General features: G+C 43.5%; 1 protein-coding gene across 2 annotated transcripts; it reads left to right on the top strand.

Annotated features, from left to right (window-relative positions):
- The first annotated feature begins 24172 nt into the window (after positions 1-24172).
- On the top strand, positions 24173-113028 carry LOC147443533 (uncharacterized). 2 transcript variants are annotated; one of them, XM_086526334.1, is made up of 7 exons: positions 24173-24582; positions 24743-24885; positions 87136-87407; positions 109933-110105; positions 111311-111564; positions 111663-111725; positions 111936-113028. In XM_086526334.1, exons 1-7 carry the CDS (start codon positions 24294-24296, stop codon positions 112179-112181), a joined length of 1440 nt encoding a protein of 479 aa, XP_086382460.1. In that variant the 5' UTR covers positions 24173-24293; the 3' UTR covers positions 112182-113028. The 2 variants fall into 2 exon arrangements, with proteins under 2 accessions (XP_086382460.1, XP_086382461.1); XM_086526335.1 differs by having other exon boundaries at positions 24176-24582; positions 109933-110087.
- Positions 113029-144179: the final 31151 nt, after the last annotated feature.

The following is a 144179-nucleotide window of genomic DNA, read 5'->3' as shown; positions in this document are numbered from 1 at the left end:
AAAAGGAGTGTCCTAAGTTGAAGGCCAAAGAGGCTAAGAAGAAAGAGGGTGGTTCCACTGCAAATGTTGATTCCACTACAAATGCAGCCATTGTTGAGTCTTCTGTAAAAGGAGACTGTGATGTTGATGTTGATGCAGAATGGGCTTTTAGTGTAGAGTGCACTTACAATCTTGTTGTCCATGATGCATGCTTGTCAGTTGCTGTAGATTCACATGTGTGGTATTTCAACAGCGGTGCTATAAAGCACATTACCTCACATCATGAACTGTTCACCTCTCTTGAGCCTGTCACTCATGGAAATTCAGTCATTTGTGCCAACAATGCCTCTTATCCGATTCAGGGGGTTGGAAAGATTGTGCTTACTGCTGCAAATGGCAGTTCTTTCACACTTGTTGATGCACTATATGTACCTGGGATCAAGAAGAATCTTTTGTCTTTATCCGCACTTGCTAGACTTGGACTTGTAGTGAAATTTGTGGATGACAGATGTACAATTCATGATCTCAATTTTGGTGATGAAATTGTTGCATCTGGCCTTTTGTGTCGTGGGCTGTATAAGCTCACTTTGTATGACAAGTGTGGGCAAAATTTTGCAAATGCAGCAGATTCAAGGGCTATTTCAAATGCAAAACTTTGGCATGCACGTTTTGGGCATCTGAATTTTGCCAATTTGCTGCGTTTGCAGAAATCTGATATGGTTGCTTCTTTGCTGCCTCTTAAAGCACCTATCAAACATGTTTGTGAGGGTTGTATTTTGGGTAAAATGCAGCGTTCTAAGCTTCCAAAGGATGGTTCAGTTAGGACCACATGCAGGCTACATCTTGTGCATAGTGATGTTTGTGGCCCATGCAAACTCCATCCTTGGGTAATTACAGGAGAGAGGTGATCCTTTGCAATGAGCATCCTCTTTTGGAGCTTTGGTGGTGGAAGCTCTAGAAGTCTCATTGCCTTGGGGCAAGAATGATAACCATGTCCTTGCTCCCCACACTTAAGACATTTGTGGTCCTTGCAAAAAGCTTCAAGCTCTTCAAGAGAGAGTTTATTTTTACCTTTGTAAACTCCCTTCTCCTTGGACCAATTGTTGTTGTTGTTGTTATTATTGGTATTTCCTTGGGAAGAATTTTGGGCATTGGTTTTTCCCTTTGCATTACTTTTGTCTTTGCTTTTCATGGGCTTGACATTACTTATAGCCCCTTTTTGGAAATTGATGCGCAAAGCAACCATAGTGTGGTGGATTACTTCGGCGATAGAACCAGGCCATTGGGAGTTGACATACTCGGCCATCTCTTCAGGTAATCCCGCACAAAATTGTTGCTTTTGCTTGGCAAAGTCTATCTTTTGAAAGACAGTAGCCTTGAGACTTAAATCCCAAAACTTGTCCGCATATTTGTGGATAGACTCATGGGAGAGAAACTTCAGACTCTGCCATTCGGTAAGCACTTTGTCCTTTGTATCGCTTGCAAGGAATTGCTTCATGATGGAAACTCGTAGATTTTTCCATGTCTTTGGGGCTTCGCCGTTGCCACAAAGGCTATCCTGCCATTGACGAGCAGATTTTTGGAAGTATATAGCTACATGGTGTAGCTTGGAGGACTCCATGAAGCCCTCGTCTCCAAAGGCCGCATCAAATTGCTGAATGAAGGCCAATACTTTATCGGTAGCACCAAAGGTGCCATCATAGGTGATAAAAGAGATATTCTATCCTCCCTCTTTGAACTTCTTGAACTTTTGGGACCTTTGCCATGCAAGGTAAGATTTGCGATGTCCTCCCCTCTTGTATTCTCTAGGAGAATAGTTATTGCTTTTGTCAGAAGAGGAGGAAGGTGAAGAAGAAGGAGAAGAGGGTGACCTCTTTCTTACCCTTTTCTTCCTTTGTTTCCTCTCTTCCCTTTTGGAGTGACGAGGAGAAGGACTGTGGGTTGATTGTTTCCTCTTAGGAGGAGTTGGCAATCGTCTAGACCACCGTCTTTGTGGAGCCACATTTTCACAGGAACTCAGGGATTCGCTTCTTTCTTGTTCTTTGGATTCCTCCTCTTGTATGGGAGAGAGTCTTGTTTTGGGGGTCTCATCAAGAGGCCTCCTAAGCTCTCTCTCCTCTTGGAGAGGAAGGGAAGTCCCATAAGCACGAAGTTGTTGAGTAACTTTGGCTTGCTACAACCTAGTAACAAGATAATTGACAAACATGGGGGCATCATCATTAGCACCTTCATGTAAAAAATCAAAGTTATGAATGTTCATTCTACTCTTTTGGTTATTGTCAGCCATGCTAATTAGACTTATGTATAGATTACTTTGTGCTTTGGTACCCTCAAAAACCTTAATCGCTACTCTTCTTTACCTTTGAAAATTAGTTCTCAAGCTGAGCTTGCTCATAGCTCAATAATGGTTATGCCAAAGGCAAGCCCCGAGAGGCTCCATTATTAAGACTATAGTTCCCAACGGTGTACCTCGAATTAAGTCCTTCTTAACCAAGATAATAGATCCATGTCTCACTTACCCTATTGCAATGAACAAGCTCAACCTTTCATGGACACTTGAGGACCTCTCTTCTAATCAAGAAAAGAGAAACCAATAGCTTTGATACCAATGTAATGGAAATGGCCTATGAACTTTGAGAATAACGGAATTAGGAGAATTAGAGTGAGCATTTTTGTGAGACTACTTTGTGAACATAGAGGGTGAACTTAATTAGCAGTAGCAACATAAAAATAGTACTTAATTAACTTAGCATGAACAATACTTTTGCAAGAGAGAGAGTTTAGAGAACTTGACAACATTTGAGGACCCAATTTATGTGGAGTCGGTCCCCCCTCAAATACATTTTTGTATTATAGATTCTCCCATCAAGAGAGACTTGGTACAATACAATCTTTGTGTTCCTTGTGACCTAGGTGATGCAATGAAGTTGGAAAGTTTCATGCATCACGAGCATAACATAGACTTGTAAAAAGCATCAACCATCCCCAGCCTCAATCCCAAGGCCTCAAACACCTTCAAAGGTGGAGAGAGCTAGCGGGGAATGAGGATAGGGAAGAGCATTCATAGGAAAAAGAAATAATTCCTCACTTATCATCACTCTTCTTGCTTAGCATACATATAGTTTAGTAATGAAGATGGAGAAGATGGCAAGCTTAAGCTTTGGAGCATGACTCTTGGTTGGATTTGCATTCCATAGCCAAGAGTGTTGGTGTAGGCTCTCAACTTCACTACAAGCTTGGAGAAGGAGATGGATCTCTTGCACTTTGCAACTCATACAATGAGAGTGTGTGTGTGTGTGTGTGTGTGTGTGTGTGTGTGTGTGTGTGTGTGTGTGTGTGTGTGTGGGGTAGAGTATACCCCCCAAGCTAGCCCCCTCCTTGCTTTGGTCGACCCCCTCTTCTAGCAGTAGTAGCTAGCACTTGATTGGACCTTGTCCTTCTGGGCCAATCACATGCTTAGTGCATATCAAGCAACAAGGGTAGCCTTGGGACTTGATAAATGCATAAACAATTAATTAAATAAACTAAATTATCATTGGATCCCTTGGGAGGCCAACCAATAGGCTTTAGGCACACTATGAGGACAACATGAAGAGGAGATTTGACAAGTGTCCTAGTTGCTTTCTTTGTACCAAGCTTGCCTTGTGTGAGGGTGTGTGTGTTCTCTCTCTAGCTCCTACAAAGAGGGCTCGCCCCCTCATGAGTAGGGATGTGCTTTGACTTTTTGAACACCGTAACCCCTCAATCACCTTAGTCATGGAGCACCTTAGCACCTTGTTGTGCGCGTATGTCGCACGTGTCAATGCAAGGAACTTGCCGATACACCGTGTGCGAGCCACAAATGGCTCCAAGCACACAACAAGCCTAAACTAGTAAGCTCAAAGAAGGCGATGGTGTGTCACTCACCGCTCTACGCTTGCTTCGTGGAGGATTCCTCACCGCCGCTACGCCGCGCTCAACCGCTTCACCGCCGTCGTGCCTTCGTAATGCTCGACACACTCCCTCTCTCTCCCTCTCTCACTCTCTCTCTCTCTCACACACACACACACAAAGAGATGAAGAAGAAGAAGAAGGAGATGGAGCAAGAGCACTCTTCAATTGCACAAATGAGAGAATGAGTGAATTTTAGGTTTAGTTGACTTTTATATGAGCTCGCCCCATTCACACTTGGGCGCCCATGCTTAGCCAACTAATCCCTTGAATGTTCCAGTTAGAGTGCGCCTCTCATCGGCGATCACTCTTACCCTTTTCCTATTGGACCGACAAGCCCGATACCTGACTCTACCAAATAAATAATACAATGTCCGCCGTAGGTTACAACGTCCGTCGTAGGTGATAGGGTGTCCGTGAGCCGTGAGGGTTAACACTTATTCATTAAGCACCTTAAGCACCTTAGTCAGCAAGCACGAAAAACACCTCAAGCACCTTGGTCAACAAGCATGACAAGCACCTCAAGCTTGGGCCGGGTTCCCACCTAAAGCACAACCCTAGCTTGCCTAAGGTTACCTAAGGTCAAAGGATTTTTAACACTAACCTTTGGAGGTCTTTAATGAATCTAACCCTAAGGTATTTAAGCTCCATTAGCTAGCCTTTTTCTTTGACAAACCATCTCTCATTTGGATCCCCTTTAACCTTGGCCCCCGTGTTGAGATAGATCCATTAGCACATGTCTATATTCTAAACCTTGTTCCCGTTTATTCTCCCACATTAAATGATCATTGTAATATCAAAAAATCATTTGGGTTGGTTAGATATTAGATTTTATGACATATGGTAATATCCAGATGCCCCATATCAAAGCCAATGCACTGTTCAAGCTAGCCAAACACGTGATGCATCCTAGCAATCGCCTGACTAGACACCATAATTGGCTAGACCAAACACCTGACAACCAACCATACCAAATCTCTAACCAATAGGTTGATCATACTCAGCAGCAGATGGTGTTTACATGTAGAAATAAGGGAAAGATTGCTCAAATAGAGAGTGGTTCAGACACTAACTCCACATTTTCAAATCAATGTCTCAATCTAAACAAAAAGCTAAGAAAAGCAAAACAACTCCAAATTCAGAGGTATCTTGATGATCAAGACACTATTCAGATCTTGAGCGCTTCTAAATGTTGCTCATTGTAGCATATGGAATGGTCACCAAATGGAAAGCTCAGATATATTATGATGGTGCAAAATGTCAACTACCTATTCATCCAAATGTTATTCTTGGAAAGGATTCCAAAATATGTGATTCCACAGGCAGATACCAATGGTAGTCCCATGTTGAGGGAATTGACCACTGTGAATGTCTAGAGTCTAGGAATCCAGTAAGAGATATTTATAGGCAATAAGACCAAATTTAAAGGATGTCAGAACAGAGCTTAAGGTGACCTTGCAAAATATGCACACTGGTTGGAGAATCCTTGATCACAAGGTAGCTGCTATCTTAGAGCATACTGCATCAAGCAGCAAAGGCAAGCCCACAATCCTTGAAGTGCTTATTCCATCTAATTAGGATTTTTTGAAAGATGATGCATGCTGAAACGAAATAGTCATGCATTATATTGAGGTTGGAGAAAATTCATCAGTTCTCATGTATGCTTTGCCCATGAAAAAGATGAGCTATTGAGGTTCTACCCAACTCTGTGTCCAATCTACAATGAACTTGCATATAAAACGACGTACATTTAGATAGTAGATCAGATCAGAGACTGGTATGAGCAAATCAATTCCTTATGGGTTGCATGGAAGTCAGTACTCAAGGACACTGAAAAGAAAGACACGGTCTCAGCTAAAGGATGACCTCATCAATTTTAGAGTAATGACGAACCAATGGAAAGCTTAGGTCAACCAACTGATCAAGCACACAAACAATTTACTTTAGCTATCCGTTGAAGCTCAAAATTTCTTGTGAGGGAATTGGCTAGCAAAGCCAACTTAGCGTTATAGGTTTGAGAGATGTTTGAAGTGTCTTTTGAGGCACATATAAAAGCCAATCAACCAGACCCAGCTAGGTGGATACTAATTGCATCCATCTACCACAAGCTAGTCAGGGCAAGAAGAATATGTATGATCAAGACATGAAGACCTAAGTTGACACCTCATGAAGTGGAGATGCCAATGGAAAGAAGGGAGCAAATGGAGCAAGAGACCATTTACTGGATAATCATGAAGGAAAATGTAGCTTCCAACACTCTATAGGATCAGATGGTGGCCATAGCTACTCAACCTCCAAGCCATGGTGGCAAGACCTACTGGACTACCAGTCCATATGGTTTAGAGGCCTGATGTAGAGAAGCTTCCAGAAAAACGAAGGGCAAGCTCAAAAGATGAAAGTTTGAAATCATTCATATGAAAAAATTCAAGAAAGGGAAGGAGGATGTAGAAGGTGGGAACGAGACCTTAGAGAGATGCCTTGCACAAGATTTTACCTAGAAACTATTCGAGTTGCCTGATGGAGTTACCGTCAGTTATTACGCTATACTATACGACTATGCCAACTAGTTAGAGTCCAATGTGGATAACTATAAATAGGACCCACTAATCCTATTTTGGGACGATGTACTCTACTCATTTGTATCTTGTACTATGAGAACCTAGGATAGCTTAGGAGCACTTAGTGCCATTCGTTGTATCATTTGTACCTTTCAATCGATCATTCTAGAGTTTTTAGTTTGAACCATGGTAATCTGAACCGTATTGTGAATTTGAATACACATTCTTAATTGTCTCATTCCATGTTTTATAATATTAGGTCTTTCATTTCTGGTATGATGTCAAGTCATTTGAAGTTTGAATCTATTATCTGGTCATCTGAAGTCTGCATTTCCCATCTAATCATATAAACTTGGCCAGTTAATATGCGTCTAACTCTAGAATATCTATCAAGCGATCCAGCTCATTCCACTCCATATACTCGACTTGGACCCGTGTGTCGGAATTTAAGTTATTGGTGTTTGAACCTATGAGCCAGAGTTTAAGGCACATGCATCTGGCAAGGAACCAATGTGATGCATACAAAACACTATGGATGCGCACACAATGCATTGTTGTTGGACATGATATGTTCCAAAAGTTGGGAAGTTTGCATGTGATGTGTCCACAATTCACGAGTGGGGATTCTTAGACACAGTGTAGTCTACAATTCAATTTTCTATAAAACAAATGGTGCTCAAAATGGCATTCTATCCAAGGATAGGTTGGTGATCACAAATTTGTAGTAGTCATCTGCTGATGGGTTTTCCATGGTAGCTTCTTCATTGACTTGGTCTTCTTACATATGTCCATTACGAGCTGCGGAGTGTTAAAGTTAAAATATCTCAAAGTGATTAGGTCTCCCCAATCTCGGAGAAATAAAAAACCTTTCAAAAAATCTTCACTGCATAAGTGAAGGGTGAGATTAGGAATTGAAAAAACCCATGAAAGTGGAAAGTCAAAAGACTTTCTCTCTCTCTCTCTCTCTCTCTCTCTCTCTCTCTCTCTCTCTCTCTCTCTCTCTCTCTCTCTCTCTCTCACACACACACTCTCACACACACACACACACACACACACACACACACACACACACACACACACACATTGTTCTACTTTAGTACTCTTTGTTTTTTAGAAAAAAGGGGGGACCTCACTTAAACTTAACCCTTGGATCGGGACTTGTTGGGATTGGTATTTTTTTACACACACACACTGGGCTGCTTTACTGGTTCTTGAAATTTTTTATCTTATGAAAAGAGAGCTTCAAAATATTTTTTACCTCCTCTATAAGAATTTAAAAAAAAAACCCTTTTTTTTTCTTTAAAAGCGTGATAAGGTTGTGGCTAGAAAGGACTACACACTCCACCTCACTTGATGGAGTGCCCGAGCTCACTTACCTCCTAGGTCTTGTTTACCACCTCCTACGGGTAACACTACCGGGCCTAGCCCGTCGCAACGCTTGAGTAGTTTTTTTCATTGGGTGAAACCCCGCCATGAATACTCTGGCTACCTCCTCATGGCACCGCGCAGGCGGCTTCATTTGCTCTGTTGGAGATCCCCCTAAACGCTTGGATATCTGCGCGATTTGGAGTTATGGCAACCTCCCTCCCTGCTCTATTTAAAGGTGAGGGTGCATCTCTACCCCTCACTTAGTTTTGGTTGTGCTCTGCGTGATTGCTTGAAACTTGCTACTGTGTTTTTGTTGCAAAGTATGGAGCTCTCTACTCAAGTTACTCAGGTCGGTCACTGCTATTTGTTGTTGATCTCCTCCTTATTTTTGTAAAAACTAGCATAGGGCTTTTTCAGTGTTGTTTGATTACCAAATATTGCATTGAAATTACTGCTTATGATTTTTCCCCACCCTATGGCTGGTGGTCATTGCATATGGTTGGTTTAAAGATGTCGTTTTTTGCCCTGATAACCAATACAATTTGGGTTATTTCCTTGTCTTGCTTACTAATGTCTGTTGTGCAGGATGGTGGGGTTTGGTGCCCTGATCAACTAACTATTACTCTGTGTCGGGACTGTATTTTTTTTTGGAAATAGAGGGGGTATGTGGTGCTCTACCCTCCACACAACAGCTTACTGCTGGTTCTGCCGAATTGTTTATTGTCACGATGACGGTAACTGGCTTATACTAAATCGCCGTAATGGCGCATTTGAGAAAAAGCATGAGGCTCTTGCTCTAATACTGGGTTATGTTACTCTTTGATGAAAAGCACATATGGTTTATCATGCCATGACATGATGGCTATGGTAAATGTCGCGGGCACTATTACTGTTAAATGTTTTTTAGTTGCTAATACATGAGATTTATGTGGTCCTCTGCTTGAAACAGCTTTACTGTCTACTGATTGCTCTTGAAAACTTTTTGGTTCCCTACCTTATCGATGGCTGCACCGCTTGTTTGGCTAGGGCCTTTTTCTAATAACTGGTACAGACAGGTTGTTTTGGTATACATACTAATCTATTTGCAGGCTGGCCGGCTAACAAGTGTTGCCTTGATTACATGGGCTGTTACTTTTTTTTACTAATTGAATCGTAGTTGGAATAATATGGTAAAAAAAGGGGGTTTGGTATTCTACCCTCTGTACACCAATTGTGTGTTTTGCATTAAGCCAGGCTGTATGATAAGGCTGTTTCTGAGCGAACCTTACTATACGTTACGTTTTAGCCTGCCCACTAGTAGTTGGTGCTTTTTTTGGTATTATGGGTAATTACTGTTGGCATTTTGAGACTGGTTTTTTGAACAAGAAAGGGGATGTACTACTTTGACATCACTTTGGAAAGGAATGCTACCAGAAATGCATTCGGTTATGTCTTTTGTAAAGTTTCCTAAATTTTGGTCGATATCCTATTTTGGTGCTTTAAACATGGTATATCTTTTGTTCATGGTTCGGAGTAAGGCCTGGGTTTTTTAGCAACACTTCTTGTTACTTGGAATGCTTAAGAGAAGTATATGGTAAATGATGTACAAGTTAAAGGATGATTTGAATTCCATTCACTATGATGAGTTTCTAACCTAAAAAAACTAGCTTGATATTTTATACACAGACTATAAATACAACTTCTTTATAAACTACATTTGGTGGAGCTTTCATAAACTGATAAAACTAATGAAAATATATGGATAGGGAGATTCTGCCACTTGGATTAGAAGGAGTGATGGCCTTCTAATCAAAATGATACTCTTTGACTAAAAACTTTGGAATTCTTTTAGGAAATTTAAAAATATATATCTCCTAACTATGGACTTAGCTTATAAAGTTTTAAAAAAGTTTGTAAGATGGACATGGATAACAATTGGTATAGTCCATTGATACCTGTAAAACACATCCAAGGCCAACTGAATTGTAATCTTATTTGGATGGATGCAGGTAAGGACTCTATCTTATCTTGGAAGGTTTTTTTGACTGGCAAGCTGTCCTACACTGGATGGAACACTCACTTATGATTTGGGAAGTTCTTTTACTATCTGCATACTGAAAGAGGATCTCTTTCCTACAAAAATTGTACTTAAATGATTCTAATATTGAATTGTTTTTGTACTTATCTATTCTTTGTTCCATTGCCAGCTGTCTTTTGAATGTAAAAGTTCAATTATATCTTATTATCTAAGATTTAACAGCTATACACACACACACACACACACACACACAAAGTTTTGAGTTCAAGAGTTGTTGAGATCTCTCTCAGTGAATAAGAAGAGGAACCTACAATAACCTTTGAATGTGGTAGATTGGTTATCAGAGTTCCCTCTTATATACCAGGTCTTAATTTCATGACTTCTCAGATAGAGCTTTGATGTCTCTTGATGTGTTCCTATGAAATTAAAACCTCTCTCTCTCTCTCTCTCTCTCTCTCTCTCTCGTATGTGTGTGTGTGTGTGTGTGTGTGTGTGTGTGTGTGTGTGTGTGTGTGTGTGCAAAAACCTTTGAATGTAGACAATTCACCTCTAACACTTCTCATTTGCAAGTTTTCAAAGTTTGTGGTATAGCAAATTGTGTATCGGTCAGTGCTCGTAAAAAACCAAGGTTTAGTGTAATTTCAACTATAATTTTTAAAGTTTACCTTTAACTTCTAAATTTGAAGGCAAAAATTTTTAAAAAGCCAAAATAAATTTGTAAAAATGTTCAAATTACCTCTAAATTTCTCATTGTTTAAGAGCATGGTTAACAATAAAAGTGATTCAGTATACTATATGCATGGTTTCCAAGTTTGCGGTAAATAGTATCGTGTGTCCTTGAAAAAATCCAAGTTTTAACTATAAAATTTAAATATGAAGGCAAGAGAATCTACGAAGCCTACAAAATTTAAAAACCTTCAAATTACCTTTAGAATTTATTATGTCTATGAGCATGGTTAACAAAGAAAGAGATTTAGTGTAATCCCAATTGAATTTTTTTAGGTTTATCTCTTAATTCTAAATTTGAAGGCAAGTAAACTACAAATCCTAGAGAAATTTAGTGTAAAAAACTTCAAGTCACCTTTAAAATTACTCATATGTAGGAACGTGGCTAAGGCAAGAACGTCGTTTATAGTGGAGGCGAACGAATGTGTGCTCACTTTGCAAGGCATATGCATTTGCAAATTGTCATGATGTCCCAATGTGAGTTGTCTTTTGTCGGCTATGGTTGGCCACCACAAACCGTCAGTTGTCTTCGAACACGACCTTCAACCTTTCTATCTAGTGCGTATGGGAGCAAGATCTTGAAGGGAGATTTTTGCTTCCTCCCTCTCTCTCTCTCTCTCTCTCTCTCTCTCTCTCTCTCTCTCTCTCTCTCTCTCAACAATGCTATAAAAAACCTAGGTTTAGTGCAATTCTACCTACAAATTTTGAGATTTACTGCTAAATGTTAAATTTGAAGGTGACAAAAACTACAAAATTTAGTGTAAAAACCATTCAAAAGAGTCAATTTACCTCCAAAAGCTCTTCAGTAGGTTTTTCAAGTAAGTTTTTTCATGCATTGACTCCCAATCGCTCTCTGTGTGTGTGTGTGTGTTTCTCTCTCTCTCTCTCTCTCTTTTATTCACTACTAGAATTCAAATAGATGCGAGAGCAATGTCAATGTGTCACACCCCCCCCTCTCTCTCTCTCTATGCTGATGAACGCTCTTTGTTGGGCAAGCCTTACCTTCTCAACTTGCAAACGTGGAAGTCCCGTGGGAAGCAGTCATTTCTATGCTTTATCTAAGGCCTCACCCACATTAATAGTGCAACTCATCTCACCCTACCACAAAAATGATATGCAACTATAACTCTCTCTCTCTCACACACAAAAGCTAGTAAGTCACACTTATTTTCTATATTATAGAGCAATTGCACCTAGGATGGCCTTGCTCTGGGGCTGTACACCCATGCATGTCTCGGGATTCTGTCAAACTTGATCAACGCCCTCATAATCATGATGTCGCAATTGCTCTACTTGATCCAAGCCCTAGTTTGGGTGTCATCCCTTGAAATTATTGCAAACCCATAAGAGCACAAACATGATAGCAACACCCATAGTACCTCCGACAAAGAGCACGCCGGCCAAGCACAAAAATAGCACAATGCACACGGACACAGGGATGAGGCTAAAGAAATGAAGACGTGTGTGAGAAGCACAAGGGTGATGACAATGCCGGTGACGGTGAGGCCACCAAGGAAGAGAGAAACGCCATTGGTGATGACCATGATTTGGTTGGATGCAGGAGCATGCTTGTGAGCGATCTCAAAGATGCTATTATCTCTCCCCCTCTATCTCTCATGTACACACACAGGTTGTGCGTACATGCAATGGTACGTCTCTCTCTCTCTCTCTCTCTCTCTCTCTCTCTCTCTCACACACACACACACACACACACACACACAACGCGCTTGACCCAGCCCTACAAAAGGAGGCAGGATGACACCACAACGACGAAGGCTCAAAAGTTGGCAGAGGTGTAGTCCGTGCAATGCACAAAAAATTCACCACATGGAGGCTAAGTACTTTCTAAAAAATGTTAAGCTCCATTGTATATAGTATAAGTATAATGGTCGTAGATCATTTAAGACATGGAAGGTCCGTTTAAACCTACAAAGGGAGGTTCACTTGACGGCGACACATGGAGGGAAACTTAGGCAAGCTCTTTATGGCCTTAAAAAATGCAAAGTAAAGGCACCCTTCAGATTGTTTTCAAAAACAAAAGTACTCATTGGTCAGCCTTGAAATTTGAGGGATGCCTTCTCATAGACTAACAAGTGAAAGGGTCACGGTGGCTTTCTAAAACAATAAGAAAATGATAAAATCATTAGGTTGAGTTTAACTAGAATTATATAAGGTAAAGTATTGTTCACGAATATCTCTTTTATTAAGGGACTGAGTTTCCTCCTTGCAAAGAAGCAAACCGGAAATAATAGTCAAATTTTTTAATTTGCAAGATTTTTGAACTAAGTTCTCAGATATTTCACCATTTTTTCTTCCCTTTATCATGGTTTGCTCATTTAGTGTATATATATATGTGTGTGTGTGTGTGTGTGTGTGTCTGTGTGTCTGTGTATATATAGATATATGTGTGTGTATGTGTAAAATAAATAAATATATGTATGTATATGTATAGAATTTACTAGAATTATATAAGGTGAAGCTTCACTTTAGCATTCTAAAAGAATAGAATGCAAGTGAAGTCAAGCCATGTGAAATGAAAGGTGAAATAGAAAGATTCATTTAATATTTTTAAATAGAAATAACATTAAAGGTAAGTCTCGGTCATGGCGCGCTCAAAACACAATGAAAATATGCCTAACCCAACTCAACACTAAGGTTTCTTTTAGAAAGCAAAAAATACTAATTTTTTTACTTTACATTGTCATATTCGAAGGTCTTTTCATTTTCTATCATCTTAGTACTCATCCTTCATTTTTGAATTTTATATTCAATATTTTTTAAGGTTCTCTTTGAAGCGAAGCTGAATGTGACACATAGAGGGTCTCTCCCTCCTTTAAATATTTAAGTTCCATTATATATAGTATAGATATAGATTATTGGTGTTTGAACCTATGAGTCAAAATTTAAGGCACATGCATCTAGCAAGGAACAAATGTGACGCATACAAAACACTATGGATGCGCACACAATGCATTGTTGTTGGACATGATATGTTCCAAAAGTTGGGAATTTTGCATGTAATGTGTTCACAATTCACGAGTGGGGATTCTTAGACATAGTGTAGTCTACAATTCAATTTTTTATAAAAAAACTGGTGCTCAAGATGGCATTCTATCCAAGCTAGAGAGAGAGAGAGAGAGAGAGAGAGAGAGAGAGAGAGAGAGAATTTTCATCTTCATGGAGTGATTATAGGGACTATAGTCCACTTTCCTAGCTTATATGTACACACACACACACACACACACACACACAAAGATAATTGCAACTCTCTATGAGCTTGCATTTTCCCTTAGAGAGAGAGAGAGAGAGAGAGAGTAATCGGGGGGTTGAATGTCAGCATGTGTGTGTGTGTGAGAGAGAGAGAGAGAGAAAGAGAAATGAAATGTTAAATTAACGTCTTCAGAAGGCCAAAATGACCTATGAGACCAAAAAGTTACAAGGCGGTGAATTTGATACAAAGTTTGAGTATCGAAAATAAAAAGAAAAGAAAAGGTACTAAAAAGGAAAGTCTGTATGATGCGAGCAGGGGAGGGGTGGGAGTACTGAATGAGGGCTAATATGACACGATGTGGGTATGTGTGTGGTACAAGATGAGAAGGGTGAACATTCCTCAAAAGAGTTGAATGGCAGGAGATCCATCATTGGTCGTTGGCAGATCTCATCAATCTCCTCCATGGTCAGTAGTCTGACCGAGCGGTGTGCATGTTGGGCCAAAGTGACCCGGAGAGAGAGAGAGAGAGAGAGAGAGAGAGAGAGAGAGAGAATAAAGAATTCCAACATAGTTTAAAGATCCACTTAGCCAACACTTGAAGTTAGAGACACACACACACACAGAGGGGGGGGGGGGGGGGTAATGTCATAGTAACACATCAAGAGACATCAAAGCTCTATCTGAGAAGTCATGAACTTAAGACCTGGTATATAAGAGGGAACTCTGATAACCAATCTACCACACTCAAAGGTTATTGTAGGTTCCTATTCTTGTTCACTGAGAGAGATCTCGAGAACTCTTGAACTCAAAACTGTGTGTGTGTGTGTGTGTGTGTGTGTGTGAGAGAGAGAGAGAGAGAGGGTTAAAAAGAAGAGTTTTTTATTGTGGAAAGAAAAATCCAAATAGATATCAAACATCTATTTAGCAAGTCGTTATCTTAAGATCTGTGTGATAGAGAAAATTTACAGATTCCTAGAGTGATTAAAGAGACTACAGTCCACCCTCCTCACTTGTGCATGCTTGCATGTGCGCGTGTGCACATACACACAAATATGTGTATGTGTGTGACACAATGGCCATGCTTTTCTTGGCCACATCAATGCGCGGGTCACACACTAGTCTCTTTTATACGGACACAAAAAGTCAAAATTTGACTTTCCACTTTCACGGGTTTTTTCATTTCCAAATCTCACCCTTCACTTATGCACCGAAGTTTATTTGAAAGTTTTTTTATTTTTCCGAGATGGGGGAGCTTTGAGGTATTTTAACTTTAACACTCCGCAGCTCATTGTGGACATATGTAAGAAGACCAAGTCAATGAAGAATCTACCATGGACACCCCATCAGCAGATGACTACTGCAAATTTGTGATCCGATCTTGAGATCAAGACTCGTCAATTAGATCTTTGATATGTAATCGGATTGTTCTTATGACAATAAAAATTATTTTTTTCTTCCTCCCTCCTTCCGTCTTTCTTTGTCTTCCCCCCCCCCCCCCCCCCCCCCCCCCCCCCGCGCCTCTTTCTCTCTCTCAATTTCATCAGGTCATTAATTAAGACTAACTCTCTCTCTCTCTCTCTCTCTCTCTCTCTCTCTCTCTCCGTGTGTGTGCGTGCGCGCACGCACGCAAAAACCTTCGAATGTAAGCAATTCACCTCTAACACTTCTCATTTACAACTTTTCAAAGTTTGTGGTATAGAAGATTGTGTATCGATCAGTGCTCGAAAAAAACCGAGGGTTAATGTAATTTCAACTACAATTTTTTAAGTTTACCTTTAAATTCTAAATTTGAAGGCATAATAAACTAAAAAGCCAAAATAAATTTAGTGTAAAAACTTTCTCATATTTAAGTGCATGGTTAACAATAAAAGCGATTTAGTATAACCCTATATGCATGGTTTCCAAGTTTGCGGTAAATATTATTGTGTGTCCTTGAAAAAATCCAAGTTAAGTATAATCCCAAATACAATTTTTTAGGTCTTAACTCTTTTAAATCTGAAGGCAAGAAAATCTACAAAGCCTACAAAATTTAAGATAAAAACCTTCAAATTACCTTTAGAATTTCTTATGTTTATGAGCATGGTTAACAAAGAAAAAGATTTAGTGTAATCCCAACCGAAATTTTTTTAGGTTTATCTCTTAATTCTAAATTTGAAGGCAAGTAAACCAACAAAGCCTAGAGAAATTTAGTGTAAAAAACTTCAAGTCACCTTTAAAATTTCTCATATGTAAGAACGTGGCTAATGCGAGAACGTGGTTTACAATGGAGGCGAACAAATGTGTGCTCACCTAGCAAGGCATATGCATTTGCAAATTGTCATGATGTCCCAATGTGAGTCATCCTTTGTCGGCTATGGTTGGCCACCACAAACTGTCGGTTGTTTTCGAACACGGCCTTGAACCTTTCTATCTATTGCGTATAAGAGCAAGATCTTGACAGGAGACTTTTGCGCTCTCTCTCTCTCTCTCTCTCTCTCTCTCAACAGTGCTATAAAAAACCTAGGTTTAGTGCAATTCTACCTACAAATTTTGAGATTTACTGCTAAATTTTAAATTTGCAACCGTGGAAGTCCCTAGTGAGAAGCAGTCATTTCTATGATTTATCTAAGGCCTCACCCACATTAATAGTGTAACTCATCTCACCCTACCACAAATATGAAATGCAACTATAACTCTCTCTCTCTCTCTCTCTCTCTCTCTCTCTCATAAAAGCTAGTACGTCACACTTATCTTCTAAATTATAGAGCAACGACACTTTGGATGGCCTTGCTCTAGGTTATACACCCATGCATGTTTCGGGATTCTGTCAAACTTGATTAACGCCCTCATAATGATGATTTCTCAATTGCTCTACTCGATCCAAGCCCTGGTTTGGGTGTCATCCCTTGAAATTATTGCAAACAGACATGATAGCAACACCCATAGTACCTTCAACAAAGAGCACGACGGCCACGCACAAAAATAGCACAATACACACGGGCACATGGATGAGGCTAAAGAAATGAAGACGGGTGTGAGGAGCACAAGGGTGATGACAATGCCGGTGAGGGTGAGGGTGAGGCCATCAAGGAAGAGAGAAACGCCACAAATGATTATGATTTGGTTGGATGCAGGAGCATGCTGGTGAGAGATCTCAAAGATGCTAGTATCTTTGTCCCTCTCCCTCTATCTCTCACGTACACATACAGGTTGTGCATACATGCAATCGTACGTCTCTCTCTCTCTCTCTCTCTCTCTCTCTCTCTCACACACACACACACACAAAGGCACAACGCGCTTGACCCAGCCCTACAAAAGGAGGCAGGATGACACCACAATGACAAAGGCTCAAAAGTGGAGTTAAAAAAGGAGACAGGATGACACCACAACGACGAAGGTTCAAAAGTTGGCAGAGGTGCAATCGGTGCAATGCACGAAAAACTCACCACATGGAAGCTTTGTCCTTTCTAAAAAATGTTAACCTCCATTGTATATAGTATAAATATAATGGTCGTAGATCATTTACGACGTGGAAAGTCCGTTCAAACCTACAAAGGGAAGTTCATTTGGTGGCGAGGAAACTTAGGGAAGCTCTTTATGGCCTTAAAAAATGCAAAGTAAAGGCACCCTTCAAATTGTTTTTAAAAACAAAAGTACTCAATGGTCAACCTTGAAATTTGAGGGCGCCAGTGAAACTCCATGGCCTTTCACTCCATGGCCTTCTCACTGACTATAAATACTATGAATAAGAGTACTAAATTTTTGACTTTACATTGTCACGATTCAAAACTCTTTTCATTTTCTATCATTTTAGTACTCATCCTTCATTTTTGCATTTTATATTAAATATTTTTTAAGGTTCTCTTTGAAGTGAAGCAGAATGTGACACATGGAGGGTCTCTCCTTCCTTGAAAATCTCTCTCTCTCTCTCTCTCTCTCTCTCTCTCTCATAAAAGCTAGTACGTCACACTTATCTTCTATATCATAGAGCAACGACACCTGGGATGGCCTTGCTCTGGGGTTGTACACCCATGCATGTTTTGGGATTCTGGTCAAACTTGATCAACGCCCTCATAATCATGATGTCGCAATTGCTCTACTTGATCCGAGCCCTGGTTTGGGTGTCATCCCTTGAAATTATTGCAAACCCATAAGAGCACAGACATGATAGCAACACCCATAGTACCTTCGACAAAGAGCACGCCGGCCGCACACAAAAATAGCACAATACACACGGGCACATGGATGAGGCTAAAGAAATGAAGACCGGTGTGAGGAGCACAAGGGTGATGACAATGCCGGTGACGGTGAGGCCACCGAGGAAGAAAGAAACGCTACTGATGACCATGATTTGGTTGGATGAAGGAGCATGCTTGTGAGCGATCTCAAAGATGCTATTATCTCTCTCCCTCTCCCTCTATCTCTCACGTACACACACAGGTTGTGCGTACATGCAATCGTACGTCTCTCTCTCTCTCTCTCTCTCTCTCTCTCTCTCTCACACACACACACACAAAGGCACAACGCGCCTGACCCAACCCTACAAAAGGAGGTAGGATGACACCACAATGACAAAGGCTCAAAAGTGGAGTTAAAAAAAGGAGACAGGATGACACCACAACGACGAAGGTTCAAAAGTTGGCTGAGGTGCAGTCCATACAATGCACGAAAAACTCACCACGTGGAGGCTTTGTCCTTTCTAAAAAATGTTGAACTCCATTGTATATAGTATAAATATAATGGTCGTAGATCATTTACAACATGGAAAGTCCGTTCAAACCTACAAAGGGAGGTTCATTTGGTGGCGACACATGAAGGGAAACTTAGGGAAGCTCTTTATGGCCTTAAAAAATGCAAAGTAAAGGCACCCTTCAAATTGTTTTTAAAAACAAAAGTACTTAGTGGTTAGCCTTGAAATTTGAGGGTTGGAGTGAAACTCCATGGCCTTCTCACAGACTATAAATACTATAAATAAGAGTACTAAATTTTTGTCTTTACATTGTCAGGATTCAAAAGTCGTTTTATTTTCTATCTTAGTAGTCATGCTTCATTTTTGCATTTTATATTAAATATTTTTAAGGTTCTCTTTGAAGTGAAGCAGAATGTGACACATGGAGGGTCTCTCCTTCCTTGAAAATTTTAAGCTCCATTATATATAGTATAGATATAGATATAGATGGTCGAGTGCACAATGATACATTTATGTTTTTCTTTTTCTTACTTTTTCCTTTAGCATTTTCTTAGTGTCCTTTCACTACATAAGCCCTTTTTAGTGTCCTAGCACTACATAAGTAGTGTTTTTTTTTAAAGCCATTAGGAATATACTAGTGAATAGCCCAATGTGTTCTTAGTTAATTAATTGTTTTAGGTTTTTATTTTACTTATTTGACATGATTTTTGGTAGGGCAATTTGCTGAGGGGGGTACTTAAGGTCCTCAAGCTAATAGATAAGTGGACCTTGAGCCCCTATTGTAACATTCATTAATTCATTGGCCTGTTGGTTGGTTTAACAACACTCTCTCCCTTTCTCTCTCTCTCTCTCTCTCTCTCTCTCTCGCGTGCATTCTCTCTTAGCACTATGCTTGCACATCGTTGACTTTGACACTTTTACGATGGTTGTAAATGGTGTTGAAGAATGCATGCTCAAGTAGTTCATTAAGTCAATGTTTATTGTATTTAAGTGTGTTGATGTCATTGATTGTTTTAAACCTATGAGCTTAACATTTCTTGACATGTTTGAAGGGGATCGGGGAGCACCACAGATGGAGAGTGAGAGAGAGAGAAGGAGACACACACACGATGTGGGTGGGGAGACTATGAAGTGGCAGCTCCCCCTATACAGTATCCTCACTATAAGTATAGGGTAACAGTGGGTGGGCGCCCATGACCTGGGCAACCGATCAAGGCACATAGGCCTTAACCCTAACAACCTCCCACTTAAAGGCCAATGTGCCTTTAAGCAAGATCTACTACTGTACAACCAATAGAAGGTGAGAGATTCTCTCAACCTATGTCCACTAACTCTCGATGAGCTAGTGCATCCGGCTCTACTGATAGACAAACATCCCGCTACGGAAGCCACACAGAGCTAGCTCCAAGCTCTGCAAAGAGTCTACAAGAGCTCATACACTCCTGCAAGTATCGGTCCAATACCTGCAAACCTCCCCTATGCTCTATGTCGAGATCAGTCATCGAACAACTAATCAACCCTGCTGCAAATGCTCCCACTGCAGCTGCTATGTCGGGCCTCGAGATCAGCATCTCGTATATGAGGACACCGAACGTTGATGCAACCCTGGCAACCTCTGCCACCTCCAACTCAGAACTCAACTCATGGCAATCCTTTTCCCTATCATAGAGACCATGGCACTCTGACTCCGAGCTCTGGAGTGACTCCTCGTGCCCACCACATATCACATGTGTACCAAGAGTATCCATCTGTCCTGAATTTGCATCAAACTCTGGCATAAGCATATCAAGAAATGACTCCACAATAGCCGACATCTCAGCATCCATGTGAGTCATCTCTGTCATCACCTCTGATGACTCATCCTGTTGTGACTCACTAGAGCTGTCCCGCTCTACCTGTGCATCCTTAGACGCAACCTGCACAACAAAGTCACTGCTCTGCACTCCATGCAAAGCATCCTGCAACCCATAAGCAAAAGAGAGAGTGCCTGCTCTCTCGCTCTCTACCTGGCTGCGTGATCACAGAGACAACACCGTCTCTCCCGTGATCCACATGCAATGGGTAAACTGTACCACTCCTGGCACCTCTCGCAATCACTAGCGAACCCAAATGCATCACAAAATCTCGCTCTCGTAGCGAAATCTGACATCCACAATCTCTAAGCTGACCAATCGAGATCAAACTCACTGTCAAATCTGGTACATAGCGCACATGTCGTAACAAGTAAGATGCACCACTCGGTAATGACAGTCTCACATCTCCTGCACCTGCTATCACATGCACCGATCCATCGGTCAAACGTACACTGCCAAGCATCCCGCTAGAATAGCTACAAAACCATTCACTATGCGGCGTGACATGAAACATAGCATCTGCGTCTAGCAACCACTGCGAAGGAAGTGCACTATCCACATGTATAGCATCTTGTGCATAGCTCGAGGTAAAAGTGACATCCCTGTCACTAGTATACTCCGACACTACATCTGCCTCAACTGTCAAAGCAACTGAGTCCATGGCATCACTACATACATCTCTGAGACTGCCATGTCTCCTACGATGTTGCATACGACGAAAACAACGCCGTCTAACGTTTCCAAAATGACCACAATACCAACATATCACCTGTCGGCGTACCCGTGAATGTACATGTCTCACACGAGTCCTTGATGACTCAGATCTATCATACATATCATGTAATCTGCGCCAAAGTGCTCTCGAAGTAGTCTCATACATAACAAGAGCATATATAGATCCCGCAAGGTGCAAAGAGAGTGTAGATAGTGCCATCTCCTCTAGCTCCTGCCACTGATTGTCAGACATGTTTGAAGGTCTACCTTCATCACCACTCAATGGTCGATGCAACCCTCGCTGTGTCAATGCATCAAGCATACACTCTCTCCATGCTGCAAAGTCTGACCCATCAAACACGCGCATCTGTGAGAGGTCACAATCTGATCGATCACCTGTCTCTGCCATGAGCACAAGTAGCAAGCTAGATAGCAAAACCACCTCACCAACAACACCTGGAAACTGTCTATAAATATGGCCAGAAACACAATGTAAAACCTGTGAGACACACTCCAAAATAGAGCTCCCGCAATGTCAATACAAGCCTCGCCTGCTCTAGTATCACACTGCAATCTATGAGATAATCACCAAGCCCACATTGTGTGGTATTGATGCATACACACGCACAAATCTCCCACCTGCAGAGAACACCGCACGCAAATGCTGAGTACAACCCGCAATCTCTACCTAGATCGCATAAATGATACGCATAAAACTCATGGGAAAATTTCGCCAGAGTTTCTACGCACAATGGCTATCAACACAAAATAACCATTGTCCTGCAAGCTCAATACAATGAGCAATCAATGCGCATCAAACTACACTCAACATACATGCATAAGCTCTGCAAAACTATGGCAAACAATGCTCGAGATCACAAGACTCTCCCACCTGAGAGCAAACCACTGTCTTAAGCAAAGAAAGATACACAACTCCTCACTCTTGCGAGAGTGGATACAAAAACACAAAACTGTGTCCAAACTGACAAAACCTGTCAAAGTGAAAGTAAACACTCGATCACAAACTATGGCGAGAATCTGGGAAAAATCCGACAGAATTTCCCCTGAAAACTGAGCAAAAAACTCAAGTACAATCTCTACCATAAACCATAACACTACTCAATGCCAATGAGTAGAAATGCCAAAATGGCTCCAGATTTTCACATACAATGGCAATCCGCACTCAACGTACATCAACGGAGTGACTGCGCATAAGCAAGCGCCAAAAGATTTGCAATCCGGAAACTTGATCAATGCGAAAACAATGCTCTCAAGAGAGCTCACCAGCACTTGAAAGTGCTCGCCAAAATGCATGTATAATGGGCATCAACCATGCGCCATAACCATATGCAAACCATCCGCAAAGACCATGAATCCAAGCACAAAATCATTGCCAAAGTATCCTGTGAAAACCAGTGAAAGAAGCTCCACCTGTGTGCTCCAAAAAACTGTGTCTCTCAAGAGACCACTTCGGTGGTGTGTAAACGCCTCCGTACTTCGTTGCCCAAGTCTACCAAAAAACCCTCAAACCACAAGCTTAACACAAGCTACAATTGCATCTTCAGCTCATAATTTATGCACTCAACTTCAAGCATCTCCCGTGCTTCCAAAAGTGCATCAAACTCGTACACAATGCGACAACAGAAAATCTGGAATTTTTGTATATAGTCAGTCTGAGCTGAATATCAACAAAATGGTGAGGAATTTGCAAAAAGTTTCTTCTGTAAAGTTGTAGACCACATCGAAACGGATGGGCTAATGAGACAGAATTCTCAGATCTGCATTCTACAAGGAGAAAAACGAATCTGAAAACAGTGCTGCTGCGCACATAGTTTTAGGACAGCACCTTCACTTACACACAATCTTCCACACTCCTTTCTGAGCTTCCACAAGAGCATACATCACTCTCAACTGAGCTCACAAGCTCCCATTGCATTCTCACAAAGCTTCCAAGCTTTCTTAATCTCTCCACCGTCGAGAGAGAGCGAGCTATCGCCTCGAAGCTCTCAAAGCCGTCGTGCTCTCCGCGGTCACCATAGCTCTGATACCAATTGAAGGGGATTGGGGAGCACCACAGATGGAGAGTGAGAGAGAGGGAAGGAGACACACACACGATGTGGGTGGGGAGACTGTGAAGTGGCAGCTCCCCCTATACAATATACTCACTATAAGTATAGGGTAACAGTGGACGGACGCCCATGACTTGAGCGACCAGTCAAGGCACATAGGCCTTAACCCCAACAATGTTGCATTGAAGTTGTATGATTTTGTTTTTCCCAAAGCGCCACAAAAAGCACGCTTCCAATCATCTAGCCTGTCTTAAGTTCACTTTATAAATATGGCTACCTTATTTGTTTGTGTTTGTCTTTTAAATAGCGTATACAATGCAGTTCTACAAATATTAGGGCAATGTGTGGGAAATTTCAAGACTTATAAGTTCACTTTAATCCAAGCATTGCAATGTCAGACTCCAAATGCACATTGCATATGTAGAAGTCATTAATTATCCATCTGCCACAAAATGAGATCCAAATACCTTATACTTCTTCATAGGCATGTAAGTATTAAATATTGTGATGTGAATTGCACACATAGGTATTTGCATTGTGTCTTTTTTTTCTGCAATATCATATAACTTGCCTCATGATTTTTATCTTTTTTTTCTTAAAGTTCCTTAGTCATACAAGCTATTAGACATCAAACCTTTGATTTTGCATTGTTGTTTCTGATGCAATTCTCTATACTTTCTTTGTGAGGTAGGCCTCCTGACTTCATTACTTGTTGAATTCTTACCATGAGTGTTCGGAAAGGTTTGCCACAACTTAGCTTAGAACCATTTCAAAATCCAGATTAGCCGGTTTGAAACTAGAGAAACAACCGATATAAAATACAAGGAAATAGTCCAAAGGGGTAAGGTGGGGGCTTATCAGCACACCTACTATGGTTCAATCTCCACAAACACGAGGTGTAGGTGAGAGGATGCAATCCCATAAAAGTAACTCGCGCAAGAGAGTTGGACGCGCAAGAGAGTTGGACATTAAAAAAAACCCAAAAAAGTAATTCAGAAATGTGGAAAATTTTATCTAGTGCTTCCGGTTTCAGCTTCAGGGGAAAGGAAACATGGAAAAGACTTTCCCCAAACACTGCACTTAGTACTTACCATCTTGCCCCCCTACGGTGGGAATAGACAGACCATGGAGTTTCGTACGAACTTACGGGGAGAGTTTCGAACTTTTATAGAAGAGCATGCCGTGAGTGAAAGCTTGAGATGCACCAGCGGGGTCAGTCTAAGCAGGAATCTGGGGTGAGTAGCTCACCCAAGCCCCCCATGGCCAAGCCCTCCCTCCTCTCCCGCCATCATCACCTTGCACTCATCGCCTTTCTCTGCCTCTCGCTCGCAGCTCTTTCTGCCTGCATCTCTCGATCCTTCACTCCCTGTGCCTCCCCGCCTCCTCTCCTCACACACTCGCAAGAAGAAGATCATTCGCAACCCAACGGTCTGGAGCTCATACGAGGGAAGACTGTTGTTCTGGTGTCTCATGAGCTGTCCCTGTCAGGTGCCTCCTCTCATTTTCTCTTAGATCTTCGCAGATGCTTCCCTTCACTAATGTGGTTTAAATCGGGTTGATGCATGCACAAATGAGAGACGGTGGAATTCAGTTGCTTACTTGAACCGTGTTGTAGTCTTATTCCCTTAAAGAACTGTATTGTTTGTAGGGGGGCCACTTCTTTTAATGGAGCTTGCAGTGCTTCTAAAGAGAGCTGGAGGAGACGTGAAATGGGTCACAAATCAGAAGGACACAGAAAAACATATGATATCTCAGAACCTTGAGGCTAAACTACTCAAGAATGGTATTCAGGTTTGCCTTTCTCGTGCAATGTTGCAGATGCTGCTGTGTGTGCATTTTAAAAATCTGCATCCAGGGGCTCTTCCCGTAGTCATTCTTTGCATATGTAGACTTTACATCTCACTTGGCAACACTCCTGGATTTTGGAAATACGTCATACTGTATGATACGCTGCTCGATGTGTAGAGCATAGCGTAGGGTGAAGGCAGGTGACGCTTTCTCCTTGTGGTACATATGAGAGGAGTGTGGCCACAGAATTGATCGAAGAGTTCTTGGTTCATCGTCTAGTTTGGGTCATTGGAGTAGGTGTAAGATGAAAATTTATACCTAAGCATCGACACACGCAATGTGAGCTGGAAGGATGTTACGAGACTAGTTTGGTACAATACTTTGTAGTTGTCATACATGTTTTGGTTTTCTATTTACACATTTTCTACTAGAGGTATTGTGGAAAGATTAATTAGGATTGACTTATGACGTGTGAGTGACACAACATCATTGTTGTTAGCCTTGATTGGTTACTACACTTGATTCAAAAGTTGCTTGCGTACGGGATAAACTGCACAAGACCAACTTGTGCTATATTGTACAACCCATAAAAGACTACAAAGTGCCTATTATGTAAAATCTACATTGTCGGGCAATTGTACAATAGGACGATGCAATACTTCTAGTAGTGGAAACGGAGGTCGAAATGAGCTTGAATCAAATTTCTCCGTGCAAACACTCATTTAAAATCACCTTAATTGAAGAGGGTGCTGGTGATGCTCCCCAAGGTGTTGAAGCCCGCTCAGATACCAATTGTTGGAAACACGGTTGCAAGAATGCACGCGAAGATGGAGAAGATGAAGGAGAAGTTGAAGAGCACACAATATAGGAAGTAGTATTATTGAGTATGCTAGTACAAAGATAAGGCTTGCCCTAGAGTGCTGGGCTTATATACAAGCGAGAAAAGAAAACCTCCTAGTGAGAAAAAATGTGCCTCAGTGGTTCTAAGTGTGTGCACACACATCTCTACCACACTATGGTAACACCAAGCCTCTTGGGCACCCCCTTGCCCGGTATCCGGGTGGAGCTACCAACAATGTTAGGTGCAACGGAATCGAAGTGGTGAAGATCTAGGTTTTATACTTCCACAAATCTTTACTTCTTTCCTTGCGTTAATGACTGCAACTTAGCATGTATGATGGTTCCTTTTATTTCCTTGAAGAGAGAGAGAGAGAGAGAGAGAGAGAGAGAGAGAGAGAGAGAGAGAGAGAGAGAGGACCCCCACACTGTTGCCGATGTGGTATTTGCTTTTGATTGCGTAAATGGAATGTCCACACATGCAATACTTCAAGTGCAAACTCTACTGACTTGAATGGGGAATGTCGTTGTGGTAACTCTTCAAGATGAAGCACCTCCGAGGCTAATTTGATGCACCTTTGGATCTGTCTAGATGTGGGACTGTTGATGGCCATCAAGAGGTAGATTTGGGGCTGATTTACACTCCTGATGTGAGAGGAGTGAAGGGTTGAAGGCTGGTTGCAAAAATGCAGATCTCGCACCTAAAAATGCGCAAATTTGTCGTTGGAATCAGGGCTGAAAATGTAGCTGGTGATGGATCAATTGATGGGCAGTGATGTGAGCACTCGATGCAGTGAGGTGTCACGTGCACATGGCTATGTGTGTCACGTGTCCGGTACTTCGGTAGCCCATCGTGCCTCCTCTCAGCCATTCCCTCGCTGGCATCGAGTGCTCCATTGCTGTCCATCATTGGCCTCGTCGAGATCTGCACTTTCAGCCCATCATGCTTCTCACATCGGAAGTGCAAATCAGCCCGTGGTGGTCATCCGCAATTCCTACATCGAGAAGGATTCAAGGTGCATAAAATCAGCCTCGGAGGTGCCTCTTCCTGAGGAGTTACCGCGGTGATTTGTCACTGTCAAATCAGTAGTCTGCATTGAGGTATTGCATTGTGTATACATTCCATTTACGCAATCTAAAGCAAATACCACATCGGTAACGGTGTGGGGGGCCCTTGAGAGGGTTGGTTGGGACCCCATCGGGTGTCGCTCTCTTCTTCTCTCTCTCTCTTCCCCTCTACACATCTCTTTTGCATTCTCTCAAACCCTCTCTTCAGGGGAACATAAAAGGAACATTCATTGAAGCACAAAGTATTCACTAAAGCGAGGAAAGAAGGAAAGGATTTTGTGGAAGTGTAAAACTAGATCTTCACCATTTCAATTCTGCTGCACCTGACATTGCTATCAGAGCTTTGAAGATTTTGCACTAATCCGTTGATCCCCAAAAAGTTTTTTTTTTTTCTCTCTTGTGTTTTTGGTTGTGTTGGCAGCCCTTCCATGTATACTCCTCCCACTCTTGGAACAGCAGGCTTGCCATTGCGCGTAGTGTCGTGCGCCTTGAAAGTTGAGGGTCGGAAAATAGCAACCAATTGTATACCGGGTGTTGCATGCGCGGTGTGCCGACGAGGGGCTAGATAGTCTCCCGAAGATTAGTCTGCGACCTTCCTTGCACCAAGAAGAGAAATCCTTGCATGGTCAAGACTCGCAGCGGTATGGATATCTCCACCAATCAAGAAGGCAAGCAAGGTGGTGATCTCATCACCACCTTGGCGGTGCGACCCGATCCCCCATCTTCGGACCCCGATTATGAAAAGCTTGCCAAGACCATCGCGGAGGCAACCATCGCTACACGGACAACCAATGATCCAATTCCTGAGAAGATCACATTTAGTAAGTATGACGGTAAGATGGATGCTATTGTCATTTACTCGCGGTTGCATGAATTTACATCCTATTTTGCGGTTGTTAGAAAGTTTGACAATAACAAGGTTCTCTTGGCTTCCATGCTTCTCACGGGTGATGCCATCACTTGGAAGGATGAATGGATGGAGAAGCAAGAGATGGCCCATACGGCTGCCCATGCCGAGTCCTACCTTGTTTCCTTCTCGAGCTTAGTTAAGAGGAGTTCGCGGAGGATCTCAAGACTCGCTTCCTCCCTCCATAGTACTTGAAGCGTTTGATAGAGGATTTTCGGGCTTTGTCTCAACAAGGTAAACCGATGATGTCGTATGCTAACCGTGTCACACAGCTAGGTGGGCAATTGCGGAAACCGGAGGAGCTTCTCTTTGGATTGGACCACTCGATCAAGTTGGATGTGGAGGCCGGTGATCCAAAGACATTGCAAGAAGCGATACACTTGGCTCAACTCCAAGAGATGAAGCACAACAAGGGTAAGCTTAAGACGGTCTCAATAATTGTAATTCTTCCTCTCAAGACTTGTCTAAGGAAAAGGACAAGGATTTTGTTGGGAAGGGTAGCCATAAAAAGAACCCTCTTAGTTCTTCTTCTCGATCTAATTCTCCATCTTGATTTCAATCTAAGGGCGATAACTCTTAAGGATAAGGGTAGAGGAAAATCTGATAAACCTCAACTCACATCTGATGAAAAGATTGCCCAAGGAGTTTTAGGTGGTCAGTTAAGTGAGGAAGAACAAGCATTGTATGCAAAGGAACATAGGTGTTTTTATTGTCGTGTAGTAGGTCACATGAAAAGGGAATGTCTTAAGAAAGAATCTAACAAGAAAACCTTTACTGCGTCAACTTCTGATGCTACCTCTCAAGTGAATGCTATGAGTTGGTAGCAAGAAGTTAAGTAGGAGGGGATGTTTGAAGATGATGAACTTATAAAATGTTATGGACATGTTAATAGTCAAAGGGTCATTGTGTTGTTTGATTTTGGAAGTTCACAAGATGTCATAAGTGAATCTCTTGTGAAACGTGCACGTCTTCAGACTTCTCCCATCCCCACCCTTTTGGTGCAGGGGTTCTCTGAATGCATGGACGCTTCGATTTTTCAAGAATGTGATGATGTCAAGTTGATCATTCAACAAACCCAATTTACTCGTCGTTTTGTAGTCTCTTAACTTGCAGGATGTGATATCATTTTGGGCATTAAGTGGTTTCGCATGTTCAAACCCATTATCGATTGGGAGAAGCTCACGTTTCTCGTCAAAGATAATGTGTCGCAGCCTGTCCTCATTCGAGGCGAGAGTGGTATTCCCTCTCTCCCTCTCATCTCTCATATCCAGGCAAACAGAGAGCTATGTCGAGGAGCCCAAGTGGCGGTCATCTATGTCAATCTCACATCAAGGAACTTTGGGTATTCCTGACAGGTATAGTGACGGTTTTGTTAAGGTCAATTCGGTGTTTCCCATTATTCCCCTACACATCCTTCCCATCGACCTATGGACATTGTCTTTGACCAATTGCATGACGAGGAACATGTAGGTAATTTTTTTTTCCATCAAATAAAGAGAAGCCAAAACCAGGGCACTCAAGTCAAGGATGGTCAAATTCTGGAAGTCGAGACCTCACACGGCCGTTCCTTTGGAGCGTCCACAGGAGGCACAACGAGTTTCCAAAGTGGACCTATCGAGTTGCCGCCACAAGGGTGGACTTCCAAGGAGCAATCCAAAAGAAGAACCATCGGAGATCATTGTTCCAGTCGAAGTCACCAAGTCGAATGCTTCCATTTCAATTTGGCAATAAGAAGGAAGCGAAGCAACATTTCCTCAAATTTAAGGATCGAGGGACACATGAAGCGGCGTGGGTAGACGAGGAAATGCTAGCGCTTCAAGGGCTGAAAACGCTAGGGTTCAAGGGAGTGGTTCTTGTTGAGAAGTTCTCCAGAGGGCCTGCTACACTTGGTGCCTGTGCTCTCTTTCCTCTTCTGCCAGATTTCACTAGCGCTAAGTTTTCTTTTATATTGGCTTGGCTCATTTGCCCTACCCAGTTCCCGACAAAAGTCACTTAAAAATAATAAGTGAAAAATGGCTAAAATAAGTTCTGTGCACTGGAAAATGCTCCTGATAGATTCTGATGGTAATGCTGATAATCATGCTGTGTGCAACCAGAGAATATGCATCTACTCTAAGTGCCTAGGCATGCACGGTCTGCGAACAGACTCACAAAAGTGTCAGAACACTTTCTAAGTTAGGCTAACTGAACCCTTGTCATGAAGTAGCTTATCCACATGCACATAGGGTTAGATGTGCACGTGACATTGCCTCCTTTTTAAAGTGAGGTACTGGTACCGAGTTGCATGGCTTCCTTGTAGTCTGCCAACAACTCTGGATAATCTTTGAAAAACTCTTCGTCGACCTACACTGCTCCGTGGGTTCCTCGATCTTTGAACTTCAAAAAGTACTGTCTCACTTGCTTCGTTGAACCATGTCGAAACTCATGCAACAACACTTGCTCCGGCTTCATGACTTCTACTTCATCGATGATCTTAGGTTCTTCTTCTTCCGAAATGTCCTTTGGAGGCGTTCCCTGAAACACTTTCAACCAAGAAACATGGAAAACGTTGTGCATTAACCATGAGTTATGCAATTGCAATTTCATCGAAACCTCATTTATCTTTTTAGTGACTGAAAATGGACCATACATTCTAAATGACAACTTTGAACACTTTTTTCCAACTTGCTTAAGACGTTGCTTCATGATTCTTAAATACATCCAATCCCCTTCCTTGATCGAAACATCTTGACGATGCTTATTAGCCTGCCGTGAATAAGATTCCCGAGCCTTGCTTAGCTGAAGCTTCACACTCTCAGAAATCTCATCCAATGACTGACTTTTAGCATTGGCATCAGGCATTTGACTGACCGAGCGAGTCAAAAGTGTCTGGAATGGACGACCAAAAGCTGCCTCATACGGAGTTCGACCAATGGCAGAGGAAAAAGAAAAATGCTTGAACCAATGGGAGATAGAGCTCCCAATGAGACTGCTGATCATGCACATATGACTATAAAACATCAAAAGCCAACTGATTGTAAATCTTTGTCTGACCATCTGACTGGGGATGAAAAGCTGATGAAAAATTCAACTTAGTGCCAAAATTTTCAAAGAGAGTGGGCCAAAAATTGGACGTGAACTTAACATCCTTATCTGAAACAATCGATTTTGGCAAAACACAGAGGGGGTACTAATGCTTTATGAACAACCGTGCCACATCTTGTGCAATGACTGTGGCCTTACAAGGAATCAACATGCAAAACTTGTTGAAACGATCAATAATTGTCAAACATTGAGTGTTTTTGAATGCAAACTAGGTGGAAGGTTAGTCACAAAATCCATGGAAATATCTTGAAAAGGTCCATTGGGAATAGGCAGCGGAAGCAAGAGGCCTTGCTTCTTACCCCGAGGAGCTTTTACCTTTTGACATATAGTGCAATGTGTGACATAACGAAATAGGCCAATAAAAGAATCTTTCTATTTTTTCCAAAGTGGTGTTCATTCCCCCGTGCCCACCCGTGAGAGTCATGTACGTCATGCAATATGGTTGGCCTGAGAGAGGGAAACACACATGGACGTTGACGAAAATACAACAAACCATCAAGAATAAGATAGTTGTTTGGCCCTTCGGAAGCAAGAGCTTGCAATCATTGCTTACCAAACTCGGAATCTGCATACTGGTTCTTCATGCTATCGAAAGACACACCCTGAATAGAAACTGTGGATCTTGACTCAAGAGCCAAAATTTGTTCTTTGCGACTCAACGCATCTGCAAATAGGGTTAGCTTTTTAGGCACATACTCAATCAATCCTCCAAATTGCTCAAAAAATTGTGACCACCGTGCTTGGCGATCACTCCAATGTGCACCAGGCATAGACTGGAGCCACTTGAGGGCTTGATGATTTGTGCGAACTGTAAACTCTCTACCATAAAGAAAATGCTTCCAATGCTTAAGAGAGTGAATGACAAACAAAAATTCTTTATCATAAACTGAATAGTTCTTTTCTGCACTATTGAGCTTCCGGCTAAGGAAAGCTACTGGACGACCATGCTACTGAAGCATAGCGCCTATGGCGACATTGCTCGCATCCGTCCATACCTCAAAGGGGTTATCCCAAGAGGCAAGGATGGGACACGGCGCTTCTGTCTCACTGCAACCTTGAGGGCTGCGAAAGCCTCAATTTCTGCCGCGGGTAAATCCATGCGCTGATTGCTAGTCTTTACCCCACTCAAAACATCAGTCATAGGTGCGGCAATGCGTGCAAAATTCTCTATGTGTGAACTATATGCTTGACATAAACCAAGAAAAGAACGCACATCATATGCAGTTTTGGGCAAATCCCTATTACGTATGTCACAAAGGGATGACATGGCGGACAACAAAAACCCTAATTTCCGGAAATCGCGGAGGCTATTTTTTTTTTGTGAAAATGATGAGCGACGCGAATTTTGCTTTAAAAAAAAAAAAAAGAGAGAAAAGACTCTCTAAGAGAGAGAGAGAACTGATGCTGTTTATTCTAAAAGCTTTTGGGGCTCTGCTTTTGGGCATCCCTTGTACCTTTAAATAAGTGGTGAGGGCTTCACTTCTCAAAGCATCTGGACGCAGAGTCTGAGAGTGAAACCCTAACCGCTCTCTTGTACTTTGATGATTGATTAATACAAAAAGAAATACCGTAAGGGGTGCCAGTCTTTGGGGCCAATATCTCTAGGCACGGAACTCCGTCGGGCCAGTGCAAATCTATTGTGATCTGTGAATTGTTTTGAAGTGGTTATTTGGTGCTGTCGCGGTTGATTCTTGACTTTGAGTGTCTAAGTCTGCTATAGTGGTATCAGAGCACGACCGATTTCTCTTCTACGGGAAATTCGATCCTCGATTTTTTTTTCCGCGGCACCTATGGCTTCAGGCAATGATCAGTCGACTCCCTCTGCATCTAGAGATGCGGGCTGGGATCACAACGAAGATTCAGACAGAGAGTATGGCCCGCCTCGGCCTACTAAGGCGGAGCAAAGAGAGGTGGAGCGTTGTCAATTGATTGGCGATGCAACAAAGATGATGCTCAATTTTGCCAAGGACCCGAAGATGGCAAAATATATGAACCAGACCTCTTTGGAAGAGGTACAGATGGAGTGGCAAAGAACCACAACACCACTCCCGAAACCCGCTCTCAAGAAACCTTCTGCCTCCAAGAAATATATGGAGAAGGAACTGGAGAACGTGGTTGATGCACTGATTGCTCAGCTTTTCGACGTGCAAAAGAAAGACAAAAAGCATGGCAAAAGAAGCAGAAGAAAGGCACTGACTTCCCGGGATATTTGGGTCGATGGTCGACATTCGACAAGGCAAAGAAACTGAAGAAGTGCGTCAAGTTTGAAGGCCTACCCAATTCTTCTTCTTCTTCTTCTTCTGACAGTTCTTCTAGCTCTTCAGACTCGAGCGAAGCAGACAGGAAAAGCAAAAAAGCGAAGCAAGAAACAACGCTTCGGAAAGGGCAAGAAAAAGGCAAGGAAGTCTAAGTCTCGCCCAGTGAGTGACACTTCTACAGATGACTCGTCTACGGACAGTTCAGACTTTGACAACGGAAACTTTTATGCGAACAAGAAGAATTTTTACAAAGCCAACCAGTATGACTTTCTCGAGGATAAAAGCAAGAAAGTCCGAGAGTTTAAGGAAGGTGGCCACTCGATCAAGTTTGATACTTTTCAGGATACTCAGATGCTTCGAAGGCTTTGTCTTTTATACAGTAGTTTGACATCGCTTTTGCGGGAGGACGCTATTCAGAGCACTCCCAGATTCGGAGAGCTACCTCTTACCTTAAGGGGAATGCTCGTACTTGGTGGTCCATGCTTTTTTTAACAAGAGTGCGCCAATTAAATGGCTGAAATTTAAGAAGCTTTTTATTTCTTCTTTGTTGACGCAAGAATATGAAAGAGATATACGAGCTGCTTGGAACCATCTTCGGATGACCAAGAAAGATACAATCAATGCTTATTGTGAAAGATTCTGGAGCTCTTTTCTACCCGCCTCTTCATTCAAGAAGATCTCGTTCAGAGAACAGATTGAGCGGTTTACCTTGGGTCTACCTACAGAGATCTGAGATCACTGCTTGGAAGAGAAGTCAGCTTCTATTAATGACTTGATGAGTCATGTGAAGCGGGGCTTTGCCATTCACTCTGGCAGTCTGACCTACCCCACAGATGAGGCCATGACACAACGAGCTGAACAGACTTCTGGGAATGGAAGTAGAAAGAAAAAGAGCAACCCAGAGAAAAAGGATGCACGACCCAAGCTTACTCCTGAGGAGAGAGCTCGCTTCATCAGAGAGGGGAAGTGCTTTGGATACGGGGAACAGGGACATATCTCCGCGAAGTGCTCTAAGAAGGCACAAAAAGAACAGAATGATAAAGAACGACGACAGGTCTGAGAGTTCGAGAGCAGCTGAGGCATGTGGCAGAAAAGGCAGATAGAAAAGCAGAACTGGTACCACATGGCGTGGGACCTGCACCGAATCTAATGAATGAAAGTACAAACTTTCCCGCTTTTGGGGCAAAGTGAAGGATCAGGAAGCTCTTTTGAAGGAGCCAAGGCCAACTTCTTTTCACTTGGAATTGGCGGCTCGATTTGGAATTACGCCCGACTGATTGACGCCACAGGCGGAGGTAGTTCGATTGGCACCCGGATGGGATTTGCCATTACACCGAGCATTGGCAAACTTCGTTTGCAATGACAGGGGTGTTTAGGGCACGCGAGTGACGTTCTACTCAGGATCCCTTGGTACCACAAGAACTATGCCGTTGTTGACTACCGGGCCGAGAAAGCGACTGATAAATGAAGGGCTTAGAGATTGTACTTGATGAACTTCAGTTTCTTAATCATTCTTTTGGGAGAGAACTGAACGTTGGTTAAAGGTTGAATATGTTTTGACCTGATCAAAAGAACGCCAAGATTTTTCTCCACACTCATGCCGATTGCTTTTCAGAGGGCCTGAAGATCAAACCATTGATTTGATACATAGAAGCACGCCACCGAATCGGCCACCTTACCGTGTGAGCCGAGTACAGAATGAAAAGATTATGAACCCAGTGAAAGACCTCTTGGAAAAGGGTCTTGTCCAGCCTAGTACTTCACCGTATTGCTCTCCAGTGTTGTTGGTTTTTGAAGAAAGACGGATCTTGGAGAATGTGCATCGATTATAGCACTCTCAACAAAATCACCATCAAGAACAGATTTTCGATTCCTAGGATCGATGATATACTCGACAAGTTATAGGGATCCTCGTGCTTTAGCAGGATTGACTTGAAGAGTGGACATCATCTGATCAGGATAGCGCCAGGAGATGTCTACAAGACAGCTTTTCGGACGACTTTTGGATTATTTGAGTTTTTGGTGATGCCTTTTGGCTTAACCAATGCTCCTGCGACATTTAACCGAATGATGGACTGGATTTTTCGAGAGTACAGGCTATTTGTTGGCACTTTCTTTGACGACATCATTGTTTTCTCCAAGAATGAGGCAGACACAGAGATCATCTGCTTCAAGTCTTTTAGGCATTACGAGATCACAAGTTAGTGATTAATGCAAAGAAAAGTGAATTTTTCCTACCAGAGATACACTTTTTGGGACACATTGTGTCAGCAACAGGAGTGCAAATGGACCCGGCCAAGATAGAGACTATCCGTGATTGGCCCGATTTGAGGAATGTCCATGAAGTTAGAAGCTTCTTGGGTTTGTGTTCGTACTACAGGCGGTTCATACGAAAGTGTGCAGAGGTTGCTTCCCCTTTGCATACCTTGACACAGAAAGGAGTATCTTTTTCGTGGGGACCCACAGAGGTGACTGCCTTTCGGACATTGAAAGAGAAATTGACTACGGGACCTATTTTGACTTTGCCGGACTTGCAGAAGTCATTTGAAGTATATTGTGATGCTTGTGGTCGTAGTCTGGGTGCGGTCTTGATGCAAGAAGGCCATGTCATAACTTACGAGAGCCGTTTGTTCTCTAGGCCGGAGATGACATCACAGATCTATGAGAAAGAGCTTTTGGCGGTTATCCATGCTCTTACTCAGTGGCGGCATTACCTACTCGGAGCGGATTTTACTGTCTTTACAGACCATCAGAGTTTGCGCTACTTCTTCTCACAGAAGCAGCTTTCGGAAAAGCAGATGCGGTGGGCGAACATCTTGTCACAGTTCCACTTCCAGATTGTCCATGTGCAGGGACAGAAGAATGTGGTGGCAGATGCTTTGTCTCGGAAACCGTTGGTTCTAGCTGTTTTTGCGATACATCATAGGAGCTTCGAGGATATGGTCGATCAGTATGCCACAGATACAGATTTTGCAGATATTTTCATACGGATACGGGATGGGGAAGGCTACTTGATGAAAAAGACTATGTTGTGCATTACACAGCCGTTGAGGGATAAGGTTATGACTGAATACCACTATCCACCTTTTACGGGTCACCGCGGCATTGCTACCACCATGAAGGGGGTAGAGAGATACTTCTTTGGGCCGAGACTCAAAAAGGATGTGGAAGAGTTTGTGCGCAGTTGCTTGGTATGCTAGAAGGTCAAGTTTGACAGGCATAAGACATAGGGATTGTTACAGCCTTTACCCATACCCACCCACCCCTGGGAAAGTATTGCAATGGATTTCATTTTTTCTCTCCCAAGAAAACAGAATGATCACGATGATTTTCCGATTACATGGCACGTCTGAGACGATTGTCTCCGACAGAGACCCCCAGATTTATGAGTTTTTTTCGGAAGGCAATTTGGGAGAATATTGGCACGCAGTTGCAGTTCTCGTCATCGTTCCACTTGCACACTGACGGGCAATTTCAGATTGCCAATTCAGTGATTTTAGATTTATTGAAGTCTTGTATCTCGGATCAGAAGACTCAATGGGAAAAGAACTTACCTTTGGTGGAATTTGCCTACAATAACACGATACACTCTTCGACGGGGAAGACGCCATGTGAGATTGTTGAAAATGCTGCGAAGGTTCCATCCTTCCTGAGCATGAAAGATTAGATATTGGAAGCGGATGAATATTCGCGAGATTTGGATACGGCTTTTGCAAAGGTTCGCGAGACTTTGCAAGAGTCTCAAGAACGACAGAAAAAGGCAGCGGATCGCCATCGTCGCGACTTGAAATTGAAGGAGGATGATTGGGTGCTCTTACTTTTGAGAAGGCACGCCTACGAAAGAAAAAGGAAAAGGAGAGGCTTTTTCCAAAGCTTAGTATGCGATACTACGGACCTTTCCAGATCACTGACAAGATAAATGATGTCTCCTTCCGATTGAAAGTGCCAGATACTTGGAGGATTCATAATGCATTGCATGTGAGTCTCTTGAACCCTGTTAAGGGTGATGTGCCTGATGATGGGGAGCCTGATGAGCAACCCGAAGTGGAAGAAAACGAGGAGATCCTTGTTCCTGAACAGATTTTGGCACATAACGATACGAAGAAAGGTAAAGTCCGAAGGCGGTTCTTGGTTAAGTTCAAGAACTTTCCTGCATTTGATGCGAAGTGGATGGAGGAGGAGGACCTAGCAAATAGTCCTCAGATTGTGAAACTTTACCTCGATGTTTTGGTTTAGCATAGTCTACTCCAAACGGAACCCAGAAACTCAGCTTGGCCGAAGATCTAGTGCAGTGGGATGCACAAGAGGGGAGTTACTCCGCTCCTTTGTCAACATATGCCTCGATTTTGATACTAAAGTCACTGATGTCTCTTTGAGCTTCAGGGATACTGAGAGCTGACAGTATTCTGCTGGATGACTTTATGAAATGGAATTCCTGATTATGATACTGATTTGTTCTTGACTTCTTGTGAGTGTAGGAACTGATAGCCGAAATGACTGCAGCATTTTGGTCTGATTGATCTCGAATAGACATGGTTGCAATAGGGGTTAGTCAATCGGACATCGATGAGGTCCTGATTGGACCTAGATGTGATTGCTAGCTACATTGCCGATAAATCATGGTCTAAGATCCGAATGAATGTTGAATGTCATGTGATGTCCTGTTATGTCTGGTGATGTCCTGTGATGTCGTGTGATGTGACTGTCGATTTTGTACATGTGCTAGATGTGTGTTCCTAGTACGTTCTAACAGTCAGTGTCTTCTAAGACGGTTTATGGCTTTTGTCGGTTTTGCAGGCGTAATCGCGGTCGATTACAATGCTTTCAAGAGGGGGGTATGTCACAAAGTGATGACGTGGCGAACAACAAAAATCCTAATTTCTGCCAGAAACCCTAAAATTCTTGCAAACCCTAATTTTTGCCAAAAACCCTAATTTCCGGAAATTGTGGAGGCTTTAAATTTTTTTTCTTTTTTGAAAATGATGAGCGACGCGAATTTTGCTTTTTTTTATAAAAAAAAGAGAAAAGACTCTAAGAGAGAGAGAGAGAACTGATGCTGTTTATTCTAAAAGCTTTTGGGGCTCTGCTTTTGGGCATCCCTTGTACCTTTAAATAAGTGGTGAGGGCTTCACTTCTCAGAGCATCTGGACGCAGATTCTGAGAGTGAAACCCTAACCGCTCTCTTGTACTTTTGATGATTGATTAATACAAAAAGAAATACCGAAAGGGGCGCCAGTCTTTGGGGCCAATATCTCTAGGCACGGAACTCCGCCGGGCCAGTGCAAATCTACTGTGATCTGTGAATTGTTTTGAAGTGGTTATTTGGTGCTGTCGCGGTTGATTCTTGACTTGGAGTGTCCAAGTCTGTTACAAAGTACCTGTTCCACCTTCGCGGGGTCTAGCTTGACGCCTTCTGCAGAAATGATATAACCCAGCAAGGTGGTACGTAACAGACTTGGACACTCCAAGTCAAGAATCTACCACTACAACACAAATAACCACTTCAAAAATAGTTCACAGTTCACAATTGATTCAACACTGGCTCAATGGAGTTCTGTGCCTAGAGATATTGGCCCCAAAGATTGTCGCCTCTTTCGGTATTTCTTTTTGTATTAATTTGAGTTCAAAGTACAAGAGTGCGGATAGGCGCTCACACTCGGACTCTGCGTCCAGATGCTCTGAGTTGTGAGAGGCCTGCTCACATATTTAAAGTTACAAGGGATGCCAAAAGCAGAGCCCCAAAAGCTGAAAATCAAAAGCCCATAAAGAAAGCAAAGGCTCTTTCTCTCTCTTGCTTATAAAATAAAGAAAGTTCCAAAAAGTTGTCCAATCAAAAGCTTTTAAAATAAAGCAGAAGCTTTTTCTCTGTCATTCTTCTATGCTTTTATAAAATAAAAGTGAAAGCTTCTCTCTCTCTCTCTCTCTCTCTCTCTCTCTCTCTCTCTCCCTCTCCCTCTCTCTCTCTCTCTCTCTCTCTCTCTCTCTCTCTCTCTCATCTCTTGCGTTGAGTAAAAGCAAAAGCCAAAAGGCTGTCCAAAACTGCCGCTGCTTTAATTCCCAATGCTGGCATCCGTACACAGTGCCACGTGTTAGCGTGAGATGTGCCGTAAATCACGAAAGCTTCGGGAATTTCAGCCACGTCAACATTTAGGGTTTCGGGTTTTTGCAAAAATAGGGTTTTTGATTTTAGGGTTAGGGTTTTTGCAAAATTAGGGTTTTTGATTTTAGGGTTAGGGTTTCTTGCAGAGCGGACAGCCATGTCATCACTTTGTGACATACCCCCCTCTTGAAAGCATTTTGTAATCGCCCTCGATTACGCTTGCAAAACAGACAGAGGCCATAAACTGTCTTAGCAAACACTGACTGTTAGTACCTACGTACTAGGAACACACATCTAGCACATGTACCAATTGATAGTCACATCATATGACATCACATGACATTCAACATTCATTCGGATCTTAGACCATGATTTATCGGCAATGTAGCTAGCAATCGCAATTAGATCCAGTCGGGACCTCATAGATGCCCGATTGACTAACCCCTATTGCAACCATGTCTATTCGAGATCATTTAGACCGAAATGCTGCAGTCATTTCATCTATCAGTTCGTGCACTTTAAAACAAGTCAAGAATAAATCAGTTTCATATTCAGGAATTCCATTTCATAAAGTCATCCAACAGAATACTGTCAGCTCTCAGTATTCGTGAAGCTCAAAGAGACATCAGTGACTCTAGTATTCAAAAATCGAGGCATCTGTTGACAAAGGAGCGGAGTAACTCCCCTCTTGTGCAAACCCACTGCACCAGATCTCCGGCCAAGCTGAATTCTGGGTTCCTTTTGGAGTAGACTATGCTAAACCAAAATCTTCAAGGTAAAGATTCACATTCCGAGGAATATCTGCTAGGTCTTCCTCCTCCATTTGCTTCGCATTCAATGCGAAGTAGGTCTTGAATTTAACCAAGAACCATCAGTTCGCTTTACCTTCTTTCTTTCTTTTTGTGCCAATTTCTATTTTGGAATGAGTATCTGCTCGTTTTCGTCCAATTCGAGTTGTTCATCATCAGGCACATCGCCTTCAAAAGGCTTCAAGAGACTCACATGAAAAACATTGTGAATCCTCCAAGTATTGTGGCAGCTTCAGTCGAAAGGAGATATCATTCATCTTTTCGGAAAATCTGGAAAGGTCCACACCATTTCATGTTAAGCTTTCAAAGAAGCCGCTCCTTTCCCTTTTTTTTTTCTTTCTCGGGCATGCCTTCCCATAATGTAAGAGCCTTCTCCTTCAATTTCAAATCGCGACAATGGCGATCTGTTGCCTTTTTCTGTCTTTCCTGAAATTTCTGCAAAGCCTTCCGGACCAAGTCTCTCATGAATTGGTCAGCTTCAAAGAAAAATCTTATCTTTCGCTCTAAGGAAGGGTAGAACCTTCGTAGCAAATTCAAAAATCTCAAGTGGCATCTTCCCCATCAAAGAGTTAAACGTGTATCACTGAATTAGCAATCTCTGATTGCCCGTCAGTCTACGGGTGGAACGATGACGAGAACTGCAACCGCGTGCCTATGTTCTCCCCAAATAGCCGTCTGAAAACAAACTCGTGAACCTGGGGTCCCTGTCGGAGACAATCGTCTCAGGCATGCCATGTAATCTAAAGACCTAGGCAATAAACAATCGTGCCCATGCTGTGTTCTCGGGAAATGAAATCCATTGCAATACTTTCCCAGGGGCGGGTGGATATGGGTAAAAGCTGTAACAATCATTGTGCTTTATGCCTGTCAAACTTGACCTTCTGGCATACCACGCAACTGCGCACAAACTCGTCCACATCCTTCTTGAGTCTCGGCCAAAAGAAGTCTCTCTCTACCCCTTTCAAGGTGGTAGCAATGCCGCGGTGACTCGTAAAAGGCGGATAGTGGCATTTGGTCATAACCTTTTCCCTCAACAGTTGCGTAATGCACGCATGGTTTTCTTCATCAAGTAGCCATCCTGAATGGAATAGTCCGCTACTATCTCCCCTTTCCGTATTCAACTGGATACATCTGCAAAATCTGTTCTGTGGCGTACTGACCGACCATATCCTTGAAGTTCCTATGATGTACCGCGGAAATAGCCAGAACCAACGGCTTTCCGGACAAAGTATTTGCCACCAATTTCTTCTGTCTCTGCACATGGACAATCTGGAAGTAAATCGTGACAAGATGTTTGCCCACCGCATCTGCTTTTTCCGATAGCTGCATCCGCGACAAGTAGTAGCATAAACTCGCATCATCTGTGAAAACCGTAAAATCGGCTCCTAGTAGGTAATGTCGCCATTGAATAAGAGCATGGATAGCCGCCAAAAGCTCTTTCTCACAAATTTGTGTTGTCAATTCCGGCCTTGAGAACAATTTGCTCTTGTAGGCAATGACATTGGCCTTCTTGCATTAAGACCGCATCCAGACTACGACCACAAGTATCACAATATACTTCAAACGACTTCTGCAAATGCGGCAAAGTCAAAACTGGTCACGTAGTCAATTTCTCTTTCAAAGTCTGAAAGGCAGTCACCTTTGTGGGTCCCCACGAGAAAGGGACTCCTTTCTGTGTCAAGATATGCAAAGGGGAAGCAACCTCTGCAAACTTTCGAATGAACCGCCTGTAGTACGAACACAATCCCAAGAAGCTTCTAACTTCATGGACATTCTTCAAATCGGGCCAATCACGGATAGTCTCTATCTTGGCTGGATCCATTTGCACTCCTGCTGCTTACACAATGTGTCCCAAAAAGTGTATCTCTGGTAGGAAAAAAAAATTCACTTTTCTTCGCATTAATTACTAACTTGTGATCTCGTAATGCTTGAAAGACTTGGAGAAAACAATGATATTGCAAAGAAAGTGCCAACATATAGCCTGTACTCTCGAAAAATCCTATCCATCATCCGGTTAAATGTCACAGGAGCATTGGTTAGGCCAAAAGGCATCACCAAAAGCTCAAATAACCCAAAAGTCATCCAAAAGGCTGTCTTGTAGACGTCTCCCGGCGCGATTCGGATCTAATGATATCCACTCTTCAAATCAATCCTGCTAAAACACGAGGATCCCTGTAATCTGTCGAGTATATCATCGATCCTAGGAATCGGAAATCTGTTCTTGATGTGATTTTGTTGAGAGCTCTATAATCGATGCACATTCTCCAAGTTCCGTCTTTTTTTTCCCCCCAAAACCAACAACATTGTAGAGCAATACAGTGAAGTACTAGGTTGGACAAGACCCTTTTCCAAGAGGTCTTTCATTTGGTTCATAATCTCTTCGTTCTGGGCTCGGCTCACACCGTAAGGTGGCCAGTTCGGTGGCGTGCTTCCACGTCTCAGATCAATGGTATGATCCCGAGGGCGAGTGGGTGGTAACTCCCCTGACAGGCCCTCTGAAAAGCAATCGGCCGGAGTGTGGAGAAAATCTTCGCGTTCTTTTGTTTAGGTCAAAACATATTCGACCTTCATCCATCGTTCAGTTCTCTCCCAAAAAAAAAGTGAGTAAAGAAACTGAAGTTCATCAAGTACAATCTCTGAGCCCTTCATTTGTCAAAGTCGCATTCTCGGTCCGATAGTCAACCACGACGTTGTTCTTGTGGTACCAAGGGATTTTGAGTAGAACGTCACAACCTTCCAAGGCAATTACGTAAAACTCGGTGTGCCCTAAACACCCCTGTCATTGCAAACAAAGTTTGCCAATGCTCGGTGTAAAGGCAACATCCCATCCGGGTGCCACTCGAACTACCTCCGCCTGTGGCCTCAGCTTGTCAGACGTAATTCCAAATCGAGCCACCAATTCAAGAAGTTGGCCTTGGCTCCTTCAAAAGAGCTTCCTGATCTTTCCCTTTGCCCGACAAAGTTTGTACTTTCATTCATTTGATTCGGTTCAGGCCCCACGCAATGTGGTACCAGTTCTGCTTTTTATCTGCCTTTGCCACGTCCCTCAGCTGCTTTAGAACTTTTTGGCCTTTCTTCATCCTGTTCATTGTGTGCCTTTTTAGGGCACTTCACGGAGCTATGTCCAATTTCCCCGCATCCAAAGCACTTCCCCTCTATGTAGAGAGCCCTCTCTTGAGGAGTAAGCTTGGGTCGTGCATCCTTTTCTTTCTGTTCTGGGTTGCTCTTTCTTTTTCTACTTTCATTTTTCGAAGTCTGTTCGGCTCTTTGTGTCATGATCTCATCTGAGGGGTAGGTTAGACTGCCAGAGTGAATGGCAAAACCCCGTTTCGCATGACTCATCAACTCCTGAATGGAAGATGACTTTTGTTCTAAGCAGTGATCTCGGATCTCTGTAGGTAGACCCAAGGTAAACCGCTCAATCTGTTCCTTGAACGAGGTCTTCTTAAATGAAGAGGCAGGTAGAAAAGAGCTCCAGAATCTCTCGCAATAAGCGTCCACTGTATCCTTCTTGGTCATCCGAAGATGGTTCCAAGCAGTTCGTATATCGCGTTCATACTCTTGAGTCAGCCAAGAAGAAATAAAAAGCCTCTTGAATTTCAGCCATTTAACTGGCGCAGTCTTGTTTAATAGAAGCGTGGACCACCAAGTTCGAGCATTGCCCTTAAAGTAAGAGGCAGCTCTCCGAATCTTAGAGTTCTCTGACTAATGCTCTCCCGCGAAAGCGATGCCAAACTACTGTACAAAAGACAGAGCCTTCGAAGCATCTCTTGTCACGTGACACATCCAACCCTATGTGTTCGTGGACAAGCTACAACATGACCAGGGTTCAGTTCCGTCAAGTCAGTCTAGAATAGGAAGTGATCTGACACTTTTGTGAGTCTGTTCGCAGACCGTGCATGACCAGTCACTTAGATTAGATGCATATTCTCTGGTTGCACCATCAGAATCCATCATAATACTTCAAGGGAATTTTCTTGTCACGTGACACATCCCAACCCTATGTGTCCGTGGACAAGCTACACCACAACAGGGTTCAGTCAGTCCGATCAGTTTAGAATAGCAGTGATCTGGCACTTTTGTGAGTCTATTCGTAGACCGTGCATGCCCAATCACTTAGCATAGATGCATATCCTCCGGTTGCACACAGCATGATCATCGGAATTCCCATCAGAATCCATTAGCATCAGTTAGGGGAATCTTCCAGTGCATTTAGCCTATTTTCCTATTTATTGGTATTTTCACTTATTATTTTTAAGTGACTTTCCAACAAAAGTAGGTAGGGCAATTTTGCTAAGTTAATATATAAGCAAACCCAAGTTAGCACTTTCTGGCAACAGAGGCAGCAGGAGCTTCCCGCTCAACAAGAAACTTCTCAGCAGTATCCCCCCCCCCCCCCGCACCCCCAGCGTTTTTGGACCTCCATCTTCGCGGGCATTCTCAGCAGGTTTCCATCGCCAGCATCTCCCTCACTTGGGCGTTTTCCTCCCACAACATTACCTGAGCCATTGCTGCAGTTTACTAACGCTAGGCCTTTGTCACCCTCAGCGTTTTCAGCCAAAAACGCCAGCCAACTCTAGCAGATCATCAACGTTTCCAACCTCGGCAGAGCCCTAGCGACATCAGCCAAAAACGCCAGCAGATCTCAGCCTTTGGTAGCGTTTTTGCAGCAGAATTTCAGCCTTTGAAAGACGCAGTTTTTCAGCAGATAAACAGTAGCAGATCAGCCCCAGATTGGTTGCAGCAGTTCCCCCATTTTCAGCCAAGAAAACGCAGCCAAAACAGTCAATCTCAGCCACCGAAACAGTCCCGAAATTCAGCGATTAGAAGATCTCAGATTTCAGCCATTGTCGTCGTCGTCGTCACCGTCGTCGTCATCGGCATAGACCAAGTTGCATAGTCCATTGCATACGCATTGTACACCTTTGTGCAATCAAAGAATAGACCACTCTCGCCGACGAGAGTGGGGCCTTCGGAGGAGGGTTTTACAACCTCTTGGGTGTCGTATCTCTTCTCTCTCCTTCCCTCAGTCTCATTCATTGGCACGCACAATATCCACTCACTTTGTTTGTCACCACAACACTCTACAAGACGGAAAGCTCTCTCTTTCCCTAAAGAACTAAAAGGAACCTTGAGCAATAAAGATCACTAATCTTGAGAAAATACAACATTCATTCCGTTGCACCTAACATTTCCAGTGCATTTAGCCTATTTTACCTATTTTTGACATTTTTCACTTATTATTTTTAAGTGACTTTTGTTGGAAAGTAGGTAGGGCAAATTGAGTAAGTTTGTATATAAGCAAACCTAGACTAGCACTAATTGGCAGAAGAGGCAGCAAGAGCACACGCTCAACAAGCAACTTCTTAGCAGAACCCCCCTAAGAGACCTAGCGTTTTTGGAGCAGATCTAGTACCTAGCATTTTCAACACCAGATCAGCCAGCGATTTGCACTTGCAGAATCCGGCGACAGCAGGACATCAGACCAGCCTAGCGTTTTGCATTTGCAAGACAAACGGCGACAGATTCCAGATTTTCAGCCCTAGCGTTTTTGATTTGCAAACCAACCTTAGTGTTTTGCAAATTACCGCGATGGAACCTCAAGCAACATCAGCGTTTTCAGTTTTCAACCTTTAGACATTGCAGAAGAATCACCAAACCTCGCAGATCTCACCTTCCCGTAGCAGTTCCTCGCCGCACGATCAGTTTCCGCAAGGTTTACAGTTTCAGCCCGGAAACGCAGATTCAGCATCTGCGTTTTCAGCGCGTCGTCGTCGCATCGTCGTCATCAACATCGTCACCGACATAGAGTCAGAATTCAGCAGATAAAGATTTGCAGATTTCAACCCTTAGCGTTTTCAGATTTCAGCCAGTCTCGTCGTCGTGCTCATCGTTGTCGACATTGTTGGCAAGTCCAAGCATTGTAGAGATTTGTGCAATCATAAGTAGACCGCTCTCGCCATAGAGAGTGGGGCCTTCGGAGGAGGGTTTTACAACGTCTTTGGTGTCGTATTCTCTTCTCTATCTCTCAGTCTCATGCACTTCCATTCACTGTGTCCATTCACTTTGTTTGTGTCCATTCCACTCTCTCACTAAAGGAACGGAAGGCTCTCCCTTCCATAAGAACAAAAGGAACCTTGAGCACAATTCGGAGCACTCATCTTGAGCAAAGTTCAAACATTCATTCGGCTGCACCTAACATTGGTATCAGAGCGTTTTGCAGATTCTCCGCGATGGGACCTCAAGAACCACCAGCGTTTTCAGCTTTCAGCCCTTAGACACCGTAGATCAAGTCCCGAACCTCGTAGATCGCACCTTCCCGCAACAAATCCTCGCCGCACGGTCAGTTTCCGCAAGGTTTACAGTTTCAGCCCAGAAAACGCAGATTTCAGCATCTGTGTTTTCAGCGGCGCGTCGTCGCATCATTGCCATCGACATCATCACCGACATAGAGTCAGAATTCAGCAGATAAAGATTTGCAGATTTCAGCCCTTAGAGTTTCTAGATTTCAGCCCGTCTCGTCGTCGTCCTCATCGTCGGCAAGTCCAAGCATTGTAGAGATTTGTGCAATCATAAGTAGACCGGTTTCACCATAGAGAGTGGGGCCTTCGGAGGAGGGTTTTACGTCTCTAGTGTCATATTCTCTTCTCTATCTCTCAGTCTCACACACTTCCATTCACTGTGTCCATTCACTTTGTTTGTGTCCATTGCACTCTCTCACTAAAGGAACGAAAGGCTCTCCCTTCCGTAAGTAAAAGGAACCCTCAAGCACAGTTCGGAGTACTCATCTTGAGCAAAGTTCAAACATTCATTCCGCTGCACCTAACATTGGTATCAGAGCTTTGGCAGTGTTCTGTATCAGTTAAGGAAAGAACCACAAGAATCACAATAAATTTTTTTGCTTGTTGCGGTCGCAGGAACCCAAGTACGCTTGGGCGTGTCGATTCCTAATCGTGTTTTTGAAGAGTGACAGGAATCTCAGGAAAGAAGGGCTTGTCCAGCCTTCCCTTGTGCCTCTTTTCACTCATTGAGAGCGGACCGTGCACTTAGCGGCTGGCCAATCGAATTAGATGGGAAAAAGCAACCTTGGTGTGAGTGCAAGGCCGGGAAGGGGTGCGCCCGCAGGAAAGAGCAGAACTGGGGTGAAGAGAAGATCCTTCATAAACACAGATTGCAAGCGAAAGAAAACCTCAAGAACCTCAAGATCCTCAAGAACCCAAGACCCGCAAGAACCCAAGTTCTTTGTGAACTTAAGAACCCAAGACCACAAGAACCCACGACTTCAGAATGGTCATCTCTCGAAATGGAATGGATACTTCGCTTGGAGGTGATGAGCATGAGAGAGACGAAGAAGAATTTTCCCCACCAGGAGGTTTTTCCAACCCTCCCTCTTCCCCATCTACGTCAAGGATTTCACTAACTCCTATGGAGGAGTTGAACCAGATGTTTATGTAGAGGAAGTTAGAACGCGAAGCAAGAAATGCTGAAAGAATGGCAGAATTTGATTGTGAATGCAAAGAAAGAAAAGAAGAAATGGATCGGAGACACGTAGAAAGAAAAGCAGAAATGGATCCTAGACACGCAGAAAGCAAAGGAGAAAGAAAGGTAGCCATAGAGCGTGAGGAAGAGTTCTGGCGGCTCTTTTCTCAAGTTCAGGCACAGATGCAAGAGATTTGGGGAAAGGAGACTCTCTTAGTCTCTTCTTCTCCAAAGCATGACACACAGGATTTGCATGATTATGAGAAGCATGATGAATTGAATGACAATGATTTGCATGATGATTTGAATGACAATGATTTGCATGATGATTTGAATGATGATGATAAGCATGATGATTTGCATGATCAAGATGTGATTTCTCACAAGCATGATGATTTGCATGAAGATGATGCAATGTCACCATGGCTCTCGAGCCTAGGTCCAAAGAACCCTCTCAGGTAGAGCCGATCTTGGCTCTCGAACCTAGGTCCAAAGAACCCACACAGGAAGTATTATGTGTTCGCATGATTCATACGCACGCATTGTTCGAGTGTTTCATTCGTGATCGTTTCCTGTATTTTCGTCAACATCTTTATGTGATCCCTTTCCCTAGGCATGACATATTGTACGTTGAGCACGTTTCACTCATGAATGAGCACGAATGTATGCGGATTGTTCATGAAAAGCTGAAAAGTATGCATTCAAGGACGTCGCATTCCATGTCTCTTCCTTGGCACGACACAATTGTAGAAAGAGCACATGAAAGTATGAGCACCAAGCATGGGTATTTCCGTTGTGAAACGCAAGAGTTGATTGATTTGGATCAGAATGACAAGATTCGATCTCATTGTTTGCGTGTCTGTGGTGAACAGTTTGGCACTCCGTCTCTTTGTTCATCTACATTGCATGCACAATCGTTTAGGAAGACAATATTTTTTCCACTCACTTTACATGGAATGGGTATGTTCATGGTTTTGTGTTGGAAATGGTTTTTGGAATTTTCAGCCATGGAGATTCTTGAAGAAGAAAGAAGCATGACTCTCGACGAAGTTGAAGCATTGAAGGAGCCACATAAGACTTTGTGTCGCTTTCGGCGCGGCTCAAAGAAGCAAGCGTTGCAGACCTTTATGAAGTTCAAGTGTTGCATGACCCACACATCAGAGTGGGCCGGCGAAGAGTCCCTTCGAGGATTCCGGATGCTATTGGCGATCTCCCTCGACGCCATACAGCTCGGTACCAGTACCTCACTTTGAAAAGGAGGGAACACATCCAACCCTATGTGTTCGTGGACAAGCTACAGCCTGACCAAGGTTCAGTTTTGTCAAGTCAGTCTAGAATAGGAAGTGATCTGGCACTTTTGTGAGTCTGTTCGCAGACCGTGTATGACCAATCACTTAGATTAGATGCATATCCTCTGGTTTCACACAACATGATCATAAGCATTCCCATCAGAATCCATTAGAATCCTTCAGGGGAATTTTCCAGTGCATTTAGCCTATTTTACCTATTTTTGACATTTTTTACTTATTACTTTTAAGTGACTTTTGTTGGAAAGTAGGTAGGGCAAATTGAGTAAGTTTGTATATAAGCAAACCTAGACTAGCACTAATTGGCAGAAGAGGCAGCAGGAGCACATGCTCAACAGACAACTTCTCAGTAGAACCCCCCTAAGAGACCTAGTGTTTTTGGAGCAGATCCAGTACCTAGCGTTTTCAACACCAGATCAGCCAGCGATTTGCACTTGCAGATTCCAGCGATAGCAGGACATCAGACCAGCCTAGCGTTTTGCATTTGCAAGACAAACGACGACAGATTCCAGATTTTCAGCCCTAGCGTTCTTGATTTGCAGACAAACCTCAGCGTTTTGCGGATTACCGCGACGGAACCTCAAGCAACATCAGCGTTTTCAGTTTTCAGCCTTTAGACATCGCAGAAGAACCACCGAACCTCGTAGATCTCACCTTCCCGCAGCACTTCCTCGCCGCACGGTCAGTTTCCGCAAGGTTTACAGTTTCAGCCTGGAAACGCAGATTTCAGCATCTGCGTTTTCAGCGCGTCGTCGTCGCATCGTCGTCATCGACATCGTCACTGACATAGAGTCAGAATTCAGCAGATAAAGATTTGCAGATTTCAGCCCTTAGCGTTTTCAGATTTCGGCTCGTCTCGTCGTCGTCCTCATCGTCGGCAAGTCCAAGCATTGTAGAGATTTGTGCAATCATAAGTAGACCGCTCTCGCCATAGAGAGTGGGGCCTTTGGAGGAGGGTTTTACGTCTCTGGTGTCGTATCCTCTTCTCTATCTCTCAGTCTCATGCACTTCCATTCTTTGTGTCCATTCACTTTGTTTGTGTCCATTGCACTCTCACTAAAGGAACGGAAGGCTCTCCCTTCCATAAGAACAAAAGGAACCTTGAGCATAGTTCGGAGCACTCATCTTGAGCAAAGTTCAAACATTCATTCCTCTTCTCCTAACATCTCTATAACCAGAAAACGCGTCAAATTTAATTGACTGTCCACCTTCCTTAAACTCTCGGACTTTCTTGCTTTTGTCGTCTAGAAAGTCATATTGGTTGGCTTTGGAAAAATTCTTCTTCTTTGCATAAAAGTTGCTGTCATCAGAGTCCGAACTGTCTGTAGACGAGTCCTCTATAGAACTGTCAATCACGGGGCGAGATTTAGACTTCTCTGCCTTTTTCTTACCCTTTCCGAAGCGATGCTTCTTGCTTCGCTTTTTGCCTTTTTTATCTTCTTCGCTCAAGTCAGATGAGCTCGAAGAACTGTAAGAAGAAGAAGAAGAAGAAGAAGAACTGGGTACTCCTTCAAATCGAACACGCTTCTTCTGTTTCTTTGCCTTTTCAAATGTCGTCTGGTGACCCAAATAGCCCGGGAAGTCAGTGCCTTTCTTCTGCTTTTTGCCGTGCTTTTCAGCTTTGTTTTGCGCGTCAAAAGCTGAGCAATTCGTGCATCAACCACCTCTTCTAATTCCTTCTCTGTGTACATCCTGGGAGTAGGAGGTTTCTTGGGTGGTTCTATGGTTTGCCGCCACTGCGTCTGCACCTCCTCGAAAGAGGTCTCGCTCATATGTTTTTGCAAATTTTTGGTCCTTCGCAAAATTCATCTTTGTTGTGTCGCCGATCAATCGTTGGCGCTCCATCTCTTCGAGCTCCGCCTGGGTAGGCCGAGTCGGGCCATACTCCTCGCGTGAATCTTCGTTGTGATCCCTTTGCATCTCCGGATGCAGAGGGAGTCGATTGATCTTTGCCTGAAGCCATAGGTGCCGCGGAAAAAGAATATAGGGATCGGATTTCTCGTAGAAGAGAAATCGGCCGTGCTCTGATATCACTGTAATAGACTTGGACACTCCCAAGTCAGGAATCTACCACGACAGCACAAATAACCACTTCAAAAACAGTTCACAGTTCACAATTGATTAACACTGGCCCAGCGGAGTTCCGTGCCTAGAGATATTGGCCCCAAAGACTGGTGCCCCTTTTGGTATTTCTTTTTGTATTAATTTGAGCTCAAAGTACAAGAGTGCGGGCAGGCGCTCATGCTCAGACTCTGCGTCCAGATGCTCTGAGTTGTCAGAGGCCTGCTCACATATTTAAAGTTACAAGGGATGCCAAAAGCAGAGCCCCAAAAGCTGAAAATCAAAAGCCCATAAATAAAGCAAAGGCTCTCTCTCTCTCTTGCTTATAAAATAAAGAAAGTTCCAAAAAGCTGTCCAATCAAAAGCTTTTAAAATAAAGCAGAAGCTTTTTCTCACTCATTCTTCTATGCTTTTATAAAATAAAAGCAAAAGCTTCTCTCTCTCTCTCTCTCTCTCTCTCTCTCTCTCTCTCTCTCTCTCTCTCATCTCTTGCGCTGAGTAAAAGCAAAAGCCAAAAGGCTGTCCGAAACTGCCGTTGCTTTAATTCCCAGCGTTGGCGTCCGTACACAGTGCCATGTGTCAACGTGAGATGTGTCGTAAATCACGGAAGCTACCATGTCAGCAAATCTGCGCCGTTTCCGAAATTTCAGCCACGTCAGCATTTAGGGTTTTGGGTTTCTGCAGAACTAGGGTTTTTGATTTTAGTGTTACGGTTTCAATAAAATTAGGGTTTTTGATTTTAGGGTTAGGGTTTCCTACAGAGCAGGCAACCACGTCATCACTTTGTGACATGGTACCATTCGTAATGTACGGTACGTATCTGTACCTATTGTACGTCGTTCTGTATGGATAAATTTTTTATGTATGTAAAAATACGTACCTTTGTAAAAAACAAGTAAATGAGAGAAAATTTAACGAAATTTCCATTCCTCATAAGAGATTTAGAAAATGTATATCATGCAAACTACTGGGGGGCACATCAATGATTACTACACACAATTAACATTACCAACTGGAGATTCACTAACCAAGTACCAAGTAACGATCATGTATAACATACATTAAACATGTGTATCTCCTCCAAAAGAACAATGAAAAACCTTCAAGCATTGAACAATGAAAGTACCTGCTGACAATTGAACAATGAAAGTACCTGCTGACAATTGAACAATGAAAGCGTACATACTACATAATATAGAGTCAAAAGTGTAAACATAACATTGGTTCAAGTAGCCCACAACTGCTAATAAGGAGCGACCCACAATAGTGACAAATGTCAAGCCAAAATGGCTCCTAATAGAGCATACATTAAAAAAAAAACACCTTGTTGAAATATGTGAAAACGTATGGACTAGTCACTAGTGTCTAGTGCCTAGTTGAACTCATCATCAGAAGAGCAAGATGACACTGAAAAGAGCATGTCTCCATTTGCCACGACATTGCCCTCGTCATCAAACTCTGGCTCTATCACCATAGCACATGTAGCCTCGACTGCACCATCTGTATCACTATCGTCCTCCCCCTCCTTTGTGTGAATGAGATGAACTGCCTCATTCGCACGTTGTTGAGGAGTACGAATGGGTAGCTTCCCTTTGCGAATGCTCTTCCGTCGCGCACTCTCCCCACCTGTAGCTTGTAGACGTAATGGAATGCTATAAGCTCGTGCATGAGACCTCGTCACACGCCGATCCACATCCTCCAGCTCTCTGTGAAGCATACGTACTATCTCCTCCTGCTCATCCTTGATATGCTGGTCCACCTTCTCCACATTAGAGTCATCTACCAACTTTATACGTGAGGGATCAGCCTGTTGTACATCATGTTAACAATGGTGTAAATTGGAATTAAAGAATCATGTATATGAAAGATGTAAATAGCTTCTTCTCCATACCTGCTTGGGTGTCCCCAAAGCGTGGTAAGCGCGCATGAGCCTCATGCCCTGCAATACACTAACTTCTCCAGTTGAGATGTGCTAAGGCGATTTCGGTACTTTGTATGGATCAAAGAGTAAGCACTCCAGTTGCGGTCACAAGCACCTGCTTAGCGATCCTACATTTGCGAGTGTCCGATGTCATTGGTTTAATAATTACGATATATATATATATATATATATATAAAATATATATAAATATATAAATATATAAATATATAAATATATATATAAATATATATATAATATATATATATATATATATGTAGAGAGAGAGAGAGAGAGAGAGAGAGAGAGAGAGAGAGAGAGAGAGAGAGAGAGAGAGAGAGAGAGAGAGAAGCTTCGTTAGCTATTAGTAGATACCTGCGAGAGCACACCTAGAGCCAAAGTAGTCAAGCATGGAAGACCTTGGCAACCATAACTCTGCCACCAAGTGAAAGCAAAAGTGGTTGCCTGTGAACGCAATGCCACCGGACGCGAAAATGATGGCCCCAGGTTATTCATGTACCTGCACATCTCTTCATCTCTTTCGAGTTGCTCCTGCTCGTCGAACAAACGATTGATGTACTCATCCTTAAGTGTCAAGAGATCACTCTCTTGAAACAACCTTGGGGTCTTGTAGAAAGGATGGAGTAAAGCAGCCATCCCATGAATAGGATGGCTCCTAAAATTCCACCTACTCTTTACAAGAGCCAAGATATCATCTCACTGCAAAAAATCAGCAATGCCAAAGGTTAGACTCCATGGCACATGGCACATGGTAGGCCATAGCATGTGCCATGTACCACACATCAATAGTACCAGTAGGAAAATATTTAATAGCATAAAGATCAAAGCTGTAAGAAGTTTAACATCTGATACTCACTGTTGCTGGGTCAAGCCTTCGCTTGCCGTGATATGCCAAAGTAGTAGATACCTGCGAGAGCACACCTAGAGCCAAAGTAGTCAAGCATGGAAGACCTTGGCAACCATAACTCTGCCACCAAGTGAAAGCAAAAGTGGTTGCCTCTGAACGCAATGCCACCGCACGCGAAAATGATGGCCCCAGGTTATTCATGTACCTGCACATCTCTTCATCTCTTTCGAGTTGCTCCTGCTCGTCGAACAAACGATTGATGTACTCATCCTTAAGTGTCAAGAGATCACTCTCTTGAAACAACCTTGGGGTCTTGTAGAAAGGATGGAGTAAAGCAGCCATCCCATGAATAGGATGGCTCCTAAAATTCCACCTACTCTTTACAAGAGCCAAGATATCATCTCGGCTGCAAAAAATCAGCAATGCCAAAGGTTAGACTCCATGGCACATGGCACATGGTAGGCCATAGCATGTGCCATGTACCACACATCAATAGTACCAGTAGGAAAATATTTAATAGCATAAAGATCAAAGCTGTAAGAAGTTTAACATCTGATACTCACTGTTGCTGGGTCAAGCCTTCGCTTGACCCATGTCAGTGACTCGTAGCAACACATACATTGGGCTGCAATGCCACTATCGGAGTCTGCACCTTTGTCCAAAAAGAGTCATCCAAGACACGCCTCTGAATGGCTTTGGTGTCCTCATTCTGTGCACGAGCCGTGTCTCTTCACTTTGGGTCCACAACTGTTTGCAATAGTGGATCCCTCACCTTGCAGAGTCTGTGCAACACCAAATACATATAAGCAAACCTGGTCTTGGAAGGCCGCACCATATCAAGGGCATGTGGCTACAAAAGATGGCTAAAGCCCGATGCTTCTTTCGGAAGAATGTGGTCATCCTATTAGCCTCTGAAATTGTGGGCTCCACCCAAGGCAGTTTGCCTATGTCCTCTATCAACAAATCTAAGCAGGGGCTGCACATGGAGTCCAAAAAATGTGAGGAAACGCTGCCTTTACCATTTCTCCCATAGCTTTGCAGTTGGCTGCATTATTTGTGACAACTTGAACCACATTCTCTTTACCAACGTCATTGATGGCCCTACGAATATGCTCAAAGATGAACTCGCTTGTGATCTTCTCCCCTACCTTCCCTGCATCCACAACACGCAAGAAATATGTACCAAGGCAAGACGAGACAAGTATGTTAATGATGTGCCGCCTGCGTATGTCACTCCATCCATAAGAGATGATGGTGCATCCAAACTGCTGCCATCCGGCCTTCACAGGGACCAACGCCTTATCTATCAAGGCCTTCTGCTCATCCAGTGCTGTGGTGCGCATCTTTTTGTAATCGAGCCCACTCCATGAATCAGTAGCACCTACACCTACTTGGGCAATGGCCCTAACCATCCTCTTCCACTGGTCAGTCCTCAAGAGATTGAAACTGATGTTGCACTCAATGAGAATGCGAGCAATCTCCATCTCAGCCACTTTCTGACGCTCTCTCACCCAAGATAGAGAATGCACACGTGAAGGCAAGGTGGTCTGCCTAGGCACATGCACATCACCACCACCCTCCTCCTCCTCCTCCTCGTCAACCTGCATGACACGAGCCCTCTTCCTGCTAGCAGATTTTCGAGACCCCGAGACCTCCTCTACCTGTGTAAAAGAATCACCAAGCTGTCCAAGAAAAGCATCTTGCAAAGCGTCTTCTGTTTGTTGTTTTTTTTCCCTTTCTCTATTGCTGCAAATGTAGGAAATTTCTCAGCAATCAATGCTGTCCGCACAGCCACAGGTACCTTATTGCATTTGCCACAATTATCTGTGCAATTGATGCCGGTCAGATGCATCACGACTTGAGTGATTGTACTCGACAATGTGAAACCACAGTATTTGCATGACCACTTGCGACAACCTGTTCCAGCTTGCCCAGGAGTGTTGACAATTTCGATGACATTGGTGTGCTCCTTCCACAAGGGATTAGTTGGTTTCGGCATGATGGTTCTTGCTTGAAGGAGAAGAGAGAGAGAGAGAGAGAGAGAGAGAGAGAGAGAGAGAGAGAGAGAGAGAGAGAGAGAGAGAGAGAGAGAGAGAGAGAGAGAGAGAGAGAGAGAGAGAGAGAGAGAGAGAGAGAGAGAGAGAGAGAAAGTCAGGGCTGTATATTACTGAGTACAATATAATCCCCAGCGGATGCCAAAATAGCCTATCATGTGGGGTGTATAAGCTGAATGTAAGGAGGAGAGCCACTATAGTGACAACTCAACTAGAACAATCTCATGGTGGTCGGTGTGATGAGTGGAGGAGAAACCACCGAGGAGGGGCATAATGCCACGTAGTCTGGCCACCTGTAAGTGTGAAGAAGAGTGGGCATCGGGTCCAACGCCCGAAGGAAGGCAAATCGGCGAGCCTCGGCTGCTCGACTTTTTCCAAAGAGAGAGAGAGAGAGAGAGAGAGAGAGAGAGAGAGAGAGAGAGAGAGAGAGAGAGAGAGAGAGAGAGAGAGAGAGCTCGGTGGCAGCTACCATCGCCAGACAGGAAGCGCGCAGCTAGTGGCCTCTCTCGTCTCGGCCACTTCACCATCCTCACATTGGCTGCTTCTCGTCTTCTTCTGGCTCTCTTTTGCGGAAGTATCTCACAGAGCCCTCCGTGATTCTTCCAGCACTTAGCCTGTTGGTTGAGACAGAGATTCCCCTTGTTTGGATACACGTCAGTTTTGCTCTGAGTTGCCTTCTCCAGCACTTGCTTACATCCATCTTCTCTGTGTCCTCTGGATCCACCTAGCAGTATGGCTTCTATACCGGTATTGAGTCACCACCAGGAGACTCCCCCACCACCTGTTCGCCGGTTCGTAATTCCCGATCAGATCATGGATAGAGTGGATGTATCCACCACTTTCTTACGTGAGCGAGTAGTTGTTGGCCGTGTCAGTGGCACCTCTCTCCAGAGCTTCTCTCAGAGACTTTCTTCAGACTGCTCTCGGGACTCACCATGGTAGAGTTATGGCGGTCAGATGCCTCGGTCGAGGCATCTTCATGGCTCAGTTATCGGACCAAGCCTCAGTTACTGTGCTTTGTTGGCGTGTACCCATTGTTTCTGGACGCAGAGCCTTCTATATTATGCAGTGGTTGTAACAAACTTGGACACTCCAAGTCAAGAATCAACCGCGACAGCACCAAATAACCACTTCAAAACAAGTCACAGATCACAATAGATGTACACTGGCCCGGCGGAGTTCCGTGCCTAGAGATATTGGCCCCAAAGATTGGCGCCCCTTTCGGTATTTCTGTTTGTATTAATCAATCATCAAAGTACAAGAGAGCGGTTAGGGTTTCACTCTCAGACTTTGCGTCCAGATGCTCTGAGAAGTAGCATCTGAGAAGTGAGACCCTCACCACTTATTTAAAGGTTACAAGGGATGCCCAAAAGCAGAGCCCCAAAAGCTTTTAAAATAAAAAGCATCAGTTCTCTCTCTCGCTTAGAGAATCTTTTCTCTTTTTTTAATTTAAAAAAACCAAATTCGCGTCGCTCATCATTTAAATTTTTTTTTTTCCAGCCTCCACAATTTTCAAAAATTAGGGTTTTTGGCAGAAATAAGGGTTTGCAGGAATTTTAGGGTTTCTGGCAAAAATTAGGGTTTTTGCTATCCGCCACGTCATCACTTTGTGACATTCCCCCCTCTTGAAAGCATTGTAATCGACCGCGATTACGCCTGCAAAATCGACAAAAGCCATAAACCGTCTTAGCAGACATTGACTGTTAGTACGTACGTACTAGGAACACACATCTAGTACATGTACAAAATCGACAGTCACATCACACGACATCACAAGACATCACCAGATATCACAGGACATCACATGACATTCAACATTCATTCGGATCTTAGACCATGATTTATCGGCAATGTAGCTAGCAATCACATCTAGGTCCAATCAGGACCTCATCGATGTCCGATTGACTAATCCCTATTGCAACCATGTCTATTCGAGATCAAGTAGACCAAAATGCTGCAGTCATTTCGTCTGTCAGTTCTTGCACTCACAAGAAGTCAAGAACAAATCAGTATCATTATCAGGAATTCCATTTCATAAAGTCATCCAACAGAATACTGTCAGCTCTCAGTATCTCTGAAGCTCAAAGAGACATCCGTGACTTTAGTATCAAAATCAAGGCATGTGTTGACAAGGGAGCGGAGTGACTCCCCTCTTGTGCATCCCATTGCACAAGGTCTCCGGCCAAGCTGAATTCTTGGTTCCGTTTGGAGTAGACTATGCTAAACCAAAACATCGAGGTAAAGTTTCACAATCCGAGGAGTATCTGCTAGGTCCTCCTCCTCCATCCACTTCGCATCAAATGCAGGAAAGTTCTTGAACTTAACCAAGAACCGCCTTCGGACTTTACCTTTCTTCGTATCGTTATGTGCCAAAATCTGTTCAGGAACAAGGATCTCCTCGTTTTTTTCCACTTCGGATTGCTCATCAGGCTCCCCATCATCAGGCACATCACCCTTAACAGGGTTCAAGAGACTCACATGCAATGCATTATGAATCCTCCAAGTATCTGGCAGTTTCAATCGGAAGGAGACATCATTTATCTTGTCAATGATCTGGAAAGGTCCGTAGTATCGCATACTAAGCTTTGGAAAAAGCCTCTCCTTTTCCTTTTTCTTTCGTAGGCGTGCCTTCTCAAAAGTAAGAGCACCCAATCATCCTCCTTCAATTTCAAGTCGCGACGATGGCGATCCGCTGCCTTTTTCTGTCGTTCTTGAGACTCCTGCAAAGTCTCGCGAACCTTGGCAAAAGCCGTATCCAAATCTCGCGAATATTCTTCCGCTTCAAATATCTAATCTTTCGTGCTCAGGAAGGATGAAACCTTCGCAGCACTTTCAACAATTTCACATGGCGTCTTCCCCGTCGAAGAGTGTATCGTGTTATTGTAGGCAAATTCCACCAAAGGTAAGTTCTTTTCCCATTGAGTCTTCTGATCCGAGATACAAGACTTCAATAAATCTAAAATCACTGAATTGGCAATCTGAAATTGCCCGTCAGTGAGCAAGTGGAACGGTGACGAGAACTGCAACTGCGTGCCAATGTTCTCCCAAATTGCCTTCCAAAACAAACTCATAAATCTGGGGTCTCTGTCGGAGACAATCGTCTCAGACGTGCCATGTAATCGGAAAATCATCGTGATCATTCTGTGTTCCTGGGAGATAAAAAATGAAATCCATTGCAATACTTTCCCAGGGGTGGGTGGGTATGGGTAAAGGCTGTAATAATCGTTGTGCCTTATGCCTGTCAAACTTGACCTTCTTGCATACCAAGCAACTGCGCACAAACTCTTCTACATCCTTTTTGAGTCTCGGCCCAAAGAAGTATCTCTCTACCCCCTTCATGGTGGTAGCAATGCCGCGGTGACCCGTAAAAGGTGGACAGTGGCATTCAGTCATAACCTTATCCCTTAACGGCTGTTAACGCACAACATAGTCTTTTTCATCAAGTAGCCTTCCCGAAGGGAGTATCCAGCTACTGGCTCACCATCTCGTATCCGTGTGAAAATATGTGCAAAATCTGTATCTATGGCATACTGATCGACCATATCCTCGAAGCTCCTATGATGTATCGCGGAAATAGCCAGAACCAACGGTTTCCGAGACAAAGCATGTGCCACCACATTCTTCTGTCCCTGCACATGGACAATTTGGAAGTGGAACTGTGACAAGATGTTCGCCCACCGCGTCTGCTTTTTCGAAAGCTGCTTCTGTGACAAGAAGTACCGCAAACTCTGATGGTCTGTAAAGACAGTAAAATCCGCTCCGAGTAGGTAATGCCGCCATTGAGCAAGAGCATGGATAACCGACAAAAGCTCTTTCTCATAAATCTGTGCTGTCATCTCCGGCCTAGAGAACAAACGGCTCTCGTAAGCTATGACATGGCCTTCTTGTATCATGACGGCACCCAGACTACGACCACAAGCATCACAATATACTTCAAATGACTTCTGCAAGTCCGGCAAAATCAAAATAGGTCCTGTAGTCAATTTCTCTTTCAATGTCCGAAAGGCAGTCACCTTTGTGGGTCCCCACGAAGAAGGTACTCCTTTCTTTGTCAAGGTATGCAAAGGGGAAGCAAGCTCTGCAAACTTTTGTATGAACCGCCTGTAGTACGAACACAGTCCCAAGAAGCTTTTAACTTCATGGACATTCCTCAAATCGGGCCAATCATGGATAGTCTCTATCTTGGCCGGGTCCATTTGCACTCCTGCTACTGACACAATGTGTCCCAGAAAGTATATCTCTGGTAGGAAAAATTCACTTTTCTTTGCATTAATCACTAACGTGTGATCTTGTAATGCCTGAAAGACTTGAAGCAGATGATCTCTGTGTTCTGCCTCATTCTTGGAGAAAACAATGATGTCGTCAAAGAAAGTGCCAACAAATAGCCTGTACTCTGGAAAAATCTTGTCCATCATTCGGTTAAATGTCGCAGGAGCATTGGTTAAGCCAAAAGGCATCACCAAAAACTCAACTAACCCAAAAGTCATCCGAAAAGCTGGCTTGGTAGACATCTCCTGGCGCTATCCTGATCTGATGATATCCACTCTTCAAGTCAATCCTGCTAAAGCACGAGGATCCCTGTAACCTGTTGAGTCTATCATCTTGAGTCTATCATCGATTCTAGGAATCGGAAATCTGTTCTTGATGGTGATTTTGTTGAGAGTGCTATAATCGATGCACATTCTCCAAGATCCGTCTTTCTTCAAAACCAACAACACATGAGAGCAATACGGTGAACTACTAGGCTGGACAAGACCCTTTTCCAAGAGGTCTTTCACTGGGTTCATAATCTTTTCATTTTGTACTCGGCTCACACGATAAGGTGGCCGATTCGGTGGCGTGCTTCCAGGTATCAGATCAATGATTTGCTCTTCAGGCCCTCTGAAAAGCAATCGGCACTAGTGTGGAGAAAAATCTTGGCGTTCTTTTGATCAGGTCAAAACATATTTAACCTTTATCCAGCGTTCAGTTCTCTCCCAAAAGAATGAGTAAGAAACTGAAGTTCATCAAGTACAATCTCTAAGCCCTTCATTTATCAAAGTCGCTTTCTCGGCCCAGTAGTCAACCACGGCGTAGTTCTTGTGGTACCAAGGGATCCTGAGTAGAACGTTACGCGCGTGCCCTGAACACCCCTGTCATTGCAAACGAAGTTTGCCAATGCTCGGTGTAATGGCAAATCCCATCCGGGTACCAGTCGAACTACCTCCGCCTGTGGCGTCAGTCTGTCGGGCGTAATTCCAAATTAAGCCGCCAATTCCAAGTGAAAAGAAGTTGGCCTTGGCTCCTTCAAAAGAACTTCCTGATCCTTCACTTTGCCCCTAAAGCGGCAAAGTTTGTACTTTCATTCATTAGATTCGGTGCAGGTCCCATGCCATGTGGTACCAGTTTTGCTTTCTATCTGCCTTTTCTGCCACGTTCCTCAGCTGCTCTCGAACTCTCAGGCATGTCGTCGTCTTTATCATTCTGTTCTTTTGTGCCTTTTTAGGGCACTTCGCGGAGATATGTCCATGTTCCCCGCATCCAAAACACTTCCCCTCTCTGATGAAGCGAGCTCTCTCCTGAGGAGTAAGCTTGGGTCGTGCATCCTTTTTCTCTGGGTTGCTCTTTTTCTTTCTACTTTCATTCCCAGAAGTCTGTTCGGCTCGTTGTGTCATGGCCTCATCTGTGGGGTAGGTCAGACTGCTAGAGTAAATAGCAAAGCCCCGCTTCGCATGACTCATCAACTCCTGAGTAGAAGCTGACTTCTGTTCCAAGCAATGATCTCAGATCTATGTAGGTAGACCCAAGGTAAACCGCTCAATCTGTTCTCTGAATGAGATCTTCTTGAATGAAGAGGCGGGTAGAAAAGAGCTCTAGAATCTTTCACAATAAGCATTGATTGCATCTTTCTTGGTCATCTGAAGATGGTTCCAAGCAGCTCTATCGTTCATATTCTTGCGTCAACCAAGAAGAAATAAAAAGCTTCTTAAATTTCAGCCATTTAACTGGCGCAGTCTTGTTTAAAAGAAGCGTGGACCACCAAGTACGAGCATTCCCCTTAAGGTAAGAGGTAGCTCTCCGAATCTTGGAATGCTCTGAATAGCGTCCTCCCGCGAAAGCGATGTCAAACTGCTGTATAAAAGACAAAGCCTTCGAAACATCTGAGTATCCTGAAAAGTATCAAACTTGATCGAGTGGCCACCTTCCTTAAACTCTCGGACTTTCTTGCTTTTATCCTCGAGAAAGTCATACTGGTTGGCTTTGTAAAAATTCTTCTTGTTCGCATAAAACTTTCCGTCATCGGAATCTGAGCTGTCTGTAGACGAGTCCGCAGTAGAACTGTCAGTCTCTGGGCGAGATGTAGCCTTCTTTGCCTTTTTCTTGCCCTTTCCGAAGCTTTGTTTCTTGCTTTGCTTTTTACCTTTTCTGTCTTCTTCGCTCGAATCCGAGGAGCTAGAAGAACCATTAGAAGAAGAAGAAGAAGAAGAACTAGGTACGCTTCAAATCGAACACGCTTCTTTTGTTTCTTTGCCTTCACCACTTACAAGGGATGCCCAAAAGCAGAGCCCCAAAAGCTTCTAAAATAAAAAGCATGAGTTCTCTCTCTCTATCTCTTAGAGAGTCTTTTCTCTCTTTTTTTTAATTAAAAAAAAGCAAAATTCGGGTCGCTCATCATTTTTCAAATATATATATATATATATATATATATATATTATTTCAGCCTCTGCGATTTCCGGAAATTAGGGTTTCTGGCAGAAATTAGGGTTTGCAGGAATTTTAGGGTTTGTGGCAGAAATTAAGGTTTTTGCTATCCGCCACGTCATCACTTTGTGACAGTGCTACCCTCAGTTCATTGAGGACGAGTTCGAGTCCCGGCAGATTGCTCCGCGGTATCCCTTGACCATGTCATTTCCCTTGCTACTGCGACAATTTGTACAGGAGGATTTCCTTCAAGCCTTAGCTTCAGATTTTGGAGTTGTGGTTCTTGGATCCATAGGCATTTCAAGAGGACCACCACGTGTTCAACTCTTTGGCTCATCAAAGATCCCGGAGACCATCCTTATCTCATGTAGAGGAGAGCACCATTTTACCCAGAGGTTGATGGTTACCGGGAAACCAGGTCAGTGTCTCAGATGCCACGAGATGGGTCATCTGGCTCGTGCGTGTCCCCCTCAGCCTGCTCAGGGAGAAAGAGCTGCGGCCACCCATCCTTCGCAGGAGCGATCCAAGCCACCCGACTATAGAGGCCACTCATTAGCAGCTTGTTCCGACTGGCCAAGGCTCTGATGGATGGCGCAGGCCTGGGTGCAGGCAGACCTTTCAACGGAGAGATCATCACGAGTTTCTTGTTCCACCGGTCGCACAGACTAGGAGTGCGTTACCGGAGGTCTCTTCCGTACAGGCTACACCGCTTCTTGACAAGCAGCTCAGTGACTATAGCCACTTCCCGCCACTACCAGCAACATCTGCTCCTCGAGGCAGTCAGGCTCCAACTCCTTTACCAGTCGACATGTAGGTGGACGTTGTGCCTCCTCCTCCACCTCCACTGCCTGCGGAGGCCCCAGCTAGTGCTTTCTACCTACAGCTTGCGCTTTTGCCACCCACTCCTTTCCCCAGACTGCCTACCCATCCTCGTGTTTCTAGAGATTTTCTCGAGGAGATTTCACGGATATGGCACGCTGACCCAACCTCTCAGTGCACACAGATGGAGGATTTCCAATTGGATTTCCGAGTTGATTGTATCCGTCAGTCTAGTGTATTGTGTAGAGAGAGGACCATGTCCAGGCATAGAGACCTTGAGCAGAGACGGCGATCTTTACTAGCCCTTTTGACCAGCACACAGCGATTGTTACAGTTTTATCCGGGTGACGAGTTCTTAGCGGGGCGCCAGGCGGAGATCTTGGAGGAGATCCGCTTGATTCAGGAGAGGAGAGGAGAGTTTTCGAGTCACTCGAAGGTTGCACGATGGATTGCCTTGGGTGACAAGATAAATGTATCATTTTTGCCACTCATAGAGAGAGACCTCCTGGTACGACACTTCGGGCTTTCTTAGATGAGCACGATTGCTTGCAGATGGACCCAGATTCAGTGATGAGGGTTGCCACCTCTTACTATAGAGAGATTTTCACTGCAGAGACAACCACACCTATCATTCGAGAGGCGAGACAGAGAGTATGGTCTCATACTAGACGCTCGGTCACAGCAGATATGTGTCATGCTTTGATGCTTCCTTTTACTCTAGAGGAGTTGCAGACTGCTATTGCGGATTTGGATCCTACCTCTTGCCCAGGGGATGATGGTCTTACTAGACAGTTCTTTCAAACGCATTGGGAGGCTGTTTCTGGGCCTTTATTGGCAGGTTGCCGGCAGATTTTTGTGTCAGGTCGGATGCCGTCATCATTGTGCTATGGCTTGATTTCTCTTATACCCAAGGGGGGTGATTGTACTTCCTTGCGACAGTGGAGGCCAATCACCCTTCTACCTACGATGTACAAGATATTAGCCAAGCTGTTGGCAGCAAGAGTAAGGCCTCTATTACCGGATTTGATTCATGGGTCTCAGATGGCTTTTATCCAGGATAGGCGCGGTTTATGCCACCACAGTACCTAGCGCGGTTGAAAGAGGATTGATGCAATCTCAAGCAGAATGGTATGCCAGTCATGTCTTTTTTTCTAACCGTGTTTTGCAGCTCGACACCCAATTATGCAAATCGGATGATGAGCGCAAAGAGGCTTTCCTTTTTGGGTTGGACGAATATATCAAGTTTGATGTAGAAGTCTTCGACCCCGCGGATCTCAACAAGGCTGTAGCAGTTGCTCTCTCCCAAGAGATGAAGCACAACAAGGGAAAGCCTAAGGAAAACAAGACTTCTCAAAGTACCTCTCAGAACCCTCAGAACGGTAAGAATGGTAACTCTGCTAGCCCATCTTCCTCTAATCCTTCGGAAAAGAACTCTCAAAATGAATCTAAGGTAAAGCTAAAGCACCTGCAAAATTTAAGCTAACCCCGGATGAAAAAGCCGTACAAGGAATTATAGGAGGATACATAACGGCTGAAGAACAAGTGATTTATGCTAAGGAAGGTAGATGTTATCAATGTCACCTAAGACAACCCCACCTAAAGAACCTAAGGCATCCACAACAACCACAAGCACTTTAATGAATCACGCTGAATCTTCTCATGTCTCTGACACACACATTGATGAGTCTCTCATGAAGTGTTATGGTCATGTAAAGGGTTAGCGTTTTATCATATTGTTTGATCCAGGCAGTATGCATGATGTGATTAGTGCCTCTCTTGTTGAGAGAGCCCGCCTAGAAGTTAGTCAGAAATCTCCTCTCGAGGTGTCTGGCTTCGCTCCCGGTATGGACTCTCTCATTACGAAAGAGTGCCTTGATGTGTTGTTTACAGTTCAACAAGCTGCTTTCCGTAGGAAATTTCTCGTGTCTCCTCTCTCAGGATGTGGTATGCTTTTGGGCATTAGATGGTTTCGGGAGCATAACCCTCTCATTGATTGGGAGGCCAACACTCTCACATTAAATGCCAAGAGTGACTCTCCCATGACCATTCGTGCTGAGGAGGGTCTGCATTCTTTGCCTCTTATTTTTCATGTGCAGGTAAAGCGTGAATTACGACGACGAGCACAAGCGGCGTTCATCTATGCTGCTCTAGTTACCCAGAGCATTCAGGCTCCAGACAGGTATTCAGCTTTGTTTACCAAGTTTAAGCATCTCTTTTTGCGGGATGATCTTCCACCCCGTCTCCCACCCGAGCGGCCGAAGGACCATCGCATCGAGCTTGCGGAGCGGGCACGGCCTGTCAGTAAGGCTCCTTATCATTTGAACAAGACACAGGAGGTAGAGTTAGAGCGGCAACTCACGGAGTTGATGGCTAGAGGATTCATACTTCCTAGTGTAAGTCCTTTTGCTGCTCCTATTTTGTTTGTCCGCAAGAAAGATGATTCGTCTCATTTGTGTGTTGATTACAGGGCCTTGAACAAGATGATTGTCAAGAACAAATTTCCAATGCCTTGCATTGAGTATATCTTGGATAGGCTCAATGGGGCAAAGGTTTTCAGTAAGGTCGATCTCGAGAGTGGATACCATCAGGTACGGGTATTCAAAGGCGATATCTTCAAAACTGATTTTTGCATAGAGCGAGGGCAATGGGAGTATGTTGTTATGCCTTTTGGATTGACAAGTGCCGTGGGTACATTTAATCGTCTCATGGTAGGCCGTTTCGGCGATATGGTTGGTGTATGTGTGTTCATCTTTCTTGATGATATTCTCATTTTTTTTGCATCGTGGGAACAACATGAAAAGGATGTCGAAAGGGTACTAACCCGTTTGGATGAGTGTAAGTTGTACATTGCAGCTAAGAAATCTGAGTTTTTTCTCACTGAAGTTACTTATCTGGGTTAACAAGGTTGTACCAGTCTATATGTGTTGATCCTTACTGTACAGTACGGCCGTACTGATCGTACAGTACGCGGACTTATCATACTGTACGGCAGTTTTTTTTTTGGGTCAATTGGGCGTCCCGATGCGAGCAGGAGCATAGCGATTTCATTTTTGCACTTAGGGCAGTGTAGTTTTGCCAGTGTGGCCTACTCTTAGGATATACAAACTGTGCATGTACAAAGCATGGAACAATGTCTCATGCTAAACTAGAGGTATGTCATGGTGGTGCGTGTGATGCATGTAAGATGAACTAGCGTGGCGGGGAGTACTCCCATCTGATGTGCCCTCCTATAATGCTGAAGAACAATGAGGATCTGCCCTGACTTGTTGATCTGGATTGAGGCGCGGACTCGTCAAACTGGGATCTGAGAGTACGAATAATGTCCAGCCAAATCATAGCCAGGGTGTCCTGTGGCTCCGAAGTGGTATGACTCAGAACATGGAGGCAGCGTGCCTGCCAAATGTTCCAAATTGATATGGAGACCACCACTGCAAAAACCACCCACATCTCGGCGCCAGTCCTCTGCCTGAGCTGCCACAGCTGGGATCATATCTAATGTGCCACGAAGGTAACCAGAACCTGTAAGCATGAAGCAAGGATCTCAATCCTCACCCTCAAAGAAGAGATGTGGCCCCACATACGGTAACAACTAGACCACAGCACCCTAAGTGAGGAAGCCAAACTGCTGTCCTGCTCTGCTGAGAAGCAGTGCAACTGCTCTCCAAATATGATAAGCACTCCGCTAGGACCATAGACAGTGAATCGGAGACTCTGGTGTCTACAGGATGCATCGAATACAAGTGGGATCGTGACCCGTCTACTCCCCAAGTGCCCACAACTAAACCAGCATGAGCAATCATCCACAAGCATAGAACAATCGTGCGAGCAATGCGTAATCTCCAAATCCACACCCAAAACCGATGCAAAAAGGCAAGTGACAGCCCAAAATGCAGCCATAGACCCAGTCTCGTGGGTCTGTGAGTCTGTCTGCGAAGTAGGCTGTGTCTACCAATTTGAGCTGTGTACTCAAAGAATGACATTGTGCCCTGGTCAGTGTCCATCGCAGGCCAGCACCACTCCCCAAGATCCCAAGCAACCTGCAATAAGGGACAACCCTCCCATATCCATAGCCTCCAACGAGGAGCCATATCCACTGAGAAGTATGGATCCACCTCTCTCCTCCTCCCACAGGACCCAACAATGCGAATGGGTGTCCATGTATGTTGCTGAATCTCCTGAAAGGAGGCCGTGTGGGAGAGCAATCTGATGTGACCAAGGCTCCTGTTCTGCTCCACTGAGACAAAAAACATACTAAGTTCTGCACCCAGATGGGATGTCCCCAACAATTAAAGACAACCACCCAGCCTCTATGCACGGGCATAATATGGTACTAAGACTGAGAGATAGAGAGAGAAGAGAATACGACACCAGAATGTTGTCAAACCCTCCTCCGAATGCCCCACTCTCTATGGCGAGAGCGGTCTACTTATGATTGCACAAATCTCTACAGTGCTTGGACTTGCCGACGATGTTGACGACGACGAGACGGGCTGAAATCTGCAAATCTATATCTGCTGAATTGTGACTGTATGTCGGTGACGACAGCGATGACGACGATGCAACGACAACGCGCTGAAAACGCAGATGCTGAAATCTGGTTTTCCGGGCTGAAACTGCAAACTTCGTAACTGATCGTGCGGCGAGGATTTGCTGCGGGAAGGTGAGATCTGCGAGGTTCGAGGCTTGTTCTGCGGAGTAGCTATGCTGAAAACTGAAAACGCTGGTCTCCTTGTTGACTTGTCGTGACAAAACTGCAAAAACGCTGGTCTGCTAGACTGATTTGGTGTCATGCAAGAAGAATCAGCTAACGCTAGGGCTGATCTGCTGTTGTAGGGGAATCTGCTAACGCTAGGGCTGATCTGCTGTCTACTGTCGCCATGAATCTGCAAGTGCAGAAACGTTGGCTGATCTGATGCAAAAACGCTAGGTCTTCTGCAATGCTGAAAACGCTAGAGTTGTCGCGGGGGTTGGTCTTGCTGAGAAGTTGCTTGTTGAGCAAGGTGCTCCTGCTGCCTCTTCTGCCAGAAAGTGCTAGCTTTGGTTTCCTTATATATTTCATTAGCAATGTTGCCCTACCTAGTTCCCAACAAAAGTCACTTAATAAATAAGTGAAAAATGTCAAAAATAGGAAAAATAGGTTTAATGCACTGGAAAATTTCCCTGATGGATTTTGATGGTAATGCTGATGATCATGTTGTGTGAAACCGGAGGATATGCATCTATTCTAAGTGTCCGGACATGCACGGTTTGCGAACAGACTCACAAAAGTGCCAGGTCACTTCCTATTCTAGACTGACTTGATTGAACTGAACCCTGGTCATGCTGTAGCTTGTCCACGGACACATAGGATTGGATGTGTCACGTGACATCCTTTTCAATGTGCTCCTTTTCAAAGTGAAGTACTTGTACCAAACTGTGTGGCGTCGAGGGAGATCGCCAACAACATCAAGAATCCTCGAAAGGACTCTTCACCGGCCCACTCTGAGGTGTGGGTCGTGCGATACTTGAACTTCATAAAGGTCTGCAATGCCTTCTTCTTTGGGCCGCGCCGAAAGCGACACAAAGTCATCTTCAATGCTTCCACTTCGTCTATAGTCATGCGTCTACCTTCTTCAAGAATCTTCGAGGATGAAAATTCCTAAAACCACTTTCAACACAAAACCATGAACATACCCATTCCATGTAAAGTGACTGGAAAAATACTATTCCTTCGAACAAACTATGCATGCGATGGAGATAAACAAAGTGACGGAGTGCCAAACCATTCATCAAACACACGCAAACCATGGGGTCGAATCTTGACTTTATGATCTAAAGCAATCAATTGTGGCAAAACACAATGGAAATGCGGATGCTTGATGCTCAATCTTTCTTGTGGTCCTTCGGATATCGTGTCATGCCAAGAAAGAGACATGGAATGTGAATCCCTTGAATGCAAACATTTCAGCTTTTCATGAGTAATCCGCATACATCCGTGCTCATTCATGAGTGAATTGTGCTCATCGTGCAATATGTCATGCCTATGAAAAGGGATCACATAAGGACGGTGACTAAAATACAAGAAAGCATCACGAATAAAACACTCGAACAATGCATGCAGACTAATCATGCGAACACATAGTACTTCCTGTGGGGGTTCTTTGGACCTCGACTCGAGAGCCAAGATTGGTGCTTCGTGATTGATCGTCTCTGCAATGAGGTTAGCTTCACTAGAGAAAGTATCAACTAACACATCATCCTTGTGAACAATCACATCGTCATGCAAATCATCATGCTTGTCATTATCAGGCAATTCATCATGCTTGTCATTATCATTCAAATCATCATGCTTATCATTGTCATTCAAATCATCATGCTTATCATAATCATGCAAATCATGTGCGTCATGCTTGGGAGAAGAAGAGATTGAGAGAGTCTCCTTTTCTCGAATCTCTTGCATCTGTGCTTGCACTTGAGAAAAGAATTGGAACAAGGTGGCTTTCCGTTCGTTGTGCTCATTCTCTATGGCTGCCATTCTTTCTTCGTGTTCACGTTGTATTTTTGCTTTTCTTTCTGCGGCCTCCAAGTGTGCTTGCTCGCGTTCACGCTCAAAGTTGGCCTTTCTTTCTGCTTGTCCTTGCTCCGTGTTGTTGTGACGGAACTGCAAAAACGCTGGCTGTTATGCTGCTCCAAAAACGCTAGGCTGATTTGGTGTCATGCGGGAAGAATCTGCTAACGCTAGGGCTGATCTGCTGTCTACTGCCGCCGTGAATCTGCAAGTGCAAAAACGCTGGCTGATCTGATGCAAAAACGCTAGGCCTTTTGCAATGCTGAAAACTTTAGAGTTGTCGCGGGGTTGGTCTTGCTGAGAAGTTGCCTGTTGAGCAAGGTGCTCCTGCTGCCTCGTCTGCCAGAAAGTGCTAGCTCTGGTTTCCTTATATATTTCATTAGCAAAATTGCCCTACCTAGTTCCTAACGAAAGTCACTTAATAAATAAGTGAAATGTCAAAAATAGGGAAAATAGGTTTGATGCACTGGAAAATTTCCCTGATGGATTCTGATGGCATAGTTACATGGGACGGCGGGTCGGGGTTGAGAACGGGGTCGGGATGGCAAAAGTTAGGAAACGGGGACGGAGGTCGGAACGACAAAAAAAAAAGAGAGTTTTTTTGGCATTTTTTGACCTACACACATGCCACACACATAGAGCATCACTTTGACCATAAATTTACACTAAATAGACCAAAGAACACGAGTCATATAGGCTGAAATGTGCTAATAAAACATCGATGATCGATGGATACAAAATGAGAAGTGCATGCCACAAGGGCTCAAGAGTCAAAAAGCCTAAAGGACTTAGGACAAGCCCGAGGCCTCAAGGATAACAGAAAGTACAAAGGGCTATGTAGTAGGTAGAGTCGTAGACTCAAGAGTCTAGACTCGAGAGTCGAGTGATCAATGATCATCAAACTCAAGAAGTGCTCGCCTGCTGAATCTCCACATCGTCGTCGTAGTCGAGGTCGTCAGCGACGTATGAGGGCTCGGGAGGCTCGCATTGAGGCTCGAAATCCTCCTCTAGCTCCTCCAAAAGAGTATCGGCCATAGATGGATTCTCTTGTGCCATCTCCCACTCAGTGAAAGGATCTGCCTTGTGTGTGACGCTTTTGGCAAGCATGCGCAAGTTAGCGCTCACAAACACCAAATCATTGGCCCTCTGAACCCCAAGGCGATTCCTCTTCTTAGAGGCAATGTGGCTGTACACACTCCATAGTTGCTCCAAGCAACTAGTGGTACATGCTTGGCTAAGGACACGAACAGCCAAGCACTGCAAATGTGGGCCATCTCCTCCATAGTCCTCCCACCACAAAACCGAGCCAATCTTGTTTGCGATCAAGCTGTGCATCTACACATCCATAGGAGCCCTTCTTTTGCCTGTAGTTGAGTAGCTCGTCTCTAATCTTGCGCCTAATGTCACTGCTAGGCTCAAGGCGCTCCAATGCAAGCCGCCATCCTTTGCTCACCTCCTTGTCGGTCTCTTGACGCCTTCCTTGAAACTCAGGGTTAAGCACATAAGCTGCCGCATGAAGTGGAGAGTAGTATCCATTCCACCTCGACTCACACAAGCCGTGAATCTCCGCATACTGAGCAGGGTCAGGCACAAGCTTCTCAAGTGTCTCTATCATCCGATCCATGGCTTCGTAGACTTTGCCAATGCATGGCTGCAAGCCATCCACCACTCGAAGTAGGTGTAGAATAGGCTTGACCATGGCATCAAGAGTCTTCACCTCCTCCCACCAAGCGGCGTTGTCGGCCCATTCTCGGCATTTCAATCCTACTGCTGATGTAGACTCCGGCATGGCCTGGAACTCATCACTGAGAAAGAGGCCCCTTAAGGCTCCGCCACATGTAGACAAGCGGCCTAGCATAAGCCAATTAAATGCAAATCTTGTCTCTGAATATTTGAGCAAGGACAAGTGGCTCCTCTTTGAGAATTCATGGCGCACTTTTTGATGGTTGAGCACAAAGGAGACAATTCGAGAGGCGTCACCAGTGGTGGGTGAAATCCATGACAAGTTCCCTATGTCCTTGAGGAGGTTATTGAGGCAATGCGCCATGCAAAATGTGACATGGATGCTGGGATACATGCCCTCAATGATAGCTCCGGCTGCCCTATTTGACGCCTCTCCATCTGCAACCATACAAAGGACATTCTCCAGGCCGGTGATCTCTATGGTGCTTGTCCACTCCGCAGCAAGCATCTCGGCGGCCTTGCCACTATCGGATGCATCATGTGACTCCACAAAGTACATCTCCCCCCGAGAGTAGGCCACCACCCCGTGGATGGGCCGCTTGCGGGTGTCGCTCCATCCATCTACAAGAAGAGAGACGCCATTGGTCTCCCACAAATCCTTTGTTGCTTGGGCCACTTGCTCCACGGCAAGCTTCTCTTTGTCAAGGAGGGTGGTGCGAAGCCTCTCCGATGAAGGTGGCACATAAGAGGGGCCATATTCCCCTATTTTCGTAACCATGGTTCGAAAGTATGGAGACCTATCCACACAAAATAGAGCATGTTGTGTTAGTATGGAGAGTCGAGAGTCGAGAAGTTATAACCCATTATGAATACAAAATGGAAGATTGCAATGTGCATATGCCAAGGGAAACTCACCGCGAAGCATGGAAGGCAATGTGGTCGTGGAAGAAGAATCGGGCAACCGACCTATCCACCTCTTCCTTCAATTTAGGATTCCAATTTTCGTTGAGAGTGGTTTGGCGATGCGGAATGGAAGAGGACGGTGTAGATGCATGGCTCTTGAAGGTTCGAGAGATGTCGTCAAGGTTGGCTTCCCTTTGCTCTCGTGGTGTCGCCGTGGCGGAGGGATCAACGGCAACAAAACGGCCCCTCTTGGCCGCTTCCGCAACCTCATACACCGTGAGCTTCTCAAGAAGATCCAACCTCTTCTCGGGAGCTACATGAGGGCAAAACTTCACCTCGTGACCGGGTTCATGAAGAAGATGGGCTCGCACTTTGTTTGAACCACCCGTTCTCTTGTATGGACATAGCTTGCACGTCCATGGTGTTGCACCGCCACCTTTGCCACGCGAGCTAAAGTCGACTTCATCCCACCACGACCACGTTTGCACGGCGGGCCTCCTTCGAGAAGAAGCGGCTTGAGAAGTGGAGTTGGTTTGAGATGACATGATGGTGGAGAGACTCGAGAGAGTAGAGCTTAGAAGTTAGAGGAGTTAGAGGAGAGCTTGTGTGGAGAGAGAGTAGAGGAGAGCTTCAAAGTGGGTAGAAGAGGGAGAGGAGAGCTTCAAAGTTCAAACTTCAAAGTGGGTAGAAGAGGGAGAGACTTGAGAGTGGAGACTAGAGTGTAGAGTAGTCAATGGTCATGCTTCAAGCTTGAGCAATGAGCATTGAGTAGAGAGGAAAGCATTGATGATTGAGTAGCTTGAGCCTTGAGCTTGAGGGAAATGGAATGAGCATTGAGACTATGAGTATTAAGAGGCCCAAGGGAGCCTTTTATAGCCTCCCAAGGGCCAAGGCTCCCAAAATGTGGCAGTTGGGGCTGCACAGATCCGTTAAAAACGGTCATAAACGATCAAATTTTTGAATGGACTGCAGCCGTTCCCGGTCGACCCGTCCGACCCTTGCCGTTCCGGTCCGTCCCCCCTGCGACCCGCCCGTCCGGCCCGATTTCCGTCCGTCCCTCGACGTTCCCTTCCGTTCCCGGCCTGGTTACGGCCGTCCCCCCCGTCCCGTGTAACTATGTCTGATGGTAATGCTGATGATCATGTTGTGTGCAACCGGAGGATATGCATCTATTCTAAGTGTTTGGATATGCAGGGTCTGCGAACAGACTCACAAAAGTGCCAGATCACTTCCTATTCTAGACTGACTTGATTGAACTGAACCCTGGTCATGTTGTAGCTTGTCCACGGACACATAGGGTTGGATGTGTCACGTGACAAGTACCTTCCAAGTTTCATTGCGCGCAAATAGTCCTGGGACAATAAACTTGGTCAGTAAAGCTCTGCACTGCATCTCAGGATCTATGATACCAAGACCACCCTTCTCCTTGGGCATAATGATCGTCCGCCAAGCAACACGTGCCCTGGTATCATTGGACCCATCTGAGCCACCCCAAAGAAACTTACGAAGAATCAAGCGACGTAACCTCTTCATGACGCCCGAATGAAGCATCCAGCAAGAAGCAATATACCATACCGATGCCAACAAAACCTGATTCGCAACAAGTACTCTCCTAGCAAGAGAAAGGTGTTGCGAGGACCAATGACAGTTTTCGTATGAGAGACGGAAACACGGGCATAAACTGCTGCTTTGAGGATACATCCAAACCAACTTGAAAACCCAAGTACCGGCATGTTTGACCAGGCTGCAACCAAGTAAAACCATCCTCTACACCCCATGTCGGAATGTCATCAGAGGCCACCAAAATCCCGTATGATTTAGACCAGTTGATGCGTGCACCACTGGCTAAGCAATACACATCCAAGACCTCCCGCATGGCTCTCAAATACTCAAGTACATACTTACCATAAGCACGGTGTCATCAGCAAACTCCTGATCAATCAGATCTCTCTCCCCTGCAACCAGAAGAACCACTCCTCGAATGTTTGCATGTTGAGATCTAATATAATCCGAAAGTGCCTCACCCACAAATAGATACATGCATACAACCAAGGGACATCCCTGCCTAACCGACCGAGAAAGGTGAAAGTAGTCACCAATGTAACCTCCTATGGTAATAGCACTCCTCGCTGATCTATAATGTGCAGAAACCCAGTGATCCAACCTTGAGGGAACCTGTCACGTGACACATCCAACCCTATGTGTCCGTGGACAAGCTACAGCATGACTAGGGTTCAATTTAATCAAGCTAGTTTAGAATAGGAAGTGATCTGGCACTTTTGTGAGTCTGTTCGCAGACCGTGCATGTCCAGACACTTAGATTAGATGCATATCCTCTGGTTGCACAGAGCATGACCATCAGATTTCCATAAGAACCCATCAGGAGCATTTTTACGGTGCATAGACTTATTTTCTCTATTTTTGACATGTTTCACTTATTATTTTTAAGTGACTTTTGTTGGAAAGTAGGTAGGGCAAATTTACTAAGTTTGTATATATAGAAACCTAGCGCTAGCACTTTCTGGCAGAAAAGGCAACAGGCGCACCTTGCTCAACAGGCAACTTCTCAGCAAGACCAACCCCCGCGACAACTCTGGCGTTTTCTCTCACCAGAAGGCCTAGCGTTTTTGCACCAGATCAGCCAGTGTTTTTGCACTTGCAGATTCCCGGCGACAGCAGACAGCAGGTCAGCCCTAACGTTAGCAGATTTCCCCGAAAGAGTAGATCAGCCTAGCGTTTTTGGATTGCAGTTCAACCCTTAGAGTTTTGCAATTTCATCGCGACAAGATCAACAAGTAGACCAGCGTTTGCAGTTTTCAGCAGTCAAGCACCGCAGTAGAACCCCCAAACCTCGCAGATCTCACCTTCCTGTAGCAGATCCTCGCCGCATGGTGAGATTCATCAAGGTTTACAGTTTCAGCCCGAAAATACGCAGATTTCAGCATCTGCGTTTTCAGTGCGTGGTTGTCGTACCCTCCTTATCGACATCGTCACCGACATAGAGTCAGAATTCAGCAGATAAAGATTTGCAGATTTCAGCCATTAGCAATTTCAGATTTCAGCCCGTCTCGTCGTCGTCCTCATCGTCGTCGACATCGTCGGCAAGTCCAAGCATTGTAGAGATTTGTGCAATCAATACACATCCAACCCTACGTGTCCATGGACAAGCTAGAGCATGACCAGGGTTCAGTTCAATCAAGTCAGTCTAGAATAGGAAGTGATATGGCACTTTTGTGAGTCTGTCCGCAGACCGTGCATGTCCAGACACTTAGATTAGATGCATATCCTCTGGTTGCACAGAGCATGACCATCAGATTTCCATCAAAACCCATAAGGAGCATTTTTACAGTGCATAGACTTATTTTTTCTATTTCTGACATTTTTCACTTAATATTTTTAAGTGACTTTTGTTGGAAAGTAGGTAGGGCAAATTTACTTAGTTTGTATATATAGAAACCTAGCGCTAGCACTTTTTGGCAGAAGAGGCAGCATGAGCATTGCTCACAGGCAACTTCTCAGAAGGACCCCAAGTTCTCTAGCGTTTTTGCATCACAGCAGAAGAGCTAGCGTTTTTGGACAAGAACCCATATCAGCCAGCGTTTTTGCATCTGCATGAGCGTGGCGACAGCAAAGGAGAATTCAGCCCTAGCGTTAGCAGTTGCAACAGCAGATCCATAGCAGATTTTCCCTCAAGAACTAGCGTTTTTGCATCTGCAAGACATCTCAGCGTTTTTGCAGATGTTCACGACAGATTCAGCCCTAGAACCAGCGTTTCAGTTTTCAGCAGTTAGAACCCGTAGAAGAGAACCCCCGAACCTCGCAGATCTCACCTTCCCGTAGTAGATCCTCGCCGCATGGTCAGATCCATCGAAGTTTGCAGATTCAGCCCGGAAAACGCAGATTTCAGCATCTGCGTTTTCAGCGCGTCGTCGTTGCATTGTCGCCATCGACATAGAGTCAAAATTCAGCAGATAAAGATTTGCAGATTTCAGCCATTAGCATTTTCAGATTTCAGCCAGTCTCATCGTCGTCCGCATTGGTCGTCGACATCGTCGGCAAGTCCAAGCATTGAAGAGATTTGTGCAATCATAAGTAGACTGCTCTCGCAATAGAGAGTGGGGCCTTCGGAGGAGGGTTTGACAACATTCTGGTGTCGTATTCTCTTCTCTCTCTATCTCTCAGCCTCAACACCTTCATTCACAGTGTTCACCACTTTGTTTGTGTCCATTGCACTCTCTCACTAAAGGAACGAAAGGCTCTCCCTTCCTAGTAAAAGAAACCTTGAGCACAGTTCGGAGCACTCATCTTGAGCAAAATTCAACATTCACTTCCGCTGTACCTTACATTGGTATCAGAGCTTTGGCAGTGTTTTGTATCACTCAAGGAAAGAACCACAAGAATTTTTTGTGCTTGTTGCGGTCGCACGTAACCCACGTTCTCTTGGGCGTATCGATTCCTAATCGTGTTTTTGTAGAGTGACAGGAAACCCAAGAAAGAAGGGCTTGTCTGGCCTCCCCTTGTGCCTCTTTTCAGTCATTGAGAGCGGACCGTGCACTTAGCGGCCGGCCAATTGACGTGAGGTTGGAAAAAGCAACCTTGGTGTGAGCGCAAGGCCGCCAAGGGGTGCGCCCGTAGAAAAGAGCAGAACTTGGGTGAAGAGAAGATCCTTCTCTAACACAGATTGCAAGCTAAAGAAGAACCTCAAGAACCCAAGAACCTCACGATCCTCAAGAACCTCAAGAGCTTAAGAACCCCCAAGAACCAAGACCCACAAGAACCTAAGTTCCTCGTGAACTTAAGAACCTAAGACCACAAGAACCCAAGACTTCAATGGATGGTCATCACTCGAAGTGGAATGGATACTTCGCTTGGCGGTGATGAGCATGAGAGAGGCAAGAAGAATTTTCCCCACCAAGAGGTGTTTCCGACCCTCTCCCTTCCCCGTCTACGCCAAGGATTGCACTAACTCCTATGGAGGAGTTGAAGCAGTTGTTTATGAAAAGGAAGTTAGAACGCGAAGCAAGTAAAGCAGAAAGAATGGCAGCCATAGATCGTGAATCCGCAGAAAGAAGGGTAGCCATAGATCGTGAATACGAAGAAAGAATGGCAGCCATAGAGCGTGAGCACGAGCAAGCATGCTTGGAAGCCAAAGCACGAGAAGCAAAGTTGGATCGCGAGAACAAAGAAAGAGAAGCAGAATTTGATTGCGAGAACAAAGAAAGACAAGTAGCATTTGATCGCGAGAACAAAACAAGACAAGCAATGAACGACCGACACATGAATGAAATGTTGCGACTCTTTTCTCAAGTTGAGGCACAGATGCAAGAGATTCGAGAAAAGGAGACTCTCTCAGTCTCTTCTTCTCCAAAGCCTGACACACAGGATTTGCATGATGATCAAGATGTGATTTCTCACAAGCATGATGATTTGCATGAAGATGATGTGATTGTTCACAAGGATGATGTGTTAGTTGATAATTTCTCTAGTGAAGCTAACCTCATTGCAGATTCGATCAATCATGAAGAACCGATCTTGGCTCTTAAGTCGAGGTCTACAGAACCCCCACAGGAAGATTCGATCAAACAGGAAGAACCGATCTTGGCTCTCGAGCCTAGGTCCAGAGACCCCTCACAGGAAGTACTATGTGTTCGCATGATTAGTCAGCACGCATTGTATGAGTGTTTCATTCGTGATCGTTTCCTGTATTTTAGAAGGCGTCTTTATGTGATCCCTTTTCCTTGGCATGACATATTGTACGTTGAGCACGTTTCACTCATGAATGAGCACGAATGTATGCGGATTTTTCATGAAAAGCTAATAAGTATGCATTCAAGGAAGCCACATTGCATGTCTCTTCCTTGGCACGACACAGTATCAGAAAGAGCACAATAAGGATTGAGCATCAAGCATAGGCATTTCCATTGTGTTTTGCCACAGTTGATTGATTTAGATCAGAAAGTCAAAATTCGACCCCATTGTTTGCGTATGTTTGATGAACGGTTTGGCACTCCGTCAATTTGTTCGTCTGCATTGCATGCACAGTTTGTTCGAAGGAATAGTGGGTATGTTCATGTTTTTGTGTTGGAAGTGGTTTCAAGAATTTTCACCTTCGGAGATTCTTCAAGAAGGTAGCAGTGAAGGAGCCTCATATGACTTTGTGTCGCTTTCGGCTCGGCCCAAAGAAGCAAGCGTTGCAGACCTTTATGAAGTTCAAGTATTGCATAACCCACACATCAGAGTGCCCCGGCAAAGAGTCCTTTCCAGTTGGCGATCTCCCTCGACGCCATACAGTTCGGTACCAATACCTCACTTTGCAAAGGAGGGGATGTCACGTGACACATCCAACCCTATGTGTCCATGGACAAGCTCCAGCATGACCAGGATTCAGTTCAATCAAGTCAGTCTAGAATAGGAAGTGATCTGGCACTTTTGTGAGTCTATTCGCAGACCGTGCATGTCCAGACACTTAGATTAGATGCATATCCTCTGTTTGCACAGAGCATGACCATCAGAACCCATCAGGAGCATTTTTATAGTGCATAGACTTATTTTCTCTATTTTTGACGTTTTCACTTGTTATTTTTAAGTGACTTTTGTTGGAAAGTAGGTAGGGCAAATTTACTAAGTTTGTATATATAGAAACCTAGTGCTAGCACTTTCTGGCAGAAGAGGCAGCAGGAGCATTGCTCACAGGCAACTTCTCAACAGGACCCCAAGTTCTGTAGCGTTTTTGCATCAGAGCAGAGGAGCTAGCGTTTTTGGACAAGAACCCAGATCAGCCAGCGTTTTTGCATCTGCATCAGCCTGGCGACAGCACAGGAGAATTCAGCCCTAGCGTTAGCAGTTGCAACAGCAGATCCATAGCAGATTTTCCCGCAAGAAGATTTTCAGCCCTAGCGTTTTTGCATCTGCAAGACACCTCAGCGTTTTTGCAGATCTTCCCGACAGATTCAGCCCTAGAACCAGCGTTTTCAGTTTTCAACAGTTAGAACCCGCAGAAGAACCCCCGAACCACGCAGATCTCACCTTCCCGCAGCAGATCCTCGCCGCACGGTCAAATCCATCGAAGTTTGCAGATTCAGCCCGGAAAACGCAGATTTCAGCATCTGCGTTTTCAATGCGTCGTCGTCGCATCGTCGCCATCGACATCGTCACTGACATAGAGTCAGAATTCAGCAGATAAAGATTTGCAGATTTCACCCATTAGCATTTTCAGATTTCAGCCCGTCTCATTGTCGTCCTCATCGTCGTCGACATCATCGGCAAGTCCAAGCATTGTAGAGATTTGTGCAATCATAAGTACACCGCTCTCGCCATAGAGAGTGGGGCCTTCAGAGGAGGGTTTGACAAGCTTCTAGTGTCGTATTCTCTTCTCTCTCTATCTGTCACGTGACACATCCAACCCTACGTGTCCGTGGACAAGCTACAGCACGACAAGGTATTCGTCGGTCCAGTCAGTCTATATTAGCAAGTGTTCTAGTCTGTTCGCAGACCGTGGATGTCCAGACACTTAGATTAGATGCATATCCTCTGGTTGCACACAGCATGATCATAAGCATTCCCATCAGAATCCATCAGAATCCTTCAGGGGAATTTTCCAGTGTATTTGACCTATTTTTGACATTTTTCACTTATTATTTTTAAGTCACTTTTGTTGGAAAGTAGGTAGGGAAAATTGAGTAAGTTTGTATAGAAGCAAACCTAAGCTAGCAATAATTGGCAGAAGAGGCAGCATGAGCACCTTGCTCAATAGGCAACTTCTCAGCAAGACCAACCCCCGCGACTACTCTAGCGTTGTTCTGCCCTTTTCTGTAGTCAAAGTCGCTTTTCTCGCCCGATAATCGACCACGGCGTTTTTCTTGTGGTACCAGGGAATCCCTAAGAGAACATCACAACTCTCCAAAGGCATTATGAAGAAGTCCTCATGCCCCAAATACCCCTGACAATGCAACCGAAGTTTGCCAATGACAGGTGTAATGGCTACGTCCCTGCTGGGTGCCGCTAGAACTGCCTCTGCAAGTGGTCCCATCCGATCGGGAGTAATCTCGAGCCGCGCCGCCAATTTCGGTGAAATGAAGTTGGCCTTGGCTCCTCCATCAAAGAAAATCAGGGCCTCTTGATCTTTCACTTTGCCCCAAGCTCGGCAAAGTTCTGTACTCTCATCCATGGTGTCGGGATCAGTACCCACACAATCTGGAACCAATCCTGTTTTCATCTTTCCTTTTCGTACACGGTCCTCAGCTGCTCTCGAACTCTCAGGCCTTTCGTCGTCCTTGTCATTCTGTTCTTTCTGTGCCTTTTTAGGGCACTTCGCGGAGATATGTCCAGTTTCCCCGCATCCAAAGCACTTCCCTCCCTGATGTAGCGAGTCCGCTCCTGAGGAGTAAGTCTGGGTCGTGCATCCTTTTTCTCTGGGTTGCTCTTTCTTTTTCTACTTTCATTCCCAGAAGTCTGTCCGTTTTAGGTTAGAGGAATCCAATGAACCATTCCCCGCATCAATCGGATTCCTGGATCGGCAGATGTGAGGCAGTTTCACCCAGAAACTTAGCCCTGATCAAACTTATTAATAAATTGTCACGTGCACATCTAACCCTATGTGCATGTGGACAAGCTACTTCATGACAAGGGTTCAGTTAGCCTAACTTAGAAAGTGTTCTGGCACTTTTGTGAGTCTGTTCGCAGACCGTGCATTCCAAGGCACTTAGAGTAGATGCATATCCTCTCGTTGCACACAGCATGATCATCAGCATTACCATCAGAATCCATCAGGAGCATTTTCCAGTGCACAGAACCTATTTTCCCTATTTTAGCCATTTTTCACTTATTGTTTTTAAGTGACTTTTGTTGGGAATTGGGTAGGGCAAATGAGCCAAGCCAATATAAAAGAAAACCTAGAGCTAGTGAAATCTGGCAGAAGAGGAAGGAGAGCACGGGCACTAGGTGCAACAGGCCCTCTAGAGAACTTCTCAACAAGAACCACTCCCTTGAACCCTAGTGTTTTCAGCCCTTGAAGGGCTAGCATTTTCATTCCTTAAGCCTCAGCGTTTTCAGCCTGGCATATCAGCGTTTTTCAGCAATGCAACCCAGCGCTTCAGAGCCAGCAATTCAGCGTTTTTGCACCTGCAGAATTCAGCGTTTTTGCAGCAGCAGAACTCAGCATTTCAACAGCAAATTTAGCAGATAGATCCAGCGATTGCAGCTGATAAAGAACAGCCCGAAAGGAGCATTTTCAGTTATACGTCGTCGTTGCCGTCGTTTCCAACCTAGACACACATTGCATCATAAGCTTCACGAGTTTGCATCAGCATCTTGTACCAGTTTTGTGCAATCAATAGCATAGACTTCTCTCGCCACCGACAGAAGGGCCTTCGGAGGAGGGTTTGACAACTTGTCTGGTGTCGTATTCTTCTCTCTCTATCTCTAGGTCTCAGTACCTTCATTCACAGTGTTTATCCACTTGGTTGTGATCACTTGCACTCTCTCATTAAAGGAACGGAAGGCTCTCCCTTCCGTAAGTAAAAGGAACCTTGACCACAGATCGAAGCACTCATCTTGAGCAAAATTTCAACATTCACTTCCGTTGCACCTTACATTGGTATCAGAGCTTTGGCAATGTTCTGTATCACTCAAGGAAAGAACCTCATAATTTTTTTTGCTTGTTGCGGTCGCAGGGCGTGTCGGTTCCTAATCGTGTTTTTGAAGAGTGACAGGAAACCTAAGAAAGAAGGGCTTGTCTAGCCTCCCCTTGTTTCTCTTTTCACTCATTGAGAACGGACCGTTAACTTAGCGGCAGGCCAATCGATGTGAGGTGGGAAAAAGCAACCTTGGTGTGAGCGCAAAGCCGCCAAGGGGTACGCCCGCGGAAAGAGAAGAGCTCGGGTGAAGAGAAGATCCTTCTCTAACACGGATTGCAAGCGAAAAAAGAACCTCAAGAACTTCAAGAACCTCAAGAACTCAAGAACCTCAACACCCTCAACAACTCAAGACCCTCAAGAACCCAAGAACCAAGAGCCACAAGAGCCAAGTTCCTCGTGAACTTAAGAACCCAAGACTTCAATGTATGGTCATTACCCGAAGCGGAATGGACACTTCGCATGGAGGTTATGAGCATGGCAGTGGCGAAGAAGAATTTTCCCCACCAGCAGGTTTTTCTGACCCTCCCCCTTCCTCATCTACGCCACGGATTGCACCAATTGTCACAAAGTGATGACGTGGCGGACAACAGAAACCCTAATTTCTGCCAAAAACCCTAAAATTATTGCAAACCCTAAAAACTGCTAGAAACCCTAATTCGCAGCAAACCCTAATTTCTGGAAACCCTAACTGCTGGCTGAAACCCTAATTTCTGGCGCCAGTGCCACGTGGCAGGGTTGTACGGATTTTCCGGAAATTGCGCCGCAATTTGCGCTGGCAGCTTTTGGGCGTTGCTTTTTGCATGAAAGAGAGAGAACTTGCTTTTTTTTAAATAAAAAAAAAAAAGAGACTCTCTCTAAGAGAGAGAACTGATGCTTTTGATTTTGAAAGCTTTTGGGGCTCTACTTTTGGGCATCCCTTGTAACCTTTAAATTAGTGGTGAGAGCCTCACTTCTCAGAGCATCTGGACGCAGAGTCTGAGAGTGAAACCCTAACCGCTCTCTTGTACTTTGATGATTGATTAATACAAAAAGAAATACCCAAAGGGGCGCCAGTCTTTGGGGCCAATATCTCTAAGCACGGAACTCCGTCGGGCCAGTGCAAATCTATTGTGATCTGTGAATTGTTTTGAAGTGGTTATTTGGTGCTGTCGCGGTTGATTCTTGACTTGGAGTGTCCAAGTTTGTTACAGTGGTATCAGAGCACGGCCGATTTCTCTTCTACGGAAAATTAGATCCCCGAATTTTTTTCCGCGGCACCTATGGCTTCAGGCAATGATCAGTCGACTCCCTCTGCATCTGGAGTCGACTCCCTCTACATCTGGAGATGCGGGCTGGGATCACAACGAAGATTCAGACAGAGAGTATGGCCCGCCTCGGCCTACTCAGGCGGAGCAAAGAGAGATAGAGCGTCGTCAATTGATTGGCGATGCAACAAAGATGATGCTCAATTTTGCCAAGGACCCGAAAATGGCAAAATATTGTGGATGATAGGCCGAAGAGAAGTTTAGCCTTGTCCCTAAATTCTCAAAGAGACCCTTCCAGAAATTACTGGTCATGCTAGATGCCCATTGTAGTGTAACAACACTTTGTCAAAACGCTTGTACAAATGTCACAAATTGATGACGTGGTAGTACTTCTCGGAAATTGCGCTGGCAGATTGATGGATTGCCCGGAATTCACGTTGACTGGTTGATGACGTGGCAGCTGTACGAACGCCCGCAATTTGCGTTGACATATTGACGTGGCAGCTGTACAGAATTCTGTAATTTGCGTTGGTTGCTTTTCGCCAGTTTTTGAGGACTGGTTGCTTTTGGAACTTTTGCTTCTAAGTTTAAAAGCCTTTAGGAGAGTTTTCTTTTGAGTTTAACTGCTTTTGGGGCTCTGCTTTTGGGCATCCCTTGTAAGAATAAAAGAGCCCTAGGGGCCTCACTTCACACAGCATCTGGGCGCAGAGTCTGAGAGCAGAGGACCCTACGGGAGTTGTACTTTGTTCAAAGAATAATATGAAAGAAATACCAAAAGGGGCGCTAGTCTTTGGGGGCAATCTCTCTTGATACGGAACTACGCCGGGCCGTGTCGACCAAATTGAACTGTGATTTTAAAGTTGTGAAGTATTTTAGGTGATTCTCTCTCGTGTCGCGACAGAATCTAGACTTGGGGTGTCCAAGTTTGTTACAGTGGTATCAGAGCATCAGGCGTGTGCTTTTCTCAAAGCATACCGGCTCTATGAAATTGCTGTCAGGGCACTCTTGGAAATTGTTATTTGAGGTATCTTCGGGCGGACTTATTAGCCACTCCCACCCTTCATACATCGTGCATCGAGCGCGCTCCCGTCTTCATCGCTTTGTCTTAGAGGGCATAAAGCCGTTAAGAATCGCAGATTACATATGGGTTCTCGTGAAGAATCTGATGGAGATAACACCTCTTAGTGGGAAGGCAAAAACAAGTTGAAAATCCGCCACAACAATCGATGAAAAGAATGCAGATTTGGGGTAAATTTTTTTTTTTGATGGAGAAGTTTGCCAAAGCAAAATACAAGCGTCCATTGCAGGATGACATGGGTGTGAAAAGATTGATGAAGTACTCTAGAGACCCAAGATTTGAGAAACACCTGAAGATTACCCGATTGATGAGATTCAGTCGAGATGTCATGAGGCCATTGATTCTCTTCTCTGGATGAGACGAAAGTTGAAAGGACAGACGAGTGCAGAAAAGCGAAAGCTTTACTCGCAGGAAGAGCTGGAATAGAACTCTTGACCAGAAGATGAACCAGATACTAGAAAGGACACTAAAATGGATACTGATGAACTGACAATCTGGTTGTTTGTAACAGATAACCGGAAATATCCTCGCTTCTGTATGGATCGGGAAGCATGGAGCTGGACATCCACTCTTTTGCAACGAGGTGAGCCATCTTCTTGCTTGTTTTGCAAGTGAAATCAAGGATGAGATGGTGACATCGAGAGCGACGGAAGCTCAGGAACGAATCGGATATCCTTTTGATTCGAGATAAGAATGATAAATTTGAATGAATGAATGATGACGCATGTTGAATGATTCTAGTGCGTCAAGATTCCCATATAAATGAGATGATTAGATGCTGTGGTGAGCGCATCAAGAGTTCCTGCGCGATGAGATGGCTACACAGAGATCTAGATGCATCAAGACTTCTCGACGGATGAGATGACTAAATGATTGAAACAATGTTCAATACGAACTAAGTTTGTGAATTAAGTACTTTGAAATAGGAATTTTCGACGATGAATTTGATTTATGTATGACATTAATGTTCTCTGGAAGAACTTGCTAGATGTGTGCAGATAACAGGTGAAATCGATGATAATGGATGACAAATTCGAAGCAATGACAGCTCCAGAATGAACCTGACAACGATAAGTATCATGCATTTTGAAGGAAACTAATGGAACTTGCTATTTGTGAACAGATAACAGGATTAAGAATGAGATGATGATGATTTTGGAGCGGTGACAGCTCCCGAATGTACCTCATAATGAATCATAAATCACGACCGATTCAATGGAATGAATGACTAGACCACTCTGTTCAATATGAACATAGTGATGGATTGGGATCCCCGAAAACGATTCTTGCACACGATAGTGCTTGAGGTGACAGATTCTCGCACACGACAGTGCTTGAGGCGAATGACTACTTGCACATGACAATGCTTGAGTAGAAAAAAAATAAAAATAAAAATCTCCATAGGCATGATCGCAATATGTGATTAGTTATTCTGACATCAATGAGGTCCAGAATGGATCTAGATGTGGTTACTAAATACGTTGCTAGCAGTCATGGTCTGAGATTTGGAATGAATGTTTTTGTGATTGAGTGTCATGTGATATCCTCTGATGTCATGTGCAGTGATGTGACTGTCGTCTTTTTACAAGTGCTAGATGTGTCGTGTCTAGTGCGTTGGTACTAACAGTCAGTCTCTACTAAGACAGTTTATGGCCTCTGTTTGTTTTGCAAGTGTAATCGAAGGCAATTACAATTCTTTCAAGAGGGGTGTATGTCACAAATTGATGACGTGGCAGTACTGTCTGAAAATTGTGCTGACAGATTGACAACGTGGCAAACTGTACGGATTGCCCAGAATTCGTGCTGGCTGGCTGATGACGTGGCAACTTACGGACGCTCGCAATTCACGTTGACATGTTGACGTGGTAGCTGTACGAAATTCCTAATTTGCCTTCGCTGCATTTTGCCAATTTTTGAGGACTACTTTTGCTTTTAAGTTTAAAAGCTTTTGGGACAGTTTGCTTTTGAGTTTAATTGCTTTTGGGGCTCTGCTTTTGGGCATCCCTTGTAAGAATAAAATAGCCCTAAGGGCCTCACTTCTCAGAGCATCTGGACGCAGAGTCTGAGAGCAGAGGACCCTGCGGAAGTTATACTTTTCTCAAAGATCAATATAAAAGAAATACCGAAAGGGGGGCCAGTCTTTGGGGCCAATCTCTCTTGGCACGGAACTATGCCGGGCCGTGTCGACCAAATTTAACTATGATTTTAAAGTTGTGAAGTATTTTAGGTGATTCTCTCTCATGTCGCGACAGAATCTAGACTTGGGGTGCCCAAGTTTGTTACAACAATCCATTTATGCAAGAGGGTTCCAAAACTGGAAAACCTAATCTAATGGACTCGTTTGAACATGCCGGTCCTGTGAACAAGCTCACAAAATTGCCGGTACTAATCCTCCTATGATTCTTGACACTCCTATGTAGTGATACGTGGAAAATTGACCGTGGAAGTCGACGAAGTATGTCCACGTGGCACACAGAGCCATGTGCACTTGACAAACAGTGTAATAATCAAGTGTGTGGTCATGCTAGATGCTCATAATTGAACAAATGAGTCCTACTTTTAGGACCCACTTATGAAGCACTATTAATTTTGAAAAAAATCTAGAGTAGGTACTCTATAGTTTTATTATAGACAATAAGTCACGATTTCTAGCTTCTATAAAGAATTAGTTTTCCATATAATTTAACCACCTAAATCACATTTGAGAATTTTTTGAACACACTTGATGTGAAGGTATTTTGAGAGTTAACGGTGATAGAGTTGAGTGAGACATCACGGGCATGTCTTGGTTGATCGACTATTTTACGTTTCTAAGCATTTTCAACATTGTTTTGGTCTTTATTGAGGGCCAAATAAACGGGTGTCCTCTAATTATGTTTTGACTGCAAGTGACACAAGCTGTTTTTGGGGCAGATTTTACCAGCAAGAGGCTTAATTACGGTTGAGTCTGTAAAGATGGCAGACTTGATAATTCTGAATACTGCTGTGGCTGGAAAATGGATTGATGCTACTATCAAGGAAGACCTTTCAAAAATGTTGAGGAAGACTTTGTGGTGGATTCATGAGATGCGGGGTCATTATTTCAACTTGGAGTTCGTGAAACATCTCCCAAATGCTGGCGGTGCTATGATTGACTCCCACGCTACTGCTGAATATTGGAAAAATAGAACACGGGAAAGGCTAAGGTGAGTTATCTTGTCTATCAATCATAAATACTCTTGAAGTTCCGGGCTGAGGCTGATTGTGTAGTATGGTGTCGATCTTTAGTCTTTGGCAGAAATCTAAAGTTCACATTAGTTTGTAATTGTCCCAAAACAGTGTTCTTTGTTGAAGAGATGCAAAATACTTAAGGGTTTTGTCATCAGGTAGAGTGGGTAGCAGAAGGTAGAGCATACCTCTGGCCACAATGCTATGTAAAGATAATTGCTGGTCTCATTGAGCTATAGAACTACATTTATTTTGTGCACTAATATCAAAATCTTCTGAAGTCCCATATACAAGTTAGAGGCCTTGGCTGTTGAAGGGAGAATGCAGCTGCAATACTCATTATAGAAACGCCTCCTGACATTGACTTTTTGACTTTGATTTTCTCATAGATCTGCTTAGTACACATTGTAAGGGATGATTCTGCCAATGGATTCTTGTGTAGTCAATTGTGGTTCATTTGGTGATGTGGAGTATGTTACTGAAACACCTTAGAAACTAGTTCTTGGAGTGCACAACCAGTTTAACAAGCAGAGGGGATTCGTTCACCAACAGAATTCTATGACAAAATGATGACACTGCTGAAGGATGTACACACATGTATGTCTATTCAAGTGGCTGGTAGTGTCAAACTTTAGCATACACCTGGAGGGCTGAGGCACCTTGACATGACAAGGAGAAATTTCCATGCACATTACATCTCATCTAAAACCGGTTGGCATCTCTTGATAGGTGGTGAAGTATTGAAAAGACTTGTAAGCATAGAACTGGAAAATACCTTTAAATAGTGATTTCCTTGCTGAGAGAGAATTTAGAGAGAGAGTTTGCACTGGAGAAGTGGTGGGCACTAAGCTAGGCGCCCCTGTTGGTATTTCTTTGTTTACTGTTATCTTCAACAGATGACAGTGGCTCTCTGCACATCCTCTTGCCAATACATTGATGATTGTGTTCCCTCAATAGATTGTGACATACCACCCTCTTAAAAGAAAAGGAATCATCATGATTACACTTGCGAAAAACAATACTCAACAAAGTAGATGTCACGTGCACATGGCTTTGTGTGCCACGTGGACATGCTTCATCGACTTCCAGAGCTAGTTCTGTACTTATCTCTAGATAGAAGTGTCTAGAGTCGTAGGAGAATTAGTATTGGCAATTTTGTGAGCTTTCTTGTAGGACCTACATGTCCAAACGAGTCCATTAGATTAGGTTTTCCAGTCTTGGAACCCTCTTGCATAAATGGTATGTACAAGCGTTTTGACAAATGTTGTTACACTAGGGTGGCCATCTGGCATGATGCGCATGTTGTTTTAGGTTAAGAGGAATCCAACGAAGTTTATTAATAAATCATTTTAAATGATTTGTTTTTATAACTTTGTCTTAAAGTTTATATATACCTAGATGAATGGAGGATTAGCCGAGATTCACCTTTGAAGGAAAGTGCAAGGTATAGACTTGTGGTAGTCACCCACAAGACAGTATAACCATCAGCTCCATCATGCATAGTATTGACTAAATACCATGACATCCCCATTAACGTCGTCAGTGCCCAATAGTGGTTGTAGAACTAGGTACTAACATATGCTCCCAAACACAACACACACCACATGCGCACACACATGAGCATACATCAATACAAAGTTCAGCGTACTGAGTTTCTTCAAGACTCTGGAGATCAAAAGTTTACCCTACCCAAGTCTTGATGGGTACTTAAGCAGTATCTCTATCCTATAAAAGAAGCAGAACAACTAGTGTTTTCCATCAGATAGCCAATGCTAGCCATTAGCCCTAGCATTTTTGCAGATCAGCCCCAGCAGTTTGCATCATCAGCCCTTTGGTGTTTTTTGCTCATTATTGCGAGCCATCCGTGCCGGATCAGCCCTAGCGGCTAACCTTTCAATTTTCAGTCCGTTCCATCGCCGGAGACGTCATGGGTCTGCTAACGCTAACCTCCTTGCTGCAGCCTGGACCTTCGGCATCCCATTGAGCCTCTTCTCGGCCAATTCCCTCACTGCATTGAGTGCTCCCCTTGCTGTCCATTATCGGCTTCATCATTATCTGTGTTTTCAGCCCTTCATTTTGTCAAGGTCAACGATGCGGAAGTGTAGAGACCAACCAGAGAGAGAGAGAGAGAGAGAGAGAGAGAGAGAGAGAGAGAGAGAGAGAGAGAGAGAGAGAGAGAGAGAGAGAGAGAGAGAGAGAGAGAGTCTCCTGAACCAATCCACCTTGGCAATGAATAATTGAGTGTGTGATACAATGGAGGCAAGGGGTAAATTGCCCTACCTAGACTTTAATAAATAAGTAAAATAAATACCTAAAAGAAAAAATAAATAATAGGATCACATTGGGTAGTTCACTTGAGATGCCAAAACACATTCCTCTCGCATCGGGAGTGCAAATGAGTTCCAAATCTTCTCCTTGGTTGTCACGTGCACATCTAACCCTATGTGCATGTGGCAAGCTGACCTACTTCTAGGGTTTAGGTAGCCTAGGAAGTGTTCTGGCAGGCACCCTTGGGAGCCTGTAAGCAGGTTGTGCATGTCCAGGCACTTAGACGAACTGCATACCCTCTGGTTGCACAACCCATGATCACTAGCATTATCATCATTACCCAACATGAGCATTTTCCACTGCATGAACCCTTTTTGCCAAAGTGCATATGAACCACCTCTTGCACTTATTATTTTTTAAGTAAGGAAGGCTCTCCCTTCTGCTAAGTAAAAGGAACCTTGAGCACTCACTGATCACTCATCCTAAGCTTACACCATCATTCACTTTTGCTGCTCATTACATTGGTATCAGAACTCTTTGGCAGTGTTCGGTATCATCACTCAAGGAAAGAATCACAAAAATCCACATGAATTTTTTTTCCTTCTTGTGATCGCACGTAACCCAAGACCACTTGGGTGTGTCGATCCCTAATCTGTGTTTTTGAACAGTGGCAGGTAACCCAAGAAAGAAGGGCTTGTCCAGCCTCCCCTCGTTCCTCTCTTCTGCCATAGTCTAGCGTCAGTCTTAGCGTAGGACCTAGCCTGGCATAGTTGTGAGCCTCTAGCAAGACGTGCATGCCCAGGCCGGTCATAGTTGCATCCCTCTCTTGCACAATACAATCATTTCAGCATGAGCATTTTTCAGAGCATAGAACCCTTTTTGCCAAAGTACACATCTTTCATGTCACGTGCACATCTAACCCTATGTGTATGTGGAGAAGGTACTTCATGACAAGGGTTCAGTTCAGTTCAGTCAGTCTAGAATAGGAAGTGATCTGGCACTTTTGTGAGTCTGTTTGCAGACCGTGCATGTCTAGACACTTAGAGTAGATGCATATCCTCTGGTTGCACACATCATGATCATCATATTTCCATCAGAAACCATCAGGAGCATTTTTACAGTGCATAGACCTATTTTTCCTATTTTAGCCAATTTTCACTTATTATTTTTAAGTGACTTTTGTTGGGAACTGGGTAGGGCAATTTGACTAGCCAAGTATATAAGCAAACCTAGCGCTAGCACTTTCTGGAAGAAGAGGCAGCAAGAACCAAAGTGTTCAACAAGCACCTTCTTGGCAGGACCCCCACACATAGTGTTTTCTGCATCAGCAAGAGACACTGGCGTTTTTCCCACAGAACCAGCCCTGGCGTTTTTGCATGACAGATCAGTCTCGGCAACAACAAGAGACCACAGAACAGCCCTAGCGTTAGCAGATTCCACAACACCACAGCAAATCAGCCCTAGCGTTAGCAAATTTCCCACAGTAGACAGTTTCCAGCCCTAGTGTTTTGGTTTGCAGATCAGCCCCTGCGTTTTGGAGATTCACCTCGACGAAACACCAAGGAGCACCAGCGTTTTCAGTTTTTAGCAGTCACACATCACAGTAGAACCACCAAACCTCGCAAATCTCACCTTCCCACAGCAGATTTTCGTTGCACGGTCAGATCCAGCGTAGTTTGCAGTTTCAGCCCGGAAAATGCAGATTTCAGCATCTGCGTTTTCAGCGTGTCGTCGTTGCATCGTCGTCATCACCGAGAGAGTCATAATTCAACAGATAAAGATTTGCAGATTTCAGCCCTTAGCATTTTCAGATTTCAGCCAGTCTCATCGTCGTCCTCATCGTCGGCAAATCCAAGCATTGTAGAGATTTGTGTAATCAATAGTAGACCGCTCTCGCCATAGAGAGTGGGACCCTCGGATTAGGGTTTGACAACATTCTGGTGTCATATTCTTCTCTCTCTATCTATGAGTCTCAGAACCTTCATTCACATTGTTCTTCACTTTGTTTGTGTCCATTGCACTCTCTCACTAAAGGAACGGAAGGCTCTCCCTTACGTAAGTAAAAGAAACCCTTGAGCACAGTTCGGAGCACTCATCTTGAGCAAAGTTCAACATTCGCACCCGTTGCACCTTACATTGGTATCAGAGCTTTGGCAGTGTTTTGTATCACTCAAGGAAAGAACCACAAGATTTTTTTTTTTGCTTGTTGCGGTTGCACGTAACCCAAGACCTCTTGGGCATGTCGATTCCTAATCGTGTTTTTGAAGAGTGACAGGAAACCCAAGAAAGAAGGGCTTGTCCAGCCTCCCCTTGTGCCTCTTTTCACTCATTAAGAGCGGACCGTGCACTTAGCGGCCGGCCAATCGACGTGAGGTGGGAAAAAGCAACCTTGGTGTGAGCGCAAGGCCGCCAAGGGGTGCGCCCACGGAAAAGAGAAGAACTCGGGTGAAGAGAAGATCCTTCTCTAACACAGATTGCAAGCGAAAGAAGAACCTCAAGATCCTCAAGAACCTCAAGACTCAAGAACCCAAGAATCCCAAGACCCACATCCTCGTGAACTTAAGAACCCAAGACTTCAGTGGATGGTCATCACCCGAAGCGGAATGGATACTTCGCATGGAGGTGATGAGCATGAGGGTGGTGAAGAAGAATTTTCCCCAATAGGAGGTTTTTCCGACCCTCCCCCTTCCCCATCTACGCCAAGGATTGCACTAACTCCTATTGAGGCTTCGGAGCAGATGTTTATGGACAGGAGAATAGAACTAGAAGCGCAATGCGCTACCTTGGAACGCAAGCGCAAAGAAAGACAAGCAGCATGGGAGCAAAGAAAGGAAGAATTGGATCTCAAACACGCAAAAAGAAAAGCAGAAAGAGAAGCAGAAAGAAAGGCCGACTTGGAGCGTGAGCGTGAGCAAGCGCGTGAAGTGGCCAAAGAAAGAATGACAGCCTTAGAGCGTGAGCATGAGCACGCACGCTTGGCAGCCAAAGAAAGCCTAGCCGAATTCGATCTCAAGCGCTGTCGTGCAACTCGGCTCCCATGCTAAGAAAGATGCCAGAAAAATGTACATCAAGCTTATTTGAAGCTTACATGATTATTGAGCAGTGATCAGGCTTGTTAACATGCCAAGTTTAACGAGTAATGTATGCCATATGCGGCTTAAAAGGGCCAACAGATGTCTCAATGATGCCAAAAATGAGTATGCTTGCAGTGACCACAGATGAGAGATTATGATCTAGAACTGTAGTGCTTGAAGTGCTCTACCGGCCTGTCTTTACGGCTCGTCGATTGGAGCCACGGTGAAGAAGTTATGGCACTTTGAAGTTTAAGGCGATTGTAGATCCGTACCGGATTGGGCAACTGCAGCTGAGGTGACAGAAATGAAATGAATGCACGGGCCTGAAGTGCTCAATTTCTGGAGCCCGTCGGTCTTTTTAGATCGGTGATCGGGTTTACGGTTGCCAAGATATTGGCCGGTAAATATTCACCGGGGGCCGGTTCCGTACCACTCCGGTCAGCTCAGTCAATGAGCTGCAGCCGGGATTTTGGAATGCAAAAGAGTAAGTGCTCAAGGAGAATTTGTCCAAAATGTTATCTTATGCAGTGCATTGATAGTAGGGTATATTGCCAATAGCGGTACTTGTACGCAAAATGTGGTGTACTTCCCGTAAAGTACAAAAAGTGCTTGAAGAGGTTCGTGTACGGAATGTGGTCTCTTGGAATGCATTGACTGCGGGACTACTCAAGGAAGTTGTCATGCTTGGCAATGTGCTTTGTTCGACAAGTGCATGCGAGATGTGGTGCTGTTACAAAGGCACAGAAAGTTCTTGTTGAGTTCTCAAAAATGTCGTCTTTTGAAATGCCGTGGCCGCCCAATGAATAAGCTTGGTGGTGCCTTGGCGAATATGTATGCCTAATGTGGAGCTCGAAGGCCGACCCGCCCAAGCTAGGCCACCAAGCAAAGCCGCCCAAGCCAACCAAGGAGCCTAATGTATGCCTACTGTGGAGCTCGAAGGCCGACCACCCAAGCTAGGCCATTAAGCAAAGCCGCCCAAGCCAACCAAGGAGCCCAAGGGCCATTAAACAGTGCCGCCCATTTGATCAAAGGGGCACCCCAATAATAACGTGTGTGAAGAAGATTAAAAAAAAAAAGGAGAGATGGCGGGGACGGTAGGAAGCGAACAGCGCAGGGCGGAGAAAGGAGATTGCGCTGGGTTGTAGAGAGCTCCGTTGAGCACGGCCAGGAAGGAGAAAATGCATAGCTCGCCAGCGCGCTCGATTTCAGTGCCAGTATTGCCCGATTTGGTGACGCTCGAACTTCGACATTGCCACGTCATTGGCACGACTCCCGCGCCACGTCAATGACGCCGGGCGCCATTGCTAAGGGAGGGCACACGCTAATAATAGGAGGCCTTCTTTGCATGCGGAGATAGCAAGCATCAACAAAGAGAAGAAGGGAGAGGTAGGGCATCAACGAAGGAGGGTGGAAAAGAAAACGAGGAGAGGAGGAGAGGTGGCAAGCTAGGGGAAGGAATCACGAGCTCTCTCTCTCTCTCTCTTGAGCTTTGTGAAGGATCCGTGTTAGAGCAATAAGGCAAGACAAAAACGAGAGCTATCAACGAAAAGCAAAGGAGGGAAGGAAGAGTCGCGCCAGGCTGTAGAGAGCTCGCCTGAGCACGGCCAAGAAGAGAGAAGTGTCTAGCTCGCCATGGCGCTCAACTGCGGCACCAGCCAAGGCGGATTTCACGCTAGTCCAAAATCCGGGTGCCACGTCATCATAGACGTTCCCGTGCCGCGTCAGTAGCGGCGGCGCTATTGAAGGGAGAAGGCACGCTATTAATAGGAAAAGGAACTTTTGCATGCGAGTTTTTTTGGCAAGCAAACGAGCAAGAGAATTAGGGAAGAAAACAGGCAAGGAAGCAAGGAGGCAAAAAGGGGACTTCTCTCTCGATCTCCGGCTCATGCAAGGAGGTAAGGGCTAAGAAGGGCGAGCCCTCTCTCTCAATCTCTAATCTAAGCAAGGCGAGGAGAAACGAGGAGGATAAGCAAGGGAGATCTCTCTCTCTCTCTCTCTCTATGACGACCTCAAGGAGGATAATTGAAAGCACTCGAAGGGTTTACGGGACGAGCAAGAAAGCAACAAGGGTATCAAGCAAGGGATTTTTCCAGATACTTACGTACTAATCAGCTTATAAAGACTCTAATGGCGAGCATAAGTGGAAATTTTACAGTCTTGATCTAATTTGAGAGCATGAAACTCTCCTAACTCCATCAATTCCGTTAACGGAAACCATTTGTAATCGAAATCCACTTCGGCTAATCATTAGCAGTTTAAACCATTTCGGTTGTGAAGTTTAAGTATTAAAGTGTAGACAGAATCTTTTGCCTTGTGTCGTACGTCTTGTCTCTCTTATTTCCCACAGCAAGCAGCCCGGTGCTGACCCGGCTCACCTCGCGAACCCATATCCCCCGACATCTTTGGTGAACCCGACGCGAAACGAGCCGGGGTGGAAGGTAAAGATGGAGAATTTAGAGCAGATGATGAAGATGATTGCAGAATTAAGTGCGAACGGGTTTGATGATAAGTCAATAGTTCAAGATTTTTCAAAGATGCTTCAATTGATTCAAGGATCTCTGCTTGAAATAGAGTCCGTAAAGAAGAAAAATCAAATGGATGAAGCTTTGGATGCAGCTTTAGATGCAGTATACGACGAAAGACGACTCTTTGATGGATACGATCCAGAGGGCTACCTAGAGTGCTATGAGCTGGAGACCAAGGTAAGAGGGATACCAGAAGAATTGATGATCAAATCTTTTGAGCAGTTAGTGACTTCAGATGTGAAGGAGCAGATTCAAGAGGTTACCAGAGCTTTCAGCGACGACTGGGAGTACTTCGAAGAAGCTATTGTGCAAGCACGTTATGAGGAGTATGAAATCTATCAAGAACAGAGTTCAAGTCTACCGGACTACGCAGATATTCGAGGACAACTACGATCAAAGTTAGAAGCTGTGATTGATGAGTTTATTGTGCAGGATGCTACCTTCTTACAAGCTAATGATGAAGACATAGTCAAAGCTGTGTATGAAAAGTTGGGGTTTGCAGATGCCTTGCATGAAGTAGAAGTCCTTGCGAGTGAGTCTCTACAACCTCAACTTACACAGGATGAATTTTGCCAAGAACATATACCTGTAGTACGAGAGGAAAAGAAATCAGGGAATCAATACAACGAAGTGGCAAAAGCTCAGGAAGAAATTGTGCAGGTGAATGAGTGCAACCAAATTCAAGTAGACATGCAGGAAGATTCGGTTACAGCTGATACTTTTGCTACTGACTCAGAATTAGAGCAAAATTTTTCTGGTACAGATTCTACCATAGAGGTGATTGAAGATACTGGTACAGGTTTTGCCAAAGAGTTGATTAATGATACAGGTGTTATGGGTCAAGGCAGGGCTGTTGTTGAGAGCAGCAAGACCATGGTTTTTGGTATACCAGATTTATCGAATTTGGATGTACCAGATTTTGAGGACTTGGCTAAGCAAGAATATGTGCTTGATTCAGAGGGGGACTCCTTTATTGGCAAGCTTTTGGGAAGCACAGCTACAAGAGTGGAAAATTGGTCTTGAATGTGATGATAATGAATCAGAGGGGGTGCAGACTCCTTCTTTGAAAAGTTTCTGTGACCTAGAGCTACCGATCTGGCAGACTGATCGTGAATTTGTTGATGGTGATTTAGAGAGGGAGCAAACTTCTTCTCTAACGAGAATTTGTGACACAGGGCTCACACTATGGCAGAATAATCATGAACTTGATGATGCTGATTCAGAGGGGGTGCATAGTGAAGTGCAATCTCTTGATGTTGAATATGATTGGTTTCATTGTGCCGATGATACAGACAGGGCAGTAGATAAAATTTTCAATGTGCATGCTGAACTCTGTGCCACAGAAGTGCAAAGATATCTGACTGAGGGTGAAAGACTTGAAGAGCAGTTTACTGCAGATGCGTTTAGTATGCATGTCATATGTGAATATCCTCGTTTATTGCAGCAACCTGAGATGTGTAGGATTGAGGAACCTTCTCAAGCGGTGGACCTAGACCTTATGTTCTTACTGGATGACGCTTTAGAAGGGTTCTCAAACACAGATGCTAAGGATACTAATCAATCTATATTCATGCATGAGCCAGTTTGTTCAGATTCAGCAGATGATGAACTTATGCAGTTGTTAGATGATGCACTACTTGATTTTGAGCCTCTACAAGATAGAGAATTGTCTTCAGATGCATCTTTTGAGCCTAATGAAGAGGATTTTACCAGAGACTTGATGTATCCAGATGTGCATGATCGGGATTCCAATACTAGTGAGAGTGAAGGTGCACTGCCAATGCTTTTACCTGTGATTGATGATCGACAATTGGATGAGCCAGTTGCACAGGGAATATGGCAGTATCTGGTGCTACCTGATGCTATATGGAATTTGATGTTACCCTATGATGTAGGGGATTTTGAGCTAGCTTTTGACCCAGGAGGTGAAGAGTCCTTCCCAGGATTCATCTAGACGATGTTGGCGATCTCCCTCAATGCCATACAGTTCGGTACCAGTACCTCACTTTGAAAAGGAGGGGATGTCACGTGCACATCTAACCCTATGTGTACGTGGACAAGCTACTTCATGACAAGGGTTCAGTTCAGTCAGTCTAGAATAGGAAGTGATCTGGCACTTTTGTGAGTCTGTTCGCAGACCGTGCATGTCTAGACACTTAGAGTAGATGCATATCCTCTGGTTGCACACAACATGATCATCAGATTTCCATCAGAACTTATCAGGAGCATTTTTACAGTGCATAGACCTATTTTCTATATTTTAGCCAATTTTCACTTATTATTTTAAAGTGACTTTTGTTGGGAACTTGGTAGGGCAATTTGACTAGCCAAGTATATAAGCAAACCTAGCGCTAGCACTTTCTGGCAGAAGAGGCAGCAAGAACCAAAGTGTTCAACAAGCACCTTCTTGGCAGGACCCCCACACATAGTGTTTTCTGCATCAGCAAGAGACACTGGCGTTTTTCCCACAGAACCAGCCCTGGCGTTTTTGCATGACAGATCAGTCTCGGCAACAACAAGAGACCACAGAACAGCCCTAGCGTTAGCAGATTCCACAACACCACAGCAAATCAGCCCTAGCGTTGATAGATCACAGATTGCTCTCAATCGATGCATTCCATAAGTGAGTGGTTCAACCTTCAAGCACTAGGGGTATGGCAATGCCAGTGCTAGAGTGGATATGAGTTACCGCTACGTGTAAACTTCAAAGGAGAGGTGCACTCGGGATGGTTCTTTGAATCTTAAAGACGGCAATCACGACGATGCTTCTTGGCAAATAATCTAGCGAGCTATGAAGTCGGTGACAAACCAATCAAGGGCTATCGTCTCATTGGCGAGATCAAAACTCAAGGGCGCTCTCTTCTCTTCTAAAGCACCACTTGAAGCTCATTTTCATTGTATAGTGACTGCTAGAGCATGTCGAAGGTCAAATTTTGCATAAGACTTGGGAAATAGCATCCAGAGTGGGGCTCCAAGGATTATTTACATCAATAAGGTTATCATGTGCTTGGTTTCCTCATCACAAAGAGAGCCGTCAAGCTAGAATCCACTAGTGCCTGCCGACTTGGAGTCTCATGGATATTCTATCTTTACTTCAACAATATTGAAAAGGAAGTCTTGGACGTGGGAATCAACCCCTTGCTTGTAAAATTAAAGAGGTTTTTTTTGAGTCGCCTGCAATCATGGCGAGCATGGGCTTTCACGTGGAGCCGCCATCGTGGATAGAAGGAAGGAGGAGAGGATGTGCTGAACATGGGCCGCCATGCTACAAGGGCTCTCAAAGCCAACAGGACACGGTGAGGAGGGAGAGAAGGCTAAAGAACGCCATCAGCTGGCGGGCAACTCGTTGAAGAGCAAGGCCGGCTACACAGGCACTAGCGGGGAGGTGCTGCAGGCTGGGGTGGCCGCCTGTAGGGAGTGCCAGGAGGGCTGCAGACTAGAAGGGGCTTGGAAGCCACTCAAGAGCGCGAAGAACTCGTTTGAGGATGTAGTTCATAGCGGGGGCCACTTACACGAGAGAGGGGCCAATTGAAGGCTCTTAAAGCCATTCTCAGCACATAAAGAAGGCTCTAGAGGGCACAACTCACAAGGGCGAGCTGCAGAGGGAGCCTGTTCAAAGAATAAGGGACAGAGGAGGGATAGCTCCTATGTTGTAGAGAGGAGCTCGCACTCTTGAGGCCGCAAGGCAGTAGCAGCTGGTCCGAGGGGTTGAAAGCCGCCAAGGGCCTAGTCCAAAAAGAGGCAGAACGTCAGGAGCTCTTGAGGAGTCTCACTCTGAGCGCCATTTAGAATAGAGGAGGCGTGCAGGTACCAAATTCGAAGGAGGGGATCTTGTGAGGGAAGGAGGCCATGCCGAGAAGGCTCTCGTGGCCTGCATCTGCTCATGGGGTTTGAGAAGGAGGCACACCAGGTGAGAGCTAGGGGTGGGCTGCAGGGAGGACCATGAGCAGGAAAATGGTGGGCTCTGAGAACGGCGCTGTTGGGCCAGAATCCGCAGGTGCTTGGCCAGCTTGAAGTAAAGGAGGGGCTCTGTAAAGCGACTGTCTCACGACGAGCAACTGCTGGGAGCTGCAGACAAAGAGAGGGCAAGGTCGAAGGGCGGCTCTCATTACATACCAAGAAGGGGACAGCTTGCAAGGTGGAGCAGAGAGCTTGAGAGAAGCTGGTAGCAGGTGATCAGTGGTTGAGAGCTTCAGTTGGAGTATAATGCTCAAAGAGAGGAGGTTCGAGGGGCACTAAAAAAACGTGAGAAGGGCTTTGCTGTGGGCTCACAAGAGGCAATTACTGCAAAGGGGCAGGTTCAGTCGAGGCTGAGAAGGGGCTCTCATTACGTTACAAGGGGGGGACCTCATAGCGCCGCAAGAAGCTAGGGAACTATCGAGAAGCATTCAGGATGGCCGGAGAGGTTTCCATTGAGGAAAGCAGGCTGCAATGCCAGATCAAAGGTAAGACGTTTGGTAGAAGGACATGTCCAAGGCTTGTCATCAAAGAGCGCTCATGCAATCAAGCATTTAGCCAAAAGTTCCTTCTACATGAGTTGATGTTTCTATGTAGATTGTGATCATTTCTGGTCTCAATATGCCTCGTAATATGCTTTCCGTTTAAGCACAAATGTTGTTTTGTATAAAGCTTGAGCATGAGGTCCATCGGGATGATCTGCACCTTGTGGGTGTGTGCACAGAGAGAGAGAGAGAGAGAGAGAGAGAGAGAGAGAGAGAGAGAGAGAGAGAGAGAGAGAGAGAGTCCCATCTTTGTGTGCTCAAGAGTGAGAGCTCATTTGTTGTAAGGGTTTTCTTCTATAAGAGCCGCCTAGTGTGCGCGCTCAGGCTACGGGAAAGAGTGTGAGTGTTGTGTCTGGGTGTGTTTGCCCAAGCCTTATCAGCGTTAGCAGACTTCCCACATCAGACACTTTTCAGCCCTTGTGTTTTTGTTTGCAGATCAGCCCCTGCGTTTTGCAGATTCACCTCGATAGAACACCAAGGAGCACCAACGTTTTCGGTTTTCAGAAGTCAGATATCACAATAGAACCCCGAACCTCACAGATCTCACCTTCCCGCAGCAGATCCTCTCCGCACGGTCAGATCCAGCGTAGTTTGCAGTTTCAGCCCGAAAAACGCAGATTTCAGCATCTGCGGTTTCAGCGCGTTGTCGTCGCATCGTCGTCATCGCCGTCGTCACCGACACAGAGTCAGAATTCAGCAGATAAAGATTTGCAGATTTCAGCCCTTAGGATTTTCAGATTTCAGCCCGTCTCGTCGTCGTCGACATCGTCGGCAAGCCCAAGCATTGTAGAGATTTGTGCAATCAATAGTAGACCGCTATCGCCTTGGAGAGTGGGACCTTTGGAGGAGGGTTTGACAACATTCTCGTGTCGTATTTTTCTCTCTTTATCTCTCAGTCTCAGTACCTTTGTTCACAGTGTTCATCACTTTGTTTGTGTCCATTGCACTCTCTCACTAAAGGAACGGAAGGCTTTCCCTTCCGTAAGTAAAAGGAACCCTTGAGCATAGTTTGGAGCGCTCATCTTGAGCAAAGTTCAACATTCACTTCCGTTGCACCTTACATTTCACTTGTTATTTAATAAGTGAATTTTGCTGGAAAAGTAGGTAGGGCAAATTGCTAGAGCTATAAAAGAAACTAAGTAGTAGCAAAAGAAGTAGGGAAACACGGAGACAGACACCCAACAGTTAGGCAGCACCTTAACAGGAGCCCTAGCGTTTTCTAAAGAAGAAGAAGATCAGCGTTTTCAGCCACTACTACCAGCTTTTTTCAGTTCTCAGCCTTCGCCTCGCAAGAACCCGCATCCTCTGGTTGTAGATCCTTGTCAGTTTCCCTGTCAAGACCCAGATCGTCCTAGCGTTTTCAAATTCGAGCCAGAGTAGCAACGTTTTTGCATTTCAGCCCTAGTCCGGTGAAGCAGTTGTAGATCCATTCCGCAATACCGCCACAGTAGCACATCTCCAGCAGAGCATTTAGCGTTTTCACTTTTCAGCCTTGACGCTGTCGTCGTTGGCACCATCATCGTCGTCACAGATCCCTATCGTGACGACGACACCTTCGTCATCGTCATCGCAGATCCCTATCTTGACGATGACACCTTTGTCATCGTCAGCGTAGTCTCGGACTTGATGACGGCGCCGTCATCGTCACAGTTACCATCGTCATCGTCGTCATCGACATAGACCAGCAGTACCCGTTGTCGACATCACTGTCTCTGACACAAAACCGTCGTCGACTTCACCGTCTTCGACACAAAACCGTCGTCGACTTTACCATCTTCGACATATTACCGTCGTCGACTTCACCGTCTTCGACAAAGACCCTCAGTACCTCGTCGTCGACTTCATCGTCTTCGACATAGATCTCGTCGTCGACCTCCCCGTTTTCGACATAGAACCCGCAGTACCGGTCGTCGACATAGTCCCCTTTAGTACCTCAATACCTCAAAACCCTTCAAAATGTCAGTACCATTACCCAAAATTAGTAGCAACAGTACCCATTAGCATCAACATTTTAGTATCCAACCATTGTAGTAGCATTTGTGCAAGCATAAAGAAAGTGCTTGCTCTGGGTACATAGCAAGGGGGCCCTTGAGGGTACCCGACATCCTTGTGTCATCTCTCTCTCTCTCTCTCTCTCTCTCTCTCTCTCTCTCTCTCTCTCTCTCTCTCTCTCTTTGCTTCAGTTCAATTCAGTTCTTTCAAGTGAAGTAAAGAGTCCCTTGTGTTTGTGTGCGAGTACTAGATTTGAGAAAATCCTTATTCTCTTCGGTTGCATCTGACATTGGTATCAAAGCTCTGTGTGTGCTTCGGCTCCTCAAACTCAAGGGAAGAACCTAAAGAAGAACCTCAAGAACCAAGAACCATCAAGAATCCAACATTATGTTAGAGTTACACCACCGTTGCTTCGCCATTTTGTACGGCTAGTGATTGTCCCGGGTTGGCCACGCATCGCACATCATGTAGATCGCATGGACACTTTTAGCACGTGTCCGGCCGGTCATTTTCTGATTGGTGCACACATTTTTAGCCATTTTTGAGCTTTTATGTTTTTTGCACCAGTTACACATTTTGCCCTACCTCAACCTAAGATTCTATAAATAGAATGCTTAGGGTCTTGTAGTCATTCAGATTGAGATTGTGTATTGAGAGCATTATTTGCAGAGCACTTGCGTTCTCTCTCTCTCTCTCTCTCTCTCTCTCTCTCTCTCTCTCTCCAACGTTTTCGGCGCGTTTGGCTCACACTGTTTCCGCTGCTCACTCTCACATGATATCAGTTGCCAACAACAGAGAATCTCCATCGACCTCTCCTCCTGAGGCTAGCGCTAGCACTTCTGCCGGTTTTCATCGGGGCGGATCTCAAAAACGTTGATTAGCATTTTTCAGCCCTAACGTTTTCTCAAGAACAACAGCGTTTTTGCATCTTTAGCCTTGATCTTCATCCTTCTCCCTAGCGCTTCCCTCTTGCAGCAGAATTGCACCAAAACCGGCAGCAACATCTCCTTGCGTTTTTGCAATTCCTAGCGTTTTTGGACAGATCTGCGTTTTGCAGATCTTGCTGTGTTTTTCTGTGTTTTGTTGGCGTTATTGGTGATTTGCGGCGTTTTACACAAAACGCTGATCTTGTGCACCTAAGGGAGCGGCCAAGGAACACCCAGGAGTCTTCTACATCCTGGAACTTGCAGATCTACACCTTGGACGGGTATCTACACCCAATCGGCACCATTTTCGGTACTTATTACTTGCTGTTTTTTATCTGTTTTCAGCCCCTCGATAGCTGAAAAGTGCGAGAACCCTCTCCTCTGACACTCTGCAGGAGAGATGGGTGGCGTACATGCACTCTGAAAATTTCTATTACAGCAGCGTTTTCAGCACCCTTTGCAGCGTTTTTGGGCGGACAACACGCTTAATTTTTACCTCTTGTGAGGTTGAACCATCCCTTGCTCGTCAGGACACCCTTCGGTGGTTGTCTGTGCGGTTATCTTGGACTGCTACGGCCTTGGGAACGGTATCTTCATCGACGACTTGCGATCTTCTCGATCTACCTTTGGGACTTCTCTTTGAGCACGTGACATGCCGACTTCGAATCAGAAGGGACAACAATAACAGTCCCAAAAGGGGGCCACTACGTCTTCTGCGACTACGGCTACTTCCACTTCTACGACTACATCGGCATCTGCCAACGCTACATCCAACAATTATGCCCTCACCCAGTTTGCTGAGGAGAAGAAGTTGGATTTACACAACTATTTTGTGTGGAGGACACGAGTCCGCACAATCATTGCCTACTATCGACTCTGGGAATGGTTGAATGATTTCACCCATTTGGCTACTCAGCCTTCCCTTCTCGCATCCACTCCAGCCCAGATCGACGAGTGGGTTGATCGGGACATACGAGTCTTATGATGAACCTCTCGGACCGCATCATGAAGGTAGTTTCCAAAGAGGAGCATGCACATCTCATTGTGGAGACGGATTCTTGAACAGTTTGAGGAGACCTCAGCCAGACAGATCACACTTGAACGGGAGTTGTACAACCTCGAGTTCAAGGAGTTCAACTCACTTGATGGGTTGACCTGCCGCATGCGGGAACTTTGGGACGACCTTGTCTCTACCAAAGGCGACATCACCTCCGCACGCATGGCTGGCCTCTAACCATGGGTCTATACCTTGCACTTTCCTTTAAGGGTGAATCTGGGCTTATCGTGGATTCATCTAGGTATATTTTTTAGTCGTATAGCGGACATGCAGACTTCACATTGTGAAGTTTTCGTTCGAGTTACGACCAGTTGATATTGTGCTAATTCTTTCTATCTTTTGTGGTGCGTATGCCCTATCAACTACCTCATTTTTGTGCTAATTTTTTCGATTTAATGCTTCATTTTGGCTGAGTCTGCCCTTGATCTCTAGAGTCATGACAGAAACTCAATACGTTGAACTTTGTGTTGATGTATGCTCATTTGCGTGTGTGTGTGTGTGGTGTGTGGTGTTTGGGAGCATATTTTAGTACCTAGTTCTACATCCACTATTGGGCACTGACGACGTTAGTGGGTATGTCGTGGTATTTAGTCAATACTATGCATGATGGAGCTGATGGTTATATTGTCTTGTGGGTGACTACCATGGGTCTATACCTTGCACTTTCCTTTAAGGGTGAATCTGGGCTTATCCTGGATTCATCTAGGTATATAAAGCTTCCCCCACGCTTTGATCCCTATTTTCAGAGTTTGCTCACATCTGGATGTACCTCTTTTTGCACTTGGGACGAGATTCTCCCTTCCCTTAGACAGATTGAGGGGCACTCCGCATTCCGAGCCGGAGGTGATGTTGATGCAGAAGGAGCTTTGATAGCTCAAGGAGGTAACAAGAAAGGTAAAGGTAAGAAGAAGAAGAACAAGGACATCGAATGTTGCCATTGCCACAAGAAAGGGCATAGAGAATCAGAATGTAGAAAGAAGAAGCGAGACGAGGCCAAAAGGGAGAAGCAGACAGCCTCGACTGCAGTTGTAGCCTCTCACGAGACGGCGGGGACCGCTCTTGTCGCGACGACGGCCACGCTCTTGCTACATCACACTCAGGTACTTGGGTTGTTCACAGTGGAGCCACCACTCACATGACTCCCCAACAGTCATGGTTTAGCTCTCTCAGGGAGACTCATGGGCAGACCGTCACTATGGGTGACAACCATGAGATTCCAATGTCCGGCACAAGCAGATTACCCTCTTTCGTTCTACATCAGACCCGAAGTTCAGTTCAGTGGAGGTGCTTTTTGTTCCGGACATGGCCTTCAACCTCCTCTCTGTGTCGAGTTTGGACTCTCAGGGAGCTGACATACACTTTGGGAGTGGCACAGTCACCATTTTTGATTCTACGACAGGTACTGTCCTTGTACGCGGTGAGCACGATGGTTCCCTTTACTGCCTCACTGCTCTTCTGTCTAGGACCACAGAGTCTTCTTCTCTATGGCATGGACGATTTGGACATCTATGTTATCAGCAGCTTCAGCAGGGACCTCTATGGTGGAGGGTTTACCAGCGATACGCTCCTCATCAGGCTATGCGAGGCTTGCTAGATGGGCAAGCAACACGGGGTTGCCTTTCTGAAGCAGGCATCCAATAGAGCTTCGGCACAACTTGCACTGGTTCACATTGATCTATGTGGCCCGATGAGCACTCCTTCATTTTCTGGCTCACAGTTTTTGCTTGTGCTTGTGGATGATTTCAGCAGGTACACTTGGGCTTGGTTCCTAAAGCTCAAGTCGAAGGCTTTCAATTTCATTCAAAATTGGAAGACGATGGTTGAAAAGGAGAAGGACTTGTACGTCAAATGTATTCGCTCAGACAGAGGAGGTGAGTTCACCGTGAAGGACTTTGCACAGTGGTGCAAATCAAAGGGCATCCAGCGCCAGCTGACTATGTCACAAGGCGGGCACCATGTGCCAATAGAAAAGAATAGACTAAACAGACTTTTAGCACTTCAATAACAACTGAACTGAAAGAGAGAGACACGACACGCGACACGGAGTGGCGCAATTCCACCCCAAAGAGTATTGGCCCCAAACCTTGGCGCCCCTTTCGGTATTTCTTTATATTGCATCATCAAAGTACAAGCCGGTACTCCAGACTCTACACCTTCTCCAGGAAGCATGCCAGAGAATGAGCCCTAGCCTCATATTTAAAGGCCCTTGGCCTGAAAAGCAATTACAGTAAAAAGCCTTTAAAACTCAAAAGCTTGTGGTCCAAAAGCAAAGCCAAAAAGCTGTCAGCGTAAATCATGGAAATCCGTACAGCCTGCCATATCATCAGCCAACGCAATTTTCAGAAATCTCCCTGCTGCCCTTAGGGTTAGGGTTAGGGTTTTTACAGTTTTAGGGTTTCTGGCAACAGAATTAGGGTTTGCAGGTTTTAGGGTTAGGGTTTTCAGATATGGGTTTACAGGTTTTAGGGTTAGGGTTTTCAGAATTAGGGTTTGCAGGTTTTAGGGTTAGGGTTTCTAGAATTAGGGTTTCAGCAGTTAGGGTTTCTTGTAGAAATTAGGGTTAGGGTTTTCTGCTCTTGAGCAGCCACGTCATCACTTTGTGACAATTTAGGCCCCTCCGCCACATTTGTAAGTTGGCTCCATTCTTTAGGCTTTGACACGGCAACAGTTTGTTACATCTCCCCTTCTTGAAAGAGAGGAATCGTTCGCGATTACAACATATCTGCAAAACAACTCAAGTTCTCTCAAAAATTTTCGAGGGTCATTCCAAGGGACAATCAGTTTGCTCTTTTTATTAAGGAGTTAGCTTCTCCTTTCTGCTCCTTTGATCAAAGATTTAGCTTCTCCTTTCAGCTGTTTTGATCAAGGAGTTAGCTTCTCCTTTCTGCTCTTTTGATCAAGGAGTTAGCATCTCCTTTCGTCCAGATCGGAACTCTTGATATTCCGGCGTAGTAAAATTAGCCATTACACCCAGATCGTACTGATCTTCCACGGGTGTCTTGATGCACTAGAAAAATTACATACCCAGGCAATCTCATCCAATTAGGAATTTTCATTGGTTGGCACATCACAATGCAACACAAATGCTCACATATGTATGTTACAAGACATAGAAACATAAAATCGCTGATGAACACTTCCCCGCAAATAACCATCCGGGTCTAGGCCATGAGTTGTTCAACGACGCCCTCATCACTCCTCCCGCAAATAACTTAAAAAGGTCCGAGCCATGAGATATAGAGGCCTTTTACAACCAAACGCTCCCTACACCGCAGCCTGCGTCGTTTGGAGGTGCTGAGAGTAACCACTGCTCAAACTTCTTAATACTTCCCCCGAATAACCATGCAGGTCCGGGCCATGAGTAACAACAACAATACTTCCCCCGTAAATAACCACAGGGTCCGAGCCATGAGTAAAAACAACACTTTTCAATTATTCAATACTCCCCCCGCAAATAACCACAAGGGTTCGGGCCATGAGTATGAACAAGCATTCTCAAACATCTTTTCTCACTACTCCACCCGGGAGTAAAATCACTAATCATTGAAACCAATTTTAAAACCAGAGTCAAACAATTCAAATCGGCACCAAGACAAGTTCAAAACAGATACCATCCATTTCAAACAAAGCTTCAAACAGGATCACCAAACAAGATCAAACAGAACTCAAACTTAAAAAGCAATCTCGTGAGCTCGAAAAGTCGACTGACTTTCCATCTTGAAAATTGCACCGAAAATTAGGGTTAGGTTCCTTCCATGAGGTCGTAGCCGAGCACAGCATGGTCCATCAGCTCTTGGACAGACAATGTTTCTTTGGCGGTGATGGTAGTCCCAAGAGAGAGCAATCACACCGAACCTCCAAGTCATCTGCTCGTGAAGAGACATCTATTGAGAGATGTCGAGAAATTTCAAGTTATAATCTGCTAGGGTTTCCCTGGCAAGCATTTCAGGATACCCCACTCTGCCAGAAGTTGCACTCCGAAAGAAGATGTCAGAAACCATATAACTTCGGACAAATTTTTTTCTTGAAAGCTTGCCAATTACTTGGAGTGTGCGGCTTGGTAGCTATAGACATCAACACCTGCATGGCATTGCTTTTGAGAAAAAACAGTGACTCGAGACAAATATGGAATCCTTCTTTGCAAGTGATCTTAATGGCTTATGCCTTGAAGACATGAGTGGTGAAGACAGGAGTGCGCCCGGTGCGTGATGAAGTAAGGGTGGGAGTGGCTAATAAGTCCGGGTTGGAGGGCAAAGATACCTCGAATAAAATTCCAATAGCTCTGCCTGCTCTTTTGTAGGACCCGTATGCTTTCAGAAAAGCACACGGTTGATGCTTTGATACCATTGTCACAAGGTCGACACCACGTGCCAATAGAAAAGAACAGACTGAATAGACTTTTAGCACTTCAATAACAACTGAACTGAAATAGAGAGAGACGACACGCGGCACGGAGTGGCGGAATTCCACCCCATAGAGTATTGGCCCCAAACCTTGGCACCCCTTTCGGTATTTCTTTATATTGTATCATCAAAATACAAGCCGGTACTCCAAACTCTGCACCTTCTCCAGGAAGCATGCCAAAGAATGAGCCCTAGCCTCATATTTAAAGGCCCTTGGCCTGAAAAGCAGTTACAATAAAAAGCCTTTAAAACTCAAAAGCTTCTGGTCCAAAAGCAAAGCCAAAAAGCTGTCAGCGTAAATCACGAAAATCCGTACAGTCTGCCACGTCATTAGCCAGCGCAATTTTCGGAAATCTCCTTGCTACCCTTAGGGTTAGGGTTTGGGCTTTTGTAGTTTTAGGGTTTCTGGCAACAGAATTAGGGTTTGCAGGTTTTAGGGTTAGGGTTTTCAGAATTAAGATTTACAGGTTTTAGGGTTAGTGTTTTCAGAATTAGGGTTTACAGGTTTTAGGGTTAGGGTTTCCAGAATTAGGGTTTCAGCAGTTAGGGTTTCTTGCAGAAATTAGGGTTAGGGTTTCTGCTCTCGGGCAGCCATGTCATCACTTTGTGACAGTTTAGGCCCCTCGGTCACATCTGTAAGTTGGCTCCATTCTTTAGGCTTTGACATGTCAACAGTTTGTTACAGACTACTCCTTACACTCCTTCCCAGAACGGAGTTGTTGAGCGGAAGAATTGAACTATCATGGAGATGGCTCGTGTGATGCTTGCGCATGCTTCTTTGCCCTGGTTATACTGGGCGGAAGCGTGCAGCACGGCGGTTTACATCCAAAACGGTTTTCCTACCCTTTCTTTCCCTTCAATACCTTTGTACCTCAGTACGATAAGCCTAAGGAGGCCAAGGCGTCTCAAAGTACCTCTCAGAACCCTCAGAACCCACCGAATGGTAAGAACGGTAAAACCAATGATAAGCATAACGGTAACTCTTCTTCTCAATCTTCCTCCGCACCTAAAACGCTAAGGGAAAGAACAAATCTCAAGATAAACCTAAGTTGACACATGATGAAAAATCTGCTCAAGGAATCTTCGGAGGATGGTTAACTTTGGAAGAAAGAGCCGCTTATGGCAAAGAAGGAAGATGCTATCAACATCACACTAAAGGTTACGTAAAAAATGTTTGTCCTAAGAAAGCACCCCCAAAATCAACCATAGAATCGCAGCACTTGATTAGGCCAGAAAGTACATCACACATTTTCTGATGAGCACCTTGTGAGTCTCTCTTTAAATGTTATGGTCATGTGAATGGTCAACGTGTTGTAGTTTTGTTTGACTCTGGCAGTATGCAGGATGTGGTCAGTGATTCTCTTGTAAAGAGAGCTCGCCTAGAAGCTATTCCAGCGGCTCCTATCGAGGTGTCTGGTTTCGCTCCCGGCATGCACTCTTTAATCACGCATGAATGTCCTAGTGTGTTATTTGTTGTTTCTCCTCTCTCAGGATGTGATATGATTTTCGGCATTAAATGGTTTCATGAGCATGCTCCACTCTTTGACTGGAAAGCAAACACGCTCATTCTCTCGCTGGAAGGTTCCTCTCCCGTGGTCATCCGTGGTGAGCAGAGCCTCCATTCTTTACCTAATTGCATGTTTATTCGTGGATAAACTTGGTGAAACAATATGTACATGTTAAGATGTGTAGATCTTCTTTACTTTACTTCTTCTTCTTTAAGGTTTTGAAGTGTGTTTCTTTCACTGGTTTACAGCATAACTATGCCACCAACATATGTTGTTCATCTGGGCAACAGCAGAGAGCTGACACAGGCATCAGAGGATCTTTTAGTTCGAAACATTCTGCGACAACATGTACGTGAAGTTATTGGCTTAAGTGACGACGACCTTGTGTTTGCAGTGATTAACAGTGAGTTAATTTTTTTGGGTAAATTTCTTGCATGCTCACATAATCTGGTTGCTTGGTTACTTGGTTTAAAAAAATTGTAAACTTGTAATGCTGGTATGTAAGTTTTCTGCAGATTTAAATAATTTGGTAGTGTTGTTTTAAACTTTCTTGTAAACCTCTACCATGTCGTCTGCTAGTTTTGTTTTGCTAGGTTCCTCCTCGTGTAGCCAGGTTGCTCATGCACGAGAGTGTTTGGGGTGGCCATCGGCTGCCGTAGCTGGCGCTTTTGTACGTAATTTTTTTCCGTAGCAGCAGGAAATGTACAATGGATGGATGGTAGATAGAGCTGCAGGCTCAGGTTCAACGATTCAAAAGAGACCCCTGAGTTGTGCTTTTAGAGGCCCATGGCTGCCTTGTGAAATAGCAGCCAGTAGATTTCCAAAGCAGAGAAGAAAATTAGTGGTTTTGATCTCTAGAGAGAGGAATTAGAATCAGCTTGAAGAAAACTTTGTAGGGAGAAATAGGAGGAGCCAGACTGCAGGTAGTGGTTGACTAGATGTCTCATGCTCTTCTTATCTTTGAATCTATCATGCATGGGCCTTCGAATTTAAAGGAATCTTCTTGATGGCACGTTTATTAGGAAACCCAAAGAAAATGCTCTCCTAAAACCATACAAATCCTATGCTAACATCAACCAGGTATCTTGTTGTTCCATCATATGGCCATCTCGTTGTGGCATTGATTGCAAAAAACATCTCTCCAAGCACCATGATTGTGTTTGCAACGACAGTATGGTTCCTATACCAACGACTAAAATTAGCAAAGAGAATGATGAAATAAAGCGCTCCCCTTTGGTTGTGGGACTGTATATCTGGTCAGTTATCTTTGAATTTGTAAAGGTCATTTATATGTTGGACGATCAGAGGATGAATTTTATAAACATCTTTTAATCAAAAGTGTCAAAACAGAAATATCTTCATATGCATGTGCTAATGGTGCTACAAGTTAAAGCAAAATTTCCCTCTCAACTAATGTGTTTTCCCTGAACCACGTATAACACAAGGGAAATGCAAAAGCCCAAATGATGAGAGCAGTCACCTTTCAAAGCATGCACACAGTTGGCCAACATGTGCACATATGCACGCACCCACAATCACAAACACTTAAGCCTGGTATGAATATTTGTTCCAGCAACCAATTAAGGTACCGAATGGAACAAATATTTCTATGAATGCGATTGACAGGTGTATCACGTGGTAAGGGCCAAGACTTGTTCTTGAAGTCGTTTGCTGAGGCGGTTCAACTTCTTGATAAGCAGTCACTCAACACCTTGCATGCAGTTATTGTGGGCTGTGATGCAGCTCCCAGCAAGTATGAACTGGAACTCAGATCTTTTGTGGCGGAGAAGAAGATTGAGCATTTGGTGCATTTTATAAACAAAACCATGAATGTTATTCCCTACTTGGCTGCCATTGATGTACTGGTGCAAAATTCACAGGCATGTACCTGATTTCTGACCTTTTCCTGTGGCAGTTTTACACGTGACGATTATCATGTGCCTAGTCGCAATTGAATCAAGTAGTTTTCAAAATGCAGGGGCGCGGGGAATGTTTTGGGCGCATAACAATCGAAGCCATGGCATTTCAGCTGCCTGTCTTGGTGAGTTTGTGATGTTTTGCACCTCATTCCCAGCAGAGACTAGGTAAGTATTGGTATGTGCTTGGGAAACTTTACTGCTTTTTCTGTAAGTAGTGCCAAATACATGGTGGAGAAGCGATGATGGTGCTTGACTGAGCTTGGCCTTACAAGCAATGTCAAACACAACATGATTGATGAAATGGATCGTTTAATGACATTACCTATGTGCAGGGGACTGAAGCTGGCGGCACAAAGGAGATAATTGTAAATGGCACTACTGGATTGCTGCATCCAGTGGGGAAGGAGGGGGTGGGTGTTCTCACAAGAAACATGGTCCACCTTGCGAATGATGCATCCATGAGAAAGGAAATGGGAAGAAGGGGCTACGAGCGGGTACAACAGCGTTTTCTTGAAGAGCACATGGCTCAGCGAATTGGCTGGGTCCTTCAACACTTCATCTCCACCCCAACCCACTAATTGTTAACCATCTTGTACACCCATGAACCACCTGCCTGTATATGTCGGTAGCATTTGTGAGTAATCAAATCTGGGGACATATAGGCCACTTAATTGCAGGTAAGTACAGCTCTCAACCCAAGAGTTTATCAACACACGAGTTTATCAAGAGTTTATCAACACAATCTTTCAGTCCCCCTCTCCCCCTCCCCCCAACACGCGCGTGGGCGACCTACTCAACTCACGCACACAAAGGAACTTTGTCACTAATCATGAACAAGCTTTCCTAATTAGAAGTGAGACAAGCTTTCTCCTCGAATGCATTGTTACTAAAAGTGAGACAAGCGTTCTCCCAATTAAATTATCTACCCTAGGAAGTTTTTATGCTCTGTAAAATAAGTTTGGATACACTTTTCCTCTGCTTGGGTAGCAAAAGTTAAATCAATCTTTCTAAGTCAGATAAGTCTGAAAGCACTGGTCAACCAATAGAAGTTCCATTCTTGGTAACTCTTTACCTACAGTTTACGGTCTTTCTAAAGAAATATGTTGCCCTACCGCAACGAGGCCGACTAGTGGCAATTGCTCCGACCTGCAAGGATTCTTGGAGGTATCATAATGAAGAAGCCCCACCCTGACTTTGTTCTGCCATCTCAAGCATCTCGATCACGTTAGCCTGCCCCTTCTCCTGGCTACTAAAGGTTAGCATTTCATTGCTCACTTATACTTGATTTGCAAACTTTGGTTCCCACTACAATGTGAATTTGCTAGACATCTATGGCTAAGTTTGGAGAAATCCTCGTAGCTTCAACCTCTCAGGTTATTTGTACATTTTTTGTTCATTACATATACTTGTTGAATATTACTTTTCCACTCATGTTCAAAAGTGCTAGCAGGTAAACTTAAACTTTACAAAAATTGCAAGGTTAAATTGAGTAAGGTTATTTTTAATGTTGTATTAGGCAAAAGTTTTTGAGTGCTATTGATACGGTCCAAAGCTTTTCGGTTTTTTGGCTTCTAAATGGGACACTAAAATGCTGAAATCTGGTATGTTGTGGTAGCCTTAATGTCCTTTGTGAATATTGCGTGGTAAGGGTTAGAGAAACTTTATTCAAATGGCTCATATTTGATTGACATAGGTTACTTGTTATGCATGCCTGATATAAAGTAAAGCTTACTTGAAAAAATTAGTTCCCTATTTGTTGAACAACTTATGTATAGTTTTGTCAAAGTTGTTGATGTAGAAGTGTAGGGTTAGAGGGCTTTAAGTACCCCACCTAGTAAATTGCCCAATCAAGAATCAAGTCAAATGAATAAAATAATCATTTGAGCTAATGGAACCACATTGAAAATTCACTTGCGATGCATAAATCTCAACACACTCTTTGTGCTCTTAGTGAAAATATGTAGGAAGACCAAGTCGGTGAAGAAGCTACCATGAGCTCCCTAGCAGTAGTGGACATGTGTAGGAAGACCAAGTTCATGAAGAAACTACCATGAGCACCCCAACGGTCGTTGACTACTAGTTATACCTCGGATTTGCAACTATCAACTTGTCATTGAAAAGAATGCCATCTTGAGCACCTGTTGCCTCATAGAAATCTAAAGTTGTAGCCCACACTATGTCCAAGAATCTCCATTCGTGAATTGTTGACGCATCATGTCCAAGATTTTTAAGATATGGACTTTGAAACACTCTGTCAGCAACTTGTCATTAACAATTGATTGTGTGCACGACCATAGTGTTTTAGCTTTTGCTTTTGAAATAGATAGCAAAAATGTGTGTAAATAATGATTTTTTTCCTATCATTTTTTATTCGCGTCATAGTGCTAATGTTTTGTTCCCTTATAGCTCGAAATTTTAAAAAAAGATTGAAAATAAAGTCATGTGCAAACAAGTGATAAGAGGGGATTGTACATCTATTCTCAAGCTAACGCTTACTCCCTAGTCAGGCCCTACCTTATCGCCAATATTGTTGGCAGTTTATACCCATTGTTGCCTACAACTTGCATTTTGTGCAAAATATTTTGATATTAATGACAATTACTTGCTTGGTGTAAATGGCTCATTTTGTTGGTTTCAATTTTGTAATGCTTTTGTGTAGTTGGATGTAAACAAATGTGTAATTGGATGTAAAAGGATGTGCTAATGCCATGCTTAAGGTTTTCGTATGGTGAAAGGACAACAATGCTACCATATCACAATCTCATCATCAATTTTCAAAGTCCACATTTACACTTAGAATGAGAAATAGAGATAGAAATATGGTTAAGGACGTATGTTTCTCTTTTCATGTCTTGTGAGCAAGAGACATAGGAAAAAAGAAAGCAAAGTTCATGAGCAGAAGACCATAGAAAAGGAGAGGAAGGGGAAGGAGGAAGTAGAGAAGAGAAATGAAGTAGAGCGAGACTCAGAGTTAGCTTTCATTATCTCAACTTACCTTTAACTACTCCCACCATGGTTGATAATGTACTTAATCCCTTCAAGTATAAGATTTGAAGATAATATGGATTATGATTTGGAGCTTGACATGCTAACTTTCAATACAATTAAATTGGACTAAACATGCAGAAACAAACGCAAGGATGGCCACAATTATGAGTGGACTTGAATTGGACTAAATGTGCAAAAACAAACGCAAGGATTGCCATTATTATGAGTGGATTGAACGTGCGGAAACAAACTCAAGGATAGCCACAATTATGAGTGGATTGAAGGTGCAAAACAAATGCAAGGATCGCTACAATTTTGACTGGACCTGAAATACTATATTAGGAGATCATAAGAGTTGGAGTTAATGAAATTATAACAATGGAAGCCTTTGGATTAATTTACTTTTATTTTCTCAGTTTGTAATTGAAAATTTTAAATTTACAAAGGGTGTATAGCTATACAAAATGTAGGTTCTCAAGAAGAGATACTATACATTCTCTACAAAATGTTATGTGCGCTTTATACAATGTTTTACTTGAACTTCACCAGGAGTCTTATGAATCTTCTTTGGGGTGGCATTCTATGTCCCCTTTGAGCCCCTTTTTTGGAGTGTTGGGTTTGTTCTGCTTCTGCTCTTTTGCTTCTTCGTCCTCCTCCTTAGCCTCTTTTTTCTTTTCTCCTTAGCATTTGGGTCTTTCTTCTTTTGCTTCTTTGCCTCTTCTTCCTCTTTCTTTTTCTCCTCAACCTCTTTCTTCTTCTCCTCCCTTGCCTTCTTTTGGTCCTCATATGGGTGGACATTTCTCAATTGTTTCTACTATAAAGGCTTGAGGAAGTATTATTTACGAATATCTAAATCATATCAAACAAAAAATTATCCAAAGGAAACAAATAGAAAAATGAAGAGTATAGTACACATACAACATGACCATTCATCGAGTGAATCAAGAGATCTCAATATAAAGCATGTCTTAACAGTGATGTCAATGACTAGGAAACTTTAGTGTGAGCTAAGAGCAAATGAATTTGTGAAAAGCAAAGATAAACCTATCAAATTTAAAATAGCATTTGCAAAAAAAACATACTTCTCACAATAAGAGATCAAGATAAGCTCATCGGTCTCAAAATCTAAGTTGGATACCCTAATTTTCAGTTCATTAATTGATGATTCAACTCTCAAAAAGTGGAAGAAGGTTGGATCAATCATCTCCAATTTTTGTTGAACATCCAACTTAGAATACTGCATCAACAATCTGCAAAAAGATACAAAATTTTGTTATCAACTGTCAACAACCTTTCTGAATGCAAGGACTTGGGTGGAGCCTTTCGATACCCGGACGAGTTACTTGATGGAGTTATCTACAATTACTCGATGTTATGTGACTTTGTGATTAGTCAAACCCCAATGTGGACATCTATAAATATGACCCACTAATCCCATTTTAAGGATTTTGACTCTTGTATCTGTTGGAACTCTACATAGGAGGCATCTTATAGCACTTAGGGGCACTCAGTGCTAACATTTGTATAATTGTATTGCTCAATCACTCCAGAGCATCGCTCCCCAAATTCTTGTACCTCAAATTACCGTCTGAATCTTAATACACATCCAGTTGCTCATTCTAGTTTTCTATCATTTGAATATGTTATTTCCAATTCTTTCTCTACTATGTGAAATATGTTATGTATCTGAAGCTGGTTATCTGAAGTCTGTATCTATCATCTAGTTGTTTGAGTCTAAATCTATCTTCTGAATATCTTGAGTCTAAAGTCTAGTCCTTGACTTTGAATCTAACTCTAGACTATTTTTCAAAGCGATCTAGCTCATGTCATTTTGACGATCATATTAGTGAGCTAAAGAGATTGACAAGAGCCAATCTCTCAATTAGAATTCAGAGTTAGTGATTCATTCACAATGCTTGACAACAATCAACTCGAGGAGGAAGAGTTGCCTTAAACGATTACTAAATATCAAATACAGTGGCAGAGGAATCATAACAAGAATATCATGTTGAGAAACAATGATATGAAGCCAAAGAAACTGAAGGAATTATAGGTGTTGATGCGGGTAACTCAGCTTAGGCAAGATGAAGACATTCAAAAAGCGGTGAAAGACAGTTTCCTTCAAAAGGATCTTGTCATTTGGTTCAAAAAGGGAAGGTCAAAGATCACATGGACACTAATGATGGAGCCAAATGTAGGCCTCAACGATCAAATTTTCAAATAAAGCTCGATCAAGAAAAAGAAGCTAATACAGTCAGAGAGATTGATGACAACTACAATGAAAAATGGGAAGTAGACATTGACTATCATAACGATAACATACATCAAGAGAGAAAACCAAGTCACAATGATAAATCCAGATGCAAGGAAATGTCGTTAGATCATCACATAAAATACAAACATGGGGAGAGGTCTAGTGATATGAAAATAGCATTTTCCACTTTCAAAGACAGTCGCATATATGACCTACACGTTCATATTCAGGCGTTGAGTAATTTGCTGATCTGAAAGATGTAGATGCAGATGATTGGACAAAGTATTTTCACAAACTCGAAAATATGCTGCAGGAATATGGTACTATCATTATGCAGCCTGTAAGCTGAGGACATACAACAAAATAAAGAAAATCTTCTCACTAGAGTATAGTGAGAACTGAGGGGATGAGGATATCCTCTATGAACTTGATAAGATTAGGCAAGGTATGCTTTTGGTAGGCGTTATGTGGAGAAATTTAAAGAGCTGACGAGCAACTGAATGAACCACCCTTAGAGAAGCATATGTGCGCTTGGTTTCCAAGTGGATTCAGAAGGAAGAACCTCAAAGAACACGAAGTGCCAACACCTACCAAAAAAATTAATTATCTAGTATAAATAGCTTTGAAACTGGAACATCAGGCTAAGAAGGAGAAGGGTCGCAGAGAAAAAGCAAGCTCCAATTTCAATGAGTTAACAACTGAAGATTCATCAACCAAATCTAGTTCTTCGGATGCATTAGGGAAAGTTAGAGGTCTCTTTTTTGCCTTTTAATGTTTAGAGAGAGAGAGAGAGAGAGAGAGAGAGAGAGAGAGAGAGAGAGAGAGAGAGAGAGAGAGAGTGCTCTAAGCCAATGAGAGAAGGACTTCTGTTACAAAATCTTCTTTTAAACAATTGCTTTTGATTTTCTAAAATGAATTTTCTTTGAGCCACAATGTGAGGTAACTTTCAAGTACTTGATCTTTTTACATCAACAAGGTCTTCTTTCCCACCTATTCCCACCTCTCTTTGTCTCACCACCTGCTTCTTCCTCCTCTTCTTGATGCCCTCTCTTCATCTTCAACTACATTCTATTCTCCTCAAGCAATGAAGTCCACCCGGCCGATCTAAACGCCCTAGCACATCCATTGAAACCATCATCACGTATGCCACATTAGACGAGGACAACCAATGGATCCCAATATCCTTAACCAAGGGTAGTTGGATTATAATGCAATAGAACATGAGAAGAAAAACTTCATTCAAAAATTCATTCTTTTCATGTTGGAAAGGAAGAGTGAAAGTTTTTCGACTTGTTGGAGCCAAGAAGACAGTGAAGGAGGTTTTACTGTAGCATGTTTACATGCACAAGGAGCTTTATTTCCATCCCTAGAGCTCAAATCTTGCTCTGCATAGAGCTCACTATAAGTGGTTCATGTGTACACAATGAATTATTTCCACTTTGCTTTCGATTGTTTGTGGTTCTTTGCTTGATTGCTATATTTTTTGTGCATGTTTTGTACTATGCTCATTACAGACCCATATCCTTCAAGCATAGAGGAATGGTAGCCAGTGGAGTGTGTCATAGATATTTTGGATATTTTCCATGGAACCATTGGTGAAGAGCTTTACAAAGGGAGAAGTCATGGATCTCTGGCAGAAAAAGGGATATTTTTTAATGATCATTTTTATGCTCTACCAAAATGCATGAAGGATTGGGGTACTCTCTCTAAGCTTGCATTACATAATTCTAGAAGTGGAGAGTGGCCATTCAACAAGTGAAAGCTATAGGTGCAAGATATTTTTATGAGATCCAAATTTTTTTAAAGGCCAACATTGCAAGCAAGCAGAAGAGTTTCAATTTTTATGCCCATCATTGTATTTGTGGATTTTTTAATGCAAAGGTAGACGTGAAAAGTGTCTAGAACAATGATGTCGGTTAAGTGCTTAGATAATGAAGATTTATTAAAATTTTTGGATGAAGGTTGGGTTCAAAAAACACTGAATGGAGTCCTTTGCAGAGTGAAATTTGGATCCATTACCTGTAAATACATGATCGATACCCAAAACTTTATTATATCATTTTTTTAAATAGTCAATGGCATCATGTGGGGGGTGACCTGATCCCTTTAGATGAAAACATGGGTGATTTTAATGAGAACCCCATCCATGAAATTGCTGTATGGAAGAACAGTGAACATATGTCAACATTGAAGATAAGAATCAAGTGCACATTGGCCAAGTGAGGTAGGACTTACACAATGAGAAGATAGATTTGTTTAGAAATTTTACTTTCTAGATAGCTGGAAAGAAGGTGCATAGATAATGATTTCTTTCTTTGTACCATTCTTTGCTTCTACAATACATAATCTTACTTTCCCTTTTTTTTAAAATTATGGCTTGCAAGTCCTAAGGGCCCTTTAGGTGTAGAGTTGGAAGATAGCATGGATTATGCTTTTGGTCTTGACATGCTATTGTCAACACAGTTGGAAAAACATGCATAGACAGATGCAAGGACTGTGACATTTGCAACAAAAATTGAAAAACTATATTGGGAGCTACACAAGTCCGGAGCCAATGAAAGCTGTAGAATTTACAAGGGATGTAGTGTTTACCCTTTACAAAAAATATTGGTTCTAAAGGAGAGGATATGCAATGTGTACAAAATTCTCTCAAGGAGAGAATATGTAATGTTTACAAAATGTTTTCTATTTACAAAATATTGATTCATAAAATGTTTTTGGGAGTTCTAAGAGTCTTAGGACTCTTCCTTGTGTTGGCCTCCTTTGTTCTTCTTGGGCTCTTTCTTGGAGTGTTTGACTCTTTCTTTTGCTCTTCTTCTTTCTTTTTGTCCTCCTTAGTCTCTGGCTCTTCTGGTATCTTCTTCTTCTTTTCTTACTCCTTCTGCTTCTCTTCCTTCTTCTTCTTGGGATTTGCTTATTCTGATGTCTTTCTCTGCTTCTCCTTTGTCTCCTTATTTTGCTTCTCTTTGGGCGTGTGTTTGTGTTTTTCTAAGGCTCTTTCTAGGGGCAACATGCTCCTTTGTCTTCTTCTCTTCCTTTGGAGCCTCCTCTACCTTGGCTTCTCTTCGTCCCCCTTTGCTCTTTTGTGTGGGTCTACCTTGCTGCCATATGTGGTGATTGGCCTCTTCCTTAGTCGTCTTTGGTCCTTTGGGGTCACCTTTGTTGCTGCTGTGTGTAGTGGCATCTAGACACTAACCATATACGTAATCAACTTTTCCCTAACCCACCAAACATGGTTGTGGGTGCAACAATTCCTATTGATCTGGCCAAGAACGATGATTGTGTTATCTCAAGTAAAAAAAACATATATATGGTCACATGTGTACCCTAATATTCTTTTTTGGGTTGCAGTAGGTGTAGTCAACCACTAGCTTTGCATTTGTTATCACTCTCTATCTACATGAGAAAGACTCTTCTTGCAAGGTGTCTACAAAAGCACAAGGGGAAGCATTGACTCATTGTACAAAAAAGTATTTACTTTACGGGTAAAAGTATGTTAACGTGACATATTTTTTGTGCTAGTTAGCATATTCAAATTAGCACATCTAAGAAAACTTGGGTGCATGATAAAAGTTTTACAAGTAATATCAAAATTTGTCAGAGTTTTTATATTTGGATTCCTTGTTTCAAGAGCTTTCTATTGATATATCATGCATCATAGATCTTAGAGATATAGCTCGTGTTATTGTACTAGTTAGCATATGTCAAAATTGTGCTAATTAGCACTATCTGAGATAGCTTAAAGTATGTCACGTTAACATTCTTTCATCCTTACAACCTACCAACACCATACCTTCATGTCATCCATGAGCTTTGTGATGGGAGACATTACTCAGTTTCCTCTATCATCCTTGAGGTAGCACTATTAAAAAATATCCAAAGCATTGGCTTAACCAATAGCTTTACCAAAAACAAAATAATGAAAGTGGGAGAACTGGCTTAACTAACGGAAGATTACACTTACATCATAGCCATTCCATGGTGGCTCTCAAGGGAGTTTAATATAAAACATGTTTATGAGAGATATAAATTGCTATAAGAATCTAGTGTGAGCTACAATAAGAGCAAAACAAATTGTCAAAAGACCAAAATGTAAACCCTCTGTGAGCTCGCTGGTTGCCAAGCCTCACTCTTATTATAGAGATAGTGAGAACCACATACATAAATGTCATGCCGTGGAAAGAAGTCAACTCGAATAGTGTATGGAGGCTACAAGAGGCTGTCAGGCTCTTGGAAAACACAATCTCTGTCTATCCAGAGCTACACTCAACTATATGTCACACAACAAAAGCTAACCAAGTCATCCATAAGCAAATCTCATTGATTCAGTAAGAAAATGAAGTCCAAACATGAACAAACTTGTAGGAAAACAGGCAATGACTAAAGACATATACCTATGGCCTCAAATCCCCTTTTCAACCACTTGCCAAAATCACACTTATTATCTATAGTTCAGTGAACTAACTATTTGTTAGGAATTGGATCGTGCTAGCTATGGTGGATGAAAGAGAAACATGGTGAAAGTGTGTGAGTGTGTGTAAGCAAGGTTATCACTCAAGTGAATTAGGTTCCAAGATAGGACTAGCTTGGACTCATAAACACAATCTTGAGTATTGACTTAGCTTAGCACAAGCTCACCATAGACAAGCATGTAGTGCAAAATGAAGTTGTTGTTTATTGATTCAAGAAATGAGCTTAAAGTAGCTCTATAGCCTTGCTCCACATCATGTGGGATAAATCCACTCTCCTCTCCTTGACTTACACCTTAGGACAAAGCTCACACTTTACAATCCTCCCCTTGAGGTTTGGACTAAGACAAGATACTGAAGATGCATGATCCACACAGGCTAACAAAATCCACATAGGATGGTGATATCCACACAAGAAAATAAAGTCCACAAAGGATGGTGATATCCACACAGGATGGTAAAATCCACACAAGAAAGATCCACAAAGGATGGTGATGTCCACACAGGATGATAAGCTGGTATCCACACAGGAAAAGTCCTCCCCTACAAGTAGAGAGTTAGCATCTTCAAAATGGGTCTTCCCAAACGTTGCTCTCGTCTTTGTCCTTTTTGTCTTCTACTATGTGAGCTGATCCTCTGTCAGGTCTCCTGCCTTCGTTGCTTCTACTGTTGCTTTCAACTGCTTCATGGTCTGACTTCGTATCCTCCCCTCAAACGAGTACTTTTGTCCCCCTTTTTGTGGTACAATCAGGATTTATTCCATGCGTCATAATGACATGCAACAATATGCTAAAATATCCTATGAAAAGGTTTATGCAAAAATTAATGCTCTCTTCCATCTTGGTTATACTCCAAGAGCCCAAGCATGCGGAATTTCTCATACAATTTGTCACAAATTCTTCACACATGGAGATATTTTAGCGATTTGGAGACTCTCCAATGCCAATTTCTATCCCATCACAAAAGCACATAATGTCATCCATGTAGACAAAGATAATTACATACATTGCAAGAAAGTGTTGTGCTTGGCTGCAAGATTTCAATTTGTACTTTGGATTTTTGCTTCAATGTGAAGCTCCTCTTCACTGTTGGTGAAGCCCCTCTTCACAGTGAAGTGATGCTCCTTTGGATGCTTGGTGATGCTTTGAAGATTTTCTTTGAGATAAAGCCTTTTGAAATTTGCCTTTGGTTGCTTTATCTCTTCCACTCGGAGTTCTTTGATGCCTTTGAGGCTTTGAAAGTTTTCGGTTGCCTTGCTGCAGTTTGGTGGGAGCAGGGCCTTGAGCTTGGAAGCTTTGGGCTTCTTGGAGGTTTGCCTTGGAGCAGCAGGATGTGGGAAAGGGGGCTTAAAAAACTAGGAGATTTACTTGAGGCCGGGAGTCAGTGTGGGAACCGGTGCTCAAGGCAAGCTTAAAGCCCTTGAGGCAGTGTCGTGGGAAGGGAGGCCCTTTAGGGGCGGACCCGACAAGCTTGTTAAAAGCGGTTGAGCGTGCAAGGGAGGTCTGTGGCAGGACGGTAGTAGGCAAACAATCGCGGCCGATTGAACATACGCGGGCGCTGGCGCAGGCAGGAGCGGACGGATGCGGGTAGCCGGCCGGTGGCGAACCCGAAATGCTTGTAAAAAACAGTTGAGCGCTAGTTGAAGTCCACCTAGTGGGCGCCCTATTTGGGGTGTGGCCGCCCTTAAAAAATGCTCAAAGGCCCCTAAAATAGGAGGTTCCCACCACGTGGGCTCACAAAGGAAAGGTGGTGGTGTGGAAAAAAGTTGATGAGCATTGAATGCTCTCTTAGGCAGGCACACACACACACACACACACACACACACAAGTGCCCCTGTGGCTTTGTTCTGTAGAAAATTCCAGAGATTGAGGGTGTGTATGAGACCAAAATCAAGCAAGCTTTAGGATAGGCAAATTAAATGCGATTTTGGCATGGGTGGGCTTGACGGAAAGCATTTGAATGGGGCTATGCACACATACCAATGGTGAATGCCAATTTTTCCAAAATGAGGAGCAGCCATTGAATGCAAAATGCAAGTTCTTGATGGAAATTAAATGCAATATAATGCTAATTAGGCTTCTAATTGGCCAGTGAGTAGTGGCCCAAGTGTCTTTAGCTCAAGAACATGCTCATGTAGCCAATGGAACACTAATCAAGCGTGCGGTATGCAATTAGAAGAGCAAATCTAATGGATCTATCTAATGACGATCAATGAATGCTAATTGTACTAACACACAAATGCATAACAACAATCCTAGCTAGCACACTATGGCTTTGATACCAAATGTTAGGAATTGGATCGTGCTAGCTATGGTGGATGAAAGAGAAACATGGTGCAAGTGTGTGAGTGTGTGTAAGCAAGGTTATCACTCAAGTAAATTAGGTTCCAAGATAGGATTAGCTTGGACTCATAAACACAATCTTGAGTATTGACTTAGCTTACTACAAGCTCACCATAGACAAGCATGTAGTGCAAAATGAATTTGTTGTTTATTGATTCAAGAAATGAGCTTTAAGTAGCTCTACAGCCTTGCTCCACAGCATGTGGGATAAATCCACTCTTCTCTCCTTGACTCACACCTTAGGACAAAGCTCACACTTTACACTATTTTCAGTCCCAAATGCACCCTATAGCTTAGTAATGCTATCTTAACACCCCTCCTATGGATAAAATGAAATTTGGATATGTAAATCTTGACTTATGAGCACATTTAAAAGAAGGTTAGCCACTACAAAACCACACATTTATTGTGAGAAAATTAAAAGGTCACGTAGAGCTTTCACTTGCGAACGCAATGAAGCAAATATGGTGCTCCAAACAGACCATTTGTGAGAGAGTTACGAGCTTGAGAGGGAAGAAGGAGAGTACACAGTACTCTATAATTGAGTCGTACGCTTGTTATCCAAAATGAACTTAAAAAAGCTTTACAAAAATTGGCGTTTTTACCTTATCCACAAGGTTTTGGAATGAGGAACTGGCTCAATTTTCGGTAAGTAGGGACTAGAGATGACCTGGATAAATACAATCTAGAAGCTCTTGGCTTCTACTACCGACTTTACATTCTCAAAATCATTATCAAATTTATATATTTGGACATGATGGGATTTTCAAATAAAAAATGATAGAAATTACAAAAGTCGGCTAAACAATGTGCAAAATTGTGTTGTCAAGTTAGCCTACCACTAACATTACACCCTCCTAGCCTGGGTCATCCGTAACATAGCTTTAGATAGCCAAGTAATGCTTTGGCTTGCGAGCTGGATGTTGTTTCTTGAGTGAGTCTAGAGCTTTGTAGTACTTGATTTTGAGCTTTTTATCACCTTTTGTGAGGAGCTAAAGGTTGATAGGCGTGTTGAGCTCCATTGCAGAGTAGCCAATGAATCTTGCCCGTGGATTTTCAATGATTGGGCCAAAGATCTTTGTCTTGAAGGTGAAGAAGCCAGCGTAGAACGCTTTTTCAAAATTTTGCATGTAGTAGGATGGAAGAAACATTACTCTTGCAAATAATCCATATAGCATTTCATCAAGTGGTTGGTGTGACAAGTCATAACACAATCCCTAGTTGCTCTCAAGGAAAGACATCCATGAAGCACCCGTTTGCTTGGCTTGGTGAAATGTCTGCATACAAGTTAGGATTATCTTTGATATCCTAATAAACATGATGCATGTAATGTTAAGGATCCTCTTGGAGATTCCAATTGTATCTATCAATGTCTTTAGCATGTAATACTTTGTAGCTTTGCCCTTGGGTGGAGACAATATGGGATAGTTGAGCCATGTAAGCTGTTTCTTCAAGATGAGTTTCTGGCTGCCCCAACTCCTCACTCTGGGAGTTGGGAAAATTGTAGGATCCTTCTTGATCTCTACAGGAGCTTGGGTGAACAAAATCATGTATCTTGGATGCCTCTTCAACCAAAGATTTCTCTAGGCAAGGTGCCGTTTTGCATTGTTTGCAGCTTGATCTTCAAGTAGCCTTTCCTTGACTTCAAGGAGTTCATATTTGACAAGAGGATACGTAAGTGATTGTTGGTGCCATGTATCTATAATCTATTGGGAAGTTAACTATGCCACAGTGGTAGAATGTAGAATTTGCTGCTATCAGGCCATTACGTTTTCAAATATCCTCCGTCTCCAGCTCTATATTTACTTTCAAGGTTTTTCTAGTTTCAGTAGAGTGAAATTGTTTATGGGCCCTTGCTCTACTGCAAGCTCGAGTGGAGCTGACTCTGGAGGTGAGGCTGTGGCTTCAATCTCTTCCTCATATTGCAAAAACTAGAGAGCTTCTGCTTCCTTTGGTAAAGACCCAAGAGTTTCTTCTTTTGTCAGCCTTTTCTTGCCTTTTAGCTGCTCTTGGGACGCTTTTAGAGCTTCTTGTAATTTTGCAAATTGTTTATGATAGGTGTCTTCTTTGTTCATGAAAGTAAGAGAGACCTCTCATCTTTGCATTTGTTCCAGTTTGAGCTCAGTCTCTAGATCTTTATTCCTTTTCCATGGCGTGATAAGCAAGGTTTGACCCATGGAGAGTGAGGATGGTGGGGTTTGCCTTCAACTTTCCTAGAAGCTCACTTTGGTCTTTGAGTCTAGCTTTTGCTTGTGTTTCTTGGATGTTGGCCACTTTGAGTTGTATCTATGAGCATGGGCATTCGTATCTAGCACTGTGGTCTTTAGCTCTTGTATTCTTTTCTCATAGCCTTCACTTGTAGAGGTCAAATTTTCCTCAAGTTTCATCCTTTCTTTGAGTTCAACCAATTGCTTTATGTTTGTCTCTTCCAAGATTTTGACTTTGGCTTGTGACTTCTTATGCAAGACACTAAATTCCTCTACAAAAGCCTCTACTACTTCAAGTCGAGCTGCAAGGTGTTGGTTCAAGCCTTTACCTTTGTTATCCTTATTTCCCTAGTGTACCCTCAATCTTTATCTTTTTTATGATGTGATGTGCAACTGGGCATACTCCTCTATTTCTTTTATATCCCTTGGTATAGAGGTGTTTGCCTCATTAGTTTTTGGTTGTCCTTCTTCTTCCTATTCTTCTTGCTCTAACGAATCTTCTTCTGATTTTTTCTCAATCATATCCGTTTCTTTAGTCTTTTGCTATAGGACCTCGTCTTGTTCAACTATTTTATGCTCTATCTGCACATCTTTTTCTCTTTTTGGGTGGACTATGGTATACTTTTTGTGGCTCGGGGATTTGGAGAGTTTTTTCCTATATCTTCTTTTTGTGTTTCTTCTTGGATAGGAGAGAGTGGTTTAGTGGAGGTTTTTAAGGCTTCTGCCGCTGTGGAAATGCCCACAAATTCATCTTTACTTGTACCCACCATTTCACCCTCACCTTCTCTTCCTTGCTCTTCTTGTCCATAAATGCACTCTAGGTCAGCCAATGGATCTTCTCTCTCTTTGTACAATGGATTTTTGGTGCGTAGTTTTTTAGGGTTTGTCTACCGGTATTCACCTTTTGAGACCTCCCCCCTCCTCCCCCCCCCCCCCCCCCCCCCCCCCCCCACACACACACACACACACACACACACACACACAAAAGCATCTTCATCCCGTTAAAGTAGGGCTTCTCTTTGTGTAGGTTCTTCGATTATGATGGTTGGTGGAGCTTTCACTCACTTTGAGATTCTTTCTCCTACCTTCTGCTTTCCTTTGGCGGTTTTCTTTCTTTCCTATTGATATCCATATCAAGAGTACTTTTAGTAGTAGAGGGTTGGTCTTCAGGCTCCTCCATTGGGCCTTTGCGACTTCGGGTGGTTGAACTAAGTTTCTCATGGATTTTCTTCTGATGAGGGGTGCTATATCGTCCTCCCCCTCTTCTTGCTTTGGGCCCCCGAAATAATTGATGCTACTGGACTTCTTTGTGCTTTTTAGGGTGCTCATCACATATGCGGCATGGTCTATCAACATAGGCAGTTTTGTCTTTAGAGCCATACTAAATGCAGAAGCTAATGCATGGTCATTGGTTTGGGCATGTGTAGCGGGGTGGTCTCTTTGAAATGAAATGGAAGTGTTGGGGGAAGAGGTAGGTGGGTTCTTTAAATGGCTCGTGAATCATATCTTGGAAAGTTGTAGCTGCAATGTTTTGAGTAAAGAGTCCGTCCTTTTCTTCTCTTTGGATCTCATCAGACTCACCTTCCATAGGTAGCTTCAAAGCTTCGGCAACGATCTCTTAGTAATGCTTACCTCTATGGCTTGACCTATAGAATCTGAGATTCTAGCCGTTCCATCTTCCTATATTGAGCTTAGCAGTTCATAGGCCCTATGCAGGTCTACTCTGCATGGATCCATTTGATAGAATGGTAATACGCCAGGCTTATAATGTGATTCTTGGACTTCTAGAGACTGGGCTATGTTCATAGATTTCCTTGGGTAGCATTTGCAGCTCCACCACCTGGCTGTCTCTGTACTTTTGAATCGATCGTGAAATACGGCACATGATGCCTTTCTAGCAGTGATTCACCAGCAAAAGTCTTCTTAGCTTCACAGTTTGACTCCTCTTCAGGTTAGAATTCTGGTAGTTCTTGGATCTTTTACTTCATTGTATTATTTCTTTGATGCTGCTAATGAGCTTTGCATTGATCCTGGAGTTAATATATGGCAATTTTTCATTAGGTACACTTCAAACTTGAAACTCCTTGTGAAGTCCCTTTTGAGCTGTGATAGATCAAATTCAATTTTAAAGATAATAATTACTATTTTCAGCCATAAAAACAAAATGTAATCACCATCAATCCATTCTTGCTAAAAATTTACATTTGACATAATAAGTACGCTTATTATCTGTTGGATTTAGGGTTGTAGAGAAACGCACATAGCTTGGAGAAGACGAAGGAAGCTCAAGGCACACAATAGAGAGTGTATTCCTTTATGTGCAATGTAAAGATAGATAGCCCTAGAGTGATGGTCATATATACAATGCTCGGGGGAAAAAACCTCCTAAAGAGGGGAAAAATGCCCCGACGGTCCTAGTGTGTTCACACACATCACTACCACATGTATATGGTAACAAATCCCCCCTGGAGTGATGTGGTGAATGAGATCTGGCACATGAGTAAAGGGAAGTGCCATGCCTAGAGGACATGATCAGTCCACAAAGGAAGTAAGCCCAAAGCTTTGCGAAAAGCTTCAAGCTTCTCACGAGACAATGCCTTTGTGAAAATATCTGGAAGGTTGTCCTGTGTTGGCACATAAGCCAAGCTGATCTCTTCTGCTGAGAGCCTCTCCTTGACATAGTGGTAATGCACCTCAATGTGCTTTGTGCGAGCATGAAAAACTAGGTTCCTTGCAATTGCCAATGTGCTCTGACTGTCTGTGTAGATAGTGTTGGAAGTATCCTATCCAACACCCAAATCAGCCATAAGGCATCTGAGCCATACACACTCAACTGTAGCTGTGAAGACTGCCCTCTACTCAGCCTCACAACTCAAAGTGTCCACAGTAGGTTTCTTCTTGCTCAACCATGATATACATGAACTACCAAGAATGAAACAAAAACCACTTGTGGACACTCACCTGTCAAAACAACCATGATATACATGAACTGCCAAGAATGAAACAAGAACCACTTGTGGACACTCACAAGTCAAAACAACCAGCCCAATATGAGTCCAAAAAAGCATGTAAGTCTGGCGGCAATGATCCCCCCTTGGGATAAAACAAGCCAAGATGTAAAGTGCCACTAAGGTAGCAAAAAATCCTCTTGACAGATTGCCAATGCTTAGACCCTGGGCTATGCATAAATCTACTGACCTGTGAGACTACAAACTGAATATCTGGCCTCGTGTTGCATACATAAATGAGGCATCAAACAGTAGTTTGGTAAAAAGTGACATCTGCAAGATCACCAGCATCATGTAGACTCAATTTCAAACCTGTTTCCATGGGAGTGGCAATAGGTTTGCAATCCTCAAGTCCAAACTTACATAACAATGTCTCTGTGTAACTTTTGTGACACAAGGCAATACCACCATCACACTACTTGAACTCGATGCCCAAGTAGTGATGCAACATTCCCAAATCTTTCATCTTGAAAGTAGCATTCAAAGCCTTAAATTTAGCAATATGTCTCTCATTTAGTCCAGTGATCAGCAAAGTATCTACATAAAGAACCACAATGAGAAGTACATCACCCTCTCGCTTTACATACAATGTGCTTTCTGTTGGACTGTTACAAAAGCCTTGTTTGACCAAATGAGTGTCAGATTTCTCATACCAAGCACGAGAAGATTGCTTCAACCCATACAAATCCTTGTTACATTTGCACACTTTGTCCTCTTGTCCTTTCTTGACAAAACCGTGAGGCTGCGTTACATAAACTTCCTCAAATATGTCACCTTTCAAGAAAGTAGTAACAATGTCTGATTGATGTACATCCCAACCAAAATGAGCTGCCAATGCACATAGAAAACGCACAGTAGTCATACGACAAGTGGGAGCAAAAGTCTTTTTATAATCTATGACTTTTTGCTGTGCATAACCCTTTGCAACAAGTCGAGCCTTATGGCGATCAATCTCACCATCCAGCTTGCGTTTCAACTTATAAACCCACTTCGTATCAATGGCCTTTTTTCCAGGAGGCAAATCACATAAAGTCCATGTGTCATTTTCTATAAGTGTATCATATTCTGATTGCATGGCATCCATCCAATTTTTTGAATTTTGTGCTTCATCAAAAGACAGAGGTTCCTCAACATCATGTAAGCTAGACATAGCTAAAGCATAACAATCTGATGCATAAGATGCATGGTGAGATCCTGAACGAGTACGACTAGACAAAGGTGCATCCAATTTACTGTCACGCAAAGTGTGCACCAGCCATGTTGGTATACCTCTAGCCTGCTCATTTTCAGCCCTTTCCTCATCAAGTACATCATGTACATCTGCATCAATAATAGGGTGATCTATAACATTTTTAGAAACCCCCATAGGCTGTACATTTGCCTCATTGGAATTTACATTCGAACTTCCACCACTGAAAAGAGGCAACAAAGTGTCATAAATGTCCTATGAGCTTACATTACTTCTCTAGTACATGACAACAAGGCCTGAACAAAATCTTCCACAAACACCACATCCCGTGAAACCAAAATACGCTTTGTTTGCGGATGACACAACCTGTAACCTTTGCTTTCAACACTATAACCAACAAAAATACATTTGACAACCTTATCATCCAATTTTTTGCGATGCACTTGTGGCACTAAACCATAAGCCAAACAACCAAAGACACGCATGTGCTCAATAGATGGCTTTCTATCATGACAGGCTTCATATGAAGTCATAGACTGCAACGCTTTCGTAGGACACCTGTTGAGTACATAAGTGGCACACATGACAGCCTTGAGCCAAAACGAATGTGGTAAAGCTTGACTCTTGACCATACATCTTGCCATTTTTGTAAGAGACCTGTTTTTCCTCTCAGCGACACCATTTTGTTGGGCGTATACGGCACTGTACATTGGTGTTTTATCATGAGACATATGAGGGTGCCCACAGTACATTTCATTACATTTCCAGCCATAGCCAGAAATTGTTTGAAGCACATAAAAACTTCGGACTTCGCTTTAAGCAGAAATACACATGCATGCCTGGAGTAATCATCAATGAAATTCACGAAATACAAAGTCACGAAATACGCTTGGGTAAAGGTAAGGGAGCATGATCTCTTCATCTTGTTTGACCCTGGCTCTACTCACAACTTCATATCAATGGAGCTGGCCACCAAGTTGGACATTCAAGCATTCAAGATGGAATATACTATAACTGCCAATACAGCTTTTAAGGGACAACAAGCGTCTGTTACTCCCTTGATTGGGAAGTTGAGGCTTCATGTCCAAAGCTACATCGACAAAGAAGACTTTTTCATCTCTTCTCTCCAATATGAGGATGTTATCCTAGGGGCACCATGGTTCAATTGCATGGCTGCCAACATGAAGTTCCTTGAAAGGAGCATCTACCTCACCTACAAGGAAAGATCATGCATATAGATGATAGTGAGTCTGGTCGTACTATACCACTTGTAAATCCTCCCGCTTTTGATAAATCAATGAAAATCTCAGTTTGTGTACATGATTTTTGTCAAAGAGTCCCTAAAAGGTCCTAATGTTTCATCTAATGTAAATGGTAGGAATCAAGAAGAGTTAGACTTGTCTAATTTTCAAAATGGATTCCAAGATGTGTTCATCGATGACGTCCCTATGGACTTACCTCCAAACGAGGGGATGATGACCATCGGATTGAGATCCTACCAAGAAGCTCACCGCCTAACAAGCCTCCTTATCGAGTTTCCCAAGCTCAACAAGAGGAGATCATGATTCAAGTACAAGAATTGGCAGACAAAGGGATGGTGAGGCCTAGCTCCTCTCCCTTTTGTTCTCTAGTCCTTCTAGTGCAAAAGAAAGATGGTACATACCGCATGTGTGTGGAGTATCGAGCACTAAACCATATCACTATCAAATTTTTTTTTCTAGTACCTTGGGTAGAAGATCTCTTTGATAAGCTACAAGGCTCTACCTACTTCAGTAGGATTGACCTAAAAGTGGCTATTATCAAATAAGGATAGTGAATAAAGATATCCTAAAGACCGCGTTCCGTACAACGTTTGGTCTTTATGAATATCTAGTCATGCCTTTTGGCTTGACTAATTCACCAGCCATGTTCAATCATTTAATGGAGAAAATCTTTAGACCCTACCACATATTCACTGGAGTGTTCTTTGATAATATCATCATCTACTCCAAGTCCCTGGAAGAACACAAGCAACATTTCCAAGTGATTTTTCAAGCATTGAGAGAGAACAAGCTTTTTATCAATCAAAAGAAAAGCAAATTTTTCCTTCAAGAGATTCAATACTTAGGTCATATTATTTCTCAAGATGGTATCCATATGGATCCATCGAAGTTGGAGGTAATAAAAGCATAGCCTAATGTAAGGAATATACAAAATTGGTATGTGTGTATATTATAGATGTTTCATAGAAAAATTCTCTCAAATAGTAGGACCATTACATGACTTAACAAAGAAGAACTTTAAGTACTCATGGATTGCTAAAGAGAAAAATTCTTTTGACAAGCTCAAAGAGAAGCTTACCTCCCAACCTGTCCTTATGCTTTCGGAACTCTCAAAGCCATTTGAGGTCCAATGTGATGCTTGTGGTGATTGCCTTGGAGCAGTCTTGCTTCAAGAGGGGCATGCCATAGCATATGAGAGCCGAAGGCTCAATGGTGATGAATGAGTCTTGGGCATACACGAAAAAGAGATTTTAGCTGTTCTACATGCCCTAGACACATGGAAGCACTATCTATTGGGGACTCCATTTATTTTGTGAACTGACCACCAAAGTCTCAAGTATTTCATGACGCAAACCAAGCTTTCCAACAAACAAATGAGGTGGACAAATTTTCTTTCGCAATTTTATTTTGATATTGCTCACATTGCTGGTAAGCACAATCAAGTGGCCGATGCACTTTCACGACGACCAAAAGTTAATGCGGTGTCTATAGCAACTCATAATGATCTATCTTCTATGATAGATGAGTATGCTACTGACCCTGACTTTAAAGACATAATGTCAGCCCTTGCTTTGGGAAAGAAAGAAGAACCATTCACCTTGCAGGATGGTTATCTTCTCCATGGAAATAGGCTATGTGTTACCCACTCCCTTTGTGAGAAAGTCATGTATGAATCCCATGCTCCTCTCTATGCGGGGAATAGGGCCACTGTTCGAGGAGTAGAGACGTACTTCTATTGGCCTACCATGAAAGTAGACATACAAGAGTATGTTTCAAAATGGGCGGTATGCCCAAAGACTAAGTATGATAGAGGGAAGCAACTTGGATTACTCCAGTCATTACCAATCCCTAATTCACCATGGGAGAGTATATCCATGGATTGTATCTTTGGATTACCCAAGTCTATCCATGGGAATACGGGAATATGGACAACAGTCAACAGCTTTAGCAAGCAAGCACACTTTATTCCTGTCAAAAAGACTATTAAGATACATCAAATGGAAGCTCTCTTCATATCTCACATTTTCAAACACCATGGATTTCCAACATTCATTGTGTCAGATAGAGATCCTAGAATGACCAATAATTTCTGGAAAGGTCTCTTTGAAAATATAGTTACAAGATTGAATCTCTCTTTGGCGTATCACCCACAAACGGATGGCCAAAGTGAGGTAGTCAATCTTACGATTCTCAGTCTACTAAAGACTTATGTTACAAAAGTAGATCAATGCTCACAATGGGAAAAGTATCTACCCCTTGTAGAGTATGCGTACAATAACATTGTCTATACTTCTACGGGAAAAGCACCTTTTGAATTCATTGAGGGAAGACCTAAAAGTCCCTTGCTACTTAAAGTACATGGGAAGATCTTCGCTGTCGATGAGTATAGTCGTGACCTACAAGAATCTTTTCAAAAGATTAAGGAGGCTAAATCCATCTCTCAACTAAGGCAAAAAGATGCTGCTGACAAGCACATAAGGGCCTTAATGTTGAAAGAAAATGATTGGGTCTTACTTAATTTTCCCAAGGCTCAATTGAGGAAAACGACGAGAAAAAATTCTACGAGCCATCAAAAGTATTATGCTAAACTAGCAAAAAGATACTATGGTCCTTTTCAAATCTTAAAGCCAATCAATGAGATGGCTTATCAAGCTGCCCAACCATTGGCTCATACACAATGCTTTTCATGCGAGCCTACTTAAGCCCTACAAAGAAGAGCCACAAAGTGAACCAATATTGAAGACCCTCCAGAAATTGAAGACCAAGAAGAGGTACTACAACTCGAAGCTATCCTTTGGCATGAAGGCAAGGTACCACGACATGGTAAGATTATCTGATGATATCTTATTAAGTCAAGAATTATCCTTTTGAAGATGCTAGATGGATGCAAAGAATACAGCTTAAGGATAGTATGAACCTTGTCAATGCTTACAATGCTACATTAGAGTAAACAAATGTACATGTTTCTTTTTAATGATCAATGTTTTTTTCTTTTAAGACTAATTCTCTTTTTATTGTGCAAAAATTTAAGTAGTATGCATGCTTATAATCATGTTTGTGATGAGGACGTCTCTCAAACACCAAGTAGAATTTGTCACTCTACTTGGGAGAATGAAATGGACTAAAGAGTAGACATGCTTGCGGCATCTTATACGTCTCCCAAGCACCAAATGGATTAGTCATCCATCGTGGAATGATGTCATAGGGTAAAAAGGGATCCTCTACCCGCTAAGACACATTGATTAATGACTAAGGCTTTATCTCTTCTACCTCGTAGTTGAGGACGACTATGATTTCAATAGAGAGGTAATGTCATAAAATATAATATCTAACCAATCCAAAGATTTTCTCATATTAAAGTGATCATTTAATGTGAGAGAATAAATGGGAACAAGGGTTAGAATATAGACATGTGCTTATGGATCTATCTCAACATGGGGCCAAGGTTAAAGGGGATCCAAACGAGAGATGACCCGTCAAAGAGCAAGGCTAGCTTATGGAGCTTCTAGATCTTAGGGTTAGCTTCATTAAAGATCTCCAAAGGTTAGTGCTAAAAATCCCGACCTTAGGCAAGCTAGGGCTATGCTTTAGGTGGGAACCCGGCCCAAGCTTGAGGTGCTTGTCGTGCTTTGCTGATTAAGGTGCTTGAGGTGCTTGACGTGCTTGCTGACTAAGGTGCTTAAGGTGCTTGAGGTGCTTAATGACTAAGGTGCTAAGGTGCTTGAGGGGTTATGGTGTTCAAAAGTCAAAGCACATCCCTACTCATGAGGGGGCGAGCCCTCTTTGTAGGAGCTAGAGAGAGAATTGTGCGCGTTTGTTGCACGTGTCAAAGCAAGGGACTTGCCGTACACTGTGTGCAAGCCACAAATGGCTGCAAGCACACAACCAGACTAATCTAGCAAGCTCAAGAGAGCAAGGGTGTGTCACTCACTGCCCTACGCTCGCTTTCGTGGAGGATTCCTTGCCGCGAAGAAGAGGGAGCTACCGCCGTGCCGCGCTCAATTGTCTCGCTACCGTCGTGCCTTTGTAATGCTCGATCACACACACACACACACACACACACACACACACTCTCTCTCTCTCTCTCTCTCTCTCTCTGTCTCTCTCACACACACACACACACACACACACACACACTCTCTCTCTCTCTCTCTCTCTCTCTCTCTCTCTCACACACACACACACACACACACACACACACACACACACACACACACACACACACACAAGGGAAAGAAGAAGAGGATGGAGATGGAGCAAGAGCACTCTTCAATTGCACAAATGAGAGAATGAGTGGTTTTTAGGTTTAGATGACTTTTTATATGAGCTCGCCTATTCACACTTGGACGCCAAGCTTAGCCAACTAACCCTTGAATATTCCAGTTAGAGTGCACCTCTCATCGGCGACCACTCTTACCCTTTTCTTATTGGACCGACAAGCCCGGTCCTTGACTCAACACAATGTAATGTCCGTGGATGTTTACTGGGCGACACCCATTTGCCAAGGTCAGTACCAAGCGATAGGTGGTGTTGGGCAGTCCCCAAGCCTCATGTTTGTCTGATGTTGACTTCACTGTTGCATGTCATGTCTTCGTCACCAAGGTCAACATCAAGCGATAGGGAGCGTTGGGCATTCCCCAAGCCTCCTATTCGCCTAGTATTGACTCAATTTCCTCTTGTAATGTCTTTAACCCCAAGGTCAACACCAAGTGATAGGAAGCGTTAGGCAGTCCCCAAGCCTCCTATTTGCCCAGTATTGACTCAACTGCCTGTCTTGTCGGTTAACATGCCCCCCTTCTTGATGTAGATTCCGTCCTTGGAATCTATTGAGTTGAAGTTCGTTGTCAAGGTGGAAGAGCATTTGAGATGAATGTCCTTAGCCTTCTTCAGTCACTGCAAAATCAAACAACATTGGCACAGTAATTGCATTCTCATTTACAATTAAAACGCATATGTAGTTGTAGGCAGACAACTACATATGCTTTTTAATAGAATTTTAAACCAGTTGAGAGCAATAACATTAAATTGTAATATAATCAAACGCCTAAACAATTGTAAAGGTAAAAAACTAAACAAGTCTGGGGTCGCTAATTTAACTGTCGAAAGGCACTAGAGATCAACTATTAATACCACGTGCAAGCTTCTCAAATTTTTTTGGTCAGTTAAGTTGTTTAATTGCGAGAGCCAAGTCTTTCATGTTCGAGGGCTGACTAGAGGCTATACTTAGAAGAACTTTTAGTTAAGCTATGATAAAAGGAATTGCTTATGAAATCATCGCCTGACTTATTTCCTTTTCTTGGACCCCCCAAAGTCTTTTCACCTTGATGCAATTTTGATGTTTGTGCTTATTTTGTATGCCTTGGTTTTTTTGCTTTTCAAGGAAAAGCGCCCACATTGGAAACCTCTAGGGCTCTAGTACCATAGGTGATACATGTGAGTGAAGTACCAAATCAAATTGAAATTTCTCTTCCCGCTTAAGATTTTACATTGTGGCACTTTGATTTTGTTTGTTTGTTCGTTTTCAACATTTTAATTTTGTAAATTCGGTGGGCCATATGACAATGTTACCCTCCCGAGGCTCATCACATTAGTAAACTAAAGGTAAAGGTAAAGGTCAATAGGGACTAAGCCCACTAGAAAGACCTAGTACATTGCACACAATGCTGCCTAAATTGGATTAAGAACCTAAGTAACCATTGATCATTAGGAAGGCATTCCCCATGGTATTAAAAGAAGATCTCTAACGCCTAGCTTGGTCAAACTAGCTTAGTCGGATTGCTTGATTTGTAAACCTAGACAAGTGATTATGACAAAAAATTACATTGAATTTAATGTTTGGTACTAAGCAAATTCACTGAATATTGTGCTACAAATCACAATTAAAGCAGACAAACATGGATGCAAAAAAGATAAGGGGCAATGCTAATGGATAAGAAACACTTGTTTGTGTTGATGATCGCGCTTGATTTGAAGATTGAATGAGAGAAAGATTCCATGAAGGTCCAAATCCTAACAACATCAACAAATTCCTGTACACACTATGAAACACAAGAATACCTCTAGGAGGCACATCAATGGAAATAGGCACCAACCCGTATTGAACAACATAAGGAACCCTAACCTATCATTTGCACTCCCCCTTGAGTGTGTCAAGGGAATAGGATATTGTACAGATTGGGGGAGAACCCTAAGGTTAAACCCCTATCCTCGTCGTTAAGAAAAACAAAGTCATCATCTATGAGACCATACGTGCCATCTGTGTAATCATGTAAATTGTCTTCATCATTAGGGGCACCAATGTTTACTAAGAAGGTCACTAGATGTCTATAGTCATCTTGGTCAAGAGGGTAGTCTTGTGCAATGGGAGAAATGCTCTCTACTAAGTATGGATCAATCGTGGTCAAAAGACGTATCAACCATTTTAACTCGTCGAAATTTCTCTCACATGCTAGCGTACCTACCAAATCCCATTCACAAGCAAGCACTGGAAAGACCATGTGAAACACTTGTGAAAAGTAACGAGGGTACCTCTCACCTAAGGTAGGAGTGGATGACTCTAGCATACTAGCCATATCTGTACACATAGATAGATGATGATTGGAGTGCAAATATTATAAGGGTTGTGTCTAAAGGTTGTTTCCTTGTGCATAATGTGTTTTTATGATTTTGTGTTATGTATAGAACTCGTAGGTTTCCAGATTTTTATTGGGTGGCTCTTACTCTTTTACTTTTTTATCTTGTTTTTGTGAGTATAAGGCTTTATATATACATTTCCTAAGATTGGGAGATTGAGAGGTCAGGGAGGAAGTTTGAGAGGGAAGCAAGTGGATGAAGGATGTCAGCAGACACCCCTCCCTTCCTTGGGTAGATCATACCTTTTGGAATGATGTCGTCACCTTTTGAAACCAATTGTTCTAGGTCGTTATGGGTGAAGGCTTTAACCAATAGTTTTCGACCTCCCTATGCATTTCATCAATTTGCAAGGGTGGTAAGGTACTCTCCCATGATTTTATTTGCAACGTTATTGCAGGTGGTGGGTGAACTTACAACAAGAGGTGCAAAGTCTTCCTTGTTTGTATGGACATTTACAATGGTAAGTGTAGGTTGTGTCAAAGCTTCTATTTCCGTATGGGAACTACATGAAGAGCAAGAAGCTTCATTTGACTTCACTGTTCTTGAGCTAGGTGGAATAAATCGTTCTTTCTTTGGTACCCAAACTACCTCTGGAGCGGGTGTGTAGCATTCCGTGATGTTTTCCTTTCCGCGATCTTCAATTCATTTTGGAGCTATATGATTGGGCTGACATGGGCCAGGTGAGAAGTAAGAGCACAATTTAGGTTTTGACACCCAAATTTGAGCGTTTCCTTCATAGTAGCCTTGGGCTTCCAATAGTTTTTTGGGAATCCAATGCAATGTTTCTTTACATTTCTTAGGGTGAGTGGGACGTCTCTTACCAGAATCCCGTCTTTTAGCACTAGCTATGGTCGCTAAGGAAGCTTTAGGGACCCACTTGTATGTTTTCTTTGTTATATTAGGATGGGTCTTGTGTGTCTCAAGCTTATTTCAACTACAACAATTGAAGCTCTAGAGAGTTGGGCTATGGGGACATATGGTTCAACCTCTTGGACATGCAATGTTTTTGGTTTTATTTCCTTAAGAGGAAATATCTCAGGGACTATGACTTGAGTGGCACGATTAAGAGTTGGTTTTTGCGTTGTGACACCCCCAGTCCCCCAATCAATAGTGCATTTGGTGGCTATCATTCACCTGTGTCCTAGGTTTATATTACCCTCCATAGTTCTAATAGGCATGAACAAAAAATCTTGAGCTACAACCCCATTGTCATAACTGACAAAAGTGTGCCAGATTCCAAAAACCGCAATTTTTTTCTTGTTGACACCCTTGACTTGGATAATACTATTAGATAGAGGTGGCTTCCCTAATTGACACCACACCCCATATGATAGAAGATTATACTTAGCACCCATGTCCAATAAGGCGTTATATAGCCCTTTTACATATGCGCTATTTAGCTCAATAGGGTATCATAGAGGTGTGTCAGAGTCCAACCCATCATCCTTTGTTTCAACATGGAATGCATGTGTAACTCCTTGGTTGGCCTCTACTTCTTTTCATTTACTCTAGCACGCACATTTGCTCGATATAGTCGTCTCTTGTATGACCTTCTTTTCTTTCTGAGGTTTCGATTTTGGGTTATGTTTGAATTAAACGTGCTTGATATGTCTTCGCTTCTACCCTCTTCACTCTCGGATAAATCACCATAGGCTGTTGTACTAGGCCTTGAGTGTTTATTTTCTTGACTTGATTTATTGATCATTTCCTCTAGCCCTGAATCAATCTCTTCCTGAGATTCCATTTCTGAGGTGTGTTGGTCAGAATCCCCTGAGGTATTATCAATTTCACTCTTAGGTAGGTCTGCCTCTCTTTTATCGTCAGAGGTTATATACACTACACCTAACATGTTTACAACTATGATTTGTGGGATCTCCTCCCCCTCATTTACATCGTTAGCTCCATGTCTGAAGTGAGTGGATCTACTAAAGGTTTCCTTCAAGCGACTAAGCACGCTCGGCCTGGACTGTGGGCCCATGGCATGCATGTATTGGCTTGAGCTATCAGGATTAGTTGTTGGGTAACCCTCCATGACCTTGTAGTCAGAGGAAGAGTCACTGGATGCAATATGCGGGTCATGAGTGGTACTACCTTGGGTCCCCGTCGAGGGCCCGGAACCTAAGGTAGGTGGATATTGAGAACTCGTGTAAGTTGAAATGCTCGCTAGTTACTTGGCCTCTAGCACATGACTAGAGCACAGATGCATGTGCCTTTGGCACCCTACAAGCGTCGGCGAATACCCTCGAAGGTTAACCGCTTGATTTTTTGGGCGTTTTGCACCCCGTTTTCACTCGTTTTTTGATGTTTTTAAATGTTGTTTTTTTTAAGGATCAGTTTTTGAATTAGAGTGTGTGATAGCTCAAAACAAGCATATCGCTCCCAACACAGTGTTCAGTTACGTGAAGCTCCATTGATCCTCAAAAGGGTCGATTTTTACTTACGCGTGAAGCTAAAATAAGTAATTTTAAAGGGTGATTGAGGCCTGAGCTTGAGCGTGAGCTTGGGCTTGGGTCTGGGATTGGGTGTGGGGAATGTTCTTGACCCCGGTCCTACCTTTAAATTCTTTTTTTTTTGGATAAGGTCACACACCTAACCTACCTACTTGCAACTAATAGGGCTACTGTTACACACTAACACAATACTACAACAACTAATTAACTAACAGATCTACTTATTGTACCTTACAGAGATAACATTGTAGATCTACTACCTTAATTCTAACACCTTATGAACATAAAAAATAGTAGATTGCAACACCTTATTAACAAAAACAGTACACTGCAACAAAACCAAATCCTTCTCAACAAGCCACACACCTTCTTTCTCTACCTTTCCTACATTTCATAATGCACCACAAAGCAGCATAGAGTGCTACTTGAGCTTAATGCAGGACATTTACCCGGCAGCGGCGCCGAAAATATGCGCGTCTTTCGCATGTGTCAAAGCAAGGGACTTGCCTTGCACTGTGTGCTAGCCACAAATGGCTGCAAGCACACAACTAGATTTCTCTAGCAAGCTCAAGAGAGCAAGGGTGTGTCACTCATTGCCCTACACTCACTTTCGTGGAGGATTCCTCGCTGCGAAGAAGAGGGAGCTACCGCCGTGCCGCGCTCAACCGCCTCGCCATCGTCGCGCCTTCGTAATGCTCAATCACACATACACTCTCTCTCTCTCTCTCTCTCTCTCTCTGTCGCATACACACACACAAGGAGAAGAAGAAGAAGATGGAGATGGAGCAAGAGCACTCTTTAATTGCACAGATGAGAGAATGAATGGTTTTTAGGTTTAGATGACTTTTATATGAGCTCGCCCATTCACACTTGGGAGCCCATTCTTAGCCAACTAACCCTTGAATGTTCCAGTTAGAGTGCGCCTCTCATCGGCAATGACTCAACTGCCTCTTGTAATGTCTTTATCCCCAAGGTCAACACCAAGCAATAGGAAGCGGTAAGCAGTCCCCAAGCCTCCTATTCACACAATATTGACTCAACTGCCTGTCTTGTCGGTTAACAAGAACACACACACCCTCACACAAGGCAAGCTTGATACAAAGAAAGCAACTAGGACACTTGTCAAGCTTCTCTTCATTTTGCCGTCATAGTGTGCCTAAGCCTATTGGTTGGCCTCCCAAGGGTCCAATGATAATTTAGTTTATTTAATTAATTGTTTATGCGTTTATTAAGTCCTCTCTCTCAAAGGGGAAAGGGGGACACTTGTCCCAAGGCTACCCTTGTTGCTCGATATGCACTAAGCATGTGATTGGCCAAGCTTGAGGAGGTCCAATCAAGTGCTAGCACTGCTAGAAGAGGGGATCGACCAAAGTAAGGAGGGGGCTAGCTTGGGGAATATACTCTACTACCCCCCCCCCCCCCCCCCCCCCCCCACACACACACACACACACACACACACACTCATTGTGTGAGTTGCAAAGTGCAAGAGCTCCACCTCTTTCTTCAAGCTTGTAGAGAAGTTGAGAGCCTACACCAACTCTCTTGGCTATGAAATGCAAATCCAACCAAGAATCATGCTCCAATGCTTAAGCTTTCCATCTTCTCCATCTTCATTACTATGCTATTATGTATGCTAATTAGCAAGAAGAGTGATGATAAGTGAGGAACTATTTATTTCTCCTATGAATGTTTCTTCTTCCTCTTCCCTATCCTCATTCCCTGGTAGCTCTCTCCACCTTTGAAGGTGTTTGAGGCCTTGGGACTGAGGCGGGGGATGGTTAATGCTTTTTACAAGTCCATGTTATGCTCGTGATGCATAAAGCTTTCCGTATTCATTGCATCACCTATGTCACAAGGAACATAGAGACTATTTTGTACCAAGTCTCTCTTGATGAGAGAATCTATAATACAAGCCTATTGGAGGGGGACTGGCTCCACATAAATCTGGTCCTCAACTGTTGTCAAGTTCTCTAAACTCTCTCTCTTGCAAAAGTATTGTTCATACCAAGTTAATTAAGCACTATGGTTATGTTGCTACCACTAATTAAGTTCACCCTCTATGTTCTCAAAGTAGTCTCACGAAAATGCTCACTCTAATTCTCCTAATTCTGCTATCCAAAGTTCATAGGCCATTTCCATTACACCATATACATGTGGTAGTGATGTGTGTGAACACATCACAAGTGTGTGAACACACTTGTGACCATCGGGGCATTTTTTCCCTCACTAGGAGGTTCCCCCCCGTGCATTGTATATACGCACATCACTCTAGAGCTATTTCATATTTCCATTGCACACTAAGTAATACACTCTAGAGATATTTCATCTTTCCATTGCACACTAAGTAATACACTCTCTGTTGTGTGCCTTGAGCTTCCTTCGTCTTCTCCAAGATGCGTGTGTTTTCTTGCAACCCTAATTCCAACAATTAGTATCAGAGTAGGTTGCCTCCTCTCGAGCTTAGTCATCAACAGGTCGACAATTACTTTGGGGCTCATTTCAGCCTCTGTTTTCACTACAGATAGTGTTGATTAGGCAATTTTGACATTTTGTGCAGAATTTTTGTGAGTGCCATGTTCTGCATAACAAGTCCGTTATAGTCTTCTACAGTTTGTGATATATAGCATGTGTTGTTTTCACTTCATTTCTCCTCTTTTTGGGCAGTTTTCACATTAGGTGTAGCATTTGCCATGGGTGACAACAACACATATGTGTTCAAGATGTTTGTTGCTACTGAGGACAGATTGGATGGGGACAATTACCCTATGTGGGCTTATATGATGCAACATGTCCTTGTGTCAAAGGGCGTTTGGAATATTGTGCAGGGCATTGATATACATCCTAGTTCTAAGGATGTAGGCGATGTTGAGGATGTTGCAGGTTTTGGTGGCAAGATTGCTACTGCTGTGCTAGAGCTGTTTTGCCTAGAGCAATCTCGTTGGGATGTAAAAGATGCGCAAGCTCATGCATTGATTGGATTGTCGTGAAGCTCACTATAACGCCTCATATTAGTTCAAGAAAATCTACAAAATAGGCTTGGAATATTTTACTGGTCTTTATACAAGTCACAAAATGAGGCTAAAATTGCATTGCTGTGTAAAGAGCTAGAGTCGAAGATTATGCATGAGGAAGATGAGATGGACACCTTCCTTTTGGTGTCAAGGATAACAATGAGAAACTTATTTTTGCAGGTGAAGTCACTTCTGAAAATTCCCTTGTGCAGACTGTTCTTGATGCTTTGCCAGATTCTTACCAGAATTTTGCTAGTACTTGTAGACTTATGACCCAAGGAAGTCCAGAAGTTATCATGTTTGATGCATTATGCACATTGCTGCTGCAAGATTCACTTAAAAAAAAAAAATAGAACTACATAGTGTACAATTGAACATTCCTTTATTGGTGCTCAAAGAAAAGGTGGTAAGAGCAATGTAGCCACTTCTCATGGTTCTTCTGTGAGTGGTAAATCACTTGTTCCTAATGCTTCTGCTCGCAGCAGTTCGTCTAGGAATTGTGCTCTGATAAAAGCACAAAAAGATGCGTTGCCATTATTGTAAAGCTAATGATCACTTGATCAAGCAGTGTCCAAAATTGAAGGCAAAAGAGGCTAATACGAAAGAGGCCGAATCAACTACAACGTCCAATTCAAGTGCAACTATTGTGGAGTCTTCTGTGAAAGGAGATTGTGATGCTGATGTAGATGCAGAGTGGGATTTAGTGCAGAGTGTACTTATGATTCTGATGTCCATGATGCATGCATGTATGTTGTTGCATATT

The sequence above is a fragment of the Adiantum capillus-veneris genome, chromosome 13 (assembly GCF_014529385.1).
Source record: "Adiantum capillus-veneris isolate H3 chromosome 13, ASM1452938v2, whole genome shotgun sequence".
Classification (NCBI taxonomy): Eukaryota; Viridiplantae; Streptophyta; class Polypodiopsida; order Polypodiales; family Pteridaceae; genus Adiantum; species Adiantum capillus-veneris.
The sequence above is the reverse complement of the archived record's forward strand: the minus strand, read 5'-3'. Positions and strand labels throughout refer to the sequence as shown.

Bases quoted from the DNA above. Each gene is read 5' to 3' on its own strand.
- LOC147443533 (XM_086526334.1), top strand. From the start codon at position 24,294: ATGCACCAGCGGGGTCAGTCTAAGCAGGAATCTGGGGTGAGTAGCTCA. The intron at 87,408-109,932 runs GTGAGTTATCTT...ACTGGTTTACAG, and splicing joins AGAACACGGGAAAGGCTAAG to CATAACTATGCCACCAACAT. The intron at 111,565-111,662 runs GCATGTACCTGA...TTCAAAATGCAG, and splicing joins TACTGGTGCAAAATTCACAG to GGGCGCGGGGAATGTTTTGG.